The 118,976-nt window shown below is 37.0% G+C and overlaps 5 protein-coding genes across 5 annotated transcripts in view; 2 read left to right on the top strand and 3 right to left on the bottom strand.

Moving 5' to 3' along the window:
• Positions 1-27,356: 27,356 nt before the first annotated feature.
• On the bottom strand, positions 27,357-39,863 carry LOC121427183 (mucin-3A-like). The gene is made up of 10 exons (XM_041623449.1): positions 37,809-39,863; positions 37,364-37,477; positions 36,458-36,585; positions 35,683-35,908; positions 34,923-35,066; positions 34,256-34,282; positions 33,461-33,691; positions 31,487-31,683; positions 28,881-28,988; positions 27,357-27,582 (listed from the first exon to the last, which is right to left on the bottom strand). The coding sequence occupies exons 1-10, from the start codon at positions 39,787-39,789 to the stop codon at positions 27,553-27,555; spliced, it is 3,186 nt and encodes a 1,061-aa protein (XP_041479383.1). The 5' UTR covers positions 39,790-39,863; the 3' UTR covers positions 27,357-27,552.
• A 456-nt stretch (positions 39,864-40,319) lies between these two features.
• Positions 40,320-45,512, bottom strand: LOC121427885 (mucin-17-like). The gene has a single exon (XM_041624457.1). The coding sequence runs from the start codon at positions 45,510-45,512 to the stop codon at positions 40,320-40,322; it is 5,193 nt and encodes a 1,730-aa protein (XP_041480391.1).
• A 15,525-nt stretch (positions 45,513-61,037) lies between these two features.
• On the bottom strand, positions 61,038-76,260 carry LOC121427715 (28S rRNA (cytosine-C(5))-methyltransferase-like). The gene is made up of 7 exons (XM_041624245.1): positions 76,073-76,260; positions 69,138-69,260; positions 68,125-68,299; positions 66,755-66,902; positions 64,459-64,606; positions 63,060-63,175; positions 61,038-62,559 (listed from the first exon to the last, which is right to left on the bottom strand). The coding sequence occupies exons 1-7, from the start codon at positions 76,178-76,180 to the stop codon at positions 61,563-61,565; spliced, it is 1,815 nt and encodes a 604-aa protein (XP_041480179.1). The 5' UTR covers positions 76,181-76,260; the 3' UTR covers positions 61,038-61,562.
• Positions 76,261-87,860: 11,600 nt separating this feature from the next.
• Positions 87,861-101,392, top strand: LOC121427786 (cleavage stimulation factor subunit 1-like). Its single transcript, XM_041624347.1, has 12 exons — positions 87,861-87,997; positions 91,830-91,960; positions 92,461-92,532; positions 93,308-93,400; positions 94,014-94,054; positions 94,944-95,048; positions 97,211-97,409; positions 98,032-98,111; positions 99,007-99,162; positions 99,565-99,706; positions 100,140-100,220; positions 100,710-101,392. Exons 1-12 carry the CDS (start codon positions 87,939-87,941, stop codon positions 100,820-100,822), a joined length of 1,272 nt encoding a protein of 423 aa, XP_041480281.1. The 5' UTR covers positions 87,861-87,938; the 3' UTR covers positions 100,823-101,392.
• Positions 101,393-105,201: 3,809 nt separating this feature from the next.
• The window catches only part of LOC121428008 (dnaJ homolog subfamily C member 16-like), a 17,000-nt gene continuing 3,225 nt past the window's right edge, over positions 105,202-118,976 (top strand). The window contains 11 exon segments of the mRNA XM_041624582.1: positions 105,202-105,429; positions 106,486-106,552; positions 107,958-108,276; positions 108,670-108,857; positions 109,714-109,977; positions 111,281-111,411; positions 112,399-112,588; positions 113,573-113,758; positions 114,684-114,772; positions 116,320-116,406; positions 117,831-117,929. Coding sequence (XP_041480516.1) covers positions 105,278-105,429; positions 106,486-106,552; positions 107,958-108,276; positions 108,670-108,857; positions 109,714-109,977; positions 111,281-111,411; positions 112,399-112,588; positions 113,573-113,758; positions 114,684-114,772; positions 116,320-116,406; positions 117,831-117,929 — 1,772 coding nt within the window. The 5' untranslated portion in view covers positions 105,202-105,277.

Genomic DNA, 118,976 nt, shown 5'->3' with positions numbered 1-118,976 from the left:
ATGAACTATTAATTAAACAAGTTTTCTACTTGCTTTAAAGGCAAAAAGATGTTAATTGAACGGCATCTGTTTGGGTTCGAAACTTCAAAAAGGTTCGTTCTGCCATTACCAAGAATGCAATGTTTTTAAATATATTTCTTATACATATGCCAAATAGATTTTCAATGTCATTTTGCATTTACGGATTATATCCTAACATTCTAATTCCCCATAGAGGCCGAATGACTTTCCTGATGAATGTTCACAGTTCATTAGCAAAATATTCGTATCAAAATGTTAGTTTCCAGCACAAGAAAAAGAGTATAGAGAAGTAAGGTGGCGACGTGTTAACCCACCAGTTCAGTTAAATATTATTTCTCGGTGGAAAAAAGAACACCCCATTGATTCATGCCTGGCCCCTGAACATGTCTAAATTATTGTAAATTTGTCTGGTTTCGAACGGTTGTTGTAAAGCCCCCTTACACATATGGCTAATTATAGGTATTCACATGGCCATACACTTGGCGACAAAGAACTTAATAATGTCGGGTTATCTACATGAATTTCTTTCTATTGAAATCAAATTATGTCCAAAAAATGTTGAAATTAAGATTTCAAAATGACATCAAACATTTTTTATTTTGTTTGAATGTGTCTATATGTACTTGTTTTCCTTCCTATTCATAATTAAAACAAAATCAAACTTTCAAGATATAGATCACTTCACAGCTTTTCAGTTGAAAAAGGAGAGGGAGGTGGATATTTACATTCGGAACAACGCTTAATAGAGCCATTTATCTGTTGCTCCAAGTTTATTCATGAAATATACATTGCATTCTATTAAAACAATATAAAGACCTTCAAATACTTACTCTGTCCTGAAGTTAATGAAGAACCGACACAAAATGTATAAACGAGTATATATCCAAAATAATTCCACTCCATTGTTAGAGGTATTCTGCTTAATTCCAATATGTACAAAGCAATATATATATATATATATATAAAATAAATAAAGTTACACAGATAACGTGTGGTTCATCAGTACTTTATTGATTTGCTACTCGGAGTTTCACGCAGATGCGATCTTCAGGCAACAATAAAGGCAATATATATATAAAATATATATATAATATATATTTTTAAATTTTACCAACTGACACGTTGACGGTTGACTCGCTGCATTTGCAGGAGTTAATAGCACTTTCAAGTACCCCCTGAAATCCAACATATTTCTAATCAGCACTTTCTAAATAACTAAAATAGATTTGAATATTAGTCCTATTCATAATTCATATGTCTGGTCCTACTGCACAAAGATATCAAGTACGATGGGAGTACTCCGGAAATAATGGCTTCTTCATTGATGGGCATTGTATTTCAATGTGTTTGAACAATATGACAAACTTCTTGTGACGTCATAAGAGATGCACTGTTATCGTCTCTATCCCGTGGGTAGATACTAGTGGCATACTGCGTGTAGAATCATATATGGGGTCATTGTCATTGTTATTTTAAACAAATGGTTGAAAGACACAAATCTATATGAAATTCTCTTTTCTACCCCCCCCCCCCCTCTCTCTCTCTCTTTCACTCTTGTTACCCTCTTTCTCCAGTTATACATGGCCTCACTTGACCAAGACGTATAGGCCTATATTGCAAAAATGGAAGGATATATAATTTGAGAAAGAGAGAGGCGAAGAAGACAGATAGGGAGAAGGGGGAATAGAGAAACGGGATGATAATTACTATATATTCGTGTCTTTCGGCATTGACTATTTTTTATATACAGCAGTGACCACCATTAATAATTCGCTCTATTGCCCCCCCCCCCGTTTCTCTGTCCCTCTCTGCTTAACATCTCATTTTTCTTTAATTACACACACTTAAAATGTTGTGCAAATTACTGTCCTCACTGTGTTGGGTAATGTATGTTGGTGAAAAAATACATATATATTCTGGCCAATTATCATGCAATTGAGCAAATATATTACCCAATTAGTAGTTTTTTTACCCAATTTGGCATATTTTAACCAATATTTTTGTTGTGTGGAGAGTAGATTGCCCAGGGTTGGTTTAAAAGTTGGGCATTTTTGCACAACTTTTTTAAAGAGTGGTTCCCCCTTGCCTTTTTGTAATGTATGTGCCTTGGTCAAGCCAGGCCATGTAATAAGTTGAATAACTTGTTACTCTCAGTCAAATGTTTTCATAAAAATGTTTCATCTTCTCTCTCTCTGAGACATTTGTATAAAATATGAACAAAACACTCCAGCAGGTCTTATACTAACCTAACCAAGTTTTATGGTGAAATCACCAGAAAGCTAAAATGATATAGTGCCACCCACAATTCAAGGTATTGACGCAGTTGAATAATTCAAAGCTGCTTTGAAAACATATCTACTTTTAAAGTAGATATGTTTTTCAAAGCAGCCACCGATACTGTCATCATAGCATTTCCAATAGCTTTTTTTTCCCTTCATCCTAAGTTCTTAGATTTTTATTTATCCTGTGCATTTTAAGGTAAAATAAACTATAAGGACACTTCTATTACTATCATTAAATTCTGTTTCATACTTTCACTTTTTTATGGCACATTTTATCCAACTTTTTTCGCCCTTTTCTCCTCGCAAATCAATATATATATATATATATGAAATGACACATGACACCCTGCCACCCTGTGCTACGCCAAAACGGTTAGACTCTCCCTCTCTCTCTTTCTCTAAGATGCGTGTGATACGCAAACAGTAGACAAACTTGTTTTTTTCTATGCGTTGTCTTGTCGACTCAAACAAAAGGGTGGGGATCACTAAACATAATTTCTACCACTCGAGCACGATTTCATCACAAGTCGCATAATTGAACTCCAAAACTTAAGTTATTTCACTGTAGGAATATTTGCACGAACTTGGGGGAGGTAGGCTAATCCGAAAATTGAACAAGGGATTTTCCCGTCGTTGATGCCTAATTTCTTAATGCGAGAAATTAAGGGAAAATGACGTCACAATAAATTAATATGATTGTGGTTAATCCGAACTGATTTTTTTTCTCTCTTTCTATCTCTCTCTCTGTGATCGGCACTACCGTGTGAGTAAAGACAATATTGACACCTCATAAATTCCCAATTTCAGGAAAAAAATACGTCATTTACAAAGTATCATGGCGTGAAATGTCTTCTCCCAAATAATTTGATATATACCATATGTAGTATGTCTTAACGTTTGGATAATGAAGAGGTATGTTTTACTGCGATGTAAAGTTCGATTTGCGCCAAGTTATTTCACTGTAGGAATATTTGCACGAACTTGGGAAGGTAGGCTAATCCGAAAATTGAACAAGGGATTTTCCCGTCGTTGATGCCTAATTTCTTAATGCGAGAAATTAAGGGAAAATGACGTCACAATAAATTAATATGATTGTGGTTAATCCGAACTGATTTTTTTTTCTCTTTCTATCTCTCTCGTGATCGGCACTACCGTGTGAGTAAAGACAATATTGACACCTCATAAAATCCTAATTTCAGGAAAAAATACGTCATTTACAAAGTATCATGGCGTGAAATGTCTTCTCCCAAATAATTTGATATATACCATATGTAGTATGTCTTAACGTTTGGATAATGAAGAGGTATGTTTTACTGCGATGTAAAGTTCGATTTGCGCCAAAGTTGTCCTTGAACAAAAAACCTACATTCAGAGTTACAACTGCCCATGCTGTAGCTGCGCCCAAGATAGGGAAAAAACAGGATCCATCGAACTACAGGTCCATATCCCTGCTTTCGATCATCTCGAAAGTAATAAAGAGCATACATGGCGACCAAATTCGAAAACATCATAACAGTCACAAATTTTTTTAGCGATGCAAGATGTGGGTTCCGGGGAAAGAGATCCACAGTTTACATACTTTAATATATCCCTCAGTGGTGGAACGACTCCCTAGGCTATCAATACGAAGCTAAGATTACAGCTAGACATCAAGAAAGCCTCTGATCTCGTCCTTCTGTGATCTTTTGGCATACATGGCGATATATGAGCATGGATTTCTACTTTCTTCGCCATTAGGCAGCAGGTTGTTCTAGATGGCTTCACTTCAACATCATCCAAGACCATCACTGCTGGTGTGCCACGGGGAAGTGTGGTAGGGCCCCTACTATTTTTTTATGTACATCGGCGATCTGACTTCCCAAGTAGAAAATGGTCTTTACCTTTTTGCTGATGACTCAACCGTACATATTGTTATAGAAAACTATTTCGACAGAACCATCTGTGCTGAGAGTCTTCAGCGTGACTTGTCGAAAATTGAGAAATAGGCAGCAGATTGGTGTATCACCTGCAATGCAAGCAAGAAAGAAGGGCTGAATATCGTCAGGATGCGAAACCAGGACCACTCCTTTCCACTTTATGAACGCAACCTTTTAACCAACAAAGAGCATTACCCTACTTGGTGATATCATCGCCAACACTTTGACCTGCTGGGCTCCCTACGTCACGTGCCTTGCCAAAAAAGTTGCAAAAGCTTATACATATTGAGCTACTCGAGGATTTCCCCTCGACTCAAGGCAAGGGTCACAAACTACAAAGCTTATAATAGGAGTATGCATGTCCGATTTGGGCTGGAGCTGGTACTACTCACACTTCTTGATAGGTTACAGCGGAAAGCACTCCGCCTCCTGAGAATTGAAGACCCTTTAAGGTTGGGCTTTATCCACTCGAGCACCGGAAAAATGTTGCATCTCTCTGTATCTTCTACCGACACTTTTTCCTAAAACCATCCCTTGTAGGCCCAACCGGGATATCAGTATATTTTCCTCACATAGACACAAAACTTTAAATCCCATTTTTGTGTTAAAAAAACGCACATCTACTCTAAAAAGTGCTTAGACTTCCATTTAATGTTTAAACCTGTTAAGTATACATCAATCTACAACTTTACGTTTCGGTGAACATGACATGGGTTTTGAACATAGCAAACGTTCATTGTACTTCAGAATTTTGTCTAGAAATTTCAAATTACATGTCTACATAATTATGAGTACGGATATGTATTACTATTCAGCTAATTTGAACCTATGTTGATGAATTTATATGGGAATCCATAGGAATAATCTCTCTAAAATGATTGATTTTTAACGATCCTTCGCTCCCCTTACAGTTCTACGGCCATCATGTCTATGGATCACTCAATTTGCAAGGAATTTAGAAAAAACGACACTTTCACCCTACCGCACTTACAAAGGGGGTGAAATAACCCCCGCCAAATGAGTTTTTGGTATCCTTTCTTCAAATTGTTTTTGCTCACTCATGCGTGAATAAGAAATAGCCTAAAGTAATAAAGAGCATACATGGCGACCAAATTCGAAAACATCATAACAGTCACAAATTTCTTAGCGATGCAAGATGTGGGTTCCGGGAAAGAGATCCACAGTTTACATACTTTAATATATCCCTCAGTGGTGGAACGACTCCCTAGGCTATCAATACGAAGCTAAGATTACAGCTAGACATCAAGAAAGCCTCTGATCTCGTCCTTCTGTGATCTTTTGGCATACATGGCGATATATGAGCATGGATTTCTACTTTCTTCGCCATTAGGCAGCAGGCTGTTGTTCTAGATGGCTTCACTTCAACATCATCCAAGACCATCACTGCTGGTGTGCCACGGGGAAGTGTGGTAGGGCCCCTACTATTTTTGTATGTACATCGGCGATCTGACTTCCCAAGTAGAAAATGGTCTTTACCTTTTTGCTGATGACTCAATCGTATATATTGTTATAGAAAACTCTTTCGACAGAACCATCTGTGCTGAGAGTCTTCAGCGTGACTTGTCGAAAATTGAGAAATGGGCAGCAGATTGGTGTATCACCTGCAATGCAAGCAAGAAAGAAGGGCTGAATATCGTCAGGATGCGAAACCAGGACCACTCCTTTCCACTTTATGAACGCAACCTTTTAACCAACAAAGAGCATTACCCTACTTGGTGATATCATCGCCAACACTTTGACCTGCTGGGCTCCCTACGTCACGTGCCTTGCCAAAAAAGTTGCAAAAAGCTTATACATATTGAGCTACTCGAGGATTTCCCTCGACTCAAGGCAAGGGTCACAAACTACAAAGCTGATAATAGAAGTATGCATGTCCGATTTGGGCTGGAGCTGGTATTACTCACACTTCTTGATAGGTTACAGCGGAAAGCACTCCGCCTCCTGAGAATTGAAGACCCTTCTAAGGTTGGGCTTTATCCACTCGAGCACCGGAAAAATGTTGCATCTCTCTGTATCTTCTACCGACACTTTTTCCTAAAACCATCCCTTGTAGGCCCAACCGGGATATTTGTATATTTTCCTCACATAGACACAAAACTTTGAATCCCATTTTTGTGTTAAAAAAAACCCACATCTACTCTAAGAAAAGTGCATAGACTTCCATTTTAATGTTTAAACCTGTTACGTATGCATCAATCTACAACTTTACGTTTCGGTGAACATGACATGGGTTTTGAACATAGTAAACGTTCATTGTACCTCAAAATTTTGTCTAAAAAATTCAAATTACATGTCTACATAATTATGAGTACGGGATATGTACTACTATTCAGCTAATTTAAACCTATATGTATTTATATGGGAATTCATAGGAATAATCTCTTTAAAATGATTGATTTTTAGATCAACGGGCAGCAACGACAATTAGGAGTTTTTCAATTAGAACGACTAAGCTTATCACGTTTATCTTGGTAGAGTGGACAAGCTAATTTTTAACATTCTGGGGAATAGCCTGTCGATCTATCTGCCAAATATAAGTTCCATCAGAAAGCTTAAAAACGAATATTTTATAATTTGGAAAGTTTTTGCATTCGAATTTTTTGAACCACCCTCCCCCCACGATATGATGGAAATAGTTTTCTTTATTTGCTAGGATAATCATCCTCATATTATACCGCCTTGCTCCCACTCAGTCTACTGTATACTTAATTCATGTAATTTGTTGTCACACATGCATGCTTTTGTTTGTTTTAATCTTAATTACCATTTCCTTTTACACACCTTTTCTCTGTCTGTCTCCCTGTGCCCATCTATATTCTTCCTCTCTTCTAAAACAATTCATTCATGCATGTTCAATGTTCCAACATGTTTTAAACAAATCATTTCCTTGTATTATAATATGCAATAGTAATTGTATTCCATTTATATCGTTTCATGTTTCTACTTTAAGTATCATTCTGTTATTGTAAATTGTTTTATTCATCCTTTGGCTGCGAGGCATATTTCAATAAAACATTTTTTTAAATTCAAATGAAATGAACTGAACATGCGAAAGGTGCACCTTTAGGTTTTCAAAAAATTCATTATTATTAGATTATCTAACTGTGCTTGCCCATAAAAAATTGTGGAGAACAAAGTGTATCTTGAGAAGTTTAGCGATTTGAAATGAAACAAGAATCATAATATCTGTGTCTATTTTTCTGAAATTGACTCACTAGATCGGTAAGATCAGTTCTCAGAGGGTTGGGGGTGTTTTTTACATGAAAAATCTGTTAATGTTACATTATACCTAAGAAAGCAACAACAAGAAATCCAAGAATCAATGGTTGGAAACAAAAATCAATCGCGGTCAGCCTGTGTAAGAATTGAATGTTATATGAAATTCTGTTATAATTCACTAAAGACCCTTTACCAAAGTATTAGACAGTTTATATTTTAAGAGAACTGCATGTGTATATATGTCAATTCATATCAACCAATAACTTTAGGTCTTACGCCCTCCGTCATGCTTTCAGAACAAAATCCTGATACCTTTTTTTAATGAATGCTCAGTGAGCTGTTAACATTTCCCATGCAAATTTTTGGTCTTTATTCTGTTGTATTACTTTATTATACTGTACAAAAACTGTTATGAACTTATAAAGTTTTTTTTTTATGTTTCAAAAAATGCATTTAGCGACTTTACTTAAAAGTCTGTCATGTCTGTGTCTGGACGAAATCACAACGGAGAAATATATATCTGCGTATCTCCTTCCATTTTAGGGTCTACTTTTGGTAATGGTTCCAACCATGCGCTTTACAGGCCCCGCTTATCTGATTCTTACACGACTACACAAAATTGATGTACTGTCTCCACCCCTTTTGGTATCATTCCGACAGAAGTTGGAATAATGAGCCTCCATTACAAGGCAAAGGCAAGCACCCATTTAATACCAAAGTGGATAGTGGAAAGGAGTGGATTGATGCCTTGCCAAAGGTTGTTATAGGCCGCGGTGAGATTCGAACATACTACCTTCTGATTACGAGGCGAGAGTTATAACCGCTAAACTAAAATGATTGTCTTGAACTAACCTGGACAAGTAATAGTAGGACTCCATGACCCATCCAGGCATGTCACTGACGGATAATTATCATCTGAATAATGGCAACTAAAACTGATAACATCGCCATGGTTGTATGTCCCCGCCGGACTGGAAAAATCTGGCGATGTACATGGAACTGTAGAAAGAATGGTCATGATAATTAGATTTTTTTTCCCACCTGTAATATAAACTTGGTCTGATGAGCTATCGTGATATACTGACAATATTCTACGTCATATAATCTCGAAAGACAATAATACTCTATTCTGATACTGTATTATGACATACAACAGTTGTACAGTACAAGAAAACTAATGAGTGTGGGAATATCGGCATTTCGTTTGATAGATTTGTTCAATGGATGAACACAACTCCTGGTCATAAACAAAATAGACATTTAGAAGTCAAATCAAAATCAAATCATTCCACAATGATGCATTATCGCAAGAAGGTAACTCACGATTGCATTTGACAGAGGAGGCATCGGGACTCCATATGCCATCCTCACAGAATGCTGTAGAGGTTCCTTCCAAAGTTCCGACTGAGCATGAAAAGTCCAAGCCGCTGTTGTGCTCATAGGCGCCATCGCTGGAAAAGTACTGCCCCGTTGTCAAGGTCACATCTACGTTACTCCATGTTTCCTCGGGGCATGGAGCTAGAGAGAATTTAACGAACATTGAAATAATAAGACCACTCTTCAATCATGTCAATAAAAGAAGAGAAACTTTATTCATCTCAATTTCCCCTTTAAAAAACGATCGAAATTTAGATTTCTTGCTTTCAATACATGGTTTGATTTAACAAAAATGTATTTAAAAAACATTACAATCCTTACTTTCGTGAAAACGGTTACTACGAACCTACGTAACGTGATTACTAAAAGGAATAAACGGAGACGTAATGTCTGATTTGAAGTTATTTGATTTTTTTCTACACAAAGTGATAAAAATAAAAGATGCATAAATAGGAGATGCATATAGGAATATCAAATGGAATCTAGGCATCTTTTGAAAATTCAAAACCCTACACACCATCAGTATCGACGGACATTACCATTTTCAGGCATTCTAATTGTGAAAATCAATTGCTTAAAATTATCTAAACATTAATTCGATAGAATCTGTATAGGTCAGATCAGCAATTCAAGTTGACGAAACACCTTGTAAATAAAAGGTGAAGCCGTAGAAAAATCGGTTTCTGAATGAGAATTCATTCTATGATCTCAAGCTACAATAAATTAGTAAGCAAAGCATGAATGACCTTATCTTAATTCGATCATTTTCTGCACGATTCGGTGTGGGCTACATCAACTTATGTCACTTTGTGGATGTAAATATTATTAATAAATGAGCGGTTGCTTTTTTAATTGATCTGTGTTGATCTTTGGTAGAAATTCATTTTACCGAGACAATCGTAGTTCTCTGGTGAAGTTAACCAAACATTTGGCCCGTTGCACATGTTGAAGTCAGAGAGAGCATGCATGTATGTTGTTTGGCACGTAAAGAAGATTGGTATAAAAGCAATATAAGGTCCTGTTGGTGAGACGCCATCAATCAGTAACATCGGGTCTAACGTAAGACCGCTAATGTCACAGCCTGTAATTCATGAAATAGATAAAGAAAATAAAGGAATTTGAATAGCCAAGAATTCAAAAACTAATCACATAAAAAATAATGAAGAAAAAAGAGTTGTATTCAATTAATTAAAGCCTTTACAATTTAGGGTCAATCAATAATTTTCTCTGCGTCATTTGATTATTTTTTACTAGGTCTATTTCACATCACATGTTCTTTTTTCAAAAAAATAAAATAATTCAATTTATTTGATTTAAACATACTTAAGAGTTTTATTCTCATGCATTTTCATGAACTATTAATTAAACAAGTTTTCTACTTGCTTTAAAGGCAAAAACATGTTAATTGAACGGCATCTGTTTGGGCTCGAAACTTCAAAAAGGTTCGTTCTGCCATTACCAAGAATGCAATGTTTTTAAATATATTTCTTATACATATGCCAAATAGATTTTTCAATGTCATTTTGCATTTACGGATTATATCCTAACATTCTAATTCCCCAATAGAGTCCAAATGACTTTCCTGATAAATGTTCACAGTTCATTAGCAAAATATTCGTATCAAAATGTTAGTTTCCAGCACAAGAAAAAGAGTATAGAGAAGTAAGGTGGCGACGTGTTAACCCACCAGTTCAGTTAAATATTATTTCTCGGTGGAAAAAAGAACACCCCATTGATTCATGCCTGGCCCCTGAACATGTCTAAATTATTGTAAATTTGTCTGGTTTCGAACGGTTGTTGTAAAGCCCCCTTACACATATGGCTAATTATAGGTATTCACATGGCCATACACTTGGCGACAAAGAACTTAATAATGTCGGGTTATCTACATGAATTTCTTTCTATTGAAATCAAATTATGTCCAAAAAATGTTGAAATTAAGATTTCAAAATGACATCAAACATTTTGTAGTTTGTTTGAATAGGTCTATATGGTAGTTGTTTTCTTTCCTCTTCAAAATCAAAACCAAATCAAACTTTTCAAGATATAGATTACTTCACAACTTTTCAGTTGAACAAGGTGAGGGAGAACAGGGGGCGTTTCATGAAAGGACCTGTCGGACGTTTTATCCGACAAGTCCCTTTTTAACCGACAGTTACCATAGGAACAGTGCTTCTCAGCCAATCAAAATCAAGGAAAGATGTCAGATCTGACAACTTGTCGGATGAAAATACTGATGAAACGCTCCCCTGGTGTCGAAAAATCGTACGATCAGTTCTTACATTCGGAACAACGCCTTAATAGAGCCATTTATCTGTTGCTCCAAGTTTTATTCATGAAATATACATTGCATTCTATTAAAACAAAATAAAGACCTTCAAATACTTACTCTGTCCTGAAGTTAATGAAGAACTGACACAAAATGTATAAACGAGTATATATCCAAAATAATTCCACTCCATTGTTAGAGGTATTCTGCTTAATTCCAATATGTACAAAGCAATATATATATATAATATATATTTTTAAATTTTACCAACTGACACGTTGACGGTTGAGCTCGCTGCATTTGCAGGAGTTAATAGCACTTTCACGTACCCCCCTGAAATCCAAACATATTTCTAATCAGCACTTTCTAAATTACTAAAATAGATTTGAATATTAGTCCAATATAGTCCCATAATTCATATGTCTGGTCCTACTGCACATAAGATATCAAGTACGATTGGAGTACTCCGGAAATAATGGCTTCTTCATTGATGGGCATTGTATTTAAATGTGTTTGAACAATATGACAAACTTCTTGTCACGTCATAAGAGATGCACTGTTATCGTCTCTATCCCGTGGGTAGATACTAGTGGCATACTGCGTAAAGAATCATATATGGGGTCATTGTCATTGTTATTTTAAACAAAGTGAATGGTTGAAAGACACAAATCTATATGAAATGCTCTTTATTACCCCCCCCCCTCTCTCTCTCTCTCTGTCACTCTTGTTACCCTCTTTCTCCAGTTATACATGGCCTCACTTGACCAAGACGTATAGGCCTATATTGCAAAATGGAAGGATATATAATTTGAGAAAGAGAGAGGCGAAGAAGACAGATAGGGAGAAGGGGGGCAATAGAGAGAACGGGATGATAATTAACTATATATTCGTGTCTTTCGAGCATTGACTATTTTTTTATATACAGCAGTGACCACCATTAATAATTCGCTCTATTGCCCCCCCCCCCTCTGTCCCTCTCTGCTTAACATCTCATTTTCTCTAATTACACAACCTTAAAATGTTGGGCAATATACTGTCCACTGTGTTGGGTAATGTATGTTGGTGAAAAACTACATATATATTCTGGGCAATTATCATGCAATTGAGCAAATATATTACCCAATTAGTAGGGTTTTTTTACCCAATTTGGGCATATTTTAACCAATATTTTGTGTTGAGAGTAGATTGCCCAAGGTTGGTTAAAAGTTGGGCATTTTTGCCCAACTTTTTTAAAGAGTGTTCCCCCTTGCCTTTTTGTAATATATGTGCCTTGGTCAAGCCAGGCCATGTAATAAGTTGAATAACTTGTTACTCTCAGTCAATTGTTTTCATAAAATGGTTCCATCTTCTCTCTCTCTGAGACATTTGTATAAATTATGAACAAAACACTCCAGCAGGTCTTATACTAACCTAACCAAGTTTTAGAGTAAAATCGCCAGAAAGCTGAAATAATATAGTGTCACCCACAATTCAAGGTAAGTTGATGCAGTTGAATAATTCAAAGCTGCTTTGAAAACATATCTACTTTAACCGATACTGTCATCATAGCATTTCCAATAGCTTTTTTTCCCTTCATCCTAAGTTCTTAGATTTTTATTTATCCTGTGCATTTTAAGGTAAAATAAACTATAAGGACACTTCTATTACTATCATTAAATTCTGTTTCATACTTTCACTTTTTATGGCACATTTTATCCAACTTTTTTTTCACCTTTTCTCCTCGCAAATATATATATATATATATAATATATGAAATGACACATGACACCCCTGACACCCCTGTGCTACGCCAAAGGGTTAGATTCTCCCTCTCTCTCTTTCTCTAAAATGCGTGTGATACGCAAACAGTAGACAAACTTGTTTTTTTTTTTCTTTGCGTTGTCTTGTCGACTCAAACAAAAGGGTGGGGATCACTAAACATAATTTCTACCACTACCACTCGAGCACGATTTCATCACAAGTCGCATAATTGAACTCCAAAACTTAAGTTATTTCACTGTAGGAATATTTGCACGAACTTGGGGGAGGTAGGCTAATCCGAAAATTGAACAAGGGATTTTCCCGTCGTTGATGCCTAATTTCTTAATGCGAGAAATTAAGGGAAAATGACGTCACAATAAATTAATATGATTGTGGTTAATCAGAACTGATTTTTTTCTCTCTTTCTATCTCTCTCGTGATCGGCACTACCGTGTGAGTAAAGACAATATTGACACCTCATAAATTCCCAATTTCAGGAAAAAAATACGTCATTTACAAAGTATCATGGCGTGAAATGTCTTCTCCCAAATAATTTGATATATACCATATGTAGTATGTCTTAACGTTTGGATAATGAAGAGGTATGTTTTACTGCGATGTAAAGTTCGCTTTGCGCCAAAGTTGTCCTTGAACAAAAAACCTACATTCAGAGTTACAACTGCCCATGTTGTAGCTGCGCCCAAGATAGGGAACAAACAGGATCCATCGAACTACAGGTCCATATCCCTGCTTTCGATCATTTCGAAAGTAATGAAGAGCATACATGGCGACCAAAGTCGAAAACATCGTAACAGTCACAAATTTCTTAGCGATGCAAGATGTGGGTTCCGGGGAAAGAGATCCATAGTTTACATACTTTAATATATCCCTCAGTGGTGGAACAACTCCCTAGGCTATCAATACGAAGCTAAGATTACAGCTAGACATCAAGAAAGCCTCTGATCTCGTCCTTCTGTCATCTTTTGGCATACATGGCGATATATGAGCATGGATTTCTACTTTCTTCGCCATTAGGCAGCAGGCTGTTGTTCTAGATGGCTTCACTTTAACATCATCCAAGACCATCACTTCTGGTGTACCACGGGGAAGTGTGGTAGGGCCCCTATTATTTTTTTATGTACATCGGCGATCTGACTTCCCAAGTAGAAAATGGTTTTTACCTTTTTGCTGATGACTCAACCGCAAATATTGCTATAGAAAACTCTTTCGACAGAACCATCTGTGCTGAGAGTCTTCAGCGTGACTTGTTGAAAATTGAGAAATGGGCAGCAGATTGGTGTATCACCTGCAATGCAAGCAAGAAAGAAGGGCTGAATATCGTCAGGATGCGAAACCAGGTCCACTCCTTTCCACTTTATGAACTCAACCTTTAAACCAACAAAGAGCATTACCCTACTTGGTGATATCATCGCCAACACTTTGACCTGCTGGGCTCCCTACGTCACGTGCCTTGCCAAAAAGGTTGCAAAAAGCTTATACATATTGAGCTACTCGAGGATTTCCCTCGACTCAAGGCAAGGGTCACAAACTACAAAGCTTATAATAGGAGTATGTATGTCCGATTTGGGCTGGAGCTGGTACTACTCACACTTCTTGATAGGTTACAGCGGAAAGCACTCCGCCTCCTGAGAATTGAAGACCCTTCTAAGGTTGGGCTTTATCCACCGGAAAAATGTTGCATCTCTCTGTATCTTCTACCGACACTTTTTCCAAAAACCATCCCTTGTAGGCCCAACCGGGATATCAGTATATTTTCCTCACATAGACACAAAAATTTAAATCCCATTTTTGTGTTAAAAAAAACACATCTACTCTAAGAAAAGTGCATAGACTTCCATTTTAATGTTTAAACCTGTTACGTATACATCAATCTACAACTTTACGTTTCGGTGAACATGACATGGGTTTTGAACATAGTGTAACGTTCATTGTACTTCAAAATTTTGTCTAGAAATTTTTCTAATTACATGTCTACAATATGAGTACGGGATATGTATTACTATACAGCTAATTTGAACCTATGTTGATGTATTTATATGGGAATTCATAGGGAATAATCTCTTTAAAATGGTTGATTTTTAACGATCCTTCGCTCCCCTTACAGTTCTACGGCCATCATGTCTATATACGGATCACTCAATTTGCAAGGAATTTAGAAAAAACGACACTTTCACCCTACCGCACTTACAAAGGGGGTGAAATTTCGTCAACAAGTGAAAATGACGCTTAATCTAATCATTTCACTCCCTCCAATAAGTTAATAACCACCCCCCCCCCCCCCATCCCATGTAAATATGCTGAGGGTATTCATGAAATTAAATCAAGGATGTCCACTGCTTCAGTTTGAATATTTTCATTTACATTTCGTCCGGATCCCCGTCAAAGTTATTTCAGATAGTAATGTTTGATTACACCTATTGGGTAAATATCCGGAAATATTCAATAGGCCTATAATATGTGGGAATATCTTAAGTGGGATAGTCCACAAAATAACCCTCTTCATCGTGTTTGTGAACGTGAATATTTTGCTTTCTCGGTAGGATCATCATCCGAAGATTGTCTGTCCCCGACAGCTAGTCTTGTCACAAATTGATGTTAACTTTTTATTGCTAAAAGGCTACTTAAAAAATCCTTGCAAACGATTGACTGAGAGCAATCTAGTAAATGAAAATCACCGCCACGTCTGTTTCTACGGAACACAAGTCACAAATGCACATTCGTGATTGGTTTATGAAATAAAATTAAAAGAAAAAGTATTAGATATGATTAATACGATTCAATGAAAGTTTATAAACATTTTGGATATAAATGTACAAACGGCATACTATCATAAATCGATATGCCCATACAGGACATAAGGGTGTCTTCGCTCTGCGGTGCACAACGAAATAAAAAACACAGTAAGTGCATTGATGTCAGTCAAATGACAATGAACAGCCGGGAGGTTTTTGTCGAAAGTTGATGAACAGGAGAAGCAGTTTCGTCCTAGGTTTCGGGCTGACAGATAATTGCAAATATTTGATTGTCCAGAATCTGTTTTGATTCATCAATTTTTACTAAAGACTTTCTGGATGTTCAGTCTCGTGAAGAACATATTGTTGACAATATATTTTCTTTATTCTTGAATCCGTCATCCATCGTAGAGTAAAAATTCCGGGGTTATGCAAATCGCGTTATATCTTAACTTTAATATAACTTCATGACCACCATGAAAACTCCAAATTACGGAGATGCACGAAGCAAAATGCAAAAAAAATCATCAAACTTGGATCACAAATAACAAATTGAACGAATTTTACACTTTTAATTAGCAATTGGTTGTAAAAACAGTTATATGCACGTCGACATGAATATTCATTAGATGGACTAATGATGTTTCATCCTACTTTCTTTTTCTTATATTTTACATGAAATCATATCTGTTTCAGTTTTTCATTCATGTGTGAGTGATATGTATCTCTTGTAATGAAGTAAGTTGCAGCAATTAAGATCTAATGCACTTAATCAGTTGTTATTCCAATATTGTTTGTTCTTGAAGGAAAAAATAAATTAAACATAATTTCATATAATAAACTACAAAAGAAGAAGTGGGGATAGGACATAATCACTTTGCTCATTGAATATTTATGAAGACATTGCTAGAACTGTTACACCGGAATAATGCAAATCTTTAAAACGCCATAATGTTATGCCTTGGTTATTCCTTGTCCGAATTTGATCAAATTTTCAGTGTTTTGTTTGTCTGATTTTTCTTAAAGGGGAATGAAACCTTTGGAACAAATAGGCTTGTGTCGAAACAGAAAGATCTAAGAGTAAGAACAAAAAAAAATTGAGAAAAATCGGACAAATGATGAGAAAGTTACGAGCATTTGAATAACACAATCACTAATGCTATGGAGATCCTCACATTGGTAATGTGACAAGGATGTATGATGTCGCATGTGAACAACTTTCCCTTCGATAGATATAAAATACCCCCCAAAATGTCTCTTTTTGCTTTTTCTTAAGGTGATACAAACTCTTTATCCATGATGTATTTTTAAAAATCTGTATTGCATGCCCTCCTATACAAAGAACACATGATCTACTGATAGATGTGATAAAAGAAGCAGTTACTAAAGTAATGGGGAGAGTTGTTCACAAGTGACATCACACATCCTTGTCACATTGCCAAAGTGGGCATCTCCATAGCATTAGTGATCGCAATGTTCAAATGCTCATAACTTTCTTTAATATTATTATTTTTCAGATTTTTCTTAAACTTTTGTTGATTTATTTTTTTCCTGTTTTCACACAAGCTATCCTATTCCAAAGGTTTCATTCTCCTTTAATCTGTTCAAGTCATATTTTTTTTAGCCTGAAGTACTCCTTTACATCCCCGAAGTCTTTTCATTCCCATACCTCCAAGCACACACGTAACATAACGTTCAGGGGAGCGTTTCATCAATATTTTCATCGGACAAGTCAGTAATGACGTCTTTCCATGATTTTGATTGGCTAACTGATGGATAAGATGGGACTTGTCGGATAAAACGTCCGACGAGTCCTTTCATGAAAAGCCCTCGGCATACCCATCCATAAACAAGCACGCACAACCCCACACTCACGCGCCCGTACATGTACCTGATGAAATTTGTGGAAACTTGCACAGGATTTTCAGGGGGGAGCAGAATGCCAAGCACTAACCAAGATAGAGATTTCAATTGAATTAAATTTATTTGCTTAACCACCAAATTAAACAAAACAATACATTGACGACAAACTTTTATACAAAAAAATCAAAATATGGTAGGATGACCCCGGCCACCAAATAACATTTAACAATAGGGAATGCAAATAATATTAATAACTATCCCCTAATTTTCTTTTGATATTATTTTTTTACAAAATGCTCTTCATGAATCACTTAGTTTTAAACATAGGCCCTATACAGGAAAATGAAATTCGAAAAGCAAACTTTAATCTGATGGGTGTATTTATATTTCTGTAGAAAATTCATTTCTAATCGTACAGAATTACAATATCTACAAATAATTGACAATGCAATAGCAATGATATCAATCTGAGATCAATCTGAGTTAATAATAATCAAAACTATGATCGACGAACATGTCAATATTAACAACAATAGGTTGTACAAAAATAAATATGGTTGTCTGTGATTTGTGTACTACCCCACCCCATTCATAAGTAATTTGAGCCGAAATATCCACTGACGTGACCTTACGCTCAAGTAAACAATGCACGGGCGGTAGCCATTTTTTAACCCTTTATACAGGAAATGTTTCTGAACCTTTTCTGAAAGTTCGATGTGGCTATTCTACATAGCCTGAAAGCTTTTAGTTCTTTTCGTGGAATTCCATCAACTTATTCTTCCCGTAAAAATCATCAAAAGGAATCATCTATGTAGCATTTCAATAATAACATTTATATAAACGTGCATGTATGTATCTAGAAATAATCTTTTCTGAGGCGTAATATTATTGTTATTACCCAGGACTTAGCTCGAGCTGCCTTTCAGCGTTCTGCATATTCATGGAAGTAATCCTGCCGGCTACCTATTCACCTCAGCGTTGTGAGGTGAAAACAATCTTGAATCTTGATTACAGCTCAATTTGTATAAGTTTCTTGAAGACATGCCATGGCTTGGATTCACATCCACGACCCTCTGTTTGAAAGACTAGATTCAGAAGAAAAACACGACCGCCTGCCCTTACAATTTTTATCAAGTCTGTCATTACATAATGGGTGATTTCAAGTTCGGTGTTGAACTTTTGGTGTTGGTGTTAGGTCAATTTTTACACGATTATAACACCAAACATAAAATGCAGTTGGTCCCGAAAAGTCACTCACTAGTTGTTGATGCCAATAATATGATGTGGATTAGTTTTACAAACTCTAAGTTTTGAAGCAAGGGGAAGCAATCAAAATTTCAACACCAAGGCCAACACCGGACTTGAAATCACCCAATGTACACGTGTACAAATTTCGAATAGCCCAATGCTTTCAAAATGTATAGATTTACGGGTGGGTCATTTCCCAGATGTTTCTTTGTGCACATGCTAGTCAACATCTGTAAACTTGAGAGATACTAACAATTCATGTACAAATTCCACGAGATTCTCGCGGGGGGGGGGGGGTCTCCCAATCGTCTTTGTTAATGATTTCTAAAATTACTGGTCTAAGAAGTGCTTAATCGATAGCTTATATTTTCTGACATACTCCCAAAGTAACTGACTCATTTTTTTTAATAGCATGTTTTTCCCAAAATATTGATATTTTCCTAAGTGAATGACTCAATACTTTGAACATAAATCCAGATTTTCCTCACAACATCACCTTTATAAACAGGTTTTTGCCTCCCCCCCCCCCCCCTCCCCTTGAAGTTATACTATAATCGTGTATCGATATGGCACGGACTGGTAACGACGCCAAGCATGCCGGTTTTTCAGTTAAGGTAAAGAACGTACTAAATTCGATAGCATTCGGTGAATTTCGTTTTTACCTTTCAAATTCGAAGAGAGATGCCAGATAAGATATCCGGTCAGGTGACAATTATGCTTATAAAAAGCTCTCGTGGTAGGTATATTACAAAGTTGGTATATTGGCCATTGGGCCCAATTGCCTTGTTCTAGAGTAACAGAAGTAAAAGAACAAACAAATCTCCATCATTTTATCCATTAAGTAAATCTAAAATCCAGTTCAACCGAAACCCGGTTGCTGGTCACTGAAGGTGGAGCACCTAAGAATGCTCAAGTACTTTACTTGTATCGCAAATCTTGGCGATATTTAGCCCTACATCTCCTTTAAATCATTGAAAAAAACTTTGATAAGCCAACGTAAATCAAGACACCCAATGTCTATGTCCATGTTAAACTGTATACTTTTTTTCTTGTGCCCTTGCCATCACCTCTTCAAGTAGCATAAGATTTCATATAACAGTTCATTAGTTGATATTTACACATTCATTCCAAATTCATGGATCTTTCCATTAACTACGTTATTTTATGCTTCATGGCATCCACCAATATGGCAGAGCCCTAAACTTCTTTGTTCTATATTGCCGCCTGTTTCGGTTATCCATCGTCACCTTGTCACTTGGGTTTGCTATGCATTCAACTAGCGTCTTGTCCATCCAGCCTTTGAAAAGCAAATCCTCATCATCAATGTGGTATTCTGTGGTATCATCGAACTTCTCACCAGTTTTGTCCTTGGTGGAAGATTCAGCGGTTTGTTCCTTGCTACATCCCAGAACACGACGAGATCGTCTCATCGTATCTCCACCCTGTCCTGCATCCCCTTCGTGTTCACGCTGACGTGATGTCATTGAATTCAGAATCTCCCTATCAAGACTCTCTTCGATGCATTTCAGTTGGGACGAGAGGAAGCAACGAATGTCCACAAGACGAGAAGACCCTTCAAATGATTCCTTTACATCTGGGGCATTTATATCAGAATTAGCTTGTAGAGAAACGATAGCGTCATCAGATACATTTTCTGGACTTGAAAGAAAAGAGTGCTGGAAAAACTCCAATCCCTTGGCACTTGTCAGGTGCGGACTCGAAATAAGGGAATTCAGGGAGGCTTCGCCTGGCCCATCTTTCGTCTTGAAACAGTGTCCATCCCGTTCTTCCGGTAATGGAATATCTGCAGCGGAGTTTGTAAATGTCGGATCCTTGGTTGAAAGTTGCTGATGGGCATGGCCATCTTCAACTGGGTTCGTTCCAGTTGTGACAAAATTCTCTATCACATCTCTTGCATTTCCGTTGTCGAACGTGGTACATGGCTTGGTACTCTCTTCTTCAGTCTGAACTCCAGAGATGTTGCCCCAAGGGCCCTTTTCCATCTGTACGCCCAAAGTGGAACTCTTGCCAGCTGATTCACTTCTTGACAATGAATTGGTATTAAGATCTGGGAAAAAGTCGCATCCGTAGCTTGTGAGGAGCTCCTCATTCTCCATGAGCTTGTAATCGTCAACCATGGCTGCAAGTGTTGGGTGAGATACCACCTGATGCAGATGATTCAGTTGCGCAAACACGTGCAGTTTTTCGTGGAAACGTTTCAACAGCGTCTTGTCCATATCTGTTTCGGGAAATCCAGTCGATGTGGTCACTTCAAAGTCTTCTGTGGAATCTTCGGATGACTCAGATGCGTCACTGTAGGACGATTCAGAACATCCTTCCGAAGTGGTATCATATTGATGAAAACTTGGTGTATAGTTGTATGCAAGTTGCCGAAGTACATTCAGGTGCCCTGTTAATTCTTCGGGAAGGGCATCATGTTCAATTTTGATCACAGGAAGAAAGCTGTCTTTCCTGTGAAATAGGAGACAAGGGAGAGGGTGATAAACTTCCCGCATTCTGGAAAATTGAAATTAAACGAGACTTGTTTAAAAACCCCACCAAAAAAGAAAGACTGGGAGGTGCTGATTCACCTCCCCCCCCCCGACAATTTTCGCGATAAATCCGCCGCACAAACTTTGTTGACCGCATCTGAATTTTTACTTTCAGGTCTCACGCAAATTTTGAAACCCAAACTACGCAAAATTTCGTAAGTACATGCTGACGCAAAATTGCCCAAAAACGTAAAATGGGGGACAAATCCAATGCCCAATCCAATGCTCGAAATAGCCATGTCATTATAGTGTTAAATCATATCGATCAATCAAGTCTCATATCGCTTTCATTTAACCCTATCGTAACTGGGCTATTTCAGACCAGTATATACAGGGGGGTCAATTTGACCGGCTCCCCCCCCCCTCAGATTTCGGCCGCTGATAGCGCGATCGCCGCGAAAATTTGCACGCGCGTAGAGCCGGATGTGAATTTGAAATGTTAATGTAAAATGTCAATTAAGATAGCTAGTACAATGCTATTTTTTCATTGGAGTATCAATATTATATCTACCACAAAATTGAAAAAAGTATAATCAATTTCTTATGTATTGTATTTTTTTTATTCTTATGTATTTTTTTTCAAACCTTTGTTTTTAATTGTTTTTTTTTCATCTGCAATGACTTTGTACACGGAATCAGGTTTTAGAGCAATTTCGGGTCTGACATGCACTTACCAAATGTTGCGTAATTTTAAAATCCATCAAGGTCATAATTTTTCCTACAGGAAATTTACAAAATGTCCTATGTAAACAAAGGAGAACACATCAAATTGTAAAAAATTCAATGAATATATGAATATACATTCATATCTAGAATTTTTTTAACAAATATGAATTTTTGCATGTTGACTTTGCTGGCTTTTCCATAGTTGCGATTGATCGGATCAATCGTAACTCTTTGTAAGACAGGCCCCAGAATTCTGTGTTGCATCGAGTCGGGAATAACAAAGAGCAGTCACAATTAGTACATGTTTAACTCACCCTGAATACAGATCCTTTAGCTGCTTCATCACATATTCAATGACATCACCATAGGTCAATTTCCTGTCCGCAGTAAGCTCTGGCTCTTCCTTCAACGCATCGAAACATTGAACTTGCTTTTTTTCCAGACAATCTGTATTAGGATTGTCTTTGGTGTCGTCTTTGGTGATGTCTTGCTTAATTTCCTCCATCTCTGCATTCGGTATCTCGTCAACAACTTTTACTTTCTTCATCTCTTTTTCCGATGCCAAATCGGTCTGGACACATTCAATCACCATCTGTATTGGTTCCTCCGTAGCAGTTTCTTCTGCCTTCTTAGTCTCTCTTGAAGGTGTGGTTTCTTCTGGACACACCATTTCTGTGTTTCTCTGCAATGTTCCAGAATCTCCTGCATCGGCTGTTTTATCAGTAGCCTTCTCCTCACAACGACTACAAACAATAACCTCAGTCTCGAAACAGTCAGGAATACACATCGACTCCATCCCAGTGAGCTCCAGGCAACTGTCGTCTTCGCTCGCTCCCGCATCCTGGCAATTGTTGTTTTGGTTGTCGCTCTTAAATACTGAGTTAGAATCTGTCAAGACAATCTCATTAGCATTTGAATCCACAGTAATTCGGTCGTTCATGTTTACGTTTCCATCATTGCCGGTATCTATCATCTCATCAAGTTTTGACTTGATGTCAGAATGAAGGATCGCAATACTTTCGCGGGGCGTGGACATCTCCTTCTGGTCATCCTGGCTCACTTCCATAATATTTGATCCCTGTTTCACAAGCACAGTATTCTGTTCTTGACTCTCTTTGTGTCTGGATTTGCCCTGTTCTTTTATCCTCTTTCTTTTCAACGGTATCCTTTTACGAATAACACTAGTGGTGTCGTTATTTTGAACCAATTTTCTAGTAGATTCTGTGTTTGTGTTCTTTTCACACACTGTCTAAGGCAGGCTCCTCACCGACAACGGGTTTCTCTGCAATCTCTTTTCCAGCTTCAACACTCTGGGATAACAAATTGACATTCAAGAGTGCATTCATATCTTTGGTTTCTTGGCCGCCCTCTTTCGTTTCTCGCGTGTCCAATGCACCCTGAAGGACTTCATTGGCCAGGATATTGAAGTGATTTTCATGGGGATTGACATCGATTCCTCCTCCCGTAGGCTCAGCAGGAAGGAACATATTGCGGTCTTTAAAGCCAATATCTGAAGTAACGCCTGTGTATGATCCATTATCCAGGTAACTGTTATTGGCTAGAACATCTGTTATAGGGTACCCATGTTCGACAACGTTCATTTGAGTAACACCACCTTGCCCTAAAGATGGGTCAAGCAACGATGGGATTCTAGGATTGTTCATGATCATTGCATTTAGGGCCTGCATAACGTCTTCAGTCACTTCGTACCCATTCGATTCATAGAAAGACTGGACATTAGCATAATGTTGCACTGGGGGAGATTGAATCGGGGCAACAGTTTCTTCTTCAGCCTTCTGTAGGTCTGGAAACGTCTGGTCATACTCTTCGAAAGAATCAAACTTCCTTACAGTTGTGTCTTTTGTCGTCACAGTTTCCCCGGCGGCAGCGCCTCTACAAGGTAGATTTGTCGTATCTTTCTTAGCCGGTGTCGCGGGAGGTTTTGCAGATCGACCAATCTGGACATTCTTTAAGAGGACTCTTTTCTGCATCTCCGTGGACTCTTTCTTCCTCGCTGCCTCTCTCCAATTCGTAGATGGCACCGTTTTCCTCCCTCCAGAGGGTGGATTACTTTGTTTGAGTGGACGTCGTGTTCCCGCAGACCCAACGGCCTTTATCCGTTTGGGAACAGATTTCCTGTCCGCTGCTACAGGTCTTTGGTCCATTTTAATCTTGTCTCTAGTCTTCTTGTTTTTAGAGACAGTTTCCCAAGCTCCATCATCGTCGATGTCGTAGTCACAATCGTTTGTTTCGTTCATCTTGAGTACGGCTGCAATAAAATGATAACACATTTCTTACAAATCATATGATATTGATGAAATGCAAGAGAGGTAATTTTAAAGCAGTAACATGATAAACCTAACGTTAGATTGACGCCTTAGGTAGGACCTGTCACAAACATTTAATAATTTGTAGTAGATGAACACAGGCACATTGTTAATATTAGGCCTATTATTTTTTATCAAATCCTTATTCCAAGGACATACACTACACTACGGTACAGTAAATCTAAGTAGAGTAAGTAAAGGCTTAGAACTTATAATTAGATCTAACGTTAGAATGGGCAGCAAGAGGTAATCGGAAAAGACGGCGGGATTTTCGTTTTGAAATTTGTACCATTTTCTTCTTCGATTATATCTGAATTGGAATAATTATTGAAAAAAAAGAGTTTGTCAATCTTTCCAAACATTCAATGTGTCACAACTTTCATTCATCGTTTGTAAGGCTTGAGCGCCAATCCCCCCCCCCCCTCCTCCCACGTTCTGGCGACGCACACTGGGCGATTTCAAGGTCAGTTTTGACTTTTGACATTTTGGTGTGGTGTAGGCCCCTATCAATTTTAAGACGAGTTTAACACCAAACATAAAATGAAGATGGTCCTAAAAAATCGCTCACTACATGTAGTTGTTGAAAGGTCAATAGTGTGATTTCAATGATCAAGAACCTCAACAATTTACCGCTTCCGTCCTGTTTCTACCTGACGTCGAATTAGCAGATTCCTCCAGAAACGACCTTAACCTACTTGTCTTAAATTTCTTGCATAAGATTCACCTCTCTCGGTCTACCTTACTCTCACGTCAAAATATGTAACGCTACCATTAATGCAGTATCAAACTGCGGATCTCCGATACAGCGGAGGAAGGATACAGAAGAAGAAGAAGATTTGGATCAGAATAGGTTTTGGAGCTTGTGCCTTAGTGGAAGCAATCCAATTTCCAAAACCGGACTTGAAATTACCCACTGGGTAAGATGCTACTACTTACTTCCTTTGGGCGAAAATTTCACTGAAAATGCGTCGAATCTCCGTGAATATCTTATTTTCAAATGTATTCCTCCTTTCCATTCATGAAGATTGTTTTATCCTTATTTTAGACTCCAAGGTATCCATTGAAAAGATTTATCGAACATTCAACAGTGCAATGATTCAAACAGAGCATAGTCGGAGAGGGTCTCTTATTTATTAATTGCGCGCCAAAATGTTACCGCTAGCAACGCTCGGACGCGCATGCGCGCTACCATCAGTAGCCTATTGTTACGTATTCTAGGGAACTTTTTCTGCAATCACAAAAATAGTGTGAAGTGGGAATCATAAGTTAGAGACAAGCACCCCCACACACCCACACTTACACATATTTTATCCTCTCTTTCTCTCGCTCTTTTTATCTTCCTATTTGCCTTCAATTGTTCTACTCGAGCGTATCAACTTTATCCCCCGATTAAAATCAAAAGAACCTACAGTGGAATGACCGATAGAATTTAATCTCATTCCTACTTTTTTCTCACTTTACTTACTGGTTCATTACTTTCACGTGTCGATCTTACATTCTAATTCTTTCACTGAAAAAAGACCATTTTGTTAACGAGAACAATTGAAATAATAGAAAATACTTTGATTTACATTTCAATTTATTATTTCAAGGGTAACATCACAAAATTTATTCTATATCAAAAATAAATCTTAGTGAATTCACGATACTTGAAAAATACCCCTTTTCGTATGTAGAGTATCATTTGGCACAAAATTTATACAGAATAATATAATGTCAAAAGTAGAAAAACAGGCCACACTCAAATATAAACTGGATAACTTGCAATGTGACACTGTCTTTCTATTTTGAAATTCATTTAATCTCAATCGCAGCTTTTCGTTAGATGTTGTACGATACCAAGCGTCTATCCGCAAAGGCGAATTCTTTCTTATGTCAGGAAATGACCTTCATCAAGTTGCAACCCTTTGATTACGTTCTACGATCTCAATATATTCATTGAACCGCAACCGCATAAAAAAACACATTTGAAATGAAAAGATACAGCGAGACTACCAATTTCCAAATGGGGTCATCACACCCCTTGCTCGACATTCGTGAATCCGAACTTTTCACATCTATATGGCAGTGAATCCAAACTTCGCGCGTGTCCAAACTTCGCGGACGGTCATTATCTCCAAAACTAGCCAATATCCTTAAAATCTGACATCATCAACGTGAAAAGCGACCTAAAATTACCCTTCGCTGAAAGTTTCTTTAGGATTAGTCCAGTATTCATGAAAATATTGGCAAAAGATCGGCAAATTTGTCACCGTTAGCGCCCGTTTTGAAGAAAGCAACAAGCATCACGATATCACCATTTTACAAGCAGAAATCATAAAAAATGTGAGTTAAATGTGGTACTAACCGATTCCATAGCATTTTTCCATCAATCTGATATAAATATTTCACTTTTTGAGCTTGAGTCTTTGTTTAAATCTCCACAAAAGCTTTGGTGCGCGAAGTTAGGTCACACTTTTTCTGAACGGTTTTCCAGCACAGCCCGCATTCGCCGATCGGAATAGAATTTTGAGATCGCGATACCGGCGAAACCCCGTGACCTACTTTACATTTTCGTCCATGATTTTATAGTTTACGATCTTGCCGTCAATGTGGTAACTATTTCTTGAATTGGTTTTGTATGAATTATGAATAATTTGTGGACAAAATTAAGCCTGATGAATATTTTTGAAAAGTGCGCGAAGTTTGGACACCCCATCATACGACGTAGACGCTCTCTACAACGCAAATATTCCTTTTAAAATGCAAGTAAAATCACAATGGAGCGCTGAGAGGTTTTTGTCGAATGGTGGTGGACCGGTGCATCGGAATCTCTTGACTCTGGACGACATATTTGCAATTGTTCGTCTGGTGCAAATCTTCGGATGATCAGGGCTCCATAACACTAAGGTTTGCGATGAATAGCAAATATGAAAGAACACTTCTGATTGGTTCCTAGACAGTACTTTGCGACAAATGCGCGTGTAACATTGATCTTGATTGGTCAGTTCATTTAGCGATTGATCGCTAATCTTTGTCTTACGGAGCCCTGCTGTTCCCGTCTACCAACTTTCGACAAAAACTTGTCAGCTATCCATTATGATTTAAATGCATTTTCAAAGGAATCGATGGGTTGTACAGAGTGTCTCTGTAGTAAATGTGAAAACTCCCCATTGGTGCACGAACAACCGACGTTGCAACATGCCGTGTGATCCGGTAACATGATCTGGGTGAAACACTTTCAGATTGCAACGAAAGTTCAGTCCGTTATTCCACAAGCGGTATCCTGGGTATATTGACTGGGTGAATCATGTCCCCTTCAAAGATACGTCTGCGGTAATGAGTCCAGCTGAGTAGTAGAAAACAACAACAACAACAACAACAACAAAAATAAACAAACTAAAGAGAATAGACCAGACAGATAATGTCCTTTTACGGATCCATAACACTGACAATTTCTTAACATTCTCTCTCTTTTTGACTCATGTGTACAAGTTTCGTGTGCCCTTAACTAACTTTCGACTCCAGCAAATGAAATTAAGAGCTTTGTGGTGCACATCATTTAATGAATAATGTAATATGGCAACGTATTCAGTTCAAGGTTTATCAAAAACATGAAGGATGACAATTAAAAAAGAGGTCTTAGTCGTGTAGATTAATTATCCGTTATTCAATATGAGACGGGACAAAATGGCGTGACATTAATAGGGTAGCTTCGCAATCCCCTATCCAAATACACTGGCGCCATATTTGGATAAGTGTACAAAAATGTCAAATATTGAATAGTAATTGTGAATGGCAAGGATGTTAAAAAGACGAGCAATTTATTGTCGCAAAATAATTACTTGCCGTTAATGATATCATATAGGCCTATATAAAGATAACAAACATTGTTCAGCTTCCGTATTTGTTTAAAACCCGCTAAACGAAAACTTCCACGATGATACCTTTAAAAAAAATCCTTGATAGCAAGATTTTTTTTTTCAAATATGAAAGAGGTTCTTGATTAATCCGAACGTTTGTGGCATTATCTCAAAGGTTCGGTAATCCGGAAGTAAAATGAGGACTGTTGTTCCGAGAAGTTTTTCATCCGAAAATGCAATGATTTTTGTTTTATTCTTATTTTCTGAAGGCTCAATATAATCTTAAAATTAAACGTGATTCGAAACAGTTGGTACAGAACATTTAATAAACGACACGAGCTTTACTTCCTGGCGGTCTATCTGGGGAGCATCAATTTTGAAATTCATGGAAGGGCATGTCAGAATTTTGATCTCGCAAGTTCTGTCTTATCTCATAGTTACCATAGTAACAGTGCTTCTCAGCCAATCAAAACCAAGAAAAGTTGTCAGATCTAACAACATTTTTTTTCTTTTTTAATCGATGAAATGTTCACCATGCACACAAAATATCTGTATTTCTGTAGGCCTACTGGACATAGGGAGCTTCGAAAAACGAAACTTATTTCATTTTCGGAATACCAAATCGTCGGATTATCGAACCTTCAACAGTTCAAAGTATTCGAACCTACGGAATTTAGAATATTTTGGAATCCATAACACGCCGTAACCGTGTAACAGACCAGTCCATAAAACTAATATGAAACCTATTCTCCCATTTTTGCATTAGAACTTCGAATTAACTTACGAATTCTTCTGTTGGCTGTTCTGCAGATCGCCTTCTTTGATTTAAGGGAATCGTCGGAGCTTCGGGAATATACATTAGAGAATAATCAATTCTGGCGCCAAGTGAATCCTAAAATGGATGAAAATTGTAATTTTTAACATAGATACGAGAAAGGCAAAGCATATCTATTCGTAATCGTTCCTATACCGCATTTCATTATTCTTTGAAAAATGGTTGGAATACTGACAAATGATACAACCACATTCAAAACGGAAAATGCTAGATAAAAAGAAGCACTCTAAAATTACGAGAAAATTATTTCAAAGGGTATCTTCGTGCTCATTCAGTAATTATTTCTGTTTTCATTTGCGCTACATGCAAGTCTTCCTCTTTATCATTGGTAACTGTTCTTCAGCTTGAACTCGTTTTATGAAAGGAGATATAAACACGTGTATGTGTAATGTTCTTTTCGTTTGAAATAACGAACCATCGTGCTGGAAATATATACAAGGGACTGCTAAAGTAATTATCAATATTTGATAATGGATTATAAAAAGAAAGATAGGTGAAACTAGAATGTAAATACATGGTTCCCACGGTCATGGAAAATCCTGGAAAATCCTGGAAAAATTTGTGGTCCTGGAAAGTCAGGGAAAAGTCAGGGAATTTGGAAAATTTGTAAAAGTCATGGAATTGCATTTACCTCATGGCTATGGCAGCTTTACGTTTTGTCGTATCTCGCAAAGTTCTCTCATGCTTAATTATATCCACTGGTGATATATGATTTTGTGTCTAAACTATGGTTTCAAGGGTCAAATCATATATAAGGACAAGTTCCAATTACACTCATTGGACTAGTATGTTCAAAAAATTTCAAGATGGCTTCCAAAAATGGAGTACAAAATGTCTGATGTTTGTAACTTTTTTTTATAAAAGGACATAGTTCGTTCAATATCTGTCTGGGGAATATGAGTTTGGTGTCTAAACCATGGTTTAAAGGGTCAAGTAATACACTAGTGTGAGTTACAAGACCAGTCAGTTGTCTGTATGTTCAAAAATCCAAGATGACTTAGTGTTAGGGCTAGCAAGGTTGAAATAACAAAAAAGGTTTTTGTGAATACATGTATAACACAGCCACAATCCACATTTCTCACTCAAAATACTCATGGCCATGAATAAATTGATTGCTCCTGACATTAAATTTGGACAACCAGACTACAGAAAGTTTCATCTTATTTGCAATGATACAAGATGTTAATCAGTCAAAGTATTTTTAATATGTCACATTTTGTAACCAGTTTTGCGTTCTTGTTTTTAGAGAATTTAAATTTCAAATTTAGTACAATTTTACTCAACATTCATGGCAATTAGTTGACATATCAAGCCACAACTGATCAAGCACTACCAGCATGGCTATCAGAACACAATACATTCATAAGGTTCCGAATCTCTTAGTTACACAAGATGTTTCAATTGCTATTTTAGCATCAAGTAATGTGTCCTCTCTGCCAAAGTTACTTGAAAATGATGTTTAATGAAATACCAAATCTAGGCATCAAATGTCCAATTTTCAAGATATCCTCATTATTTTTGGAGCATATAGAGAAATACACTTGTTAATTTAGCTGGTGTCCTCAAGTTGTATCACAAATGGCCTCATTTTTTTGTAATGTAGAGTGAAATGCAACACTATGTTGAGAATTTTAGGATGAGGATGTTTTTGTTAGCCTTTTTTTATGTCACCTTATTGTAAAACTCATGTCACTTTTTTGTAATAATTGGCTCATGTGTGACATATGTAAAGTGTTTCATCTTCATATAATTCAGGATTCCCCAGAAATTTGAAAACAGAATTCCATGACTTTTATGTGGAAGTTTTGTAGTAAAGGTGAATTCAGGATCCTAATTTCAATATGCCTGGAAAATTTGACATTTACATGTATTGTATAGTTCACTTTAGTGACAAGATCTGCATGCTATGCTCTCAAAATTTGGAAATAGTTCATGGAAATCTGTCAGTTCAAGAAATTACATGAGTCTGTGTTCAAGACAATTTTTAATCTTGATGTTGGTGAAACGAAAAATGGTACTGTACCCTGGTCAGCAACAGACCATATACCAATGATAATACATGTAGATGTACATGTCATGAGTAAGGCAGTGGGTGGAATGGATGGCTGTGAGGGGAGGTTATGGAGGCCATCATACATGTAATGTGTCTGATTTTGGAAACGGTGCCAGAAAGCAAGTCGTGGAAAGCAGCAATTTAGTCAGGGAAAAGTCATGGAATTCAGTTTTCAAATTTCTGTGGGAACCCTGAAATAAATTAACAAATTGGATGAATAAACAAATGAAATAGATTAACAAATGAATAAATAGATTTAAAAAAGAGGTGGAGATTGACTAAATGTTAGGGAAAATATGGTCATGCAAAGATTATTCTTCAGAGCCTTATGCAGTGTTAAAACCAATAATGATCATGCGAACATTTCATCTAAAGATTTCAATGTTCATTTATCACAGAAACGCCTGACCATTTACAATTAATTTGAAGAAAAACAAGAGGAGAAAAAACACAAGGGAAAATCTTATGATATAAATGATTTCCATTAACATATTGAACTTACATTCAATGGAGCAGAGTATTTCAGAAATCGACCAATATTGTCCATCCGAGCTTGCAATTCTCTGTCCATCTCCTTCGATACGAGAACCTCCTCGCATTCATACGGCCGGATACCCGTCCGAATGACCTCAGAGTCCGTTTGAGATCGAGGAGATTCGGTCATTTCTTCTTCATGATGGACCTCAACCAAAGATGCTTCTGAAGACGAATAAAAATCAACCAGTAATGAGCGTATTTGATGACAATTAAATTTGAATACTCCATCAATCTATGACAGCAGCCATTTCAGTATACGTGTACGGGCAGTAGCGTACCTAGGATTTTCCATAGGGCGGGCAAAATCGTCCGCAAAAAAAATCGTCTTCAACCACAAAGGATTTCGTGCCAGAAAAAAAATCGACAAGCAAAGAAAAAAAAAAGGTCCTCAACTTCTGGTCGGGGGGGGGGGGGGCAGGGATAGGTCCCTTGCATGGGTTGTGACTCGTCAGGGGTGGGGGCAGTCTGCCCCCCCCCCCTCGTAGTTACGCTAGTGGAATTCTGCATCGGCTAATCTCTCTTTTTATTGTAATCAATAACTACATGCGTTTTTTCCCATACATTATATTTTTGGGTGGGGTCTATTTTTCCCTCTTTTTAAGGGGATTTGCTTTTGAGGAAAAACATGCTTAGATGACGCATACTTCACACCTTACGAATACCTTCATTTTCTAAGTATGCGTGATTCGAAGTCCATTAGTCAAAACACATCTATTAATATTTATCTAATTTCATCTTTGTATAGGTATTAGATTAATAAGGTGAATAGGAACAATAAAATATGCATATTCTCCATTAGCCATTCATCTTTTTTTCTGATATTATTATTTTATTTGGCAGAATATCAAACAAGTCATATACATGGTACAATGGTAAAAAATAATTGTTCCAATAATACAGTAACACAAAAATGATTAAAAACTGGATTCACCTGGATGAGCTGCCAGGCATTGGGCAAAGATAACCAAATAAATAAAGTCCGCGGACTGCCCTAACCCATACCCCATCCAGGTAAATCCACTGTAGTATTTTCATGCGAAGAAAAACATAGCATAAAATTTCATTCAAAGTTACAAAATATAACAAAATGTCCCGGGGGGGGGGCACTTACATTGACGAGTGGATACCATGCGCGACCCAAAAAACACTTAAAAAGGATGTCTTTTTTGCAATAGGGCACGTTACGTACGTAACGTGAAAAGGGTATTAAAAACACAAAAATAATTTCGCTAGGAAAATTACGTGTTTAGGGTCGAATTTGCGGGGATGATAAAACAAAATTAAAATGTTTCATAAAGGATGTTCTTTTTGGCCCAACATTTCGTGTTGAGAGTCCGATTTGCGTGAGGTGTAGAAGGTGGGGTCGTACTAAACCAAATAAGGTAAAGCCGACAACCGAAGGACCCGTAACAATAACACATTCCTGTACTTGTCTAGAGGTTCATTTCAGGGAATATTTGCCAAGAGTATCGTTTTGTTTCCAATACTTGTTAAGGGTAGGGTTTCGAATGCCAATACTTGTTAAGGGGTGCATTTTCAGAATGCGGAAATTACGTGTTTAGGGTGCTTTTCGAGATCCCATGGTCGCGCATGGTATCCACTCGTGAATGGAAGTGGCCTCCCCCCCCCCCCCCCCCGGGCAAAATGTTCCGTTACTCAGAATCAAAACAAAATCATGCAAACAAGTATCAATAAGTACATGTACACTGCATTTAAAGGTAAGAAATTGAATAACAGAAAGGGAATATGCTGACCAATTATCGAAAATAACTTTGGTTGGCTTTGTCGTGCAATCCGGTTTGAGATTGTATAAATTGCAAAAAATAATTGAAAATTGAAAGTACTAAGTACTGAAAATTGAAAATACGCTGTTTTACTGTAGGGTCATTTGATTGTGAAATATAAATTATTGTTCGTGTTTGTCATAATGCTGACCCACCTCTTTTCTCCAGGGTGCTATGTCGACTAATGTAAGAAATACCTTCCACGTCGTTCGTCTTGCGATACCCGTATCCTAGCAACGTGGTAGATCCCGCCTCTGAGTGTCCAGCGGTATACTCTTCAGATCGCCTTCCTCTCATCCTTCTCCCCATCGTGCACAGGGCGAGGAGAACGATGAGGATGATGATGACGATGGTTCCAAGGATGATGACGACTTTGACCCAAGTTGCTTGAAAAGGAAAGCAAAATAAAGATGTACTCAAAATTGAATATAATTATCTTATAGAGTATATAGACTTAGGTCTCCCTAGGATAGCAATGAAAGTCTGTATGTAATTGGTAAATCTGAACTCTGTTCGTGTGAATTCGTCATGTCAAATGAGAAAAATAATAACAATGTTGAGAGAGGACACGACATTACAATTTTTTTTCATCCATTACCGGCATGCCTATTATTATGAGGACGGGAGACGTGCTTCCAGAAATGACAGTGTCCTCATTAATAAAGACTCATTTCATAAAGACGCCCCTCCCCCCCCTATACTTCAACACGATCACTGCATTTGTGTTTATTGATGTAACATCAATTGATGAAAATCAATCCAAAAAAAATCATCACACACTGTAAAAAATGATACAGTTATTGTATAGTGACTGCACTACTAGTGCTGATTTTCTAGTTTGAATTTAAACTAGAAAATCAGCACTCTTAGTGCAGTCACTATACAAGCACTGCAGGTGTTAAATTAGCACTTCATTTTTTACAGTGCAGTTACTGCAGTAATCAACTTACCAAGCATATATGGTGGAAGATGCGTAGCTGCAAGAAGCAGAGGAGAAAACAAGATGTTATATTTAAGTGCAATTGGTATGGAATATGAATCAGAAGGCCTAGATTATCCCACATCATACACTGTAAAAATTGAAGTGCTAATTTAGCACTTCCAGAGCTTGTATAGTGACTGTAACACGAGTGCTGATTTCCTATTTCAAATTTAAACTAGAAAATCAGCACTCGTAGTGCAGTCACTATACAAGCACTGTAAGTGCTAAATTAGCACTTCGTTTTTTACAGTGTATGTCAGTTGATGTAAGAAATATGGTGATCACTTTATAGACAGCTAAACACCTAGATTAGTCCGAACACAGTCCGAACACCAGGTTTGGTTTGTCTCGAGTGCTGCCGTTTTACACATAGGCTAAATGACTCGAAATGACGGGTATTCCTTAGCAATTTCAGCAAATTCCGGAAAATTGCCAAAATAATTTGATCGCAAATGATAAATCTTGTGGGAGATGTATCGGTAATATAATTTCATTTCAAACAAATGTATCTAGAGCTTTAGAACCGACAAATTCGATACAGAGAATTTAGTAACTGACGATAAAAAAAAATCTGACATAGCACTTTCGAATTTCTTCTGATCTTGCAACAAAAATTTTTTTGAAGCAATCCATACCGCTGCAATAGCGACCCGGAAGCTGCTCCTCATATAGGTCATCATAGCCAGGAGAACATCTACAGGTAAATTTTGCCGATCCTCTATCGATGCATTTAGCCGCTGGATCACAGTCGGATATGTTAAGGAGACATTCGTTGGCGGCTAAATAGGAAAAAGACAGATATCAACAAAATATTTCAAGTTCATGGATATACTACCAGCAGAAGAAGGAGCAGCAGCTTTGCTATGATCATTATGGTCAATGAGCAGGGCCCATGGAAGACTTACATTTCTAACTCCCCCCCCCCCTTCCTCCTCTAGATCTGTTTCCATTCGGTGAGAAATATACTTATAAATGTGTTACCTAGATCCAAGTGAGGTGAATGAGTAGGCCTTCTGCCTGGTGGAAATATTTCATTCAATGCACTCAACTCGTTAATCAATAGAAAAATCGCTTTAAAGCTGGGTGAATAAAAGCTGCGTTTGTATCCTCCAGAAAAAAGTGCCATGTTATTCCGAGTATTATAATTATTATGATTATCATCACTTATTATTAGTATTATTACCATCATCATTATTACTATTATTATTATTATCATTGTCTTCATTATCAGTATCGCTACTACCACTACTACTATTAATACTTCTGCTACTACTCTCAGGAAATCATTATTGTCCTCATTATAGCTCCGCCGCCTCTACCGCGACCACCACCACCAAATAAAGCAACACCTTCACCATCATCATTAGCATCAACTCTAAAACAAGCTCAACTTACGCCCATATTCTACGAGAGATGATTCAAGACTAATCTCTCGAGGAAATGTTCCGTTATTCTTGTCCAAGTAAACCAATGTTTCGTTCATGAGCATTGCCTCGTTGACGGAAGGTGACGTAAACCTAACCATATATTCCACGATTATACTTCCAGGTCGGAAGTTAATGACGTCACAATGGTAGAATGACGATGTCTTTTCAATGTACGTTTTATACGTAAGTTCCATCTGAAAAAATCAAAGTGAGACATGACCATTCAGTATTTTAAAACCAGCAGTGTTTTGTTAATCAACAGGCCTATCTGTATTCTACTCGTCTTATAATATAACAAAACGTTACGGTTACTGGCTCAATACTTTAAGTTATTCAGAAATTAGTCCTAAAAAATATTGTTTGGAAACTCTTCCTAATTTCCTGACAAAATGTTAAAAGTTTGTACGGATGCTAAAAGGCCGGGAGAAGGAATATAAGGTTAAACAAATATGAAAGGTTCAATAACAGAGTATGGCATCGGCATAAGCCTACATTAAATTATTCGATATCCAAAGATTTTTTAAGGAAGAATCTATCCGCACCGCATTAATAGATGACAATCTCCATAGCTTCAGCAATTGACGTTTCTTATTCCTTGTTAATAAAATGTATACTAAGAGATCTCGTTAAGCAATATGAAACATATAAGAATGTATGATTAAGATGATGCAATTGAAATCGTATGCATTGGGTCATATCATAAATTTTGGTTCTAGAAAAGATACAGGTGTTACTTTACATACTGCTTTACAAAATTCTGTCTCAAGCTCCTTGAAGTAGGTCGATGATGAGATGGTTAGTTCTGGTGTATATATGGCCTCCCTGCCCTTGATCAAGACTATCTTAACATCAGCCTTGAATGTGTATACCTCTTAGAAAAAGAAGGATAAACATGTACATTAAATCTGCGTTGTTTTAATTATAGAGAAAATTATCGATAAATGTGGTGAAAAAAAATGTCAATTTCTTCATCGGGTCTTGCCGTTTGATATATTTCCCGCCATAAATCGATTTCTGCAAAGCAACACACTCATAATAATTATTATTATTGTGTTCTTTATTCCCTACGACTAGTTAGCTTTTTCGCAAATCTGTCATATTGTTCTCAATCTCCAATTGCCATATGTCATTGCTTAAATTTTATATTGGCCAGTTCAAAGAGCACATGTGAACCCATTACCGCATTCTAAAACACGTAAATCCTTATCGTCATTAGTTCTTTTCAAAATAGCTTAAATTTCATCAGTAACATCGCGCACAGAGAAACTTCATTAAACTATGTCAAAACTGAAAAGGATACATTTTTTTGTTATGAAACTCTTGATTTTGTATCAATTTATAGTAATCGTAAACGACAAAGAAGCATATCATGTCGCATAGGGATGCATAATGATTTCTTTAAGGAAGCAAAACTGTTATCTAGAGAAAACCGTATTGCTTATACTACTTGGGAAGTCTCCTAACTTAATAAGATTTTTATTCTTGTTTCTATTCTTGTTTTGTTCTGTTTCTTTTTTTTTGACAGAAAAGAGAAAAAAGCCCAAAGACTTCATGACCATCACTAACATGACTAATTGAATCTACTCACAGCTTCAGTTAGCATGACACGTAAAGCAAAGCAAAGGTAACAGCACTGTATCTTCGCTTACCACTGCAGACGTCATCCACCCGTTCATGGCCATCAATACATCTACAGGAGTAGCCTTCATCAGAATGTATGCAAACTTCATTCGGTCCTTGGCATTTCACATCACACCAAGATTCTACAGAATTGCAAATACGAGTAATTACAAGATGTCGCATTACCAATGTTATGAATTGCAGAAAATGCATATTTAAAGTTAAATTGAGCATTGAAAATCAAGTGAGCATCATATCTTTTCCTACACTTTAGATGCAGTAAAGGAGATCATTATGTGACCAGGGTCATGTCTACATTTTTCATCGCTTCGATCTTATTCTTCATCTATCTATCAATAAAATACATGTTTATGCTTGAAAATTCTTCATCAAAATTCTGTAGTATCTTGTTCCTGTATCAAATGTGCATGATGATAAAAACTACGAGAAACTAAAATATGGAAAAGAACTTACTTCTGGTAATTGTAGGTGAATCGGATTTCAGATCAGTTTGCGCAAATGAAGTATCTCTCGTGGAAGGGAGTCTTGAAGGTGTAGTCATCGTAGTTTTGAAGCCTGCTTCCGTTGTACTACTAGCATGACTAGACGATTTGGTTGTATAAAATCCAAAGGCAGGTGATGTTGAAACGAGTCTTGATGTGGTTTGAAATTTTGGAGAGGGTGTAGACATTACAGTCGTTGATGCATATGTGCTTGCTTCTGCTGTGGTACTTCGGTGAGGTCTTACTGTAGCCTCACTTACGGTGTGTATTTCTTGAGTAATTGGGGCAGCAGTTATACCCTCAGTGGATAATGTATTCGGATATGTTCTATCTTCGGTTGTGGATGTACCTGTTTTCTCCTCGTCATCGCTGGGTATATAGGTGCGGACCTCGGATGTGTGAACAACAGGAGTTTCCTGAGATGAAGATATTTCAGCTCTCGTTGGTGTCGTAGTAAAAGGAGCCATTACATTAGTGGACGTTGTGTTACTTGAAGAGGCTGTTATTATATCCTCAGTTGAAGGAACCACGGTTGTTACCCCTTCTGTTATTTCTTCTTTTACAATACGAGTTATGACATCAGATACATCAGAAGATGAAGGAATCGCTCTCCCTTCAGTTAGGGGATGTGTATTCTCAGTGGGTGTTGCTGTAGTAAATTCAGTGCCATGCCAAATTTCTATAGTTATGTCATCGCCTAAATCGTCTGTGATGTCCCCTTTAGCTGTGTCTATTGTAGGCGTAACAAATATTAATTCATTTGAAACAGACGGACTAAAAATAGTTTGAGACTGCGACGTAACTGAATCAGATGTACTTCCTTGTGTTGGAGCGATGGGTTCGGTTTTGGTGACGACAGTTTCCGCCTCAAAAAGAACTGAAGTCGTTCCATCTGCTTTTTCCTCAGTTTGCAATGTGGAAGATGAATTATCAGCGTGTGTCGCTGAGGTAATGCCAGTGCCATGCCACGATTCTATAGTTATTTCCTCATCTAAATCGTCGATGATGTGCTCTACTATGTCTAACGTAACAGATACTAATTCATCCGAAACAGAAGGACTAAAAATAGTTTGAGACTGTGATGTAAATGAATCCGATGCAGTTCCTTGTGTTGTAGCGATGGGTGCGGTTTTGGTGACGATTTCCGTTTCAGAAAGTATTGAAGTCGTTTTCCCATCTACCGCTCTTTCCTCAGTTGTTCGCAGTGGAGGGTATGGATTCTCAATGGGTGCCGATGAAGAAATACTATCAGCAAAATGCCATAATTCTGGAGTGAGTTCCTCATCTAAATCGTCGATGATGTGCCCTGTAGTTATGTCTAACGTAACAGATACTAATTCATCCGAAACAGAGGGACTAAAAATAGTTCGAGACTGTGATGTAAATGAATCCGATGTAGTTCCTTGTGTTATAGCGATGGGTGTGGTTTTGGTGACGATTTCCGTTTCAGAAAGTATTGAAGTCGTTTTCCCTTCTTCAAATTCTGCAGTTGAATGTAAGTCCTCACCAGAAGTCGGGGGTCTGGTTTTAAGCATCGTACTATATGAACTACCAAGGTCTGAAGTAAGATCATCGGTTGCTTGAGCTGCACTCACTGTTTCTTGTGTGTCCTTCCTTATTGTGCTTAGTGTAGAGGGACTTTCTGGATAAACAATGGTAGTCATCAAATCGGTTCTACCTAATTCAGGTTTGAATGTCGTTTCAAATTCAGAAGTTGTTTCGATTGTCTCAGACGATGCAATTAAAGGGTCTTTAGCGGTTACTTTCTGAAACGTTATTCCATCCATTTTGGGAGTTACCCTGTCTGACTGACGATCCATGCTTGTTGTTGATGTTCGTTTCTGTAGCATATCAAAGTCTTCTAGGGTCACTATAGCCGTTTCAAATTCAAGAGTGACTGTTGAATCAATAAAATTTGATGAGGCGTATGATATCGGCTCTGTATCACCCATTTCTGTAAGTAAAATGTCTGTTCTAGAGTCATTCTCAGAAATAGTGGTTACATCGTTAGTTGGGCGAGTTGCTTTTAAACATACGTTCACTTACAGTACCAGCATTTGTCGAAATGCTTGGTGCCTCGCTTAAAATGCTAGACACAAGTTCTGATATAACAATAGTTCCTGTTTCCTTTTGGGAAATATCCGTGGTCTCTGGATGATGCTTAGTGATTCCGAAAGTCGACTTTTGCTGATAAGTCACTTCTACGTCATCGTAAGTCGGTGTTCTGACTTCATATGTTACTACTCGCACAGATGTTGCATCATCCACGAGTGCAGAAAACTCAGAAACATCAGATGTTATTGTATTCATTGAGTCAATGAGAGTGACATCTTCTGTCGCCATCGATTCTGTTGTTTCAGCTGCAGCTTCACTTACGAACTTTCCAGTTAAAGTAGTCTGTTCTGTTTCTAGCGAGAATGTGACACTATCCTTCCTATCTAAAGCCGTCGAATCATCATGTGCAGTGAGTATAAACTGCTTGTCAGTAGATACAGCAGTTGTGCGTGTCTCTGTTGGAGCTAGTGTTTGGCCCATGTCCCCTCGACGATTCTTTTCCTTCTAGGCTGTACGTAATGGTTTCAGTATACCACTCGTCTTCTGTTACGCTTCTGTCGGTAGGCGTTCCAATTGGGAATGTATGTTTAGAATGTTGTTTCTTGGTATGTCCTACTGTTCTCTCTAAAATAGAAGCCACATCATGTGTGACAGAGAGAGTAGAGTATGTTGCATCAGTCATCTGAAATGGCTTGTCTGTGGCTGCGCTTTCGAAGTCCATTTCTTGGGAAATTCCCTTTTCCGTTTCAGTTATTTCGAGACTGTCACTTACAATATCTGACTTTTCCGTAACTATCGCCTCGAAACTAAATGTAGGTAAATCAGTACCCGTGTTTGTAGATGATTTGGAGAGCAAAGGCGTTGTTGTATCCCATAGATTCAAGTCATCTGATTTGCTTGTCATGATGCTCTGGGTAGAGATACCTGATATGATTTCAGTAGTTAAGTCTCCATCTCCCTCCAATGTTGGTGTATCGGGGATTTCTGTCAATACTCCCTCTGTCTTAGGCTTAGTGCCAGGTTTTCCCTCAGTAGTAGGCATTGTTAGAGGTGTTTCTGTTCCTAGAAAACTAGATTTCATGTCAGAGGATTGGTCAGTGCTCTTCGGATCTCCGTCGATCGTAGTTGAAATGCTGTCAGTGATGTCTTGTATTCCCAATGCTTCATCTGTAGTTATTTGTTGTGAGTCCATTTCAGCCGATACGAGTTCTTGAATATGAGTTGGTCTGGCAATATCAGTGACAATAGTTTTAGGTGATGTAGAAGATGGCTTTGAAGATTGGACATCTGTTACAGTATATGTTTCAAATTCAATGTCCCATTCAGTCCCTAGACTTATTTCGCTATCTGTTTTAGTCTGGGTAGTTGTCCCCCTGTCTGCTATATTATCTCCGATGGTACCATCCACTGGTGAATATTTGGTTGGTTGACTCGTTTGATCTAAAACAATGCTAACAAACTCAATGGCAACGTCAGTAGGAAGTGTGATGTCTTTTATTCCCAATGGTTTATCTGTAGTTATTTGTTGTGAGTCCATTTCAGACGATATGAATTCTTGAATATGAGTTGGTCTTTTAATTTCTGTGACGATGTCTGTCGTCCTTCGCATTGATCCGATTGGTGTAGATGAAGACCATTCCGGTCGAACTTCCGTTGGTAATTCAGAAATGAAAGCCGTTTTTTCATCAAATTCTACGTCGGTCATTTTAATGTCCACCGAGCTTGAATCATCTGTTCTGCTCGTCATCAGAATATGCGTTGAGACGCCAGTAAAATTTTCAGTGGCCAAAGTCGTGCGACGTCCCGATCTAAGTGTAGTTTGTTGTACAGTTGTTACCTGTTGTGCCTTATCTCTTACATTATCCTCACTAGTAAGCATCTCAGTAGCTTGTTCTGTTCCTAGATATGAAGATATAAGATCTTGGGATTGGTCAGTGCTCCTCAGATCACCATCGATTGCAGTGGACATGATTTTAGTTGGAGGTGATGTGGAAGATGGCGTTGGGGATAGGACTTCCGTTACAGTATATGTTTGATATTCAGTGTCCCAATCAGTTCCTAGACTCAATTCGCTTTCTATTTTGCTTTGGATAGTTGTTCCTCTTTCCCGTATATTATCTCTGATGGTACCATGAACTGAATCTTTGGTTGGTTGACTAGTTTGATCCAAAACAATGCTCACAAACTCAGTGACAACGTCAGTAGGAAGTGTGATGTCTCGTATTCCCAATGTTTCATGTGTAGTTATTCGTTGCGAGTCCATTTCAGTCGATAAGAGGTATTGAATATGAGATGGTCTGGCAATATCAGTGACAATAATTTTAGGTGATGTGGAAGATGGCGTTGGGGATTGGACTTCTGTTACAGTATATGTTTGAAATTCAGTATTCAATTCAGTTTCAAGACTAGATTCGCTTTCTGTTTTACTTGGTATAGTTGTCCCTCTTTCTGCTATATCATCTCCGATGGTAGCATGAACTGAATCTTTTGTTGGTTGACTAGTTTGATCTGAAACAATGCTCACAGACTCAGTGACAACTTCAGTTGGAAGAGTGATGTCTTGTATTCCCAATATATCATCTGCGGTTCTTTGTTGGATATCGATTTCAGTCGACACTACTTCCTGAATTTGAGTTGGTCTGGCGATTCCGGTGACGATATCTGTCGTCTCTTGCATCGATCCAATTGGAGTAGATGAAGACCACTGCGGACGAGGTTCAGTTGTTAATTCAGAACTGACTGCCAATTTTTCATCCGATTCTTCGTTTGTTACATTGTCGTCCACATTGCTGAGATCGTCTAATGTGCTGGACAAGGGAATCTGGGTTGAGACGGCAGTAAAGATTTTAGTGCCTAAAGTCGTATCAGTTCTCGTTCTTAGTTCATCTTGTTTTTCAGTGGTTGACCTTTCTGTATTAATTCTTGCATTATCCTCACTAGAAGACATTGTAGTAGCTTGAATTTCAGAGTCCCAATCAGTTTCTAGACTTGATTCGCTTTTTGTGTTACTTGGTATAGTTGTCCCCCTTTCAGCATTTATATCTCCGATGGCACCATGAAATGAATATTTGGTTGGTTGACTAGTTTGATCTGAAACAATGCTCACAAACTCAGTGTCAACGTCAGTAGGAAGTGTGATGTCTTGTATTCCCAATTTTTCATGTGTAGTTATTTGTTGAGAATCTATTTCAGTCGATAAGACTTCTTGAATATGAGACGATCTGGCAATATCAGTTACGATAGTTGTAGGTGATGTGGATGGTGGGGTTCGAGAATGGACGTCTGTTACAGTATATTCTTGAAATTTTGTGTACAATACATATACTAGACCTGATTCGCTTTCTCTTTTACTTGGTCTAGTTGTCCCACTTTCTGCTATATCATCTCCGATGGTACCATGAACTGAATCTTTTGTTGGTTGACTAGTTTGATCTGAAACAATGTTCACAATCTCAGTGACAACGTCAGTAGGAAGTGTGATGTCGCGTATTCCCAATACTTCATCTGTAGTTATTTGTTGCGAGTCCATTTCAGTCGATAAGACTTCTTGAATATGAGATGATCTGGCAATATCAGTTACGATAGTTGTAAGTGATGTGGATGGTGGGGTTTGAGAATGGACTTCTGTTACAGTATATGTTTGAAATCCAGCATTGAATTCAGTTTCAAGACTTACTTCGCTTTCTGTTTTACTTGGTATAGTTGTCCATCTTTCTCCTATATTATCTCCCACGTTACCATCAACTGGTGAATCTTTTGTTGGTTGACTAGTTTGATCTGAAACAATGCTCACAGACTCAGTGACAACTTCAGTTGGAAGAGTGATGTCTTGTATTCCCAATGTATCATCTGCGGTTCTTTGTTGGATATCGATTTCAGTCGACACAACTTCTTGACTTTGAGTTGGTCTGGCGATTCCGGTGACGATATCTGTCGTCTCTTGCATCGATCCAATTGGGGTAGATGAAGACCATTGCGGACGAGGTTCAGTTGTTAATTCAGAACTGACTGTCATTTTTTCATCCGATTCTTCGTTTGTTACATTGTTGTCTACAAAGCTGAGATCGTCTGATCTGCTGGACAATGGAATCTGGGTTGAGACGGCAGTAAAGATTTCAGTGGCTAAAGTCATATCAGTTCTCGTTCTTAGTGCATCTTGTTTTTCAGTGGTTGCCCTTTCTGTATTAATTCTTGCATTATCCACACTAAAAGACATTGTAGTAACTTGAAATTCAGAGTCCCAATCAGTTTCTAGACTTGATTCGCTTTTTGAGTTACTTGGTATAGTTTTCCCCCTTTCAGTCGTTATATCTCCGATGGAACCATAAACAGAATCTTTTGTTGGTTGACTAGTTTGATCTGAAACAATGCTCACAGACTCAGTGACAACTTCAGTTGGAAGAGTGATGTCTTGTATTCCCAATATATCATCTGCGGTTCTTTGTTGGATATCGATTTCAGTCGACACAACTTCTTGAATTTGAGTTGGTCTGGCGATTCCGGTGACGATATCTGTCGTCTCTTGCATCGATCCAATTGGGGTAGATGAAGACCATTGCGGACGAGGTTCAGTTGTTAATTCAGAACTGACTGTCATTTTTTCATCCGATTCTTCGTTTGTTACATTGTTGACCCCAAAGCTGAGATCGTCTGATCTACTGGACAATGGAATCTGGGTTGAGAGGGCAGTAAAGATTTCAGTGGTTAACGCCGTACCAGTTCTCGGTCTTAGTGCATCTTGTTTTTCAGTGGTTGCCCTTTCTGTATTAATTCTTTCATTATCATCACTAGAAGACATTGTAGTAGCTTGAAATTCAGAGTCCCAATCAGTTTCTAGACTTGATTCGCTTTTTGTGTTACTTGGTAAAGTTGTCCCCCTTTCAGCATTTATATCTCCGATGGCACCATAAACTGAATCTTTGGTTGGTTGACTCGTTTGATCTGAAACAATGCTCACAGACTCAGTGACAACTTCAGTTGGAAGAGTGATGTCTTGTATTCCCAATGTATCATCTGCGGTTCTTTGTTGGATATCGATTTCAGTCGACACAACTTCTTGACTTTGAGTTGGTCTGGCGATTCCGGTGACGATATCTGTCGTCTCTTGCATCGATCCAATTGGGGTAGATGAAGACCATTGCGGACGAGGTTCAGTTGTTAATTCAGAACTGACTGTCATTTTTTCATCCGATTCTTCGTTTGTTACATTGTTGTCTACAAAGCTGAGATCGTCTGATCTGCTGGACAATGGAATCTGGGTTGAGAATGCAGTCAAGATTTCAGTGGTTAACGCCGTACCAGTTCTCGTTCTTAGTTCATCTTGTTTTTCAGTGGTTGACCTTTCTGTATTAATTCTTGCATTATCCGCACTAAAAGACATTGCAGTAACTTGAAATTCAGAGTCCATATCAGTTTCTAGACTTGATTCACTTTTTGTGCTACTCGGTATAGTTGTCCCCCTTTCAGCATTTATATCTCCGATGGCACCATGATATGAATCTTTGGTTGGTTGACTAGTTTGATCTGAAACAATGCTCACAAACTCAGTGATAACGTCAGTAGGAAGTGTGATGTCTCGTATTCCCAACGTTTCATGTGTAGTTATTTGTTGCAAGTCCATTTTAGTCGATATGAATTCTTGAATATGGGTTGATCTGGCAATATCAGTGACGATAGCTGTAGGCGATATTGAAGGTGGCGTTTGAGACGTGACTTCTGTTTTAATATATGTTTGAAATCCAGTATTCAATTCAGCTTTTAGACTTGATTCGCTTTCTGTTTCACTTGGTATTGTTGTCTCCCTTTCTGTTTTAATATCTCTAATCGTACCATGAATTAAATCTTTGGGTGGCTGGCTAGTTTCATCGGAGACAATGCTCACAAACTCAGTGACAACGTCAGTTTGTACTTCTGCAAAAATTCAAAATGAATAAAACTTGTCAGTACTCAGAATATCTGCCATATTAAAATAGGATTTGAACAGCTAATATAGTAAATCATCCTTCGGTGAAAATAATAAGGACAACTTTCAAAGAGATTACAGGTTTGTTAATTTCCCTAAAATGTTATACCTTTTTGGCAAACTGGCAATCCAGGGGTTGTCATATTTTTATCATAGTTTCCTGATCCCATGCCGATGCCAAAAAAAAATCCTATGCCACTTCAAATCACACAGAGCCAGATTCGCAATTTTCATTGTGAAATGTCTGAAAATCAAATCTCTGTCATTATCATACTACTTTGTCCTACAAACCATTCCTTGTTTGCACCTCCCCCTCCTCTCTCCCTCTCTCTCCCTCTCTTTCATTCTACTCTGCAGTCTTAAATTTTCATGTAATGATTAATGCACTTCCTTTCAAATGATTTCTAAATTCAAATGAGAAAAGCTCTTCCGAGTTTTATCATTGATCTTTTTTTACAGCGCATTTAAAAATGATGAACGTACAATACAAAAAATTAAATTCCTACCGAAGCATTCGAAAGTAGGTTCCCATGTTCCATCGCGGCATACGACGGTTTCTAGAGGAGGTTGTGAGGTTTGTTTTGTGCAGGAGAAGGTAACATTATCCCCGTCGCTGTAGTTCCCCGATGGTGTGGCAAGATGTGGAGATGAACAGCCAGCTGGTAGGATACAAGAATTATCATTTGATTAAGAAATATTGTTATTCACAAAATCAAATTTATTATCATATTCATCACTTAAGGGACCCCATGGAAGAACAGCGGCATTATGTTAATACCGCTGAAATGGGCAATCCTCCATATTTCATTTGACGATTTTTTTTTGTCTTTTTCTTCTTGTAATTTGATTATGTTTATAATTTGTTTTAATATATGGAAATAAATACAAACAAACTTGAGAATTTTAAGTAACCCTTGTGAAAATCATGATATAGTTCATTGTATTCCACTAACACTTCCTTGTCCCGCTGCAATAGAGCCTAATTATTCATTCTGAATATGAAAAACATGAAGATGGAGTGCGTTTATGTTTACCCGCTCATGTATGTTCAAAGGGCCATTTTTTCCTCTGGTCCATTTAATCACCATGAACATGATGAAATATCCATTTATTTCTCGATATTTTTCTTCTATTTTATAATTATTTTCATTTTTTTGTAATAAAGAATTATTTTCATCGACTTGATAATAAGTTTCCCATCATTTAGAACTCGACATTAAAAGACTACAAGTAAGAGTTTGTGAATGTAATGCCTGTCACATTTACTCTACGGCGGCCGTATGGCGAGTCGAAACAGCCGTTTTATTCATTTATATTCAAACAACCTACATTTGTTGCTGGTACAAAAATAAATATTAAAAGGTCTGTTTTTTACTCGCCGTACGGCCGCCATATAGCAACTGAGGTATAACTGAAATCGGGCATAGCACATTCTTGTTTTTAAATCTATTTGATATTTCTAGGTTAGGAGGAAACTTAATCTGCTTTGTAGGTATACCTCAGACAGCCTGTTGTGACGGGACACAATAGATTTCACCTTTAGCCTGGAAAATCTCAATAGGACCCTGTTTTTACAATAACATTTCAATCGTCAAGCCAAAGTCTCTTTCTGCTAAAGCACCTCACAATACAATTTTGTGGCAGAGTACTGTTGTTGATTCAATATCATTGAAACATTACTTTCCTACCTTCGATATGATGGAGCTTAAATTTTATCAATTAGCCTGTAAGGTTCATTTAAAAAATGAAATCAGGAACTGAAACAGTGATGATGTTTTCAATTGTTTAAATTTTCGACCCGTATTATTGGCTACCATTTTGTATATGAACATTCCACATTTCTTTTGAAAAAGAAAATTCCGCTAATAATTATTATTAAAAATTGAAAATATGTTAGTAAACCAAATAACAATCCATTGTCCATGAATACTCATTGAGACAAATGACATCCAATCAGCAATTGTGTTTAGAATAGGTTTGGAGTCATTTAATATATCGTAAAACCATAATAATTTCCATGCAAATTCAACTCAAAGCTGAAGACGATATCCCTCAATATTACTCGGTGTGTTGGCTCAGTTGGTAGAGCGACTGCCTCACAACCGGGGGCATACCAAAAGACGTTAAAAGATGGGAATTGTTGCTACACTGTTTGAAGTTCAGTGATTTAGGGGAGAGAGCAACGTCGATCTGGTGCTGCACGGTGGCTGCCGGGCCCACGATCAATTGGGCAAAAATAATTTTCAAAGAATTTTTACACACTTAAAATGTTGGGCAACATACTATCCACTGTGTTGGGTAATGTATGTTGGTAAAATATATATATATTCTGGGGAATTGTTATCCAAATGAGTAAATTTATTACCCAATTTGGACATATTTTAACCAATAGTATGTTTACCAGGGTTGGTTAAAAGTGGTGCATTTTTTACACAACATTTTTAAAGCAGATACGAACCAATAGCGCCATCTCGAGTTCTCAACTACTCATACCTGGCCAGTTTCCTGACCCATGATGCTAGTGCAGTCTAGTGATATATATCCATGCACTTGAATATTATAGTAATTAAGTACTCAATACAATTATACTGCAATAATTATTTTACCAAGTAGCAAAACAATTACTTTTCCTCTCAAAACATTTTAGATTTTCAATACAAATACATTTATAGCTCATTTTATTCTCTGTAGTATTAATCTGTAAAAGCACATTTTAAGACTATGTATTTATAACACACGGTCAATATTGAGGTTAACTTGAACACGTTGAACTTTTAGTTCATGCATTAGACGTGTTCGTATGCAAGCAAACCAGTGTAGCGAAAGTATCAGTTTAACCCTAAAAAGACTGGGGGACTGATTCAGCCCCCCCCCCCCTCGAAATTTTTCGTGATAAGTCCGCCACGCGAAATTTTTTGACCGCGAAGTCGAAAAACAGAGAAATACATAAGAAATTTAGAAAATAATAACATACATAAGAAAACAAATGTGATTTTGATTTCATCAGATTCATATAAAGTGTCTGTGTACCAAAAATAGCATTTTAGGGGCAGTATTTAGTTAATTAAAGCAGATTTTGATTTTACGCATAAATTAGCATAATCAATTACCAATGAGATTTTTCGCAGAATTTGATCTAGTAGTTTTGTAGATAATGCCATGGGTAACGCACGTGCCAAGTGTCGTCGCGATCGGGCGATCGACGGCCGTCTTCTTAGGCATCAAAATAGCCAAGTCTATTTAGGGTTAAATTACATTTAAAATGTATCTTCATCTCATCATCGCGACCACCCATGCACCATGCACTCTTATAGTGAAAATATGTACGCTCGTTTTGCTTTCTCACACAATTTCACATGCAATTGGTCACATCAGCTTCAAGGTCTGATGCCTTAGTAGGCAAAAGTTTGATTGAGATATGCGTTTTGGATGCCCCCATCTATTTCAGGTCAATGTTGCTATCATCTCCACTCCCAGCCCATTCTTTCTAGGGATTTACGCCACTTTATTAAGTGGTAAGTAACGTAACGGTCAAGTCCATTCCGGAAAAATGTTGATTTGGATAAATACAGAAAGTCAAACTAGCATAGCGTTGAAAATTTCATTGAAATCTATTGGAAAACTAAGAAAGTTATGACATTTTAAAGTTTCGCTTATTTTTCCCAAAGAGTAATACAAAATTATGTAACATGTAAATGTCGATGATGACCTCCACTCACTATTTCGTTTAATTGTTGTAATTTTACAATATTTCATTTTTTACATATTTGACAATAAGGACCAATTTGACTGAACCATATATTACTAAACAATGCTAATTCCACAGCTTCATGGAGGAATTCACTTGAAAATTGGGACAATTAGAATATTTCATTTCATATAAGAAAATACAAAAGAAATAGTGTGAGTGGGTGACGTCGTCAGTCTCATTTGCATACCGACCTAAGGGTGTTTCATAAAGCTGTTCGTAAGATACGCACGACTGGTGCTCCTTTTTTGTGCTATGTGATATCCATATGTAATTGAGTTATGACCTGAGAACATGTTCAAGTCTTGCGTAAAGTCGTTCGTAACTTTACGAACAGCCTTATTTAACACCCACAGGATGTGTACATGTATATAATTGTTTTTTTTTTTACTTTGAAATGTCGTAACTTTCTTATTTTACATCCGATTTTGATAAAATACTCAGTGGCAGGGGCCGCGGAACCGGGGGGGGGGCTTCAACAACCCCCCCCCCCCCTTCCCCCACTTTTTTTTTCCAAAACCGTGTACAAAAACGTAAAAATGACCATATGATTGTGATTTTTAGCATGGTCAGCCCCCCCCCCCCACTTTGAAAACCGTTTTTTTTTTAGGGTGGACTTGTACTTTAATTTACAAATGTCGAGTGTTCGAAATCAACTACTGTACATGGACTACTCTACCACTAGTAGACTGAATTTCGTTTTAGCTATAAATCAGTGCCATAACTTGATGACAGAACATATTTATCAAATTTTTGGATCATTCTTCAAGAAGAGTTTCTTAAAGGATAATCTTTCGAATACAAAACAGGAACAAAAATCAAACATGTGATATAGGCCTACATCACTGGGAATGTCATCAAAATGGGTTGTATAATAATGAATATGGCAGTTTATAGATAAGCAAATTTTCAGCAAAAGTGGCGAAAATCGGGAGCCGATTACGACCAACGCGATCTTTTTCATTAGCATTTTATGATACCAAATTTCGAATAATCAGTAATTTATATTAAAATAATATAGATTATGTGCCAGACATTGGTATCTCACATATTTGTATACCAACACCGTTTATTATTTATACGTAAGGGAGTTTCGTATTCTAAATACGCCATAGAAATATGTTAGAATGAGTTAATTTAGAAGACAAGGCCTTTAATTGGACAATAAACATTAAAATATGCCATCCCAAAACATATTTTGACCTAGGGGTATGTAAGTCGTAAATCATGTCCCATCAACCAACCTGTTCAACCTTCCTCCTTCCTAAACACACCATCCTACATACAGCGTCCCATTACCATGGCAACGGGCATGGCGGGGGTCATTGGCATGTACCAGTTACCATGCGTTTACAAACCCCCACGGGTTAGCGCAACGGCTCAGGCACGTTCCAAAGCTTAGGAATGAAAGGATTTGTAAATCCCGAGCTAGGGTAAGGTCTACAATAAATCTCGAGCAATGGTGGATCAACTGAATTCATCCTGATTTCGTCTGGAAATCCCCATGAAAAAGAAAATATTATTTTGTGTATGATATTTTGCCAAAAAATAACCAATTACCTGATATCATTTGTTTTATGAATGTTTGGTATCTTATACTATTATAGCACGATTCGTTCAGCATGGTAATGGATCGATAATTTGCCTATATATATCTGCCTCTACAAGTTCACATTCTAAATCAATGTCTGGCTCGGAAAGAGGGTAATAATATCCCTAAAAATATGGTAAAGTATAAAACTTTCTTTACAGACGTTCATCCCGAGACACCTGCATAGCAAAAATCCTAAACGTAATCATCATTTTGGTTGCATCTAAAATTAATGTATATTGCAATATACACCAAAGCATGATGAATATATAGTGCGTATAAAAAAATAAGAACAAATACTATCTTTACGGTAGTTCGCTGGAGGAAATACAAGTCTTTAAACAATATAATGAATATAAAAAATCATAGGGTCATTAAGTCATAATGATATTCATAAAGTACTGCTGGAAATTCGGATATGAAAATGAGCCTTCTATCGTCCCGTATTCAAAGAAAGCAATACGAAATATCCAATTGTTTATTCTAAAACAAAGCACTCACTTAGGCAAGATGAATGGGGTAGCCACACCTAGGAAACCTATTCCCGATAGTCCCAAACGATTATATTACTAGTATTTCGAACTTTGAGGTATCGGAGAGAATGTGGTAGGGGTAGGGGTAGTTGGTGTGACTGCCACGTCAGAGTTACAGCAAGGAGTTACTGCAACTCCCTGCATGGTTACAATAACCATGACCAAAATTCGACTGGGTTCATGCAAGGTATCACCTGAACCATAACAGCTCCCCCCCCCCCTCCTCCCTTTACCTCTCTGTCTCTCTATGTCAGTGGTAATGACCTTGCCCTCCCCCTCACCTATCCTCTTGGCGCCTTCCAAAGTATGATGGATGGAGCGTGGGCAAGATTAACATTCATCCCGCCAAGAATTGCAATCATTTTAGTCTCATTTTTTTAGGATTTCGAGAACCCGCAAGTGACACGAGGTTCATTTTATGCAGCATGCTAGGAATCTGGGGAGCTTTTCATGAAATGACTTGTCGGACGTTTTATCAGACAAGTCCCATTTTATCCGACAGTAACTATGGTAACAGTACCTCTAAACCAATTAGATTCAAGGAAACTTGTCACGCGCAACTTGATTTTCAACCAATCAACAGCGCGCATTTGGGACTTGCGATTGATTTTTTGACTTGCGTTTAAACGCAACTCTTTCTGCAATGGGCCCCTGACAACTTGTCGGTCGAAAATATTGATGAAACGTTCCCAGGCAAGCCATGGTGTCATGGACGTGATGGCCGAGCACAAGTAAAGATTAAAAATTCAAATATTTGAACCACTGATTCGACGAGAGTCATGAGTTAAAAATGTTAAAAGAGCATATATATATTTATTCGTGCTCTAATACCTGTATATAATTAACATGATTAATATTATATTTATAATGTGTTCATTATGTAGCATTTTTATGGATTACAGATCATTTGTCTCTGTCTCTGTTTGGCTTTTCACATAGGATGAGAAAGAGGATAAAAAAATAATACCTCCAAGAAACACCTGAAAACAAAAGGAGGTAAATCGCAAAGCGTATTTTATTTCATTTTCGAATCTATATTCATGTGGGGTTTTTTTTATTAGTTTCGTTTCTTCTCACTTTTGTTCTTTATATCCATGTGAGTGCGATTTGTGCATTAGTGTCTATTCCATTGTCAATTTTCTCGAATTGTCCACTTCTCTATTTTCCTTTTGCTTTTCTTGATATTATGTTTGAGGGTTTATTTACGTTTTCACAGGTAAATATCATTGTGACTTCTATCAAGTATAGGAGTCGCCTATAATTTTACGAACCACTTTGAGTTGCTTCCCTAAATCTCATTAGAAATATAATCTCTTTGTCAAATGGATTACCAACACACTCAATCTTTTGGACAAATTTGAACACCATTTTCTTGTAAAATGTTTGCATTTCGAAACTTATCCTGACCGGCACCTGTTCGACGGACGGTCATTTTCACGTTTTTGAGGCTGTACTTGGTCCGCTGTCTTTCATTTCATTTTTACACCAAGTCTCTTTTTTATTTTGGTTCTGCCCTACTTTTGTCTATATAGCTTCATCTTATTTCCTTGTTTTTTTCTTAATTTTCTCATATTTTGCATTCTTCTCTTCCTACCCTTTCTCCATCTTCTCCTGCTTATTCTCTGTCTTTTTCTTTGTTTTCGCCATCGTTTTTCCTTCCTCTACCCCGTTCATCCTTCTATCACTCGTTACTGATTCCCTTTTCTTCTTATTTTTTTTCTATTTATATATACCCATTTCTTCTTTGTCCTCTCCTTCTACTTCTTCCTCCTCCTCTTCTTCTTCTCCTCCTCCTCCTCCTCCTTCTTCTTCTTCTCCTCCTCCTCCTCTTCGGCCCTAAAAATTCTTCTTCTCCTTTTTCTTCTCCTCCTCCTTCTTCCTCCTCCTTCTTCTTCTTCTTCTCCTCCTCTTCGGCCCTATAAATCTTCTTCTTCTCCTCCTCCTCCTACTCCTCCTTCTTCTTCTTCTTCTCCTCCTCCTCTTCGGCCCTAAAAATCTTTCGTAGTTCTTACGATGTTTTTGCGATGTTTTTGCGATGTTCGTACGGCGCCTTACTGGGGACGGTTTCGTACGACGTCAAAAACATCTTGGATAAGACCATCGACCAAGCTGCGACCGCTTGTTTAAATACGGCCTTCTTGAGAGGAAGATCTTATGATGTGGTCGAGAAATTATTCATACGGCTTACGTTTCAATTTTTAATGATAGTTGTGAAAGAGCCATAAATTACCCAACGTTTAATTTCACTGGTTGTTAATTTAACTTCACCCTCTGGTCGTGTGAAAATGGAGATGAATTTGATATCAGTATTTCCAATTCATTTCTCTCACATTTGCATAAGAAGAAAATACAATAGTAAAGGTACCACTTTCAAACTGTAAAAATAATCATGACCATATTCTTACCTTGTTCAGAGGGGGATGCCATCAAAAGCAAGATAGTCGCACCAAGTATCCATCTGAAGATGTCATGGTGATGCATCGGTTGCCATGGTAATTGAGAACTTGGAAATTCTATGAGAACACCTCGCCATCGATGCGTCTTTCTATCGACAACCAGATCTCCAAGTTTGCCGTCTTCTCGCTCCATGCTGTGATTTGATTCTCTTGAACCAAGTAAATCTCGTAATTTTCTTCGTTCCTGATAAAGATCCACGTTGCTTCATGCCAGGAGAAAACTAGACCGCATCAGAAAGAAATAACAGTTTTTCAGTTGTGCGGGAATTTCCAGGTTTGAAATATGAAACCCATGATAATTTGCTTACTTGAAGAAATGTTTTTGTGTGTTTTTTTTTTTGGGGGGGGGGTACTGTTCAAGTATCTGTTTAGATCAGATGGTGAATCAAAAGTATATTAGTATTTCATATTTTACATTGCATCGTATTATGCATCATTAATCAGTTCTAAACGTTTTCCATTTTTTTAGATGGGACTACTGGGGGTCTAGAGTCATAACGATAATCAGTAGATCAGATATATAGGGAGAGGGGGTACCTCTAATTCCGAAATGACGTTAGGTTAGATTGGGGTTGGGGGTAAGTTGAAACATTGCAATTTTCTTTAACGTCTATATGCAATCCTGCCCTCGATTTATTGCCACTATAAACAACCATCCACCCTATTACTGACAACACATAACACATGTGCAACAAGCCTGGTGAAGTTAGAAAGCAATTTTAATTTTTCACCTTTTTAGTATTTTTTTTCTTTCAGAAAAAGTTCTGAGAAGTTTATAGATCAAGTTGGCTGGTTGGGGGGGTATAAAAGACTCTTGTACCAAGCTACAAAATAAATTCTACTACATAGTCGGCTTGCGTGAGTGGCTGTATAATAGAAAACAAACTAGTTCAACAAATCAGAATAACACCTTCAATATTTTGAACTTAAGCCAATAAGATAAGCTAAAACCATGTGATATTACAGTTGTAAGTAGTTTTAGTATAATTCTTAATTGACCATGAAGTGTTCCAACTTACCCCATACCATGTTCCAACTTACCCCGTGTATGAGGTAAGTTGGAACGCTTGCCGTGGTCTTGTTCAAGGCGGATTTTTTTTTTCAGTAACCATCAATATGGGGTGCATTTGAAGCCCTTATGGTTTAAGCTGATAAGGACTTTTTCAAAAAATCATGTCCAAAAGTCGTATTTTGAGAGCACCTTTAGAAGAAAAATGCACACTTAAATCACTGTAACTTCATGAATAAAAGACACATACTGACTCATTTAGGAGCTGGTTTCCAGTCACACACCGTATAAGCGGTCATTCAAAACATACATTTGGCAAAGGCTCTTCACTTGCTTGCATCGTGTGATTGAAACGTCAAATTTAAATGATATATAACCATCCAAAAAAAAAAAAAAAATCCGGCGAAAATAGGGGGGGGGGCGCGCGCCCGGGGCGCCCCCCTCTGGATCCGCCACTGGTTCCAACTAACTCCAATCCCCCTGCCGATTCAATTGATTGATTTAGCAGAGCGAGAGAAAAAACACCCACCTTTCATCCTATATTCCGACTATATCTTGACAAAAATAATACCAATTTGGGAAAATAATCAATTTTATTTTCTGGTCCTACTTCATGGAATCGTCTGCCAAGTAATATTAGAAACACCCACAGTTGTAAGATATTTAGCAAATCGTTAAAAGTTATGCTACTGGAAGATTATAGTTAATTTGGTATGGTAAAATACTGCCTGAAAACAAATAATTCTATATAATGATTTTGGGAATAATTCAGATATTTTTTTTAAATAGTGTAAATATGTTCACTGAAAATGATCGAAATTTTCTGCAACAGTAATAAGTAGAATTAGTAATGAATTTGATGTACAATAACGTGGATTTGAATAAGAATTTATTTTTGTTTGGTTGCCCAGACGCTCAATACTCTACTGTAAACCGTTATATTCTTTATGCTAAATATTTCATTTTTTTCCACACGTTGTAAGGGTAATCGGTTGTGTTTTAGCTCTTTTAAGAGTGTATTGAAACGCTATTGTGAAATTGAAAGGGTTCTCAGTCAAAAACATCATAATTTTGTCATATCATTAGTTAATAGCACGCATGTACAGTTGTTGTAAACATGTTCGCTTCATGATTCTTTTGTAAATTGAATTGCTTTCGTGTTTGATTTCTGAATAAAATCTTTCTATGAAAGAAAAAAAAAAATGAATTTGATGTACAATATTGAGAGTTAATTAAATTTATGGTTTAAACTATGATAATGAAATTATTTGGGGAACCTCGATTAGCATCTTGCTATTCTGTTAGCTCCAATTACCAAATGCTTTGATCATATTTGATGTACTATTCCTTGTAATTGTACCTGACATTGATATTTGGTAATAAATGCAAATTCAGTTGAATAATTCATATACCAAGGAAGCGGAAGTTCACTCCCACTTCCCTGAATATGCCATCCTGATTCTAGAGTATTTCATGATTATGCAGAACAAAGATAATAAATTTCCAAAAAATGATAATCATATCAAAGTATTTACTAAATTCGATTGGTGACAGCTAAGAACAACGTTATGCATGTGCCATCCGATTGAAGCCTAGAACTAAATGTGGGCATCGGAAAAGGGGAAGAGGGGGCTTGGTGCCCCAAAGTCAGCCTTGAACGAACACGATTAATAGCAAAACATTTATCTCTTCTCATAAAAATATACACGTAGACTTAAGGAATTAAAAATCAACCTGTAATTAAGTAGGACCACTTACCTCTGACTTTTTCCACTTTCCTTTGAACTATGACACAAAGAAGTACTAGTGAAACCGAATTCAAGCTTTTCTCTCTATGCTAAGTTTGGTCTTTTAGCAGCAATTTCTAGAAAAAGAATCGTGCTAGTACGTGAAGAATCAAGGGCTTCTTAATCGCGGTCTCTCCGCCAAGGCGTTTGACTAGTTATTAGCATCTCGAGCACCACCAAGTTTCACTCCAGCTTGGCGAGGAAGGTGCGCGCGTTTTTAGCTCACATAGGTTTGAACTACAAAATGAACTCTGACCCTCTGACGTCGAAATTCATGAAATATTATCATACCTGAAGATTTAATCTTCCATGATCTATCGGATGTTTGTTATGATATCAGGTTTAAATTGCGTGTCAGCACCATCTTGGTAACTATGGTAATTACATGATAGACATTCAAAATAATCACCTCTTAACATACTTGGAGTACTTTGATGCATAACTTTAAAGGAGGAAGATGGCATATGATTTGTGCTTTTCATTCTTTCTGGCATGATTATGTTATCAAGATCACTGGCTTCATCTGTCGCTTGGGGAGCACGACTCCCCCGAAAAAGTTTCACGACCAAGCAAAAAAAATAAAATAAAGAGGAAGAAAGGGAAGAGGAGTAGTGGAAATATAACGTCAAAATTTATCCCCCAAATATAGATTTTAGGCAAAAAACAATAGCTCAAATATTCTGCTTGCTCGTTTCCCTCGCTCGCATCTTTTAGAAATTTTGCTCCATGATCCATCCGCCATACTATTGCCCCCTAAAACTTGTTGGCTCATAATGCCATTGAGCACGATAAAGCCTGCATGTTCGCAACACGTACAACATTCTTTAATCCCCATGAGCTTTGACACGGAACATTCGGTTACAGTCGGCAAGTTTTCATTTTCTCTGCCCTTTCCAATTACAATACTATTCAAAAGGAAACAATTCTATTTCGATTAGAAATTATCACAAAGAAATAGCCACTAAAGGGCAAATGGGAATGATAACAAAAAAGGGGGAAGTGAAAAATGGTGAGTAAAAATTCGGGGAAAAAATATTGTGGGACTATGAAGAGTTGGGGCAACCCCCCCCCCCCCCCCACCCTTCCCCATCACCGACAAGTGTTAAGCGATCGAGCATACTGGGATGGGTAGATATGGAAAGGTCATTAGCCTATAAAGGAGTTCGATGTTAGTCAGGAGCAATAACATGACAGGGCGCCACTGTAAGGGGGGCAGTGGTAACCACCCCTATTATTTCTTGAAGAAGAGAAAAAGAAGGAAAATGGTCCAGGAAGGGGTAAGAAAAAGACGAAAACCAGGACAGAGAGTAGAACATAAAAAGAGGGATATTGGTCGTGGAACTCCATTCTATATTACCCCTGTAATTCCATTGAGGAAAGAAAAAAAAGATCACAGTTACCGTTATCCCCCCCCCCCCCCCCCCCCCTCTTAAAAGATCCAACCGCCCCTGGATATGAATACGTTTAGTCAAGGAGAAAAACCCACCAACATTCATCTTTCGAAAATTAACAGGAAATTATCTGCAATTATGTCCATTGATTTTCTCAACTTTGTTTTGGGTTGTGGTTTCTATGGTGACTACGGACGCTCCCACCGGGGGATAGAGTACATGTATGGAATGCTCGTCGATTGATATATGCCAACATGGTGAAGAGAATCATCTTTCTGGAAGACTGCTGCTAAATATCACAACTGACAACTATCTATGCGCCGTCGAGTGCTCAAAATATCCGTCCTGCAAATTCATCGTTTCCATTCTTATGAGAACTCATGTTGATATATTGAATATGTATCACGTGACCAAATCTCTATTATCATTATTTTTGTCGTTTTCAACACAATGTTGATCAATACAACTCCTAAAATAGTCGTGAGAACTGGGATGAGGGCATACGAAAACTTGGAGTTGACGCGTGTGCAGGTGCTTAAAGGACAAGTCCACCCCAACAAAAACTTGATTTGAATAAAAAGAAAAAAAATCAACAAGTACAACACTGAAAATTTCATCAAAACAGGATGTAAAATAAAGTTATGGCATTTTAAAGTTTCGCTTATTTTCAACAAAATAGTTATATGAACGAGCCAGTTACATCCAAATGAGAGAGTTGATGACATCACTCACTCACTATTTCTTTTGTATTTTATTATATGAAATATTTTGATTTTCTCGTCATTGTCATGTAAAATGAAGTTTCATTCCTCCCTAAACACGTGGAATTCCATTATTTTAACATTTTGTGCTTCAGGCAAGGAGGTCCTAATTGTCAAATTCGTAAAAATGGAAATATTGTATAATTCAAACAATAAAAAACAAAAGAAATAGTGAGTGACATCATCGACTCTCTCATTTGGATGTAACTGGCTCGTTCACATAACTATTTTGTTGAATATAAGCGAAACTTTGAAATGTCATAACTTTCTTATTTTACATCGGATTTTAATGAAATTTTCAGCATTGTGCTTGTCTGATTTTTCTCTATTGATTCAAATCAACATTTTTCTGAGGTGGACTTAAATTAAATTTGCTGCAGAAGCATTACTAGTGCAAAACAAAATCTCATTATCGTAGAGATTAATAAAATAGTATGGGTAAACGATCCCCTCCTGCAAATAGTGCAATGTCAAGAAATACTTTTTCGATTCAACTATCAATAAGATCGTATGGTCTATGGGCGGTTACATAATCATCAACCTTTGGCTTATATTTCCTTCCAAATATGTACATTCAAGAGAGCCAATCAAATGGCATTTTCCCAATATAACAAAGAGTTTAAAGAGATGAAATCATTTAACTTGGGACGGGTTGGGTGGAAAGGACTCCAAAGAAAACAACAGTGAAATAAAATTAGATGCACCATCCCCCGCCTTTAAAGTAACCGTTTAATGATAACTTATCCTTCATGATATAGTTCCAGTCAAATCTGGTTGCCACGCAAATGTCATACAAAAAATCTAGACTGTCACAAACCTAGATTTAGAGGACCTACCCCATGACCCATGGTATAGGTTGTTATAAGCTATAATTGAATGAGTATGCGTGGGTGCACCCCCGTGCTCGTAATTTGCCCCTTTCTCTCAAAAGTTGGTCTTTATTTTGAATCCCCCAGGTAAGGTTGTTGACAGCCAGGTAAGGTTGTTGATACAGCAAACAATTTTTTTTCATGAACGAAACGAAAGCGTGATGAGTACAAGTACAGATAATTTTCTTCTTTTTCCCCTTCTTTGTCAAGAATTTTCCCCGAAGTATGAATCGAAGATTGGTACCCACTAAAATACCCCGTCTTGTCTGCATTATGCAATTGGGGCAATTCGATAATATTGAAAAACAAAATGGTAGCAGAATTGATTTTGTGATATTGAAATATTAACTATACCCCCCCCCCTCTCTTTCTTTCTATCTCTCTCTCTCTCTCCCTCTTTCTCTCACTCTGTCTTTCTCAATCGCTTTCACTGTGTGTGCATGCTTCTCTACCTGTCTCAAACTCCTCATAGTCCATCCACACCCATTATCATTTTCCCTTCATTTATCTGAAGTGTTTCTCTTTCTCTCTTTCCCGTCATCCACTCCTCTCTTTTGTTGTATGAACACAATCGTGAATTTCAATTTAGAATCAAATTTATTACTTTTTACAATACTTATTTTGTTACAATCTTTCAAAATACCTTTTACTTTGATAGAAGAAATATGACAGTGTATTAGTAGCAAAAGATCATTTCGCTTTCCTAATAAGACTTACTGTTCTATTTCAAGACTTTCATAAAGAAGTAAATACATTAATCATGCCTATAGCATTTTAATGTATGTGATAAAAATGATCATGTAAACATTAAATGCCTTTAATCAATGACATAAAGTGCTCTGCTCAGTACTAGGAATTCTGCGGAGAATTTCATGAAAGGACTTGTCAGACATCTATCTGACAAATTCCATAGGAGCAATACCTCTCAGCCAATTGAAATCATGGAAAGATGTCAGATTTGACATTTTGTCAGACAAAAGTCCCCTGGACTTTCATTTTGTGTGGTTGGGCACCTCCGACAAATCAGCCACAGCAGCACCAACAGATTGAAAGAGTGTTTCATTAACATTTGTCATCGTTTATTACTTGATTTTGATTGGCTGAGAAACATTGTTACTATAGTAACTGGTAGATAAAATAGGACTTGTTGGATAAAATGTCCAGCAAGTCGTTTGAAGAGATGCACTCCAGATTATTATCTCCCCATCCAACCTCCCTTTTACTCAATAGTAACGGTACTGTTCTGCTTGTCCTAATTGTTGTCCCAAATATGTTTGCAAATAAAACTTGGAATGTCTGTTCTTTGGAAGCAGATACTACAGTAAAACAAACCTGAATTAAAGTTTCCTAATAAGTCATGGTATAACATATAAGATGGCTAAGGGCATGGTGAAATATAACATGTGACCCCCCCCCCCCCCCTTTCAGGAAATGTTCTTTTCACCAACATTACTGAAACAAGATTATCATTAATACCTGTATGGCATATCAAAGAGGATAAAGAAACTGGAATTTTCAACAAGAATGGTAGACACGTACCTATCACTTCATTATGCCACTTCCTCACTTATTTTCCTTACTTTTCTTCTTCTTCTTTGCTGAAGGCTGAGTTTCTTCATCTTCTTGACTACTTTCCAGCTGAAGTGAATTTGACTTACTTTCACTGCCTTTCCTTTTCTTTTTCCTCTTCCCACAGTTGTCCACACTAAGCTTATCTTTTTCCTGAGCTTTAGTTTTAACCTTCTTTTGTTTCTTTACAGTATGTTCAGCAGTATCTTCTTTTTCAATAGGGACACTTTTAAGATCAGTCATTTCATCTGCTCTTATCTTCTTTTTCTTCTTCTTTCTCACACTCTGGTCATCTAACAGTGTATCTGTCTCCATCACATCCTCTTTAGTATCACCTCTTTCCTCAGAACGTATAACAGTCTTCTTTTTCATTTTGGACGATGTTCCATCAAGTCCATTCCTGGCTTCCTCTGGGGTTTGTTTCTTCGGAGTGACAATCGCACTCTTACCTGTCCGTTCAAAAAGGGCTACAAAGAACCCATTGGTCAGGTCAGTACGAGGTGATGCTCGTATACAGCAGTGTCCAATGCCAGCGTCCTCTCCCTCCTCGCCAACAGACAATCCTCGATGATCCCACATACCTTCCATCGCAGGTACCAGTCTGAACCCTTCACTCTGCTTCAGGACAGCCTTCACCACTTCCTCGTTCTCTTCCCTGAACAGTGAGCAGGTGGAGTACACCACCCTCTTCACACTTGGAAAGGAGAGGGCATGACTGAGGATGCGACACTGTAGCTGCTGAAGAGATTTCAGTCTTGCCTTGTCCTCCCTCATGTCTTCATCCACCAAATAGTCTTTCCTGGTGGCCATACCAGACCCGCTACACGAGGGATCGACTATGATGTATTCTACTTCCATGTTCTCTTCACTGCAGGGATCAGTCAACAAGAAATCCTGATGTCTAGTCTCGGCTATAGACACTCCCGCTCTCTCCAGGAGTTTGTCCATTACCCCGATTCGTTTAGCATCCAAGTCGTATGAGTAGATTTTCCTGAATGAAGAAGATCATAAAAAGAATACTTTTTTAAATTACTGTCAAAATTAAGAATGTGTATCCAATCCAATAGGTGCTGTTATAGAGCTGTGGAAGGGGGAAGGGGGTCAAGTTCACATACAATTTCTCTTGCTGCCCTTTCAGTCAGTAAACAATCCCCTGACATGCAATTTAAATCGCCAAGCTGACTATAGGCTGACAAGTGATAAATTCATATTAATCGTCTTGTTGATATTGCCAATGAACCCACAAACAAGTGAAATAGTCTGAAGTGTAGAAAAATGAATTCATGTTATTGTGTACAAAGTCATTGCAAATCAAGAGGAATTTTTCATCACTATTATGCAATGCATGTTTTGTAAATTGTCATTGTTTTCTGACCAATAAAACTAACAAGACAAAAAAAAACTTTATAGAGAAATTATTTTTGCAACATGTTGGTGGTTAAATGTTGCAGTCACATAAACAAAGGAAAATATATTATGCTTAATACTTACCCTTCATTCCCAAGTAAGCTGGCCAAATGACTAGTCTTGTTACCAGGAGCTGCACAAGCATCTATAACAGTTGATCCAGGTGTTGCAGATAGCATGTATGCTGGAAAACAGCTTGCCTAGCAAACCGAAATAGAATACACATAACAATTCAGTCAATTTATTTGCATTAAAGAGATATATTAAGACAAATAAATTTTAAGAATCTTTTGTTGGTTAATGGCCCAAAGTATGGTGCATTAACCCTAAAAAGACTGAGGGGCGGATTCAGCCCCCCTCGACATTTTTTTTTGCCATAAATCCAACGCACAAAGTTTTTGATGGCGTTGCTCTCTGAATTTTTACTTTCAAGTCTCCAAAACTTTTAAGATGAAAATTGTGACCCCCAGTTACGCGGTTCCAAAATTACGCAACATTTTGTCAGTGAATGCAGACCCCAAATTGCTCAAAAACGTAAATTTGTGTACAAATCCAATGCAAATAGTGCTTTTAGCCAAAATTCAGAAATGTATCATTATTTTTCTTGTTACTGATTAAAATCAAATAATTTCATCTTGATTATGGTCAAAATAAAGTTTTAATTTCCATTAAAAAGTCCAAAAACACAGAAATACATAAACAAATAAAGATGATTTTGATTTTTCTTTTGAATGAATAGATTCCTATAAAGAGTTCGTGGACAAACGAAATAACATTTTAGGGGCATTATTTAGTTAATTAGAGCAAAGTTTTGATTTTATGCATGAATCAGCAATGAGAATTTCCGCAGAATCTGAAATTACAGTTTTGTAGATAATGCCATTGTTAACATGCATGCCAATTTTTGTCGCAATCACACAATCGACGGCTGAGATAATAAATCAGCTCCCCCCCGTCTATTTAGGGCTAATATACCCATTAAAAAAAACTCTAAGGGTATAAGGAAATAATAATGATAATTACAATGATGATGATTATCCTATGCTGATTAATGGTGATAATGATTATGATGATGTTGACGATGATGTTGATGATGATGATGACGATGATGACAATGATGATTACGATGATGCCAATGACGATAAGATGACTGTGCTTGTGATGATGATTAAGATATAGATGATGATGGTGATGATGATGACAATAATGATGAAGATGATGATGATGATAATGATGAAGATGATGATAATGATGAAGATGATGATGATGATGATGATGATGATGGTGATGATGATAATGATGATGATATCGATGATGATGATGATGGTGATGATGGGGATGATGATTGTCATGATGGTGGTGGTGGTGATGAAGATGATAATGAAAACAATTAAAAACAATAAATGTAGAAAAAAAGGCCCCTCCCTGCAGAACAAGAAATCCCAAAAAACAACATTAAAGTAAAATAGAACAGAAAAATCACCTTGTCCATGAGGATAATGCTTCCATCAAGATACAGAGGATGATTGTGAAAGTCAGTCCTTGAAGTAAACACTAATACGTCATCAATATGAAGATCAACAGCAAACTCATACTCTCCGAGGCTCTGACTCACATCTACACACAGGTTACTGTAGGCAGAAAGGTGGTAGGTAAAAGGGGATCATGTTCATGGTGACATAACATATATTCCTATCACATTTGTTCCTGTCTTAAAGGGGAAGTTCACCCTGACAAAAAGTTTATGGTAAAAATAGCAGAAAAATTAATGAAAAATATTGCCGAAGGTTTGAGAAAAATTCATCAAATAATTAAAAAGTTATTAGAATTTCAATTATTTGATTTGTGACGTCATATGCGAGCAGCATTCCTACATAGCGAATGGTAAAAAATCAATGAAATGTCATTTTCTCAGAAAATTGAAAATAGTTTTCACTGTAACTTTTGTATATCAATAGACAAATCGTTTCACACCCGATCATGAAAAGAAAACAAATTTAAGTCATCAGGAACCATACAAAATTTGAAATTTATGCATTTTATATTACATAACACATGGGACAGCTGCTCGTTTATGACGTCACAAATCCAAAACTTTGAACTCTAATAACTTTCTTACTCTTTAACGGATTTTCCTCAAACCTTCACCAATATTTTTTACTATTTTTTCTGCTATTTTTACAAGAATGTTTTCTTCAGGGTGAACTTCCCCTTTAACATCTCAAAGGGCATAGGATTGGAGTTAGGGTTGTAATAGACTGTTTGGTTCAGAGTAATGATATGACAAGGATAAAGGGGATTTTTAGCTTTAGAGGTTAGGTGGTGGTTTTGAAAACCCACGGTTGAGTCCACGGTTTATGCAGATTTCCTTTAAAAATTACGCTTAATTTAGCGCGTATCAGGCGAGTGTACAAAAAATTATAATCCTAATGTGCGCTTTTGTCGTAATGCGCCAAGTTGACGCCTTTTGCCGTGGTTATCAACACTATTTTATTTATGAGTCTGCTGTTTTTATTCATAAGTCCACTCTTCAAACAGTGGACTCATGACTAAAATAGCGTATCTAACCATGGTAACAGGCGTCAATTTGGCGCACTGTGACAAAAGCGGGCATCAGCATTGGACATGTTTTATACACGTGCCCGATACGCAGTAAATTATACAGGAAATTTGCATAACCCATGGACTCAACAATTTCTCTTGCTGCCCTTTCAGTCAGTAAACAATCACGAACAAGGCGAAGCAAGGGATAAAGTGAAGCAGAGCACCGCGAGACAGGGCCTCTTGATATCTGAGCCGAATTTCACCGACTTTTTTTGTTTTTTTAGCGTCTTTACCATTTCACCAACCAAAAACTGGTCAGTGAAAAATCATCCAATGACAGTGCGGGCTGCTATGACGTCATATTGAATATTCATGAGCTCATCTTGAATAGCGACCGGTGGATTCTTGGCGAAGAGTGACGACGAAATATCAAAGAGCATTGAATATGCCTCTAAAATGCTGAATATTGACCGATAAAAGGATTAGCAAGCCAATGAAATTAAATCTTCACTGAAAGGATGAGATGTTTTTGTAAATCTACCCACAGGATATGGAAAAAATGTAAGTTTTCATGCGATTCCACTATGCGTCGATTATCGATCTCCGCGGTGCAGTGTGAGGGAATGATGGAGTGGAGTTTAATTCCCTTAAATCCCCTTGACTCGAGTCTGACCAGCGGCTGACCAGTATCTCCCGGGAAGTTTCGGGGTGGTGATGGGTCTGTTACGGCCAGTACTAGTAGTAGTAGTAGTATAGTACCACTACTTGAAGCATTTTGCTGGTTATATCCCCTTTAGTGTCCCGCAATTAAATGAATCCCCTGCAGAATAGTGGACGACTATAGTATTCGGAACCCCGGACGAAACAGCTTTGACATTTCATTGGTTTACTAGGTGACCGGTAATATTGCTCATGTATATTCATTAGGAAGATGTTCCTCATGAATATATAATTCAGCTCAGATGTCAAGAGGCCCTGGCTCGCACCAGGTCTAATTCGCTTCACTCGGGAAGCAGCCGCCAGGGCCTCGACAAAAGGCTAGGAGGGGACTGGCATTTTTTTTAACAGGATGACTGCGGAATTCCCTTAGATTCAATCCAAGTGGCGATTTGTGCTCAATAGGAGACCAAATACTTTGAAAGAAGTAAAACATGCAAGGATTTACTACTGGCAAAACTGAACTAACCTTCAAAGAAAAAATTTGATTTATTTTGTTTTTGAAATATTAAGGGTACCTGATATACTGAGGAGTAGCATTTTGTCTTTCTTCTTTCGCTTCTTCTCTGGTCATTACACAGGTATAACCTGCCTTGAGGAAAGCTGCAATGACATTGTCCACGCTGGTCTTCAAAAGATTCACACGTACATATCTTGGGATCGAAACTGAGAACAGAGATAAGAATAGATAAAATCCAATAATTTAAAAAGACAGTCTAAGCATTTTGCATATCTTAGTCCCTATACATGTTTAGCAGCAATCTAGTGTTATAGGCCCGTATTCTGGGCCAGGGTTTAAATTAAACCATGGTTTAAGTATGGAGAGCCAATTGGGGCACAAAACCTTATCCGTACAAATCTAATTTATTAACTCATAAATTTGACGCTCAAATTGTTCGGAATTGTCTGGGAATGATAACTTAAGTATTTTTCTTCATTTTGAAAGCAAAAGGAATAAAAATAGTTAACATACGAAATATACAATATAAACAGAATTTTTTAATTTTTGGCTCCCCATATCTTTAGCACAGAGTTAGAACGAGGTCTAAGTTAAACCCAACTTCAGAATACGGGCCATAGAGTTTAAACAACAACCTCCTTCCCACTGATTGAGTTTAAAGGTGGGTGTGGATCTTTTTTTCATGAATCTATTAAATTGGTAAGTGATTTGTCTTAAAAGCAAGAAAATCATCTTGATTCTCAGAATGTCTAAGACTTATTAACTCATCATCATCCCTGCTGAGACTTCTTAACTCATATACTAATTCTGCTCCAAGACATCATATACCATTTCGTTTACAGTCCTTTTAGAACGTTGCCTTATCTCAAAACAGATTCCCCTCCTTTCTCATCTCCTTCTCATATCATCAAGTCGTATCTTTTTCCAAATATCTAGCTTTCTATTTTCATTCATTCAACGTGTACTTGTTTTGACGATTTTTGCTATCACTGTTTGGTTTGACTTAGCTAACCCATCTGGGGCCTGGTGGCCTCAAGTGCTATACTAGAGCTTCTGTGAATGATGTGCTGACCGGGCTTGTCCCTTAGACTGTTGGTGAACGAAGCGGCAAGCAAGAGGACACCAGGCCTCATCAGTTGAGAACACCAATAATTGATGCAATTCAATGTATATATATCTTGTTACTTAACATTTATATTTGTATTTTATTTCTGACAATTGTAAGCGCTGTGATACTTTTGCATATAGCGCACAACCGTTATTATTATCTTTCAATTCCAACTCAATCTCTCTCCAGCTTCCACTCATTTTACCATCCATACTGTCCTTTTTTTTGTCAAATCAAATCAAGTGGAGCTGATAAGACACCCCCCCCCCCCTCCCTTGGATAGGAACATGATCAGATTGCCATGTACATGGGATTATTACCTTCATCTTTAACTTGACTAGGCAAGAGATCAGATGAGCGGGTTGCACCTTTCTCCTCCTTCAACTTCTGTAACTCTGCCTTGAGTTCTTTCTTCTGTTTCACCACAGCTTTCCTATACTTGCCTGAACAAGCACCAGCTAGCTTCTTCCCGAACAGGAAATCATACAAGAGTACCTGATATTTCAATTTAGGGGAGATGGGATAAACTCATGGTTAAAATTAAAAATGCGGGCATTTTTTTCAACAATGTCTCCTTTTTTTATAAATTACAAACCATATTGGGTTTTTTTCAGAATAATTTGAAAGTTAGAATTCCTTAAAGTTTTAAAGAAAATAATCAATACCAAAATAACTTAATATTGCAGGCCTTAATGATAGGAAGAGGGGAGGGCCAGTGAATTTGTGGGCAGAGCGGATGGGGGTTGTCCGCAGGATCTGCCGTTTCAGGGTGTGTTTGCCAGTTTGGGGATCCCCATGGAGCTCTAGCAGGGCTCTTTAGGCATCAGTAGCTCTCTTATTTAATTTTGTAGGTTTGGTGGGACTATTTTTTTTATTGATCCTCTCATTTTGCTCATTATGTCTAGGATGAAATCTTCTCTCTTTGGGTTTCAGTTTCCCTTAACAAACATCTCACAGATTTTATCTGACTGTGGGACCACCACCTATTTGCACTCCTACCATATTTTGTGTTATTTTTTTCATTTTTCTTTATTTTTAACTTTATGTGATGTCCCTTTTTTAATGTGCAAATGAAGATAAATATTTAAATTTGCTAGTTCAAGGACGAGGCAACATTTTTAATCACATCAATTTCTAAGGCCAAAGAAATTGAAATTGAGGCTAGTCAAAAGGGCATCCTTGTCTTGGATAAATTTAAGTCTTGATATTCATTGTCATCCTGCAACGCCACATTGAACTATATCAGAGTAATGGCTATTTCATTTAGTCCCAACATAATTGACTGAAGGATAAGAGTAGAGGCACACAACGGTCAACCCGAAAAAGAACTTACAAGCGCTAAGTTTCGATCCATCCATGGAACCTTCTGTAGAAATGCCACATTCTCCATGATTTGATCAATGATAGTTGCATACTTCAGAGACTCGCACACCAGGGCAAACAACTGCCGGATATTCTGAAGAAAGAACAATTTCATATTGAGCATTAATAAAATTTTGATGATGGAAAAGAGTAAACATTATGTGTAATGTGTAAGGAAAAACAGTGTTACTGTAAGGAAAAACCTCAAAGCTATGAGTTATGAAATGATGTGAACTATTATTATTTATTTGACCAAATCATGATACAAACATGAATGACTTTTAATCGTATATATAGTAAAAACAACAAATCCAATACTTTCCTATTTTCTCTTGATCTAGTGGATAAATACCTGACTTTTTTTAGTGATCAGTCAGATGCCTTGTTTCATGGAAATTAACCTAAACTTTTTTTTAAATAGCGAAACATATTTTAATAGGACTGAAAACCAACTCACTCAACATTTTAGTCATGATTCCTTTTATTTTAGTCATGACATTGCATGTCAAGCCCTTTGGAATAATCCAAAAATTAATATGAATGATAATGTAATATTTTTCAGGTCTTGGTGTGTTAATGGGGTGCGTTTTGTTAATGATATTTTAGGAACAGATGGAAAATTTCTCTCATATTTTGATTTTCAACGCAAATACAATATACAAGTAAATTTTCTTCAATATTATGGCCTATGCAACGCCATTAGATACAGTTTCAATAAACATGTAATACCAAAAGCTATGGAACCTATTATTCCAGAAGAACTGCTTTTGATAATAAAAGTTAAAAAAGGTTGTGCTCACATTTACAATATTTTTTTGAAGTATAAGTTGAAAGATTGCAAAAGTCTCATAAAATGGAAACAGACGTTTGACTTTGACAAAACTATATGGAGGTTTTACTATCAATTACCCTTTTATTCTACTGCAGATGTCAACATGAGGTGGTTTCAGTTCAAAATAGTGAATAGAATTATTTATATGAAAGATGCTTTGTTACGATTTAAATTAGTTACAGATAACTTATGCACTTTTTGTAATAATAATTAAGAAACTATTATGCATATTTTTTGTTTTTGTGCCCACACAAACGAAATATGGTCTCAACTCGAAATCTGGTTTTCTCGTAACAATTTGCACATCAAAATTTTAAATCAGAATAAATTATTCGGTTTTTACGGAAACAATAATGGAGCTCTTAATTGTATTTTTATAATCGTTAGAAAACAAATTTTTGCAGCAAAATGCAAACACTGTCTTCCAGTTTTCGACCATATTTTGTCTGAAATAAAATCTTATTATAGTATGGAAAAGTATATATATAAAACAAATCTGAAAGAGAAGAAATTCATAAAAAGGTGGTCATCTTTCATTTTATTACATTGAATCTCTCAGATAACATTCTAAAACACACACACGCACGCACATATATATATATATGTGTGTGTGTGTGTGTGTGGGTATATATCTTGTATGAATTTTTTTCTTTCATTTGCATTTTGATTTTTCGTTTTTTATACAAATATTACGACAATTTCATGGAATATTGTATTGTACATATTTAACCTGTGTGTCATATACTGTGTTAATCATTCAATTATGTATTGTTTGAAAATATGTATTATAGTGATTTCAATAAAGGAACCCTGTGGAAGGGTTAAAAAGAAAAAAAAATGATTCCTTCTATTGCTTATAAGGGTTTATTTTCATTCTTTTCCTTTTTTATGCATTTTACTAGTTGAATTCTTTTCATTGATCACTATATTAACAAAGCAGTCTCTAGAAACTGAAGAGAACATTCATATATCACGCTTGAAATGTGTTTTTCTCCATTTCACATTATGTAATTTCCTCATTGATATCGAGTAAAAATGGGCAACCAAAAGGGCCAAAATTAAAAATCTCAAAAATAAAGAAACTCTCAGAAATGAATGTAGTATCTCAGAAATACATGCAGTCTCAGAAAAAAAATTGGCATTTCTTAGAAATATATTAACTTAAATTATATAAAAGCAGTATCTCATAAATGTAAAATTCAGGAATGAATGCATTACTTCAGATGAATAAGTTAGAAATAAAAGTATTTAACCAGAAATTGATATGATTGGGAATAAAAGACAACTCAAAAATAAAATAGACAAAAGATTTTAGAAACAAAAGACTCATTCAGAAAAAAAAACTTTGTAATCGAAATACTATTGCTATTTCAAATAGCATTATATTTCACAAATAAATGTCATCGTTAAGAAATAGATAATCTCGCAAATAAAGCAATTTTTAAAAAATAAGAAAACTCTAGGTAACTACAGAAATAAAAGCAACTACAGAAATAAAGACAACCACAGAATCATTAAGTTAACACGGAATTAAAACAATTCGTGGAAATAATCCCCAGAAACAACAATTATTCAAGAGAATTCCTACGAGATGGATAGCTATGAGGAAGTTCAAGGAAAGTTCTCAGCATTGCATGCACAAGTTCCTGAAGGAGTGACTCGGCCAAGCTCCATGTAGTGTCGATATCTCCGTCAGAGGTCTGGCAGAAGTATTTACAAGATACAAGGTTACACAAACTGACAAATGACTTCATCAATTCAATGCAATATAATTGAGCCATAAAAGATTCGGTGAGCTTAGCAAAATGTGAAGTTAAAGCTATAGGACGTAAATTATTGATGCAAGGTGGATGAGATTTTGGAATGGGATCTGCAATCAATTGCAAATTTTCTGTTGGAATTTTACTATCAATTCAACAATTTTAGGTGTAGCAAATCATATTAAACTTCTTGTCTCAAGGAGCAGTTCACTTATCAATCACAAATTTACAATTATTTGTAAGACATATGATATGGTTAATTTTGTGACTGGAAATAGACTTGAAGTTGCATTTGCAATTGATTGCAAGTTTCTTGCCACGCCCAAATGTCAGTTAGTGTGTCTCAAGTTTGTCCCCATGTAATCCAGGGAGCTCCCGCCCGCTTCGTGGGGGAGAGCCCAGGAGCTCACCGTGCATTTACTCATACTCAAGGGACTAGGGCAGATTGTGGTCACAATAACTTGTTGGAAAGAAAATTTTGAAAACAGAAATCATGCACTTACCACAATTGTATGGATGAAGGTCTATCATGTGGCGGGTATCCTGACTTCGAAGCACAGACCCGGTGCATTATACCTAATGGTCCTGCACTGTATTACATCCAGATCCAGACTGGCACCTCTAAAAAACAAAAAGTTCTCTCCTACCCCAGTCTCGATAGGCCACTTTGTTATGAAATTTGAAAGAATAAAGAGAGGTATCACGTCAGAACTTTTCATTTCTTTGAGGTTCCAGTCTGTGCCTCGATGTCAGGATACTGCCACACGATAGACCTTCATCCATATAATCGTGGTAAGTGCATAATTTCTGTTTTCACAACTTTCTTTCCAAGTTTTACCGAACCATATGATCGTTTGTTGACTTCTCTTTGCTGTTTTTTTTTCAATAAAAAACAAATTTTTTCTTGATCTTCACGTAGATACCTCTTGATCAGCGTTGATATCCATTTTTGCTTAAAGAGGGCGCGCAATATTATTCAGAAGCCGGTTTGTTTACAGTTCTGCAGCTTGTACTACTAGCTGAATTCTAGGCGCTTAGCATTATTTTCTTGCTCGTTCAATCCACTTTCATCATCATCTTGTCAAAGATGGCGTACTTTACCTATAAGCACTCATTCAATGAACAAGGTTTTGATTTTCATGAGATACAAGCTGTTGATTTTTTGTACAATTTCCTATTATGCGCCGACGACATAAATCAAGGCTGTTCGATAGGAAAAATTTGCATGCCTCGGGTAACGTTGGCAAAGAACAATAGGAAGCAAGATGGCGGCGTAAACATCGGGCAAGTCTCTTCCGTCTTTTCACAATATTTTTCTCATTTTTTTAATGAATTCTTGTTCAAAAAATAACAATGAGAGTGTAGAAATATCAGACATGAAGTTTTATCCCATGTACATGATTTAGGGCTAGATCTTTTACTTTTTTTTAGAAGGAAAGTAGAAATCTCGGGGGTGAAAGTTTCAGGTTTTGGCTTCTGTCGTGTGGGTCTATGACCAGGAAGACCTGGCTTCGTATGAGAGTAAGCTTACGTTAGTAAATGATTTTTACTCTCTAGAAGCCTCCTGGCTAGTTATACCATAACCCACTTGTTCACTGCTACCATACTGCCTGTGGAGAATCTACAGGTAGGACTATGGTATGCCAATGCTGTACATAGTACACACTTAAAAAAATCATTAAATCATTCACTAGGAATAATATTTGTATTCACCAGAGCGCTCAAAAACTTGAATTTGGGCATATTTTTGTGTACGCCCTCTATTGGTGGAAAGTAATAATATGGCAAGAAAATTTTCATTTTTCAACCTTTATTTTTAATTCAGAAAAGAATAATGTAAAGAACTAGTCTAAATTTACATAACCCTGATAACAGCCAAGTTATATGATGAATAGCTGTAATGAAAACTGAAAGTGTAAGAAAATCAAGCATTTGTTCCATGGAAAAGGAGAAAATAAGCCAAACATTACCACCCTTATTTTGCCACACATGGAGATATAACTGAGAACAAGGTTATATCATAACCTTGTTCATTGAATGAGTGGTTATGATATAACCTTGTTCTCAGTTACATCTCCATGTGTGGCAAAATAAGGGTGGCAATGTTTGGCTTATTTTCTCCTTTTCCATGGAACAAATGCTTGATTTTCTTACACTGACAGTTTTCATTACAGCTATTCATCATATAATTATTTTTTTCTTAATTAAAAATAGAGATCAAAAAATGAAAATTTTCTTGCCATATTACCTTTCACCAGAAGAGGGCGTACACATAAATATGCCCAAAATTCAATTTTTTGAGCGCTCTGGTGAATACAAAAATTATTCCCAAGTTACTAATGAAAAATAAATTGCAACTGTATGGAAATTAGTAGTTTTGGTCACAAAAGTGATATTTAAATGATTTTTTAAAGTGTGTGCTCTGTACAACATTGGCATGCCATAGTCCTACCTGTAGATTCCCGGTAAGCGATGAATTCCAATTACCGGAGTTAGAAATGAATATTCATTATGAATGACGCATTCTGTTGAATCCCGGGGGTGTTGAATTTCGGGAATTAGCCGATAGACAACCAACTGTTGTGCGACGATACTCCGTGGAGGTTTATGCACACTACTGGAAGAAGAAGAAGAATTGAAGAGTCATAGCAGTGTCATAGCGCGCGTAATTTGATAGCGTTGTAGAGACGTACAAACTATTATGTGGTGCCAAAGAAAACTCGTTTGGAGAACGGTGTAGAGAACTTATTGGCTACCAGACTTATTTTAATTTGTCTTCTTGATCTCGGTAGGTAGGTAAAATATTTTAATCTGGGTATACCCTTGAGCTGAGGGTCAAGTTTGAGAGATAGGCCTAAATAGCAGCTAGACTTAGCTGGCTAGCTAGACCTGTAAGGGTTTACAGGCATACACAGTATTGTTTGCACTAGAAGCTTTCATATATATTACAGAGGACTGCTTGATACATGTAAGGGAGAGGAGTGCGACTTTTGGGAAAGCTGCTAAAGCTATGGTCTTGGTTATGAGTTATCTGTAGAATAAAGCCTTTTAATGTTATTGTGTGACTCTAAAACTATCCTGTCTGGTTCTTGTTCAGGTATTCTACCCCTTCCAGACATACTTAGTAGGCTACTGAGCCAGAACTAGTCTTAGCCTTGGGTATCAGAGCCTGAGCTGAGGTAGCTCACTAGAATACCGTCTAGGTAGCTACCTCAGCTCAGGCTCTGATACCTAAGGCTAAGACTAGTTCTGGCTCAGTAGCCTACTAAGTAGGTCTAGCTAGCCAGCTAAGTCTAGCTGCTATTTAGGCCTATCTCTCAAACTTGACCCTCAGCTCAAGGGTATACCCAGATTAAAATATTTTACCTACCTACCGAGATCAAGAAGACAAATTAAAATAAGTCTGGTAGCCAATAAGTTCTCTACACCGTTCTCCAAACGAGTTTTCTTTGGCACCACATAATAGTTTGTACGTCTCTACAATGCTATCAAATTACGCGCGCTATGACACTGCTATGACTCTTCAATTCCCGAAATTCAACACCCCCGGGATTCAACAGAATACGTCATTCATAATGAATATTCATTTCTAACTCCGGTAATTGGAATTCATCGCTTACCTAATTTGATTCCCCACAGGCAGGGTGGTAGCAGTGAACAAGTGATCATAACCTTGTTCATTGAATGAGTGCCATGACCTTGTTCATCTGTTCTTAGCACTCATTCAATGAACAAGGTTATAATATAACCTTGTTCTCAGTTATATATCCTTGTGTGGCAAAATAAGGGTGGCAATGTTTGGCTTATTTTCTCTTTTTCTTTGGGGCAAATGCTTGATTTTTTTACACTGACAGTTTTCATTACACCTATTTTTCCTACAACTTGGCTCTTATTTAAATTTGATTCTTTAAATCATTTTTTCCTTAATTAAAAATAGAGATAAAAAATGAAAATTTTCTTGCCATATTACTTTTCACCAAAAGAGGGCGTACACAAAAATATGCCCCAAATTCAAGTTTTTGAGCGCTCTGGTGAATACAAAAATTATTCCCAAGTTACTAATGAAAAATAAATTGCAACTGTATGGAAATTAGTAATTTTGGTCACAAAAGTGATATTTTAAGGTGTGTGCTCTGTGCAACATCGGCATACCATAGTCCTATCTGTAGATTCCCCACAGGCAGGGTGGTAGCAGTGAACAAGTGGTTCATAGAATGAGTGAACTGCAGCTGCAGTGCAGATGCACCGAGCCGCCCCCACATCTAATTACGCGTGTGGGACCATTTATATAAAAAGAAATGTAATTAGGCCTACCTTCGAATTACTTTCGTACACCAGTGATTTGATTGACTTTTCCTTTGACTTGGCTTTACTGATAACAGCAGATGCCTCATCATAGATATCTACTTTAACGAGACTCATGATTCTGTGAATATTTAGGTCCAGTTCTGCTCCAGCAGGCCAGGTTCTTCTCGTGCACTGCACGTGTGGATTGTTTCTCCACCAGCGGCACTCCATAGAAATCATAAGGAATATTCGGTATCATCCCGTAATTAGTAACCATCTGGAATAAAATTATTGGAAATGTTTTTTTGACTGATTTGAGTAGATATGGGTGTCAACATTTACCAAAAAAAAACTTAGGAGGAATACGGTTTGGGGAAAGTGCTTTTTTCAAGGTCAAAGGTCAATGACCTTTTCATATATAGACTGTATACTGGTATTGGAATGGTGCCGGTATATATATCTGAGATGGAAAGGCGCAGGTTGGTGATAATGGTGTCAAAATGCACAAATTCTTACCACAATATCAAATAAAATTAAATTAAGTACCCAGAATGCACATTAAACGAAAACTTTCAAGGTCAAAGCCTTTCAAAGGTCATTGACCTTTTTTTACATTATACATACACGATATAATGGTATCTCTGAGATGAAAAGGCGCAGGTTGATGATCTTGGTGTCAAAATGCACGGATTCTTACAAGAAGATCAAATAAAATCAAATCAAGTACATTCAGTGCTCATTCACCAATGAAATTCAAGGTCAAAACCTTTCAAAGGTCAATGACCTTTTTTACATTATATACCATATACGGTATAATGGTATCTCTGAGATAATAAGGTACAGGTTGGTGATCTTGGTGTCAAAATGCAGAGTTTCTTACAGGAAAATAAAAATAAGTACCCGGAGTGCACATTAATCCATAAAGTTCAAGGTCAAAGGTCAATGACCTTTTCACATAGGTTATATAATATTATGGTATCTCTGAGATAAAACGCTGCATGTTGGTGATTTTGGTGTCAAAAAGCAATTTTTGCAAGAACTCAACTGCCCCATGCAAAGACATGAGATTGAATGAGGGAACAATAAAAGAATGAGAACATATACTACTTATAGTACATTTGCATTTGACCTATTATATCAAAATCTTCCTAGGGCTATTGCCTCTCAGATGTAAGAAGCAATGCACATAAATAGATAGAAAGAGAGAGAAGGGGGAGGGGGAGAGAGAAACAAGTTTGAAACCATGCAGTTTATGCTTTAATCCATATTGAAGTCCACAAAGTTTAGACGATACCGTCTTTATTAAGGGAATGACAAAAGTACAGCTTTTCCATACTTGTGTAACTAGGCGTATTGTCATGGAGACGCATTAGGCTAAAAAACCATAGATCATGATAAATAATAAAACGTTATTTCTACATCACAATATAATATGTTAATCAAAATAGGCGAAGCATATTCAAATGAAAAAATCAAGCGGCGCACTATTAGCTATTTTGGGACGTCATATGAGCAAGACGTAATGTATGACGTCATTTCTTGTAATATGATGTATAGTAGCAATAAGAAATCATAAATTAATATTAGTGATCAAGAAAATCAATCAAGTTTATGGGTAACGAAAAAAGCTGTAACTATGACATTTAGATATTCATGCCAGGTTTTCTGTAACTTTCCGTTTTGATTATCATTTTCATTTAAAAAAATGTGTCTTTCCTCGAAAGACACAATTCCGTGTTTGATTATACAACAACGCAGATCGCTTAGCTAATGCCCCGCTTGATTGAAATGCTTGCAATGTCGACAAGCTTCATTATGTCCGTTTTTAAGGTTATTTTACAATTTTGCGGTACCAAACACTAACGTATTTCATTGTCTGTTATATGGTAAAAAAAAATGTCAGTTGCGATATCAAGTCTATCTCATTTACAAAGGCCTACTGAGCAAGATGTTTAAAGGAGCCGCAAAACCGTATACTCTTTTTGTGCAAAAATATGAATCGAATTCTATAGGGGAGAGCAGGGGTAATAGGGACGTTGGAGAAGTGGGACACCTCTTCTATATTCAATTCGATTCAATTCTTTATTTCATTTCCCTACAAAACATAATACAAAGTAATATGAAGCAATACAAATCAAGTACAATTTTATAGGGCATTCTTACTTCGTAAAACAGAAAAAAGTATAATAATAGAGCATAAATTTGTAAAAGTAGAGAAGCAATCAGTTTATATCCTGCAATAGGTCTTACCAAGCAACCATCATATCTGTGTCAAGAGCTACACAACGATCCTTCAAGAAAGTTTAATTTAAACCTACATTTTTTCCCAGTTTTGTACATTTATTGCCATTTAAGCTACAGATTAATTCTAAAGACCTATTATGCCCTAACTACAGTGGCGTACCGTGGGTCGCGGCATTGGGGGGGGGCACCAGCAAAAATTCGGGTCACTTAGGGAGCGCGCGAAGCGCGCTCAGTTGTCAGGTATACTGACCTAATAGAGATATTTTAAGGACATGCAGTGCCATCAAACGGATATGTATCTCACTGATTAAATAATGCGAGCGCGAAGCGCGAGCTGAAAATTTTTGATATTGACGGCTAAAAATTGACATTATAAGCGAATTGTTTTGTAATCATGATACTTTTTTTGTATATATTGACCCTAAACAAGGAAATTTTAAGGATTATATTTTAGAATCCATTAAGAGTATAATTATCTCACCATAGTCATCTAATGCTATTGCCATCCTTTGCTGATTTTGTTAGAATTACATCTAAACACAGTCATGAAGCACCTTTTGTAGTCATGTAATCATGATTATCATACGCATCTTACTAATCAAATACTGCAAGCGCAAAAGCGCGAGCTGAAAATTTAGGAAATATAGACCTGAAGAGGGGCATTCTAAGGGTTGTTTGTAGGAATTCTCTAAGACCCTACGTATTTGACTAACCAAATGATGCGAGCGCGAAGCGCGAGCTGAAATTTTTGTATATATTGACCACAAACATGGATATTTTAAGGACTATAGTTACGAATCCATTAAGTCAGAGTATACATATCTCAATTCTAGGAGTCATTATCCAAAACAACTTAAAATGGGACCAAAACACAAATGATATCATAAAGAGATCAAACAGCAAAATTCACATGCTTAGATTATTGAAACGCCATGGTCTTCCCCAAGATGATTTGTTGACAATATATAGGTGCTATATTAGACCCGTGTTGGAATATGCAGCTCCTGTATGGAACAGGGGACTCACCAAAGAGCAGCAGAAAAGGTTAGAAAGAGTTCAGAAAAGGGCTTTAAGGGTAGTTATGGGCACACGCTACTCTACTTACGATAATGTCTTGGTGGAATTGAAGCTTCAATCACTCTCTGATAGAAGGGAAGATTCGAGTTTGAATTTCTTTAAGAAAACTCTACTCAATACAGACCAATTTGAATCGTTTTTCCCTCCAGATAATCCAAGATTCTTGAGACGCAAACCCCTAATCCCTGAGCCAAAATGCAAAACTAAACGAATGCAAAATAGTGCAATACCGTATCTCATTCGTATACTTAACAATAACCAGAATAAGTGAATAGTAAGTATGCTACTTGTTCCTTCCTACCTGCTCTTTGGACTTGTCAATCCCTCAAATGCTTGTGGTTTCGTGTCTCACTTTTCCCTTTGACTCTTTATTACCTTTTCTATTTCTCCATCCTTCCCCTCATTCTGTTTCTACTACTTCTTCCCTTTCTTTCCTCATCCATTTTTTTTCCTTCTTCATCATTTGATTCTTTTCAGTATCTCCTTCCCTTTTCTTTTACCCTTGCTTCTTTCTTTTCACCTTTGGTCTCTGCCTGTTTATTCCTTTTCCTTCTCATTATCACAGTCCTTCTCTTCACGTTTCAGTTTTTTTTCTCAATGCTTTCTCCTTTTTCGCTTTTCTCCATTCTCTTTTTTTTCAACACAAACGTTATGCACTCCATTTTATTTTTTTTTTTTTTGTTTAACAATGCAATCTGGTACAATACAGACAAATTTCATTGTTTTTTATCTTCACAGTTTACTATCATGACTATGTTGAAATCGAATTATCTATAACTTAAACAGTTTTTTTTTATAGTAGCCTCGCTACCGTTCTCTCTTGTTATTCTTTTGTTTCGTTATATATTTACGCTGTATTCCAAATTAAGTTGTTTTCACTATTGACCAATTACTCCATCTCGTTTACTATGCTATTGTTCTTGTTTGTTTTTGTTTTGTTTTTTTCATCCGCCTTATTTAATTGCTGCTTCGTTTTTTTATCTTCTGTCCCTTTTCTCCTCACTCTTGTTATTCTGCCTATTTTTTCTCCTTATCCGTCATCTCTTGTGTACTCATGTATTTAATTTATACCTTAATTGTATATGATCTGGTACTTTGTTTGCATAATTTGTATGTCTCATCTATGAATTTGTATTTTTTGTTTTAGTTCTGTGATTTTTGTAATTGATGCTAACGTCATATTGAACACATTTTTTCCTATAAGTTTCTCTTTGTGTACCATATTTGTTTTTTATTGTATCACTTTTTTTGTTGTATGCCACACTCTGTTTATTCCTTATGATTTCAATCTTTTATATTGTAAAAACTTTTTGTAATTCGGCTCTGTGCTGTGATGAAAGTTTTTTATCTAAATAAACCATTTTTTGAATGAATGAATGCATCATAGTCATCTAACGCGAGTGCCAATCGCTTGCTGATTTTGTTAGAATTACATCTAAACACATGGAGCACTTTTTGAAGTCATTGTAATCATGATTATTATACGCATCTCACTAATGAAATACTGCGAGCGCGAAGCGCGAGCTGAAAATCTAGGAAATTCAGACATGAAGAGGGGCATTCCAAGGCTTGTTTGTAGGAATTCACTAAGACCCCACGTATTTCACTAACCAAGCGCGAGTTAAAATTTTTTGATATTCAGATCAGAAAAATTTACATTTTAAGGACTGATTTTAGGAGTTAATGAAGAGCAAAAATCTCACCAATCCACTAATGCGAACGTTAGCACGGACAGAAATGTTTTATATTAAGACCTTAAAATAGGGCAATAACTTTCAGTAGTCATGAAAAATAAGAATATATCACTACTTAAAACAATAATAACTCTAATTGCGAGGAAATATATTATTTTGTTGTATATTGATTTGAAAACGGGAGGCTTTAGTACAGCAGGTTTATATATCTCGTTAAAGGTCTATGCGAGCACCAGGAACAATGAAGACACAATTAAGCAAATAATGTTTCATAAAGTTGTGAAAAAATGCTTCTTATGTTATATAATATAATATAACACTATGATAAACAACAATTTCTTCTTTCCCCCACTACGTTTCTCTTCCTTTTTCCCTCTTTTTCTCCTTTTCCCCGTTTTTTTTTTTTTTTTGGCCAGCCGATTGGGGGGGGCACGTGCCCCCCATGCCCCCCCGTAGTTACGCCACTGCCTAACTATAATAGACATATCCCGCCTCAATCATTTGATGATGAATATTTAATGATAAATGCGTTTATAAAATTATAATTTAATTTCAAATTTGATTTTTGAGACTGGTTGGGAGAAATGGGTTAAAATGTCCCAGCTGCCACTTGACTTGTCCCACTTCACTCCAATGGCAGATTGAGTACAAAGGGAGCTCCAATATTTAAAAAAAATGTGAAAAAAAGAAATCTTACTTGCATTATCAGAGCTAATCATGTACATATATTTTTTATTCTGATCAATCAATTTGTTATCCCTCATTTGTAGGCCCTATCAAAGTATAAGACAATGATAATATTCATCCAAGGCTAATGCCAATAGATCAAGGATTGATTAAACAACCAAAAAAAATATTTTAGACTGATTTTAATAACGTCGCAGCTTTTTCTTGTCTTTTGCAGAAAGACATGCCTCGAAAATACACTTAATTAGCGGAAGACTTGAATGCAGCAATAAAGCCTAGTTGACCCGTTTCCTTTTCATTCAATTTGGTGTGCATTGAAAATGGCCACATAGAACCCCAATAGAATGCATTTGAAAATCCAAAATGATTGTTTTATCTTTACAAGCGTGCAAGACATAATGAATTCAAGTTAGATTGTTGGATGTTAACAGTGGCGTACCGTGGGTCACGGCATTGGGGGCACCAGCAAAAATTTCGAGTCACATAGTGAGCGCGCGAAGCGCGCTCTGTTGCCAGGTAAACTGAAATGATAGAGACATTTTACGGACATGCAGTGCCATTAAACGGATATGTATTTCACTGGTTAAATAATGCGAGCGCAAAGCGCGAGCTGAAAACTTTTGATATTCAGACCGAAAAAGGGAAGTTATAAGCAAGTTTTTTGTAGTCATGATACGTATCTGTCTCGCTAAACAAAAATGCGAGCGCGAAGCGCGAGCTGAAAATTTTGTATATATTGACCCCAAACAAGGACATTTTAAGGACTATATTTTAGGAATCCATTAAGATATATATATCACCATAGTCATGCTAGAGTCATACTTTGCTGATTTGGTTAGAATTACACCTAAATCGAGATTTCGACCTTGAACGGGATACTCTATTCATGTTTTGTAAATCATGAAAGGGATGAGAAAGGGGATCTTCCGACATTAATAATACGAGCACAAAGGGCGAGCAGAATTTTTTATCTGAAACTGGATAACTGAATGAAAATGCGGGCGCCTGTTTCAGATTCAGACCTAGAATCTAGGCATTCTAAACAATCTTTTATCATGAAAATAAAAGCGAGCGCGAAGCGCGAACTTAAAATATTTGATATTCCGATCTGATATTTCAAACACTTTGTAGGAAACTTGTAAGGTGGATATAAATCGCACTTGATAAAGAGCTGATATGTTTCATTATTACTTTAATTTTGAGACATAGGACCTTGACATCCTGAGGACATGTTATCATATGAATGTGATGACTATTATCTTCCTGTTCATCTTGCTAAGCGCGAGATAAAACAAAAGTGACAATTTAATTATTAAATTGATATCTTAGTATTAATGCATAATGAGGGCGCTGAATCTGATGATATTATGGCCTGAACACTGAACATTTCAAGCACCTTTTTATTTATGAATAGGATGCATCATTAATTAGTTGATATATTTTTAACCATTAATGCGAGCGCAAATCGCGAGCCGAAATTTTTGATAAACTGTCATGAAAAGGGGATTTTAAGTAGTTTGTTATACAATCAATATTGAGACATACATAATCCGCCAATCAAAAATGCAAGCATAGCAGCGCTAGCTGATGCATTTTGACAATCAGACCTGAAAAGGGATATTTTGAAAACTTTATGCAATTGGAAAATGTTAATATTCAGACCATAAAACTGACATTTTTACAGAGCACTTTTTAAAAATCAATATGTAAATCACAAAAATTAATGAAAGTTCGATTTCCAAGGAGAAATGTGTTTTGTATACTGACTTCCAAACTTGATATTTAAGCTCCGTGTTGAACAAGATATGTGGATCACTTAACAGGCAATGCGAGCGCGAAGCGCGAGCGAAAATTTTATATAGTGACATAAAATATTTTGTCCAAGTCTTCCTCTCATCTTATTTTATTCATTCGTCTTCCTCCTTTTCTTTTTTCTCTTTTCTTTTCCTTCCTTTTTGGTTCTTTCCCCCTTTTTTGCTCTACCAATGGGGGGTCCGGGCCCCTCAGGTCCCCACCTGGATCCGCCTATGCATGAAGAAGAGGCAATTGAATAATGGTTTTATAATGATGTGTTCATGAATAAATGTAATATCACTTTAAAAAATAATCAATGCGAGCGGGAAACTCGAGCGATTTCTATTTTAACCATTTGATGCTTTCAATTTCGTTTAACTTCTCATCAGAGCAGGCCCTGCTAGAATTATGTGAGCGGGAGCCAGGCGCGGATCCAGGATTTCTTAGGGGGCCCTAATTTCAAGTCAAGTAATAATCGTGCCGAAATATTGACTCCCATTGCCGAATGGGTAATGTCTATAGTTCAGTTACTTCTCACAGAAACCTCTTGCATTGTAGGCATTCTTCGTTCTTGTGGGTACTCCATTTTTTTTCTTTTCTACTTTTTGCTTCAGGGGTTGAACAATCTTACGGGGATGACGCCCCTGTATCGCCGCGTATGAAAACTGGTTGTGCAATAACTAAATTGCATATTCTGCATGAAAGAAAAATTAATGTTTATATTGGGTAAGATATTCTTGAAAAGATATAAATTTACATGCTTATTATTATATAGTTGAGGTAGACTCAGTAGTCAGCACTCAGCGTTTACTCATTGGGAGTGCACTGCCTACTTTGATCTGTAAGTGTTTGGATACATTATATGATATTTTGCTATTAGCTTGATATCCATTCAAAACAGTGAGTTGTCTTGTCATTCCTAATCAACAAACATTGGCTCTTCTGCTCTTGCAACAATCATATAAAGTATCAAAAGGTTATGTATCTTATAATCTTGCTCAAATTTTATATACTCCAAATAGATTTTCAAAAGAAACAGAATGCGTGTAAACGGTGCATATAAAAGAATATATAAGATACTAAAGACAGTGGCGTACCGTGGGTCATGGCATGGGGGGGCACCAGCAAAAATTTTGAGTCACTAGTGAGCGCGCGAAGCGCGCCCAGTTGCCAGGTATACTGACCTAATAGAGTCACTTTAAGGACAGTGCCATTAAACGGATATGTATTTCATTGGACAAATAATGCGAGCGCGAAGCGCTCGCATTTTTTTAATTTTTGGTCCGCAGATGGGGGGAGGGGCATGCGCCCCCCATGCCCCCCCCCCCCGTAGTTACGCCACTGACTAAAGATAAATATACTGTAAAAATATACTTTATTGTCAGTGTCTTTATATATGAAAACAATGCTCTTAAGTTCGCATCATTTTGGACGATAAGTTCTTATCTCTCTCTTTCATACAATACTAGTGAAACATGAATTCCAAGGTCCCATGTATCTTGTATACATCAACTATTTCAAGATGTAACAATAAATGTAAATGATAGCAATGCAGTTTAGGCCTGAGTAAATCCACGTAATAGTTTCAGTGGAATTCGTTTAAAAAAATAAAACGTGATTTCCCACTGTAGGTTGGAAACGAAAAGGTGTCGTATCATCAACTGTATATAGCTGTCTTTTACGCATTACTACATGAAACAAAAATATAGGAACGATATAAACCATAGAGTTATTTCAGTTACTTGAGTATTTGACGATTCGTCAAAAAATAAAAAATGCATCCGAAACTTTCACCATTACAATGAAAGTTTCATTTACTCTTTTACATATTGCACACTAAGAAATAAAGGTTCAAAATTGAACCCCGAAAGGTTCATGCAAAATCAGCACCCTATGGGTTCAAAAATTGAACCCCTGATTTGGGGTTCAAAAATTGAACCCGCAGGGTGCAAATATGAACCTCAAACGCAGGGTTCAATTTTTGAACCCATAGGGTGCTGATTTTGCATCAACCTTTCGGGGTCCAATTCTGAACATTTATTTCTAGTGTGTGCAAGTAAACTTCAAAATTTCTGTAAATAACATCTATCAATATATCCATCAGTGTTGTAGTCAAGGCTCTAACCTCCAATGCCAAGGCTTTAATACCCAAGACCAAGGCTTCAATCCCCAAGGCCAAGGCTTCAATCCCCAAGGCCAAGGCTTCAATCCCCAAGGCCAAGGCCAAGGCATGGAAACCCAAGGCCTAAAAACCTCAAGGCCACGGCATTTCAAACTTTCAATATATGGAACAATGAGCCAACAACAAGGCGGCAGTTCGAATATCAGTTCGGCGCCCTATACATGTAGGTCGATCATCAATTTGCCCCCCCCCCCCGTTCGAACATTAATTCGGCCCCAATTCGAACATCATTTTGGCATCCCTTCGAACTCAATTTGCGCCCCCTAGTTCGAACATCAATTCGGCGCCCCCCCCAGTTTGAGTATCAATTGGCGCCCCCTAGCTCGAACATCGATTCGACCCCCCTCCCCAGTTCGAGTATTATTTGGCGCCCCCAGTTCGAACATCATTTCGGCGCCCTCCTAGTTCGAATATCAATTCGGCGCCCCTACATGTAGGTCCAACATCAATTTGGCGCCCCTAGTTTGAATATCAATTCGGCGCCCCTACATGTAGGTCGATCATCACTTCGCCCCCCCCCCTCCCGTTCGAACATCGATTCGGCCCCCAGTTCGAACATCATTTTGGCATCCCTTCGAACATCATTTCGGCGCCCTCCTAGTTCGAATATCGATTCGGTTCCCCCTACGTGTAGGTCCAACATCAATTTGGCGCCCCTAGTTCGAATATCGATTCGGCGCCCCTACATGTAGGTCGATCATCACTTCGCCTCCCCCCCTGTTCGAACATCGATTCGGCCCCCAGTTCGAACATCATTTTGGCATCCCTTCGAACATCATTTCGGCGCCCTCCTGGTTCGAATATCGATTCGGCTCCCCCCACATGTAGGTCCACCATCAATTTGGCGCCCCTAGTTCGAATACCATTTCGCCCCCCCCCTAGCTCGAGTATCAATTTGGCGCCCCCTAGTTCCAACATCTATTTGGCGCCCCTACGTCGAACATCAATTCGCCCCCCCCCCGTTCAAACATCAATTCTGCCCCCAATCCGAACAGCATTTTGACATTCCTTCGAACATCATTTTCTTTCCTCCTCTTCCTCTTTTTTCTTCTCGTCCTTCCCCTCTTCCTCTCCACTTTTCTTCTCTTCTTTCCCCCTTTCTCTCTTTCTTTTTTCTTTTCTTCTCTCTTCCTCTTTCTCCTTTCCCCTCTTCCTCTCTCTTTTCACCCTCTTCCTCTTTTTTCTCCCCTTCCCCTCCCTTTTCTTCTCTTCCTTCCCCCTCTTCCTCTTTTTTTTCTTTCTTTCCCCTCTTCTTTTCCCCTTTTTTTTCTTCCTTTCTTTCCCCTCTTCTTTTTCTTCTTCTCTTCCTCTTTTTTTCTCCCCTTCCCCCCTTTTCTTCTCTTCCTTCCCCCTCTTCCTCTTTTTTCTCTTTCTTTCCCCTCTTTTTCTTCCTTCCTTTCTCCTTTTCTTCTCTTCCCTTCCCCTTCTCTCTCTTTTTTCCTCTTCTTTCTTCCCTCTTCCTTTCGTTCCTTTTTTCTCCTTTTCCTCTCTTTTCCCCTCTTCCTCTTTTTTTTCTTCTCCCCCCTCTCTTTTTCTTCTTTTCCTTCCCCCTCTTCCTCTTTTTTCTCTTTCTTTCCCCTCTTCTCTTTTTTCTTTCCCTTCTTCTTTTCTTTCCCCTCTCTTTTTTCTTCTCTTCTTTCCTCCCTCTCCCTCCACCTTTCTTTTCTTCTCTTCCTCCTTTTCTTTCCTCTTTTTCCATTCTCTCTTTTTCTTCTCTTCCTTTCCCCTCTTCCCCTCTCTCTCTTTTTTTCTCCTTTTCCTATGGCCGCAGAAACGGGGGGTGGGAGGCTTCAGACCCTACTCTTTTTTTAAAAGGCGTATATAAAAAACGTAAAAATTCCCACTTTTTTGGCATGGTTATAGCCGCGGGCCCCCCCCCCTGGCCCCCGCTAATTCCAAAGCCGTTGGCATCGGCCCTCGGGCTCCCCTGGGGCAGCCCCCCCCCCATCTGTAAGCGAGTGTCAGCCACCGTCGTACATATCATTGTTTTCACAATACTGCTTTAACATTAAAATTCAAATATCCTCTTGTTTGCAATTAAAATAATCTATACTAGGGCCAACTCGCAGCCCAATAATTCATGTCCGTCGGAGTATATTTCTCAGCAGATCGATAGAGCACAAATGGCATTCCATAGTCATTAAATTTGCGTCAATGCAGTCTCAGTTTGCTACACTATTTTTTTAATGAAAGCTGTATTTACCTAGAATTCACCATGTCTCTCGCAACGATGACTATAAGAGAAAAGGATCAGATGTATAGGCTGATAATTAGGTATGAAATTGTACATTTCCATTATTTCCTTATTCTGTTTCGAGGGTTTTTTTTACTGAACGGGAACGGCGCGGCTGGCTCGCTGTTCTGCACGTCGCCGCATGCATCGCCGCCTAGCCTGGCAGCACGGGATCGGTCCCTGGCCCGGTCAAGCCTCCCCCTGCATGCCCTTGCCTGGCCACCACCCGACTTTCCCGCGTGTTTTCATGGTTTTGGTTTGTATGTGTGAGTTAGTTGAAGCCACTGGCCCCACGCAGAGCTGCAGAGAAGAGCAGGGTGACCAGATTTCACAAAATGAAATACAGGACAATTGACAAACGAAGATCAACAAAGAAGCCCACACAAAGTGTTAGACATGTGAAAAATATAAAGAATTGGACGGGAAGGAGAGAAAGAAAAGAGATGATTGAGAATGAAAGAAAAAGGAAAACAGAAAAAATAACAGAAAGTTAGAATTAAAGAAGGATGAAAGAAATAATAAAAGAGATTAAAAAAAAGTTTCCGTCATTCTAAGAAAGAATGGAAGAAAGAAAGAAATAAAGAAAGAAAGAAAATGGAAGGGAAGATGAATAAATGTCTGAAAGACAAAATAAAGGAGAGAATTAAAGGGGGAGGTAAGAAAAGGGAGGTAAGAAAAGGGAGGAAAGAAATAATGAAGGAAATAAAACATGTTTCCTTCATTCTTTGAAAGAAATAAATAAAGAAGAAAACTGGAAGGAAGGAAGGAAAGGAAAGAAAGAGTAAGGAAAAGAATAAGAAGGGAAAAAAAGAAAGGAAGAAAGAGTGGAAGGGAGGATAGACCGAATAAAGAGAAAATAATGGAAGGAGAGAAAGAACGAAAAGAAACAGGAGACAAAGAGAAGGAAGCCAAGGTAATTATAAGGAAAGAAAGAATGAAGGAAATAAAAAGAATATTTGATAAAGAAGGAAAGTAAGAGAAAGAAGGAAAGAAAGAAAAATGAACAGAGAGAGAGAGAAAAGAAAATGTCTAGGAAAGGAAAATAGGAAATAGATAGATAAATGGTTTATTAATAAAAATCAAGACATCATCGCAGCTAAGGCCGAATTGCGATGTATTCACAAGGTAATAAAGACACAAAAAATATTCAAACAATAACACAGATAATTACAAAATAAATAATACGGATAAAGTATGGTATTGGAAATAAAGATAGATTGAAAAAAAAGGGCAAGCAGAAAGGATAGGGTATATATATAAAAGAAAGAAATAGGGAAAAGTTCAAACTTCAAGTAAACAAAAAATTCAATCATCTAATAGACATCATAATTTTATTTGGTGTTTTTTAAAACGTATTTTTCAAATAAAAAAATAAAATGTTTTAGAAATGAATAAAATTTCAAAGTGAAACATATTGTCAAACTTAAAAATTAGATGAAACATCGCGGCATCGTGCACACCAAGACTCAAAACGAAAGCTGAAACAACTAGATCTATAAAAAGTCAATAACTTGTTCCTCCGATTACATCTCCAAATCATTAATCTGAGAATTCATAGTATAATTATAAATATCTCCCACCGATTTTGTGATTATTTTGGTGGAAAAACTGTTTATCATGTGAGATTGTTTTCACCATTGAGAATTTGCTTCGATCCTACATGCCTAGCTAGTAGCCTGCCACACACAGGCAGGAGGCCAGTTCGTTTGCAATGTATTGGGTTAGCAAGAAATCACCACAGAACTTGCAAAAGTTTACAGTTATCGATTTAATTGTTGTCCCTGCTTCGTCATCTGTTGATTATTTAATGAAAATTCTTCACTTTTAAATGTATTAACTACATTTTGTTCAATATTCTGAAATACGGGACAAGTAGGCGTCCCGGGAAGGGTTTGTCGGGACGCCGGGACACAGGAGCAAAATATGGGACAATCCCGGGAAATACGGGACGTCTGGTCACCCTGGAGAAGAGTGCTGGGCCTGCGACTGAACGTGAAATTTTTTTCCCACGTTCGGACCCCATGACCAGAATCCAGATGGCAGAATTCTGGGTGGAAAAAAAATTAAGGTGCCTATGCTATATGGCTATGACCCCGGGGGGGAGGGGCACTTACATTGACTCTCTATATTATGTATATTTCAATATGGCTTTGGAGCCCAGCCTTTGAAAGGTCAATGGCCTCTGCTGGCTCCCCCATATTCTTGGTATTGATATTCATATGTTTTCTTTTTGTAAATATTTGATTGTATTTGAATGTTTTTTTACCAGAAATGGAAATAAATAAATGAAATGAAAATGAAATGATACCATGCGCGACCAAAAAACACGTAAAAAGGATGTCCTTTTCACGATAGGCACGTTACGTACGTAATGTGATAAGGGTGTCAAAAACACAAAAATAATGAAAAAAGGATATCTATTTCGCTAGGAAAATTACGTGTTTAGGAAACTTTAGGGTCAAATTTGCGGGGATGATAAAACAAAATTAAAATGTTTTATAAAGGATGTCCTTTTTGCCCCAGCACTTCATGTTTAGAGTGTGATTTGCGCGAGGTGTAGAAGGTGGGGTCGTACTAAACCAAATAAGGTAAAGCCGAAGACTGAAGGACCCGTAACAATAAAACATTCCTGTACTTGTTTAGGGGTTCATTTCAGGGAATAATTGCCAAGAGTATCGTTTTGTTCCAAATACCTGTTAAGGGCACTTGTTCACTGCAACCACCCTGCCTGTGGGGAATCTACAGGCAGGGTATGGTATGCAAATGCTGTACAGAGCACACACTTAAAAAAAATCATTAAAATATCACTTTTGTGACCAAAATTACTAATTTCCATACAGTTGCAATTTATTTTTCATTAGTAACTTGGGAATAATTTTTGTAGTCACCAGAGCTATTTTTGTGTAGGCCCTCTATTGATGGAAAGTAATATGGCAAGAAAATTTTCATTTTTCAATCAATTAAGAGAAAATAATTTAAAGAATTAACTTTACATAACAGCCAAGTTATATGATGAATAGCTGTAATGAAAACTGATAGTGTAAGAAAATCAAGCATTTGTCCCATTGAAAAAGAGAAAAAAAGCCAAACGTTGCCACCCTTATTTTGCCACACATGGAGATGTAACTGAGAACAAGGTTATATCATAACCTTGTTCATTGAATGAGTGGTTAAGGGTAGGATTTCACACTTCAATACTTGTTAAGGGGAGCATTTTCAGAAAATATGGATGCTTTTCGAGACCCCATGGTCGCGCATGGTATCCACTCGTGAATGGAAGTGCCCCCCCCCCCCCCCGGAGTTGAACAGCAGTTGCAATTTATTTTTCATTAGTAACTTGGGAATTATTTTTGTATTTACTAGAGCGCTCAAAAACTTGACTTTTGGGGCATATTTTCGTGTACGCCCTGTATTGGTGGAAAGTAAATAAGGTACAACAATTGTAGTTTTTCAATCTCTATTTTTAATGAAGAAAAAAAATTAAAAGAATCAAATTTACTTAAGAGCCAAATTATATGACGAATAGCTGTAATGAAACCTGACAGCAGCGAAAAAAATACATACCGGAAATACCGGAAATGCCTCAAGGTCTAGCCCTAAATCATGTAAATGAGAAACAACTTCATTTCTACGATATTGATTTCATTTTTTTTAAAAGAATTTATTTAAAACAAAATATTATGAAAAGACAGGGGAAACTGTTCTTACATTGCTATGTTGCTTACTTTTAAATTCACCAAGTGACAGCACGCATATATCACAATATTCAAAATGATTTTTTGAATTTTTATTAAGAACTGATACCGCTTTGAAATATATTTGTTGTATTTGTTGATTTTATCTCTTGTGTATCATATTTCTTTATTTCAATAGTCAACTACTTCATGATGGTTACCATGAGATTTCACAGCAGCTGAGTAAGATTGTGTGTCCGGTTCCTGATTGTCCACCATCAGATCGTCTTCAGAAAGTTGTACAGCTGGGTCTTAGAGCAGAACCTGACAGTAAGTCTGGCAAAGACTTTATGTAAACTCTTTATTATTAGAACTATTTTTTTTCTAAACATACAATAGATTGTGTAAAATATAGTTTACCAATGTTAGATTCTGATTGAATATAATTTTTCAGTATCCACATATTTTGACTTGTCAAATTTGTGACCTCTCATATGTGCTAGCTTTGTGTGCAAAGTCTACAAAAGAGTTGAAAATTTAATTTCAATGGCTGAATAAATAGTGTCATGGATTGGTGACAAATTCCATGAATATTCCTATTCTTATTTTTAATGAAAACACAAGTTGGCAAGACTAAGATTTTCCTATCAGCATTTAAAAGTTTGGCACTGTACAATCAAGAATTATAATGGATCAACGCTTCATTTTTTTAAAATCGCATTCAGCCTTCTGTATGGTACACATTAATTATACATATGATGTGCCTCATATGATGTGATAAATTTGTACTGATCCAGACCCCTAAAATATACTATTTTCCCCCTATGCAGGACCCCCTCCAGTCCTAATATCTGACACAGTTGCTCCAGCTTCATCTATTGATTTGGACTTTGATACAGAGGGTGAGAAATCTTTCTTTCTCTCTTTTTATTTATTTATTTATTTTTTTTTTTTTTTTTTTTTTTCTTCAACCAATAGATATGATATTTTTGGATGGTCTGTCAGTCTGCAGTTAGTAACTTCAAAATCACGTCATATAGGAGTGACAATAGTCTGATTTGTTTTAGAGATATTAAACTTGGTTTATGAATGTATTTGGATGAAAAAATTGAGTGATACGTAGTGGCTAATTACTGTATATTTAAAGATAAATTCCGGTAGTTGCAGTAAACACTGATTTCATGAGAAAGTCTGTAAAACCAGGCTTAATTGTCAGTATATCATCGAGGATCTAGATCTGGTACATTTACATAAACTGAACTTAGTGAAATCTTGAAATCTACGCCGAAAAATTTCAGACTGACGATCCCCAACACAGATAAGCGCACGTGGGACAGTGTATTATTATTTCTACTGTCGGGCCCGATGCGCTACCCGAATCCTGTGCTTTTTTGCTGATTTCTCAGCAATTACACAATTTCTTCCAGAATCCTTTGGCACATACGTTTTATTTATACAAACAGACACTTTGGTGGTCATTTCATTGGATTCTGTACGAACTCATTTTGATATCGTTACCAAAACTAGCATTTACCTTTAAAGTATACTGCTTGACATGAATTTTTAAGGGGTAATCTCTCCACTCTACCATATAAATGGTTTTGTATTTAATTATGCAGCTCAAAATGACCAAATCAAATGACCGTTGTGAACAATCTCTATTTAACTACCATGCAGTGCAATCACAAGCCCCCGAAGCAGCCCAGTACGAGACCTGCTACGTCACCGCTCATAAGGGACCATGTCGGATAGCTGCATGGAGCAATGATGGTAGGTGCCTTGGTTTCAGGGGAACATTTCGTGAAGAGAGATGTATCTGTGAATTTCACTACAGATGTTACAAGCTATCCGTGCATCTGATTGGTTTAGAGGGAATTAGTAAAAATTACCAACAAGATGCTTTGTAAAACACTGTCTATGGGAGCTTTTCATGAAGAGATTTGTCAGGGATTTTCACTAACACTTACAATAATTATGTTATAAGCTACTGAAATCTTTGCATTTGGTTGGCTGGGAGCACATAAATCTGTGAAAGTCACTAATAACATAATCATGCAATGCTTTCTCCTGTTATTGGTAGTATTCAATTGTGGAATAGCATTGGTCAATTATTACATTTTAACAGTGCCAATCGCAAGTTCTTGCACAAAGTGCGAATTATTCTGATCTTCCTGTGAACTGTTTCAAGAAGGAATAAATTTTATTGTGAAATGCGAAAAAAAAGTAATTGTATGAAAAATTGTTTTTATTAACGTCTTTGGTATGCTATCCTTCCCTTCAATATCATAGATAGAAATTAAATGAAGCATCTCATAGAAGCATTGAATCACAGGATTTTATGAAATTACCACTCTTTTTTTTCTTAAATTCCTTTTTCTTCTAGGTCAGCTGATTGCAACTGGATCAACGGATGCATCAATCAAGGTATCATTATTGAAACACGAATCCATCCACTGCATAACTAGAAATATTGCCAGTTGTCATATCAGGGAGGGGAGCTACACAGTCCATAAGGGCGACCGCACACCTTACGATTGGTCTGCGACTCAATTTTAGAATAAAACGTAGTAGAATTTGATGCTAATATTAAGACTTGGAATATCTTACTGTGTAATGTTCTAAATCATCGTACAAATACCTATGTCCAAATTTGTGACTATGCTATCATCCTTAAAATTAAAGCAAATTTGATATCTAGTCGTAATGACGTCATAGCAGTCGTACGATTGGCTACGATTTGAAACTGATTTGGCCTTTACTCCAAAATAAAGGCTTGCAATCTTTCAAAATGGTTATATTAGTATTCTTTCAATTAATTTTAGCCTCAGATAAAATGATATGTTCCATTCACATTTTCAGAAAATCAGCAAAATGAGATTTGTTTAAAAATTGGAGCACAAACAGTCTTAATGTGTGCGGTGGCCTTTAGGCTTGGATGTTCTCAAGGACTTACCAAGTTTTAGGAAGCAAAATATTTATATTTAACATGAGAGGAGAGTTCTTTCAATTTCAGTTTAAGGATATTTGTATTTGTATGTAATTTGGTTTGGTTACTTGCAAAATTTTGATGCCCGTGAAAAGTGATTATGTTCAGGTGGATAATAAAAAAGTCTGGAATTGAAACAATTTTCTTTTATCAAGATACTTATGATTGAATACTGCCATTCAAGAAACTGCACAGGTGTATTCCTTTATATCTCTCAAATCTATGAGGGTTAGCTATTGAGTAGTGCCGATCATATAGTATTGTTGAGTGTAGATTGATGTTCTTTGAAAACTCACTGGCCCTGTATTAATTTTATCTGGTTCTTAGATCCTGGATGTGGAGCGTATGTTAGCAAAAAGTGCAGCCTCAGCCCCTACCACAGATACAGTAGAAAGTCATCCTGTTATCAGGACGCTATATGATCATGTTGATGTAAGTAGTCTCAAAAGTTCTCTTTTGAATATCCTGTTCCATTTGCTCCTGCAACAATTACTCCCACTGGAAATACATTAACATAAATATAAACTCAAACTTGAACTCGCTTTAATTTTCTTTTTTTATTATGTGTTTTATTGGTATTCAAAATCACATATAATCACAATATTTACAGGTAATTGGAAATGATTGGAAACAGTTCAAAAGCAGTAAAATCACAAAGCAAAGATAAAAAAAAATAAATAGATGAATAAATGAATAAAAAAAATAAAATAAAAAGAAATGAAAAATAAATAAAATAAAAAAATAAAAAAAGGGTGACATAAATCAAAATAAAACATTGGACGATACAGGTTACTCTATAGGGAATACACATCGAGATGAATTTACATGTATAATCATTTGTAGCATATTACTCTGTGCATTGTACAAGTCTCAATTGAAAAAATACAGAAACAAATAGAATGGAAAAGGGGGAACTACCTGTATCTAAAATAAAAATCATATATCAAATCGCCACTTCTTAAAGTGTACAGTGAGTTTGTTTCTTTTCTTGGCTAGGTGATGCTCAATTTCCTTTTGTTTCTTCACAAAACTTTTAAATAAATCCACATTTGGTAAGGTGTTCTTGAATTTACAAATATAAATATAATATTTAGCCAACTTGCTTTAATTTTTGACTTCCTGACGTAAGCTATTCCCGAATTTTGGAGGCACACTTGATCAGCTATGGTTGCTTTTGTTTTGAAAGATGGGATCTTTAAAAGCAAATAATCTTCTGGAACTTTCCAAGTTACAACCGTGTTAATTGCAGGGATGCCAGTTTTCAGGCAAAAGCCTGAATTCAGGCTCTGACAATTTATTTCAGGCCATAGTTTTAGCATTTTTGTCTCACCTGCGAAGCAGAGTGAGACTATAGGCGCCGCTTTTCCGACGGCGGCGGCGTCAACATCAAATCTTAACCTGAGGTTAAGTTTTTGAAATGACGTCATAACTTAGAAAGTATATGGACCTAGTTAGTAAAACTTGGCCATAAGGTTAATCAAGTATTACTGAACATCCTATTAGAGTTTCATGTCACATGACCAAGGTCAAAGGTCATTTAGGGTCAATGAACTTAGACCATGTTGGAGGAATCAACATCGAAATCTTAACCTGAGGTTAAGTTTTTGAAATGTCATCATAACTTAGAAAATATATGGACCTAGTTCATGAAACTTGGACATAAGGTTAATCAAGTATCACTGAACATCCTGCATGAGTTTCATGTCACATGACCAAGGTCAAAGGTCATTTAGGGTCAATGAACTTTGGCCGAATTGGGGATATCTGTTGAATTCCCATCATAACTTTGACAGTTTATGGATCTGATTCATAAAACTTGGACATAATAGTAATCAAGCATCACTGAACATTTTGTGCAAGTTTCAGGTCTCATGATTAAGGTCAAAGGTCATTTAGGGTCAATGAACTTTGGCCGAATTGGGGGTATCTGTTGAATTACCATCATAACTTTGAAAGTTTATTGGTCTAGTTCATTAAACTTGGACATTAGAGTAATCAAGTATCACCGAACATCCTGTGCGCGTTTCAGGTCACATGACCAAGGTCAAAGGTCAATGAACTTTGGCCGAATTGGGTGTATCTGTTGAATTACCATCATAACTTTGAAAGTTTATGGATCTGATTCATGAAACTTGTACATAAGAGTAATCAAGTATCACTGAACATCCTGTGCGAGTTTCAGGTCACATGATCAAGGTCAAAGGTCATGTAAGGTCAATGAACTTTGGCCATGTTGGGGTTTTTTGTTGAATAACCATCATATCTCTGTAAGTTTATTGGTCTAGTTCATAAAAAGTGGACATAAGAGTAACCATGTATCACAGAACATCTTGTGCGAGTTAGAGTAGTATTCAAAATCAGCACTGCTGCTATATTGAACCGCGTGATGCAGGTGAGACGGCCAGAGGCATTCCACTTGTTGTGTACAAAATATTGTATTCTAGGTGATTTTCAGGCTCTCTGATCAATTCCAACTGGCATCCCTATAATTGGCTTGGTATGTTGACAATTCTGCTTTCTATCAAGGCCTGTCCATATTATTCATAAGATGTGAAAGAAGTTATTTTCCTCATGTCTTCATTTAAACTTTGCAGGACATCACAGCCCTTGACTTTCACCCGTCATGGCCCATCCTGGTATCGGGAGGTAAAGACTGCACTGTTAAACTCTTTGATTTCTCAAAGTCAACTGTCAAGAAGTCGGCCAAGTCCATCCAGGAAGTTTCCCCGATCAGGTTCACTACATTCCATCCGTGTGGGGATTTCTTACTGGTTGCAACAGAACACCCAACGTGTAAGTTTGATCTCTTTGTCACATGAATACGAATACTGTTATCTGCTCAGTTCTGAAAAAAAAATGTGCAACTTTTCAGTTGTTTCTGAAATTTATACATTCTCTACAGATATGAATTGGAATAATAAAATGTAAATGCTATTTTGAAAGATCTTAGAGTCATGTTTCATATAAATTCATGGTATCCTCGGAGCACACACCGAACCCATCACCTAAGAAGAGATGATGGCATTACCCTGACCCAGCAATGAACACACTCCATCTTACCTTTACCAGACTTCTAACAATGATGTATCATGAGGTTATATAGGAAAGGAAATTCATAGGAATCCCTGTGATAACTTTGCCCTTTTAAGTCTAACAATATTTCCATTTAAAACATGTGGACAGAATTTTATGAAAAAAGAAACGTAGAATAAAATCATTCTATCTACCGTACATGTATATACTAATGATATTGTATATCTATAATACTAACCCATTGCCTGCTAAAACTGGTTAGTCATTAGTCATTAAGTGAACAGGACATATCTCACTATATTGCAAGGGAATTTCAGGATATTGCCAAGGTTTGAATTGTTTTTAATTTCATTGACTGAAAATCTTGTTGTTTGTTTGACAGTGAGGCTGTATGATGTAAATACTGCTCAGTGCTTTGTGTCTTGTAATCCCAGCGACCAACATAAAGCTATGATGAATATGGTAAGTATAAACACAACGTGTTTATAGGTTCATTAAAATCAATTGTTGGAAGTGCTTAAATGCTGATGCACACATGAAATGTAAAATGCAGTCTTATTGAGTAATATGCAGACTCTAATGCGGCACTGCAAGAAACTTGCTATCAATCGCAACTTAATTTTTTTCCAAAATCAAGCATATGCCGTGCAATTAATTGCAAATCGCGATTTTTTACTAATCTTCTTCATTAAACAAGTGTAATCTGATTTGCTTAAGTTAAAAGTGATCAATCAACTGTAAAATTGCAACAGAATATTTGCGATTGATTGCAAATATTTTCTTGCAACACCCCCTAACTGGCAGTTTTTTAATCGCACTTTACTAATTCTTTGTGAAACAACCCCTGACAAGACATTCACAACTATTTTTTTGTTTTAATGTAGCCAAATGATATTCCACATTCCACAATGTGATGTGATCTAGTAACCTACTATCTGTTTTGGTCACTATACTTTCATAACTTGACTGGTCACTACATTTGTAGAAAATGTTTGATGAATGATGGTGGTGAGGAGGAGTCATGACACGGCTAACACACTTTGTTTAGTGAAATACAAACTATAAATCACTCCTCTTGTGTAACATCTCTTGTTTATTTATCTTACATGCACCAAGCCATACATCAAAGATGGAATATTGTAGCATTACTAGGACAGTACTTGAACTGAATGATGATCCTAAGCACTGTTTGAAGACATTGAAATTTGTGAGATATTTCCTATTATTGAGCAAGCGCCATGAGCGCCCAGCTGAGGCTGATACCGGCGCCTAACAAGAACCCATCATCATCATATTGAAATACAACTATTAAATTAGATTGTTCCCACCCTTTGATTCTTCTAACCAACCCATACAGATGGAATACAGTCCTCTTGGCAACATGTATGCCTCTTGCAGTAATGATGGATCTATCAAACTCTGGGATGGTGTGAGTAACAGGTGTGTCAATACACTCAAAGATGCTCATGGAGGAGCTCCTGTCTGTTCTGTTAGATTCTCAAGAAATGGAAAGGTAAGAGAAGTCAGGTTTTGTAAATACTTTGTGTATTTCATTTTTTTTTTTCAAATCAATGAAAGCACTGGTCATTAATTTTAAAATCATTTTTGGCAATAGTAATTTTTTACCTGTTTGCCAAAAATAAATATATGCAGGCAACCATAGGACCAAAGTCTTAAAGTCCTCTCCGAGGGACCTGGTAATAAGGATAAATGCCTTACCAAAGGGCACTAGCACACCCGGTGGGAATCGAAACCTGGTCACCGGATTTTTAGACCATCGTTCTAAAGACTGAGCTATCATACCTGCATATTCCAAGACCACTTCTATCTCATTGTACAGAAAAGTCCCTTCTCATTGTTGACACAATTGTTTGTGTCGTGTTTATTTCTTTATTTTTTTTCTGTTTTACAATAGTATGTGCTATCCAGTGGCAAAGACTCCTTGGTGAAACTTTGGGAGATCGCTACCAGCAGAACACTCATCACATATACAGGAGCCGGGTCTGAGCAGATGAAGACTAATACACAGGCTGTATTCAACCACACAGAGGATTATGGTAAGATTAGTCTTGAACAAATTTAAGCAGACTGTATTCAGTCTTGTAAGGATGCTTGTTGGAAAGATTCTTGACCAATCTAGGAGAAATGGAGGGGGAGGGGGCAAACGTATATAGGATTAGGTTGTAGGAATAGATTTTTAAGAGGAAAGTTCATCTGTATTGGTAGAAAATAACATATTAAGTCGAAACTTTTGGTCGCAACAAAAGAAAAAAAATCGAAAAATTACCTTGAAATTTTTGGCTACTAACTGCAGCCTCAGATTTTTATTATTTTTCTTTTTGTACATTTATCACATAATTCTTAATCAAGAATGTTTAATCTTAATGCATGGAACTTGAAAATGTAAATAACGTTTTCGTCACTCTTGACTCTTTGTGATACACTACCAGTAACTATTCATTTTGTTGGTTTTGGTTTTTCTCTCTTTAGTATTCTTTCCTGATGAGAAGACATTGAGTTTATGTTGCTGGGATTCAAGGAATGCAGAGAGGAACAAGCTGCTATCTCTAGGTAATTATAGTCTGATTAAATTCTTGATTTATATATCGTGGTATAGGCCTCAATCTCACGAAGAGGTGCAGTAGAGCTGATGCATCCAAACAGTAAGAAGCTAACGATGCCATAATTAACAATCAGAATGGCTGAGTTTCTGATTGCTTTTATTCAATTTGCAACTCTTTGTAAGACATTCCCTGGCCATTATCTTTTGAAAAAATAATACATAAATTAAATCTGCCTCCATGGTAGGGCCAAAGATTACACAATTAGCCATGTGAATTGCATATGCACATCCCCATTTGACAAAAATGAAGATGCTGTGCTTGGTTGATATTTTTATAATTTATTTTTCAAATCAATTGTTGGGGATGACTTGCTTATCACTTACTTTATCATCATCCTTTGTGTACTTCTTCAACTGTGTAAACTGAAAGAAAGATTAAATCTTTTGCAGTTTTTGTCATGACATATTTATGTTTTCATTTTGTTTTCACCTCCTAGGCCACAACAATGTCGTCAGTTGCATCATCCACTCACCTACAGGACCTGGCTTCGTGACGTGTAGTGACGACTTCAGAGCTAGATTCTGGTATCATCGAACAGACTCGAACTGATTTTCTGCGAAGCATGATTAGCTGAAATCAGTCACATAGGAGTGTAGTTCAATCAGGGGTTTCTAGTTAGACTAGGCCATAAGCTTCATTTTCAATTCCCTCAGATAGGATGTAGACCTGTAGGTCTCTTTATTTGCTCTAGAACATACAGGACCCCAATTCATAAAACTTTCTATAAATAACATACTAGGATTCATTGACAAAAACTGTCTTGGCCAAGCCAAAGGTACCGTTACAGTAGCTTATAGTAGAAGCTTTTAAATGTGTCATTGATGACTAGTTTCATGAAGCAGGGCCCTATCCTGTCTATCTTGATGCTGGTCATGTAACTTATTCTTTTACACCCTTAAACATGTAGTTTTTGTGTACATTATTTTGAAATGTGTTTGGGTAATACATGATTACATGTTAATGTTTCTGAAGCATTACATGGTTTTAGGTATCTGCTGCATTTTTTTTTAGGTATTCAGGATTTTCTGAAAAGTAGCTGTAGGTGAGAAGACACATTCCCAGTCTATAAAACAGAGAATTAGAAGCGAAAAATAGACAATTGTTAGAAAATGACACTCCACTCATACAATTCAGGCTATGCAGCCAGCAGGCTTATTTGATTTGAGGACATCCTTATAAACCAAAGGTTCTTTATTCTAAAACATGCAAATTGCATATATATATATATTTCTTGTTCCGGAAATAAAAAAATGGTCCATACTTGTAATTCATTGATCATTTTGATTTGGAATAACAAACCACATTTTGTTTTCAATTAATCAACGTAAAGAGAAATGCCAGTAGTTGCAGTAAACACTGATTTCATGAGAAAGTCTGTAAAACCAGTATATCATCAAGGATCTAGATCTAGTACAGTCACATAAACAGAACTTTGTGAAATCTTGAAATCTACACTGAAAAATATTGACACTGAAGATCACCAACACAGATAAGCGCACGTGGGACAGTGTATTATTATTGCTTTGAATGTCGTGCCCGATGCTTGACCCGAATCCTGTGCTTATTTGCTAATTTCTCAGCAATTGCACAATTTCTTCCAGAATCCTTTGGCACGTATACTTTAATTATACAGACACTTTGGTGGTCATTTCATTGGATTCTGTACGAACTCATTTTGATATCGTCACCAAAACTGGCATTTACCTTTAACCCTAAAAGGACTGGGCCACTTGAGATGTATTGATGACGGGGGGGACTAAATGATGGTAAGCCATGTGGTGAGTGGACGAATTGGCAATTTACCAAGTTGAAGTAGAGTAGCTCGTGCCATTTTCTGAATAAAGTAAATGCATAGAAACAAATATTACATTTTTTTTTTTGGGGGGGGGTATGTGATATTGTCCTGTTTTTCTCTCTTTTTTTGTAAGACATTCTAGTCATTCTCTGTCACAGTTCTGTGTATATTCAATGTAAATAAATTGCAAGACAATTTCAATATGCAACTTTGTGGTGATTCTCCTTGTTAAGTCTGGATATTGACTCTCGAAGAATGCATTTTGGATCAGTTTTGATGTTGAGCGTTTCCTTGGTGTTTGTAAGTCTGACCTCCTACATGTATTCGGGACCTCTCTGAAATGATGTTTTAGTGTCTATGTGTTCTCAGTGTTTTCTAGTTCACATGAACGTGTATAGGCGGATTAAACAATATTTTTGAGAGGGCGACTATTGGACAAACACAGTATGGCCCCTGAAATGGCATTGCGTCGAATCTAAATGGATCTGCACCTTCATAAACATATATCTCAAGTGCACTAGGATTGAAGAGTTCATGGCATGATTGAAATGGATAACATTGGGATCTGGCATATGAAATGGGCATTTCCCTGCTGTGTGTTGTGATGTCTAAGTTTGAATTGTAAATTTTGTTTTTGTTTCCACCTCATAGATACATTGATTTACCTTTCAAGATTTTGCCAAAATATTCATAGGTACCTGTAAGTTGCAACATCTTGTGCACGATTTCAAAGAAGTTTAACATGGAGCTAGTAACTCCATGTTAATACCTTGTATTTTGCGTCCTTTAAATTGCTCAAGGCAAGATTGTTTTCAACTCATACTAGGACAGTTCTAACTACAACATTCAATTTAGAATTTGCTGGCTAATAGAATTGAACTCTTGAACCCAAATATTTGAACAATAATTTCGAAACAAGTCTAAAATTGAACAGTGATAAGATTGATAAGATTTGAGCATTGTTGCTCACTGAGAATAAAGAATATGCTCTATGATCAGCTTATTAGTTTCTTTGATAAAGCAAACGTCAATCGGTGGTAATTCTGATAATGGAAGATATGAGATGGTGTGGGGGTGGTGGTGGTGGTGGTGATGATGATGGTGATTATGATGATGATGATGATGGGGATGATGATGATGATGATGTCGATGATGATGGTGATTGTGATGATGATGATGGTGATGATGATGGTGGTGATGATGGTGATGCATGATGATGATGATGATGGTGGTGATGATGATGATGGTGATGATGATGATGATGGTGATGATGATTGTGATGATGCATGATGGTGATGATGATTGTGATGATGCATGGTGATGATGATGATGATGGTGATGATGATGGTGATGATGATGCATGATGGTGATGATGGTGATGATGATGATGATGATGCATGATGATGATGGTGATGATGGTGATGATGCATGATGGTGATGATGATGATGACGGTGATGATGCATGATGGTTATGATGGTGATGATGCAGTGATGGTGATGATGGTGATGATGATAATGATGATGGTGGTGATGATGGTGATGATGATAATGATGATGGTGGTGATGATGATGATGGTGATGATGGAGATGATAATGATGATGGTGGTGGTGATGTTGAAGATAATGAATTATGATGCCATATACTGTAAGGATGGTGGTAATGATGATCTTGATGATCAATGAAATTTAGCCGGGCATTGATGTTGCTGCTGATGATAGTGGTATCATTAATGGTGGTGGGGATGATGATGATGATGATAAATGGTAATGGTGATGATAATGGTAGTGGTAATGATAAAGATAATTTAAGTCAAATCAATACATTTTGTGTGTGTTTGTTTATTTATTTTTGTTGTGTAAGACCACACGAGATGAATTTATTTTCCACTAAATTTGGGACATGTCCCTGCAGCCCTGCATGGCTTCCAGTTTTATCCAAGCAGGCGGTTATAATTTATGAATATTAAAGTGGGAAAATGTTGAGATATTTTGAAATAACAAGGAGAGATTTGGGACGCAGAAAGATCAAATATTGGACGGGTGTCTGCGTCCACTGCACTGATGCCTACATTATTTTTTCCCCGCCTGGGGCCCGTTTCTCAACACCTGGTCAAGTTAGTCATATCTTTATCCACCAACCACGGAGTTAGTTCCAATCTTACTAAACCCGTTTCTCGAAAGGCTTCCTAACCAAAATACCTTGATATCGATATTATCGGTAAAAAGAGCAGACGAGACGTAGCCTTAGTCACAAAATAGCATAATTTTCAAAAAGAAAAATTATAACAAAATTGAAAATATTGTGATGAAATGGGAATTTCATCTTTTAAGAATAATAGCACAGGTATATTATACACCATACATACTTAGACCATGAAGACTTGAGCATTCAATTGCTGAGAAAATGGAATTATGAATAATTGATCTCGTGACTAAAAAATCACATGTGGACGTTGAGATGGGGACCCCCGGGATATCCAGTTTCAATAGTTTACGAAAGTAAAACCATAACGGTTTTCGTTGTAAAATGATGATAATTATACGGTATTTTACGATTCCAAACATCATCAAAATATAGTTTAACAATTTTCTTTTAAATCTTAGATACTGAAACTTACTATTTGACAAATTCTATGCATAAATTAGAGATAGAATTTATCAAAATGTTAATAGGGGTCTGAAAACAACAAATACGAGTCCATTTATGGATGGCCTGACGTGGTAGAATCTTTATCAAATAAATTATTTTACTATTTCAAAATGAATGGTTTTGTGGAGTATTACCAACAGTTTTTGTAGATTCTTTGTATTACAATGATCATAGAATGCATTATCCAACTTGTTTTTTTATGTAATTTCAACATCTTTGATTGATTACGTAAGATTATAATTTTCTCATTTCTAGGCACTTTTGCATGTCATAGTCTACCCACGTGATGCCACTACGTCATTAAGAAAGAAGTTGTGACAGGTTCGGAGATGTCATAAATATTTAGTGAGGTTGTTGTACCCGATCTTGGTAAAGAGGGCTTCGTGAAACGGTTAGCGGACAAGTAGCTCACTATCTCCGATTTAGTCAAGAAGTTAGACTTATGACGGTGTTGAGAAACGGGCCCCTGGCTCCACCCACTCTTATCTGGATTTAAGACTGGAAGCAAGACTATTCAGTATCAGAATTTGGCAAAAATCCCCGAATAACTCTGAACAAAATGGCGAAAATAGCGCTTTACATCCTCCTACTGATCATCTTATCTGCTAGTCTGTTTGAGTGCTCCCTGAATCCCTATAAAACTTTATCAGTTTCGAAGTCAGCTTCTCAGACGGAGATTAAACGTGCTTACAAGAAGCTCGCCCGTGAATGGTAACTATTGTTTGCACTGATTGTCGTTTTATTATTGCCCCACGTATTAAATATCGTGTGAGTGAGCTTGTGAGCCGCGTTCGTGTACCGTGTAGGATGCAATGCCAATGTCTCGGGTCGGCTGTCCGGACACTTTATCTTTTTGAAGCCTTCTTTTTTGTCTTTGGATTACACTAAAAATATGAATTCAATACTTGAAAAAATGGACAGAATACTTCATTCGGTGAAAGATGAAATATTGATCCATTCAACTCGGCTACGCCTCGTTGAATTGAATGGATCATCTTTCACCTCGAAGTATTCTGTCCATTCAACCATTGCACTCTTAAACATTCATTACACTTGTTCACTGCTACCATCCTGCCTGTGGGGAATCTTCAGGTAGGACTATGGTATGCCAATGTTGTACAGAGCACACACTTTAAAAAAATAATTAAAATATCACTTTTGTGACCAAAATTACTAATTTCCATACAGTTGCAATTTATTTTTACATTAGTAACTTGGGAATAATTTTTGTATTCACTAGAGTGCTCAAAAACTTGAATTTTGGGCATATTTTTGTGTACGCCCTCTATTGGTGGAAAGTAATAATAATAGTAATATGGCCAGAAATTTTTCATTTTTTGATCTCTGTTTTTGATTAAGAAAAAAATTATTTAAAGTGTCAAATTTAAATAAGAGCCAAATTGTATAAATAATAGATGGAATGGAAACTGTCAGTGTAAAAAAATCAGGCATTTGCCCCAAACAAAAAGAGAAAATAAGCCAAACATTGCCACCCTTATTTTGCCACACATGGAGATATAACTGACAACAAGGTTATATCATAACCTTGTTCATGGAATGAGTGATTCATTATTTGTATAATGAGCAAGTCAATGTCAAGAGTCATTTGAAGTCAATGAGCATGGTGTTTTTTATCAAATGTTTTTTGGGTGAAAATTCATATTCTATGAAGCTTTTTTACAAGAAGTGTAGTTTTATTTATTTATAAAAGTTGTGTTCCTCTCTGGGTTACATTTTTAATGTATATCCCTTTATTGCTCATTGCAGGCATCCAGATAAGAGTGACCACCCTGATGCTTCGGATAGGTTCATCAAGATTCAGCAAGCTTATGAGGTAATTCAATTCAATTCATTGATATCATATTGTGCTTGTAATCAGTTGCTATTTCAGAGTTTCAGAGTTTATGTGCAACAAGATTGGTACTTGAATTCACAGAAAGTAGAACGTGTTTAAAAGCATGACTTGATTCTCTGTAAAGCAGCCTCTTTATAAGTGACAGTATCTGTAAATTGGGTAAGTGTGTTTTTTATTGGTTATAGAGATCTGTATTAATCAGACGTAGATATTTACAGCTGGGTTGGATTGTTTTCCCTAGACTGACCTTTCTGTCACTATATCCTAAAAATTGTGATTTAGCAATTTAGAAAAACCATTTCTCTTGGGCACAGCATAGCGAGTTCTGACTCTGGCCAAGTTTTAAATCCAAGGCTTTTGTGCATCAGGGGCCCGCTTGCAGGAAGAGTTGCGTTTAAACGCAAGCCAAAAAATCAATCGCAAGTCCCAAATGCGCGCTGTTGATTGGTTGAAATTCAAGTTACAAATGATTTTTAGAGTTGCGATTGATTGCAACTCTTTCTGCAACAGGCCCCAGGGGCCAGCTAAGCTCAAGTTTAGTCAGCAAGGTGGAAGTGTAGTCACTGCACGAAATAGGAAACTGGGAATCAGATGCACCTTTTCATCTTTTGACAAAGAAGGATTCCTACATTAGAAACAGTAAAATGATCTGTTTGCAGTGTAGTAATTAATGTTCAACAGAATTTAGACAAATTGTAGGTGAGTCTGACTATCGGTGATTCAAATCTCTTCAGAGTGGGACCATTGGAATGTGTTCAACTTTCATATAATATGTGAATTAGGAGAATTATGTGAAGTATGTGAATTAGGAGAATTATGTGAATTAGGAGAATTATGTGAATTAGGAGAGGTGTAATCGTAGTCAAGCTCTTGCAGAGTGTCCTCCAATGATAAGTTGTAAATTAAGATTCGAAACTGTTTAGATAATTTTTTTGTACATAGTCAAGTCAAATTACTGCATTATTATTTTTTTTCTTTTCTTTAATTATTTATATTGCAATGAATCAATTGAAATGATGATTGCTGATTGATCCATGGTACACTTGTTTCCCTCAAATTAACTGTTGCCAGTTTCAGTTTATATATTTCTTTCTTTATATTCTTAACTGATCATTGGATGTGGGAAGGAAGGCCTGTGGGCCATGGTAGTTCAGTTAACCTTTTCCAAACCCAGGCAGCCCCTTCATCTCTATTCCAGGTCCTTTGTACTATGTCACCTATGTCCTATTGTTTATGTGATTTGTATTGTATTATAATTTATGTATTTTTAATTGCCAAATAAAATAATAATAATAATAGTAGCACACAGTCTGTATTCAAACTCCCAGAACGATAGAAATTAAGAGCATGCTTTTTGACCATGTCTTCACATTTGGGACTACAGATCTTATCTGACGATGAAAAACGGAGAGAGTATGACCAATTTGGGTCCATCGATCCTAACGGCAGCCCACGCAGGCAACAGGACCCATTTGGTGATCCCTTCTTCCAGCAGCATTTTAATGGCTTTGGTGGCGGCTTTGGCTTCCAGCAATCTAGAAATGATGACCCTCGTAGAGTGACGCTTTCCAGGTTACAAGATGGTATCTTACCACAGAGCGGCAACAAACCTTACCTGATATTTGTGACTGGAAGCTTCTGCTTCAACTGCATGAATATTGAGAGGATATGGTCGGATATTGCTTCAGAAATTGAGTCATGGGGTGAGAATAAGTTTGAAGATAGTTCTACCGAATTCAAAGTGGTCCATTCATTTGTTATATACATTTTATGATTTAGACATAATGATACTTTTGTCCTAATTTTTAATGTTTATTGCAATGCAATAAAACATTGATATTCATTTCAATTTAAAAAAAATTTCAATTCCAAGATTCTGGCATGAAAGCATACATTAAAAAAAAGTATCAGTATTTAATGAGCAAAAATAGAAACAATATGTTTATGTAAAAAATGGTATTTTGGATGATCACATGTTAGAGTAGATATCAATTGATGTCCTGTATAAAATTGGTTTGATGGATTTTTATATTTTCACAAGATTTTGTGCAATATGTCGTTGGATTCACACCAAGTCTGTTCTTTTCCCAATCTAGGCGTAGGTGTGGGAACGGTCAACATTGACAGTGACCGCCGGCTGTCATCTGTCCTAGGGATTCGCCATCGTCCAGCCATTGCTGGTATCATTGATGGTCAAGTGAAGGACTATGGTCAGGGCAGTGTGACCTTGAGGGCCATGAGGGACTTTGTAGATCGATTGGTGCCAAGCAGTCTGATTCAAGAGGTAAGTCCTACAGCGTTGTTATTCGTATTCCATAGCAAAGATATATGGGCATTATTATAAATGCAACATGTGCCTTTTTGTCTCACCTGCATAGCAGATGGAGACTATAGGTGCCGCTTTTGCGACAGCAGCAGCATCAACATCAAATCTTAATCGAAGGTTAATTTTTTGAACTGACATCATAACTTAGAAAGTATAGGAGAGACCAGGGTTAGTTGGAACATGATGTAAGTTGAAACATTGTAATTTTCTTTAATGCCTGTAAAATAAATTTATGCAATACTGCCCTCAATTTATTGCTATTAATAATGCAACAGTGTTGAATTATTATTGCAATAAATCGAGGGCAGTATTGCATAAATTTATTTTACAGGCGTAAAAGAAAATTACAATGTTTCAACTTACCCCATCTTCCAACTAACCCCGGTCTCCCCTATGGGCCTAGTTCATGCAACTAGGACATAAGGTTAATCAAGTATTTGTGATAGCTCTACATCAAGTGTTAGTGATTTCTATTCTATCATGCACTGATATCAATAGAGAATATTATATAACTAGTGTTCTATTGCTGATCAGCAAATCTATTCAGCTTCTAGCTGTGATGAATTAACTAATTTTTATTTGAATTGAATTAAATTCATCTTCAAAGCATAAGTACGTGCAAGTCTAGATACATGAAAGTCTCCTAAATATCCGTGGCCTAAGTAGATGCATATGCATGTGATAGTTACAGTGCTCATCTAAGTAATTTTTTTCTGCTGGAGAGATTTATTTATTCCCAATAAATGGGCTGATTAAATCTCTTATTTGATAATCAGTGCATTATCTTTCAACAGCATATTTTGCTTATTTACAGGTCAACAATAACAACTATCGAGACTTCTTTGCCAACTTCTACAATGAGAACAAGCCCCGGGTCCTGCTGTATTCCCAGAAACGAGACATCCCCATCATCTTCAAGGTCGGCGCATTGGCATTCAGCGAGTACCAGACGTTTGGCTTTACCTCTGCCAAGTATTCCAACACGAATGAGGTTCTGAAGCATGTCGGCATGCAGCACAAGGCAGGAACGGTCCTGGTGTTTAAAGAGAATATAGAAGAGAATGTGGATATGGTTGAGGTAAGTTATAATATAAGGTTGCATATTATGTACCAAATGAATTTTGTGTCATATATTAGCAGCATTTTTGCTTATCATCTTATATCTTCCGATCCTCTATATGGAAATTCCATAAAATGATCAACCTTTATTCCTACCCCCATTTTTCAAAAGTCTTACTTCACTCAATATTAAACTGGCCAAGTCATGGTCATTTGACAGCATTGCAGACTGTCAAAAGAACCAAAAATCAGAGACAGAAAAACTCATGAAGGTCCAAAATATAGGGGGTCGGACTTACATATTTTATGGAATTGCCCTATACTCTAAATAATTGGATGCAGTCAGCATTTATAGAAACTTTGTCATTCAAGCTCACTTCTGTGTACACTCATGTACCATACATAAAGCTGTAAAAGCTTTAGTATTGATCTTTGTTTTACCAGGATGTAGTGTAAGTCTTGACCAAGGTAAGATTAGGGATTAGTGCCATGATTTCACTTATTGTTCTGAGAACAATGAATTTCCTGCTCCCTTATTCCCCCCTATACTTGACTGATACTGAAAGTGTATTATATTTTGTCAAGTACTTGGCCTTTTTTTCATAAGCACACCTCTTTTATCTTAGAAACAAGTCAGACTTGCAGTGATAATAACTATCCAAATCCAAGTGACACTGAATTTCACCCAAATAAATATGCATGCACGGCTTCAAGAAAATTCCTCTTTATCAACAGGATTGGTGATTTTTCCAGTTATGGAGCAATTAATTATTACCACCTCAATTTTTTAGCATGCACATGTAAAAAGATCAGTTGAAGACAGGATACACTATACTGGTCTAATTATTGTAAATAAGTTATTGTTTTAGTGTCTGGTATATTTATCATTGTCTTTTATTCATTTCAATTACATGTATTATAGAATAGAAATGGTTTATTTGAACAAAAAAATCATTCGCGGCCCAAAGGCCGAATTACAGATTTTCAGACAAATACAAAAATATACATAAAAATTACAACATAATGAAAAGCGGGAATTAGAAACACAATCAAAAGTAAGTGAAAAAAAATAGTAAATAAATAAAACAATATCATAAAAAATTATACAATGTATAAATGCATTCATCAGTAATACATGTACCATTTTCCTTTAATTCTGTACATATTGTTATATTTTTATGAAGTGCTCAAGGAGTTTCCCGTCAGGTTGTCTAGAGATATTCTCAAAATATAAGAATTGGCATTAAAATGGTATGTTGATGCAGGGAAAATGAAATTAGAAATTGAATAGTTGTGATATGTGATTTTCTTTTTCTTTCCAGGAGAGACATATGACTGTGGAATCACTGCATCATTTACTCAACTACAACAAGTATCTCTCCTTTCCCAGGCTCTCTTCTCAAACTATCTTTGAAGAAATGTGTCCTGAGTCCCCCTCGTTAGTAGGAAGAAAGTAAGTACAAGGGTTGAATCATGAAGCTGTTTATAATTATGATCCAATGACACATGTGACACTTGTGTGCTAATTAGATTCTTGGCCATTTATATTTCTATCTTTGCAGATAAGAATTTATGTTGTTAACAAGCATTTTGATAAAAAGTTAATTTCTTATCACAATTCGGTTATTGAAAATTCATATTTATATATGATTGTAGATATATGATTTTCGTAAACTTTTTTTCTAATGGTTTTTAGGAGTACTTTAGCATCATTTTGGAAGGTTTAGTCTAGTATAATACAAGTAATGTGGGCCCTGCATTTCATCATTACCCTCCTCTGCTCTGAAATACCTAGCACCTGGCTAAAAGCATTGGTCCCATGTTAAAGTCTTTGGTATCATTCAGCTAGGGATTGAATTCAAGACTTCCCATCCAAGAGGCGGTTGGACAACCAACTGGCACATATGTAATAAACGATGCATTATCCAGGATCCGATGTTGACCAAATTGATGGAGCGTTGTGGCCCAGTGGATCAGTCCTCTGACTTTGAAAAAGAGGGTCATGGGTCTGAATCCCAGCCATGGCGTAATTTCCTTCAGCAAGAAATTTATCCACATGGTGCTGCACTCGACCCAGGTGAGGTGAATGGGTACCCGGCAGGATTAATTCCTAGAATGCATGAACGCTGAAAGGCAGCTTGAGCTAAAGGCGGGGTAATAATATTAATAAGTAACAACGTGCCTTGGAATTGATAATTTCTAGATAGATGGGGCTATATACATGTAAATGCCTACTTGTTATAATGATAATAATATAGATATATTAACCCAGGGTAGCCACTTCAGTCTCGAAAAGTGTTCTACCAGCGGGCCCTGCTATTATTATTACCCCAGCTTTAGCTGAGCTACCTAGGCGCTCAAGCATTCAAGGAATTTCTTCCTACATCCTACTATTATTTCTTCCTATTATTATTATAATTACATTTCAATTTCAGGTGAGATTATGCATCATCCAGATCACCAAGGCCACTCCGGAGCACGAGCCATTCCGAGCTTCTTTCAGAAACATGGTGATGACTACGCCATCGTGGCCACACCAAGCCAAGGTGACATACATGCTGCTTGAAAGACAGGAGCAGGTAGCAATGGCTATGGAAGGCTTAGAAGTCGAAGTTCAACATGCGGTTCCTGTAAGTGTGTGTATATTGTGCTGCAGATTCCGAGTTGCAAGCATCTTCTAGTACAGAAATTGAAGAGCATAAATTAAATTCAAAGCACTTGTGTCTTTCAAAGATCATGCAAGTTCTACTGAAATGATACAAAGATTTAAGAAATGCCCCTCTCTGGGTGTTCATACTGAAATCAAATTTCTGAGGTTCTGTGTAGATTGTATAATCATTCTAAAGAGAAATTACAATTGACATTACAATTATTATATAAATAGATAATTTTTCCTTATGTTTAACTGTTCCTTGTCTCCTTGCCTATCAGAAACCAAAGAATTATTCTATGGTACTTAACATGTTCATGTTTTAGGCAGCTTGTTATTGGTCTGTGCAGCGTCTTTTAGTAGGATGCCTATATACAGGCGCTTTGCATATTCTTTTCATAGTGGTATTTCCACATTTTGTATTACTCTGCCTAGATGATGAAATGTAAGGATTGGTAATGAAAAGCCGCTTGCATGATTCATGCAAGAAAGTTGTGGCTCGGACGGTTACACTTCGTAATTCCGAAACACGTAAATTGCCTATACCTCGATGTTCGTTAATCTGAAAACGTAAAAGGGTTCATTAATACGAACATTTGTGGCGTTATTCCGAAGGTTCGATAATCCGAAAGCGAAATAACATTCTTTTTTTCGAAGTTTCGTTAGTCCGAAAACGTAATAAGGTTCGTTAATCATTACGTTTTCGGACTAACGAACCTTCAGAATTACGAACCTCATTTCGTGTTTGGAATTACGAACCTCACTTTGTTTTCGGACTAACGAACATTCGAAATTACGAACCTCATTTCGTTTTTTGACTCACGAACCTTCGGAATGACGAACCTTCAGAAATACGAACCTTTGGAATATCCGGACCTTCAGAATAACGAAGCTTCGGAATTACGAATGTATGCGCGCCCGGACATTAAAAAGTGAATTCTCTCTGTTTTGAAATCGCTTCTAGGTTGCGGTCGTTTGGAGACAGCGAGGGAACCAGGTCCGGCTGGCCTGGCTGCCCGATGGCTGGGAGGGCCAAGATATCACCATGGAACGAAGAGGGATCAAGGAATTCCTGTACGGACTCAATGATGGAACTTCCAAGTTTACCCATAAAGTGATCCTGCCACAGTTCAATGATGAAAACGCACCAGTAAGTAAAGGCTGTGAGGAGTAATGGTAGATTACTTTTGTCTCCTCTTTGGTCTCTTCTCACATCACCTGTGCCCTGTTACATGAAAGATAATATTATGAAAACTTTCATAGAATGCCTTGTTTTGATTAATTATTGAGCATTATTATTCTGTTAGTTAATAATAATAATAATAATATAGGATATTTATATTGCGCACATTTCCACCTTGTTAGGTGCTCAAGGCGCTCCTATATTACCCGGCGTTCATAGCGCACACAGTTACCATTGGATTGGCTACCATTATGCAATGTGACCTTGACTGGACAAAGACTTTTCATGAAGGTTCCATCTGGACTATATTCTTGTTGAGAATAAAAATAATAATAATAGTAATAGCCAATTTTTATAAAGCGCTTTTCCCAGAATGGCCCAAAGCGCGTTACAGCATATTATTACCCTGGTCATTGGATTCATTTTAATCAAGCACGAAAAGTGCACAATTTCCACTCCCTGGGGAGCATTCCTTGCATTCATCGCAGCCTCTTTATTGCACTGGCAAAATCAAACATACAATATCTTTCGCATCTTACCGGGTAACCATCTAGCACCTTGGTGGAGAGTGGCAAAGTGTGGATTAACGCCTTGCCAAAGGACGCTAGATCGCGGTGGGATTCGAACACACGACCCTCTGTTTACAAGGCGAGAGTCAGAACCACTGCACCACGGCTCTTCCAATGGATTTTTTTGTTTGGAATCTTTTTTTCTCTCTGTTTCATGATATCCCCTATTCAACTGTCATTTTCATGACAAAGGTCTAAAATAGAAGGGAAAGAGGTATCTGTGAAATAGCTCCCAGAGTAATTATTCAGTACATAAAATGATGTTCAGTATATGAAGTGTGCTTCTAAATCATAGTTTTATTCCATATTTTCTACTCCTGCAGGCATGGCCAATACAGAAGTTCAGGGAATTAATGCAAAAGATGGCAGACATGTTTAACTCAGCCTACAACTTCTTATTCCGATCATCATGGTAAGATAACTCTAAAGTTATGATTATTAAAATTATACTTTTAATGAGTTGGTAGCGAATCGGCATGCAAGTTGAATTATCCGACTCATCATCACCAGCGTAATTCCCCTAATTTACCTCCCTCCTCGTCACTTTGTCGTTCTAGAGCTAGAAACTTCACCATCATTCTCTTCATCTTCAAAATGATCAATTTTAAAATCCAAATCTAGATAAACTTGTGGGTTTTCTTTCATTTCATGATCGAAGTATTCAGTGACAGTGTGCAGAAAACGTACCCTCGCAACAGGTTTTGCATGCAAGTGGAGCTTGACGTGAGAGAGCCAATCACGTCTCTCGTACACTCATGCACGTCTTCAAATTCGAGTCAATTCAAAGACCGATGTGAGGCATATTTCGGAGAGGCATTTTCCACCTTATGTATTATTTTCATTATTTTTGAATGACCAAATATTAATCTCCACATCATTACCTTTCCACTGATATACCATAAGGCCATATTCATAATCAATATAAGACTTTAACAACTCCACGCCTTCCTTTGTTTTATTGTTTGTGTGTATAAAGAGTTTAATAAGCCAATGCAACCAGAAGAAGAAATTTCTTTCAAATAGTTTCTTAATACAAGGAAAGGCCAGTGTGTCGGGGAGCCATGTAGTGGTTCTGACTCTTGCCTTGTAAACAGAGGGTCGTGTGTTCGAATCCCACCGCGGTCTGGCATCCTTTGGCAAAGCATTAATCCACACTTTGCCACTCTTGACCCTGGTGCTGAATGGGATGTGAAAGTCATTGTAGCTTGTCCAGTACTGTGTACCCCTCACTGGGGACTGACTGGATACTCCCCAGGGAGTGGAGGATGTGCATGCATTGTTTGCGGGAATCTGATGACTGGGGTAATAATATATCTGTGAAGCATTTAGACCCATTGTTCCGATGTATTAAGCTTTATATAAAAGCAGAATATTATATTATCATTACCAGATGAATTAAGTTAATGATGTAATGCATTGATCATATTTTGCTTTGTGTGGCTGGACCAATTTTTATGACCGTTGTAATAAGTTTTAAGCCAACCAAAATCTTGGTAAATATGGTCAACTTGCATATGGAAGATTTTGGACACATAAACATTGAGCTTTATGGGAAAATGAATTGATTTTTTTTTAATTCTGTTTTTATAACAAATTGAAATAAATCACAAAATTCACAAATGATTATTAGGTGATTGCAAATCACATAAACACAAGTTAGTTACACGAAAAAGACAAAATAACAACCATAATTACAAAAAAAAACCTACCCACTTATCCTCACCCACCCCCCAAAAAAAGGATGCTCACATGTGGCAAAGTGGTGACTTAATATCAGTGTTATCTAAACAAAGAGGTGATTTGGTAAATAAAGTAGACAAAACAAAATATACAAGCTATGATTATGAAGTGGTTTCCAAACAACTATTCATAGGATTAAAAAACACAACTGGTTATCCAAGACAATTATGGAGGTTTTTAAACGAACGATTGTGATATAATTTTGTTTTTACCACGCAGGGAAAACAGTAGTCTTCTGATGATCATCATGTTTGTCTACATGGGCTGCTTTGTCTTAGCATTGCTTGGTCTCTTTGGTGGAGGAGGGTAAGCTACTGTTACCATGGCGATAAAAATTCATGATTTTGGCGTTCTTGACATTGATGGAGTTATTATAATGTAATGTATTCTCTGTATCTAAAACAATACTCTCACTAGTGACTACCTGGTGATTTATAAATATATCCTATGCCTACATGTACCAGGGATGGCATCTCAAAGCTCTTTCAGAGCTGCCAAGTGGTACTGATTTTCTGTATTTAGTACTGAAAATAGAGAAAAATACTGATGGTTTCATGCAAAATACTGATTTTGTTTCAGTTTATGTGTTGTCCTGTGGTATTCCTGTGAAAACGCTAATTTCCTCACCAAAATACTGATTTTCAGCCTTGAAAATACTGAAATGTTCTTGTTCAGGTTGGCAGCTCTGCTCTGTGTATCTTGTGAATAAGGTGCTATAGAAATATATACTTTTAAAATTATTATTGTATGAGGACAGTTTGGTGAAAAGAATGGAATTCTCATCAACCTTGATTTTAACCATTCTCTCAAATTGAAAATAACCCATGTACAAATTGTCATCTTGTTCAATTAAAGTTTTTATGATATTTACCCATTTTATTATCATAATGATATGTAATTTGCTTTTGGACTTATGTTTCTTAGTGTATTCTAATGTTTGTACGCATGTAACCATGTCTTTATGTGTAAACTCATCTATGCCGCAATTACGTTTTTTCTGCCAATGAATTAGTTATCTAAGAAGAGGAGGGGGAGGGAGGAAGGATGATAATTTTCAGTGAAGGGGTAGGACAGATTAGGACAATGGCAGTGGGGAGATATTAAAGCCCGAAGAAGAAGAGAAGAAGGAGAATTGAGATAGGAGGGCAGGAGAATTAGAAAGACCGGTGCTTTATTCTTCATCATCTTGATGCACCTTAGTCAGGAAGAAGAAAGAATTTGATGGAGAGCAGAGAGAATTTGTGTGAATCATGGATTACAGGAGGAGGGGGGGGGGGGGTTACCAATCATCATCACCACAGAGCTACCAAGTCTCACGCATTATGCGTGAGACTCAAGCATTTTGGACTCTTGTTCATCCCCTCAAATCTGTGTCTCACGCAACTATCACAGCCTATCCCCATATACAGTGTACACAATGTCTGTGATCTCACTCAGATTCACAGAAAATCTCATGCATAGCTGGTCTTTGAACATGGCATCTCTGTCACCATCATCAATGCAAAGTGTTACATCTGGTTTTGTCCGCGTGAATATTGGTGGTCCAATTCAACCCAAACTCACAGCAAAAACTCCTTCCAAATATCCTCTCATTATTAATTACAACAAGGCAGTAAAGCTTATTTCCATCCTTTATGTTCATACAGCTTTAAGAAATACATGTAGGGTAAAATAGAAAAATATATATATTTCAATGACATTGCATTGTCCATCATAATTGTATATTTCAGAAAAGAAGCAAATGAAGCAAGCCAAGAATATGATTCTAACCAATCACAAGATCAAACACGGCATTCAAGAGGTGAACGAACTCAGCCCAGAGCTAGTAGGTGAGTAGAGTAGTTTTCATTATTCTGTAGTGTTCTACTTGTGACATCATTTGGGGCTTGCATGTTTTGCTTAGCAAAATATGGCAAATAAATCTTCTCTTACTACTACTCCTTCGGGGCTCTGTTGCATAAGTTACTATTATGGTAACTTTGCCGTCCAATAGTAACTTCCCTGAAATCCTTGATTCTGATTGGCTGATTAGCATCATTACCATGGGAGTAACAATTGGATGGCAAAGTTACTATAAGAGTTTAACTATAATAGTAACTTTTATGCAACTAGGCCATGAAATGCCAATTTCTTGTTAGATTTTTTGAAATCTTCATTTTCTCACCAATGTCTCTTTAGTAGCGCATTGATCACTTTCAGTTATTCAGTTTTGTGAAAGAAATGTTATAAGAGCATTTTTTTTGGATGTTCAAAGGCATTTGAACTAATGCTGAAAACATTCTTGCAGGAAATATACACAACATTTTGGAAACTAAGAGATATGCACAGTTATCAATAAAATGATGCATGAAAGATTAAATTCCTTGTAAGAAAATATTTTGAGCTGACATCTGTATTCTTTGTAATACAGGGCCCTTAAGAATGATGAAAGATATTTAATGAAAACATTTTTGATGTTCAAAAACACTTGGCAAAATTGTTTTGCCTATTTTCTCGCTCATCTAGGCCACATGAAACTTAAAGGACAAGTCCACCACAGGAAATGTTGATTTGATTTAATAGAGAAAACTTAAACTAGCATAACGCTGAAAATTTCATCAAAATCGGATGTAAAATAAGAGAGTTAGGACAGTTTCGCTTATTTAAAAAAAAGCACTGTTTTTTGCACAACTCAGTGACATGCAAATGAGACAGTCAATGATGTCCCTCTTTCACTTTTTCTTTTGTTTTTTATTGTTTGAATTATACAATATTTCATTTTTTTTACAAGTTTGACGATATGGACCAACTTGATTGATCCATATATTATTAAACAATGCTGATTCCATATGTTAAGGGAGGAATTATTGTTGTTTCACTTGACAATGAGGAGAAAA

The sequence above is a fragment of the Lytechinus variegatus genome, chromosome 14 (genome assembly GCF_018143015.1).
Source record: "Lytechinus variegatus isolate NC3 chromosome 14, Lvar_3.0, whole genome shotgun sequence".
In the NCBI taxonomy this organism is placed as follows: domain Eukaryota; kingdom Metazoa; phylum Echinodermata; class Echinoidea; order Temnopleuroida; family Toxopneustidae; genus Lytechinus; species Lytechinus variegatus.
The sequence above is the reverse complement of the archived record's forward strand: the minus strand, read 5'-3'. Positions and strand labels throughout refer to the sequence as shown.

What these genes read in the sequence shown, in the direction of transcription:
- LOC121427183 (XM_041623449.1), bottom strand. Translation starts at nt 39,789, where the DNA reads ATGGGTGATACAGAGCCGATATCATACGCCTCATCAAATTTTATTGAT. An exon ending in AGACAGAATTTTGTAAAGCA is followed by an intron (nt 35,909 to 36,457) that starts GTATGTAAAGTA and finishes TGATTTTTTCAG; the next exon opens with ATGGAACTTACGTATAAAAC. An exon ending in TAGCACCCTGGAGAAAAGAG is followed by an intron (nt 31,684 to 33,460) that starts GTGGGTCAGCAT and finishes ATTCGTCTTCAG; the next exon opens with AAGCATCTTTGGTTGAGGTC.
- LOC121427885 (XM_041624457.1), bottom strand. Translation starts at nt 45,512, where the DNA reads ATGGACTTGCAACAAATAACTACACATGAAACGTTGGGAATACGAGAC.
- LOC121427715 (XM_041624245.1), bottom strand. Translation starts at nt 76,180, where the DNA reads ATGAGTCTCGTTAAAGTAGATATCTATGATGAGGCATCTGCTGTTATC. An exon ending in TGGATCGAAACTTAGCGCTT is followed by an intron (nt 68,300 to 69,137) that starts GTAAGTTCTTTT and finishes TTGAAATATCAG; the next exon opens with GTACTCTTGTATGATTTCCT. An exon ending in GCATTATCCTCATGGACAAG is followed by an intron (nt 63,176 to 64,458) that starts GTGATTTTTCTG and finishes TCGGTTTGCTAG; the next exon opens with GCAAGCTGTTTTCCAGCATA.
- LOC121427786 (XM_041624347.1), top strand. Translation starts at nt 87,939, where the DNA reads ATGTCTCTCGCAACGATGACTATAAGAGAAAAGGATCAGATGTATAGG. An exon ending in AGCTGCATGGAGCAATGATG is followed by an intron (nt 93,401 to 94,013) that starts GTAGGTGCCTTG and finishes TTTTTCTTCTAG; the next exon opens with GTCAGCTGATTGCAACTGGA. An exon ending in TGCAACAGAACACCCAACGT is followed by an intron (nt 97,410 to 98,031) that starts GTAAGTTTGATC and finishes TTTGTTTGACAG; the next exon opens with TGAGGCTGTATGATGTAAAT.